Below are 144,179 nucleotides of genomic sequence, written 5' to 3'. Positions count from 1 at the left end.
TGCTTTAAGTAGTATGCTCTCTCTGTACTAAAATAGTCTATATGGAATTTAAGTAAAATGTGTGTTTACACAAGTATGCTTGATTTTTATAGGTCAAACATTTTTTTTAATCCTCACCTGACAATATGTTATTTTTCTTTATTTATGTATTTATTTTAAAATATATTTTTTGATTTCAGAAAGGAAGAGAGAGGGATAGAGAGATAGAATCATCAATGAGAGAAGCATTAGCAATCAGCTGCCTCCTGCACGCCCCCTACTAGGGATCAAGCCCACAAACCGGGCATGTGTCTAACCAGGAATCGAACCCTGACCTCCTGGTTCATATGTCCACGCTCAACCACTGAGTAACACCGGCTAGGCAACAATATGTTATTTTTAGAGAGAGAGGAAGGAAGAGAGACAGAGAGATCTGAGAGACATATTGATCCATTGCCTCTGATGTACGTGCCCTGACCAGGGATGGAACCTGAAACATGGAATGTGCCCTGACTGGAATAGAACCCACCATCTTTTGGTGTACTGGACGGTGTTCCAAACACTGAGCCACCCAGCCAGGGCTCATAGGCCAAACATTTTATAATAGAGACCTAGAATAAGAAAGTCAGTATTATGAAGGCACAAAGCTCTAATTAGGATGAAAACATAAGGGAACTATAGGACATGGTAGTCATTCTTTCCGTCTGTAGGCATTGGCCTTGCCTTGATTAGAACTATTTCATAAAACGTGCATGTATAGAATGCCAGCAGAGTAAAATGCCTATATTAGCAATTCGTGTCAGGAGAAGGGAATACGGAATCCTGTTCTGACAGGGGGATACTTGGGGACAGAGTCATCTTTGAGCATTTCATTCTGTATTCCTGTCTCCTCAGTGGTACAGGGTGTGGAGGCAAAGCAAAGTGCATAACAAAAGCTGCTTTTGCCACCAGGAAGATGTATTTATTTTCAACAATGTAAAGGGAAACACAATTGGGGTGGAAAGAAAGAGAGAGAGAGAGAGAGAGAGAGAGAGAGAGAGAGAGAGAGAGCTGTGGCAGACATCACCTGAGCAGGAAATGACACAGCCTGCACACACACACACACACACACACACACACACACACACACGCTCTGCACACACATGCACAGAATTCATCTCTGACAATTTAATTGTTTAATGGCAGGACTAACAAGGAATCCTTTCTAAAGTAATGGCATATAAAGGCTTCCTAGTGAAGTTAATATTCCTGCTGCATTTGATGGGTGTTTCCCATTTGTGCAGTTCAGCCCTAGCAGACTCCTGGCGCATGACGGGGGAGGCGGGAGGGGCGGCGGTGTCTGTCTGTGCTCAAGAGCAAGATCTGGAGAACGCCTTAGCCTGTGACCTTAGCCATTACAGCAGTAAATCTGAGGCCACGGTTGGCACCGGAGCAGCTGCTCCCATCGCTTGTCATGTCTTGGCTGGCAGTCCTAGGATCTGGGTTTCTGGACCAGAAGCTGGTGTCTGGAGCAGATTCCTTGCTGCAGAGTCGTCTGTTTTTTCTTAGTTCACTGGAACCCGGGTTTGGCAGCCCTTGGTGCTGAGGTTTCGGGACCGCAGTCTGACCAAGTCTCCTAGGAAATGCAATGCACAATGTTTCAGAGACCGGGGTCCGAATGCTCATGGAGCTGCAGGCTCTTCTCCTCCTTTATCCGTACGGTTTAGCCTTGCTCGTTTCTGTGCTTTAATTGGGTCCCTGGGTGGCGGGCCTGTCCCGGCCTCGGACGTGACAATGGATGATCCGCGGAGAAGATGTGTCTCAAGAAACCAAGTTCTCAAACCAGGCCCACATGTTCTCTCATTTGGAAGTTTCCATTCTTAAATCAAATAATTATTGATTTAAGACTAGAACATTTATCACTCTGGCTACTTGGCTTTGAGAAAAAAGTTTCATTGCTGCACCAGAGAAACCCAGAGGAGGCGCTGGAGATGGAATCTGACCACAACGGAGGCGTCCCTGGGCCCGGAGCGCGGTTTCCCAGCCGTGGACCGGCTCCCGGGCAGGGCAGTCGGCTCCTCTCGCTGGGGCTCTGTCTGCGCCTTTCAGTCTAGGAAAAGGCTTAGTAGGCAGAGTGGAAAATGACAGGCTATTTTTAACACGAGCATTGTATCCCACAGTTCTGGTTCTTACTTCTATTATCATGACTTATTCATAGACTTTTATCCCCAAATATCATTCCCCTTTACAGTAATAGGATCAGCAAAGCAACCACTTAAAACCAAACAAACAAATGCAGAACCATTTCCCCCTCCTCTTCAGCTCTCTGGCTGGGAGGGGAGAAGGGTGGAGGGGGGAGTAGGAATTCTTACCAATCACTGAGAAGTTCTGCGGCTTCAGAAATCCCCATGTAAAGGCAGCTTGGCCGTGGGGAATATGAAGGCACAGGCAGTCTAAGGGAAGAGGACAGAGGTAAAGAATTTAAAAAACACAAAAGAGGGAGCGGAGGAAGGTGGGAAGCTCCAAGTGTGCATTCCCTAAACTCGGTCTCAGCAGAGAAAAACCCGTCTAAAACAGACCCCATTACAGTGACTCTACAGTGGAATCACGCCATTCATTCTCCCCTGGATAGTAATAATACCTAGTATTCTGAGGGCCTACCCAAGCCAGGTGCTTTCTGTATGTTTCTATTTGTACAACTTTCAACAGTGGGTACGATTATCCCCCTTTTACAGTCAAGGAAACTGAGGTTTAGAAAGCCCAAGTGACTCATCTAAAGTCATATGCCTCAATTGGGTGGACCTGGCACATAAGATGGGATCGTATCAGTCCAAAAACTGTGTTTATAGCCACTACACCTTTTTCATATTGACACCCACCACGTTATATTGCCTTATATTCTATCCAGTCATTTGTCCTTCCACTCACATATTTATTTACCATACATCTTGTTCCAGAAATTATTTAGGATGGTGCAAATGCCTCGGAGCTATGCACATATCTAAGTAGTCAGGACATCCTCCTAATTTGTTGTTTTGAGCTGTAGAACATCAATGGTCAAGAGTCAGAACTAGTTCACTGTGGAGTCCTCCTTGTTTTTTTATATTTAAAAGTAAACCAGCCAGCCCGGCTGGTGTGGGTCAGTGATTGAGCATTGGCCCATGCACCAAGAGGTCACGGGTTCAATTTCCGGTCAGGCCACATGCCCAGGTTGTGTGCTGGATCCCCACTAGGGGGCGTGCAGGAGCCAGCCGATTGATGTTCCTCTCTCATGGATGCTTCTATCTCTCCCTCTCCCTTCCCCTCTTTCTCAAATCAATAATATATACATACACACACACATACATATATATATATATATATATATACACTAGGGGCCCAGTGCATGAATTCGTGCACCTTGAAAGGAACTGTGGGCCTTGAGGCTGCAGTAGGCACAGGGGTGGGTCTCGGCCCATCCTCTGCACCCCCACCCAGCCCCTCCCACTGTAGCCCCTGGTCCCCTGTCTGCTGGCAGTCCCATTCCCGCTGCCACCACTCACACCCACTGACAGCGTGGAGCAACTGGGGCTGGCACCAGCAGAGTGAGTATGGCCGGCACCTTCAGTGGGTGCGAGTGGCAGCTGCTGCCCTGATCACCCCTCAGGAGCAGGGGAAGGTGGAGAAGCCCTCAGGGGTGATCAGGGCTGGTGCCGAGCACAGGCAGCAGGTGCAAGTGCCAAGTGGGATCGCAACACGTGGGAGCAAAGAATGTTCAATAACCACTAGAGGCTCACCCTAATGACAATGACCAGTGCCCCACCTTGGTCTGGCATCCCTGCTCACTTGCTCCACTATCCCACCACAGCCAATGCCCGCCATGTTCCGCACACACCCCCTGGTGGTCAGCACACGTCATAGTGACCGGTTGTTCAGTTGTTTGGCTGTTACAGTTGTTCTGCTGTTTAGTCTATTTGCATATTAGCCTTTTATTATATAGGATTTATTTTAAAGTAAGCCAGCCAGAAAACCATCTGTGCAGGATGGCTTGGCCCAGAGACTGGAATAACTAATCTCCTCAAATCTCTTCTTTTTTTTTTAAATATATTTTTATTGATTAAGATATTACATATGTGTCCTTGTCCCCACGTTACCCTCTACCCCTCCCTCATGCCCCCGTTGTCCGTGTCCCCCCATTGTCCGTGTCCATTGGTTAGGCCTATATGCCTGCATGTAAGTCCTTTAGTTGATCTTTCCCCCTTACCCCCACCCTCCCCTACCCTCCCTCCAAAGCCCAACAGTCCAATCAATGCCACTCCGTCTCTGGATCAGTCCTTGTTCATCAGTTTATGTTGTTCATTATATTCCACAAATGAGTGAGATCATGTAGTATTTATCCGCTCTCCAGTTCCATCCATGCTGTGGCAAATGGTAAGAGTTCCTTTTTCTTCTTCCTCTTCTTAAAGAATACCTTTCAGCATTTCATATAATGCTGGTTTGGTGGTGATGAACTCCTTTAGCTTTTTCTTATCAGTGAAGCTCTTTATCTGACCTTCAATTCTGAATGATAGCTTTGCTGAATAAAGTAATCTTGGTTGTAGGTTCTTGTTATTCATCACTTTGAATATTTCTTGCCACTCCCTTCTGGCCTGCATAGTTTCTGTTGAGAAATCAGCTGACAATCATATGGGTACTCCCTTGTAGATAACTGACTTTTTTTCTCTTGCTGCTTTTAAGATTCTTACTTTGTCTTTTGCTCTTGGCATTTTAATTATGATGTGTCTTGGTGTGGTCCTCTTTGGATTCCTTTTGTTTGGGTTTCTCTGCGCTTCCTGGACCTGTAAGTCTATTTCTTTCACCAGGTGGGGGAAGTTTTCTGTCATTATTTCTTCAAATAGGTTTTCAATGTCTTGCTCTCTCTCATCTTCTGGCACCCCTATAATTCTGATGTTGGTACGCTTGAAGCTGTCCCAGAGGCTCCTTACACTATCTTGGTATTTTCGGATTCTTTTTTCATTTTGCTTTTCTGGTTGGGTGTTTTTTGCTTCTTCGCATTTCAAATCTTTGACTTGATTCTTGCGCTCCTCTGGTCTGCTGTTGGGAGTCTGTATAGTATTCGTTATTTCAGTCCGTGTATGCTTAATTTCTAGTTGGTTCTTTATCATAACATCGAGGGTCTCATTAGATTTCTTGAGGATCTCACTACATTTATCGGCGGCTTCTAGACAGTTCTTAAGAGACCTTAAAAGTGTGGTTCTGAACTCAATATCTTCCATTGACAGTTTTGTCCTGTTTCTTTGTCTCTGCATTTTTTATGCTTTCTTGGTGCACCCCCTAGTGGTCTTTGTGCGCAGTCTTGTTGTAGTTAAGCCTTGATTGTTGTCGGCAATACCGGGGTGATTTGACCTCCAGGCTAACTGGCTATGAGAGTCCGCTGTGTCTGCAGTGGGGGAGCTTCTGTGCTGGATCTCTAGGGCGGTGCTAATCTAGCATTTGCCTGAGGCTATCTGGCAAATGGCTCTGCGCAGGGCTTGGGCGGGGCGGGTCCCCGGGGATCTACAGGGCGTGCTGAGGGAGCAGTTATGGCTGCTCTCAGTTCCGTCCCTAGGGGCTCTGCCTCACAGAATCCCAGCAACCGCTGCAAACCTCGGAGAGAAAGCTGCCTTCGTGTTCCGACCGAAGCCAGACAGTCCCACTTCTCCCGTTTGAGTCTGGGTCGTAGAGACTCGCCCGGATCTGGAGCTCAGCGTCTGAAACTCCCTCTCGATTGAAAACAACAACCGCGCCCTCCGCCTCCAGCCCGCTCCGTGTGCACTCCGCACCTTAGTATTTTACTTCAGCACTGTGCCTCCTCTGAGTCTGGGTATGACATTCTCTTTCCTCCTAGTTGTAGAATTTCCACTCAGCCAGCCTTCCTGTGGTTCTGGATGATGTCCATTCCGTCTTTTAGTTGTTTTTTGAAGTGGTTGTTCGAGGCAGCAATCTCCGGCGTTAACCTATGCCGCCATCTTGGTTTCTCTCTTGACCTTTTATTTTATTTTTATTTATTTTTTTAAATACATTTTATTGATTTTTTACAGAGAGGAAGGGAGAGGGATAGAGAGTCAGAAACATCGATGAGAGAGAAGCATCGATCAGCTGCCTCCTGCACACCCCCCACTGGGGATGTGCCCGCAGCCAAGGTACATGCCCTTGACCGGAATCGAACCTGCGACCCTTGAGTCCACAGGCCGACGCTCCATGCACTGAGCCAAACCGGCCAGGGCGATAAAATATATTTTAAAAGTCTATAAAATATTTACACACACACACTCACTCACACACACACACTCACACAAACACAAATTGACCAAAATTACTGAGAGAACCAGTGGCATGACTAGAAGTAGAATATATGTCCCCGGCTTGAAGGCCTAAGCCAATGAGATGAATGGCTCTTCTTGAGTAATGCAATTTTGTGCCCTGTGGACCCCTGGATTTTTATGAGTGCCTTTGAATATCTGAAGATAGGGCCAAGCTGCTCAGGAGGGGTGCACTCAGTTCCTTGTTTTCAGCAGATGATTCTTATTGAATGAATAAATGCCATTTATTCAACATTCACTTAGGGAGCCTTCTGGCTCTAGGATGCATATCTCACCGTGGGTTCCAGACCTTTCGGTGAGGGCGCCCTGCACCCCAGACCATTATCAAGGTCAGTCTTGTTCTTCAGAACCCAGCAATCACTCCGGAAACCGATCAAACAATTATTTCAATTCAAAGCTCTAATGCCACCTTCTGTTTGGATTTCTATTTATTGGGAACTGCCAATATCTTCCATGTTGCAATATCAGTGACTTTGTCTCCAGCAGGAATCACAGATATTTGCATATCACTTTACAGTTATTGTAGATAATTCAAAAAAAATCACTTATACTCATCACTACTTTGGCACTGTGTCAGTTATTAAATGTGCTACTGTATCTTGATATTTAATGCATTAATAAAGAAGCATATGTAGACTGCGTCAAACATATTAAGTATTTTGATATTCATACTTTAATATAATTGGTTTCCTTTGTAACCCGATGGTGCTTTTAAAAATGCAATTATAAGCATTTTTCTGAGAAGAGGCCCAAAGCTTTCCGCAGATTCCCAAAGAGTGAGCTCATGGCACAGAAAGCTTAAGAACCCTTGATGCAGTGGAAAGAACACTGAAGCCAGGAGTCACGGGTCCTAAATTGTGTAATCTCCATCAAATTCCTTGATGTCTAGGTTCCTCCTTTTTCCCACCAGTGCCCATCTCAACAAAATAAAAATAAAAATCTGAGCAGATCAAATCAGATAGCACATAAGGAAATGCACGTAACTTCAAAGCCACATAAGTGAAAGGAATCGCTGTTATTATTTGTTATGTTTGGCCATTAGATAAAAATGACTTTTTTTTTTTTTTACCAAGCTTTTAAATGCAGTTCATTGCTAGGAATATTTCTCACCCAATGATTTAGGCCAGGCGTGCACGAGCAAAAAGAAATGGAAAATTGAGTCAATTCTCTGGGTAATAATTCATGCTAATAGGTTCTTACGTTTGCCTGCAACATCCAGACAATAAAGGAAAATGTGTTTTTAACTTGAGTTATCAGCATAGCTATATCACAATTCTCAACTCTCCTTTGAATGTATAGATTCAACGGCCAGGATTGAAGTTCTTAATAGTAAGAGGAATAGAATTATTTTCTGGCCCCTGTTTTAAAGATACTCCAGAGGTTCACACTGAGATAGCTCTTGTGTTCAGAGACATCCATGGTTGACTGCGCATCTAGTCACATACATAGCATTGATTAGAAATTTCATTAGAAATGAAATGTGTTAGCTAAACATTTTTTCAACTCTATTTGTATTCACAGATGCCTAAGCCACTTGAGCTTCTGTGTAATACATATGTCTTAAGATGGTGTTGCCTAGTTATACCCTCAGCAGTTTGCCAGTGGGGAACATTTTAAATGGACAGTGTATAGATCCTACACAATCTATACACAAATATGTGTATCCATTTTTTTAAAAAAATATTTTTATTTATTTCAGAGAGGAAGGGAGAGAGAGATAGAAACATCAATGATGAGAGAGAATCATTGATCAGCTGCCTCCTGCGTGCCCCTACTGGGGATCGAGCCTGCAACCTGGGCATGTGCCCTGACCAGGAATTGAACCGTGATCTCCTGGTTCATAGGTCGATGCTCAACCCCTGGGCCACACTGACTGGGCCACACAGCATTTTTAAAGAAAACGTACAAACCAAATGTAAACAGAAAGGACTTGAGTTAGAAAATAAATATCTCACAACTAGAAAGCCTTAGTGATTCTGAGCCCTTCGACTCTGATATAAAAGTAAATTTATTCATTCAGTCCAAAGAAATCGGTAATTACATTTTCTTTCTCTGCTATCTCCCCCCATTACTTTTATATACAACTATACAAATGTAACTCAAGAGGAATTTAATTCAATTGATGATGCAATTATGTTAGAAGATATACTATAACTAAATTGACGCCCTGGGAAAGATTTGCAACAAAAACAAAATCATCTGGGGAATAGCCCATCACTGAACAGAGAAAACACGTCACACACCGTATTCGTTTGCCAGGGCTGCCATAAGGGAGGACCACCAACTGGGTGGCTTAAGCAACAGAAAATTATTTTCTCACAGTTGTGGAGCCTAGAGGTGTGAGATGAAGATGTTGATAGGCTTTGTTCCTTCTGAGGGCCATGAAAGAGAATTTGTTCCATCCCACGCCCTAAGTTGCAGGTGGTTGCTGGCAATCTTTGGTGATTTTTGGCTTGTAGAAGCATCATCCCCATCTCTGCCTTCCTCTTCACAAGGCATTCTCCTGTGTGTGTCACCATGTCCAAATTTCCCTTTTGTATGAGGACACCTACCATATTGGATTAGGGTCTAGCTAGCCTAATGATGTCATCTTATCTAATTATAACTTAAATGATGCTATTTCCAAGTGAAGTCACATTCTGAGATACTGGGGATTAAGACTCCACATGAATTTTTTGGGTACACAAGTCAACCCCTAACACACATATGAAATGTTCAGTATAGAGTATCTTTGACACACTGTATTGAAAGGAAATAGACTTGCAAAGAGCTATAGGGGCAAGCACTTCTTGAGAGGAGGCAGGCCAGACACGCTCTGATGACATTGGAACCATGCATGTAATTCAGCAGCTAAATTAACCCAAATCTCTACCCATCCTTAAAGTAACTTCTAGAAGTAGTTCTTAATTTTTATTCTGAAGTGTCTTCTAAGAGGGAAGGTTGACTACATCTCCTGGGGTTTTATCTAAAAATGTATTGGAATGTTCCACCATCATCCCTAACATAGCTATGTTTTCTAAGACAGCAAAGAAGCTTTACATGAATTACCCTTGGGTAAACTATTTCAAACAATAATAGGTAATTTAAAAAAATATTTTTGTTGATAAGGGAGAGGGAGAGAGAGATAGAAACATCAATGATGACAGAGAATCATTGATAGGTTACCTCCGGCACACCCCATACTGGGGTTCCAGCCCGCAACTTGGGCATGTGCCCTGACCAGGAATTGAACCGTGACCTCCTGGTTCATAGGTCAGTGCTCAACCACTAAGCCATGCAGGCTGGGCATGATAATAGGTAATTTTAAAAGCTCCTTTCATGGGCTGGGCACTATGCTAATTACTTCACATGGGTTTTCTCATTGTTTTTTCACAGTGTGCAGTCCTATAATGGACATTATTTCACAGAAGGGCGATAGACATTTAAAGAAGATAAATACCTAGCTGAAGGTTGATGAGTGTGGAGCCAGGGAGGAACCAAGACAGTGTTTTCAAGAAGTGGTGCTAGAAATTGGACACCCGTAGGCGAAACAAAACAAAACAGCCCACCAAGACGAAACTAAATACCTCTGTTCTACAAAAGCACCGAGAAGAAAATGAAAAGAAAGCCACAGACTGGGAGAAAAAAAATGCAAAACACAAAACTCCTAAAGGACTGGTAATCATATTATATATACAAAAAAGCGCTTAAAAAAAAAACACCACAACCTCAAAGATAGAGAAGCAACCCATTAAGAAAAGAGGCAAAAGATTGAACATACACACCAAAGGACAGACAAATGGCAAATAAGCCCTTTAAAGGACACTGAACATTATTCGTCCTTAGGGAAATGCAAATTATAATCATAATGTGTTACCACTACACACCTATTAGAATGGCTAACATTAAAAAACAAAAAACAACTTAACTTTTCATACATTCCTGGTGGGAATGCAAAATGTTATTGACCCTTTGGAAAGCAGTTTAGGTCTCTAGGAGTTTTTAATAAAGTTAACATGTACTTACCGTATGATCCTGAAATCACACACTGAGATATTTACCCAAGAGAAATAAAAACTTACCAGTATGTTCTTACACACACACACACACACACACACACACACACACACACACACACACACACATATTGCAGGTGAATGCTTATAGCTGTTTTATTTCTAATCGCCCCAAACTGGGAACACAACAAATGGCCATTAGGTGGTGCGTGGTACACCCACACGAGGGAACACTGCTCAGCAATAAAACCGGACAGGCTGCTGACAAACACACGTGGGTGCATGCATTCTGCTAAGTGAGAAAAACCAGCCTCACAAGGTTAAATATGTATGAGTCCACCTCTGTGACATTCTCAAAAGGCAAAAGCACAGGGAGACAGCTGGTGGCACTGAGGGCTGAAGTGAGGAAAGACATATTTACAGAAGTGTGAGGAAAGATCTAGGGAGAGGGAGATGCTATGTATCTTGAGTATAGTAGTGGTATGTGACTGTGAGGACTTGTTGGAACTCACAATAAATAGAGGACTGTGCTCTATTTACTAAAAGTGATGAATTCTATTGTATGTAAATGACTCCTTAATGCACCTGAAAGAATAGCCTATAGGATTAGCATTGTAAGACAGTAACCTAATGAGTCCAGGTAACCTTAAAATATGGAGAAGGTATCTCTTTGTTTAATTAGTAAGTCTTCCATATGAGGAAAGGAAGGTTACCAAACTTAGCTCATATAGAAGGTGCTCAGAATTGTAGAGTATCTCTTTAGCATAAATCTAAAAAAACCCCACAAAACTCCTCTGGTCATATTTATAGACATGCTCACATTTTTTTTTTTACCTCCCTAATAAAGCTGTTAAGAATGTGAAATCTTTCCAGTTTCCTCTTCAACGACAAGCACTTTTCATTTAGGTGTTCTGGTGTGCATGCAATATAAATTCTGTTGCATCACTTTATACCTTTGGTTGTTTCTGACGGCAGCATTTGCAAGTCATGTTTAATTTTGTTTGCCTGGAATGACAATGAAATGCTAAAATATATGTGTGTCTATATTCTATTCACGCTTCACTCTTACAGCAACAGAAGAGCCTTAATGCACCTCTGTCCTCTGAGGAAGCTTGTGGTAGAACAGGAGAAACATTATGAATAATTAAAAATACGCTATTTACTCCAGAAGAAAGAAAACTCTTTGAAAAATCTCTGCTGGCAGAAAGCTTCCCAATCAGGTACCGTATCCTTGTAAATAAATTGCTAGTCTTTCAGGTGTCAAGGGATTTCACAGTCAGATATTAATAAGATAAAAATGCTCAACTTGATCATTAAGGTGAAGAGGAATGAGGATGGATTACTGCTTGTTCATGCTTACCATTCTTCATTGTTAACTAGCACGTAGGTACAGGTGCTTAGTGTTGTGCCCGAACTGGAGCTATAGAAAGAGAAGGAGAATCTCAGGGTGAAGAGTTAATTCTGAGAGATTCCATTTCAAAATATTCAGACCTTAGGATGAAAGCTTAACTTGTTTTCATCATGAAGAGCTGATCTCTTTTATGTGATTGGCCTTTGGGCCTATTATTTTTTTTTTTTTTACATATTATTACAGAAAAAAAAAATATCTCTATCCTCTAGGTAAGAAAGAATGGTGGGTTAGTCAATCTGGCCAATCAATGGATATGGTGATCAGCTGGGGTTCGATAGATGGGATCCAGCTCTACTGTAACATTAACTAGCTGTGTGACTTTGGACAAGTGACTCAACCTATCTGTTTTTTGAAGAAAAATAAAATAAAATATATATTTAAATCCTCACCTGAGGATATGCTTATTATTTTTTAGAAAGAGAGAGAGAAACATCAATGTGCAAGAGAACATTGATTGGTTGCCTTCCATACATGCCCTGACTGGGGAATGAACATGAAGCCTAGGTATGTACCCTTGACTGGGAATCGAACCCTTTTAATATATGGGAGGATGCTCCAACCAGCTGAGTTACACCAGCCAGGGTGGGCCTTTCTTTATTTTTATTTCCTTATTTTAGAGAGAGAGAGAAAAGGAGGGAGGGACACACACACACACACACAGAGAGAGAGAGAGCGAGAGAGAGAGAGAGAGAGAGAGAGAGAGAGAGAGAGAGAGAGAGAGACATTGGTTTGTTGTTCCACTTATTTATGCATTCATTGGTTGCTGCTCATATGTGCCCTGACCTGAGATAGAACCCCAAATCTTGGGGTGTCAGGACATGCTCTAACGAACTGAACTGCTCAGCCAGGGCCTTGTTTGTGTTAGGCATTCTGTGTTGGCCTTGTTTTTCTTATGTGTACATGATGTGGTTGAATTTTATAATCTCTAAAATCAATTATAGTTCTAGAATAATTGCTGATTCTGCATGCAACATCAATTTTCAAATTATTTGAATATTATGTATAAACCTATATTAAGTATAATTAAATCCTCAATAACTCAGAATGCATTTCAAAACACTGCATGGTGTAGAGTCATCACTAAGAATGCCTAGCAAAGTGCTGGTTAAATAGAAGTTCAAGACAAATGGAATACTCATTAAATTAGCTTTTAAAGTGTTTTACACAAATATACAATTTTAATTGTAATAAAAAAGTTTTCCTCATTTTAATAAAACAAAACCTAATTCTGTAATTAACCAGGACCAAAGGCATGTGAACTCCTTATATACGGGTTGAGAAAGTTCACCGATGGCATTCTGACTCTTTCACTTCTGTGAAATGGAGATTATGAGCTATGGTTTATAAAAATACTTAGACAAGACAGAATTTTCCAATGGTTCTACATAGTTATCTGTGATGCAGTTTATGTGGATTTCACTCTAGTTAGAAGCCAACAGATTAATTTTTGAAAAAATATTTTTTATTGATTTCAGAGAGGGAGGGAGAGAGAGATGGAGACATCAATGATGACAGAGAGTCATGGATCGGCTGCCTCCTGCATGCTCCCTAATGGGGATTAAGCCAGCAACCTGAGCATGTGCCCTGGCCGGGAATTGAACCCTGACCTCCTGGTTCTTAGGTCAATGCTCAACTGAGCCATGCTTGCCACGCTTAAAACTATGTTCTTTAACTTACTGTTAAAAACAGTTGCTTGTATTCTGTTTGAGCCCGAGCAGGTACGTGTTAGTGATAGCATATATTAACATATATTTGTAGAAATAGCTTTTTATTATTAATAGTCTGAGATTCATGGCTTCTAATTAGGCAGAAAATAAACAACAGTAAGCTTTACACATTATTCAAGATCATATTATGGGTTTACTGCCATAAAAATTGTTTCTGTAAAATCTATATGACTTATGCAATCCCACTGGATGAATTTTATTGCTTTCCTATGGCTTTGTGCTTTGTCTTAATATTATTTTTGAGCACCCCTTTGAGTTTATATGATAGCATTTAAAAATCATTAGTACAACCCTAGTCGGTTTGGCTCAGTGGATAGAGCATCGACCTGCAGACTGAAGGGTTCTGGGTTCCATTCTGGTCAGGGGCACATGCCTGGGTTGCAGGCTCGATTCCCAGTAGAGGGCATGCAGGAGATAGCTGATCAATGATCCTCTCTCATCATTGATGTTTCTATCTCTCCCTCTCCCTTCTTCTCTGAAATGAATAAAAATATATTTAAAAAAATAAAAATCATAAGTACTAAATAACTAAACAGAATGCCTAACACAAAATAGAAAAACCAAGCTACATGGCATCTTTACACCAAATCTTCCTTATCCAATTATCTGGATATTTTGATGAGAATTAATTGAGGTCAAGGTTGCGCTGACATCTTTTGTCTAAATATATTTGAGAAAAGTTTTGCAATGCTTACGGAATCCAAATATGAAACCTAATGTGTGCCGATAGTTTCACCATTCCAAAGATTTAAATGTTTTCTTGATTATATTCAATCACCCATTTACTTTCCATTTGCTCCCAAACTCTGTGCTATTATTTGGTGTTGCAATATAGAAAATTGTTCATCCTCCAAGTAATGAAATCATATTATAAAAGTCTATCTCTTTAATGGCTACACATTCTCTGTTACTCCTTCTATTAAGAGAAGGTGTCTAATTTCACTCCCCTTGAACTTGAGCTGGCTATAGTGACTTGCTTGACAAATGGAATGTGGCAGAAGTAACATTCTAGGACTCCCGAGGCTACATCATAAGAAGCCTTGCAGCTTCTGTCTGGGCCCTGGTATACTCATCTGGAGCTCTGCTTATCTTTTTTTAAATATTTTTTTATTGATTTCAGAGAGGAAGGGAGAGGGAGAGAGCAATAGAAACATCAATGATGAGAGAGAATCATTGATTGGCTGCCTCCTGCATGGCCCCTACGGAGTTTCAGGCCCGAAACTGGGCATGTGCCCTTGACCAGAATCTAACCCGGGTCCCTTCAGTCCTCAGGCCAATGCTCTATCCACAGAGCCAAACCGGCTAGAGCAAGTCTGCTTACCTTGAAGCCACCATGCTGTGAGGATACCCAAGCTAGTTCCTACCCTGTTCTAGCCTCCAGCCACTCAACTCCTACCAGCTGAGGCCCCAGACATCATGAAGTAGAGAAGAGCCATTCCCACTGTGCAATGTCTGAATTCCAGACCCATAGATTTATAAGCAAAACAAATGATTGCTGTTTGGAGTCGTTACACAGCATAGGTAACTGGAGCATGTTTCGATGCCTTACAAAAAAAGGGTGCTGCCTTAACAAAACCTGTAACATACGACACTGGGCTGGGACTGGGTGGTAGGGGGGACCTGGAAGGGCCCTGATGAGACTGTGAAAGCTGGAAGAGCCTCCTGAGACGCTTAGTCAGGCCTTGAGGGATGGCGAGGAGAATGGTACCAGAGGTGGAAGGAAGGTGCATGCAAGGTGTGTCCTGGCAGAACTGCTAGACAACCTGTTGACTGTGGTAATGTGGGGAAGATCTTGAGGATCTGGCTAAGTGGGTTTCCAGGCAGCACGCTGAAAGTGCTACTTGGCTTTTTCTAGTTGCTTATTACAAAACACAAGTAAGGAAAAAGTTAAAAGTGGAACTGTTCAAGTTTTGAGGATCTCTAGAGGACATCTTAAGGAGTCAGGACTTTTTGGAGTTTGAAAATAAAACTGTCTTATCTCCAGTCTCTTTCAGCAAAAGATTCTCAATGTAAGAAATAGCTTCAAAGCAAAGGAACTCTTGATATGGGTCTAGATCAGCGATTCTCAACCTGTGGGTCGCGACCCCTTTGGGGGTCGAACGACCCTTTCACAGGGGTCACCTAAGACCATCGGAAAACACATCTATAATTACATATTGTTTTTGTGATTAATCACTATGCTTTAATTATGTTCAATTTGTAACAATGAAATTGGGGCTCACCACAACATGAGGAACTGTATTAAAGGGTCGCGGCATTAGGAAGGTTGAGAACCACTGGTCTAGATGGATATCATGAATGTTGTGGACCAGTGGCTACTATGAACCTTTTGTTCCATCCTCCCTCCACTTTTTTTTTTTTTTCTTTTTTTGCTGCAAAAAGCTTGTTTCCAACTCTAATGCATGGGAGAGGGCTTCAGGGTAGTTACAAGAATGGCCAGTAGTTTCGGGGAGAGGCTCAGGCAAAAGGCAGACACCAGGGGAGGCAGAGGGGCCCCTCACAGGCCTCTGGGCTCCACAGGATCCTAGTTGTGCTTGACAGTGAGACTTTCCAAGAGACACTCGCCCAGCCCAGCCAGGGGGCCAGCAGCCTGCAGAGGTGAGCCAGGTGTGGCCCATCTTCTTGATGAGCTTCACCTCCTCACCCGGAAGTGGCTCTGCAGGAAGTCAAAAGCTGAGGATCTGCGCGGGCAGAAGCCAGGGCACGCAGGTGCACAGAGGTCTGGTTCAGGTTCCTCCACAAGGCCAGGCGGCTTCCCTGGTTCCCTGAGTTCTGCCCACTCACCTTGGGGAGGCCTCAGCATGTCCTGGGGAGAGACTGTGGCCACCGTGCTGGGTTTGCAACTTTAAGAGACATTCGGAGCCCTGGTGCTTCTTCTCCGCCATCTCGCCCAGAGAGAGGTAGGTGTGGGCGGCCCGCAGAGCCAGGGGGACAGGGGGGCAGGGCAGTTGACCACAGCCTCCACCTCGGTGGGATAATTCTGACAAATTTGGGAGCTCATGGTTGTTCAGCAATAAAGACTTAAGGTAGAAAAAAACCGGTGTGTTGGCTGATCTCGGAGGTGGTTCTGAAGGTGGTGACTGGATAAGACGCTGGGGAGTGGTCAGAGGCTGGGAGAAGGGGCGTCCCTAGGTCTGTTCTGTCCAAACACTGTTGAAGCAAGAGACAGATCTTAGACTGCTGAGGGCACTCCATCTCCCCCCACTCCCTTTTTTAATGGCAGTGTTTACAGCAGTTACCTACTCTTGTGCCACCATTGGCTACTGGGTGTGTGGAGGAGGCAGAGAACTTGTATCTTTGTGTGAGTGTTGGGGGAGGGGGGCCTTCAGATCCAGAGGAACTGTATTTAAGGAGCTGCATCCTGATTTTTACATGGTGAGATGCTGGACTTTGGGTCAGTGCTGGAATAGGTGGAGACTTTTGGGAGCCTTCAGAGGAGATAAGTGTATTTTGCATGTGGAATAAACGTAAGAGTTGTGGCCAGAGGACACACTACAGAGATGGTTGTAAATTCCTTGCTACTCTTTCCCACTGGTAGGCAGAGTCTGTTTCCTTCTCCTTGAATCTCGGTTGGTCTTAGTGATTACTTAATAGCATGTGGCAGACGTGACATTCTGTGACTTCTGAGGCTGGGTCAGAAGAAACCGTGCAGCTTGCAGCCAGGCCTCTCAGAACCCTGACTGCCATGTAAGAAGTCTGACATCACCGAGGCTGCCATGCTTTGAGGATGCTCAGGCTCGCCATTTGGAAAGGCTGTGCTCATAGAGAGAAACAAGGGGGGAGGGGGAACGTGGGGAACCAGGTGTTCCAGCTCCAAAACATCAGCATGATCCCAGCTGAGACCTCAGACATCCTGGAGCATAGTTAACCCACTCTCGGTGTGGCTTGTCCCAATTCCTGACTCATAGATTTGTGAGCAAAAGAAATGATTTGTTTGTTTGTTTGTTATCAGGCATTAAGTTTTGAGATTGTTTATTATTTAGCAATAGATCATTAAAAGATCACCCTTCATTCTTAGGGGTCCCATTTCCAGTCCTGTGATACAGACTTGATTTGGGTCTACCCCAGTTCATTGAAAATGTTATTTTATTCTGAAACTTCAGTGGGTGACAATTATATTCTTGCTCCTCAGTGTTTATGTAAATCAGTTTATGCATCACCAATCAATGCAATTTAAGCTGATTGAATCCACACTTTAGTACCTATGAACTAGGCTCGACCCCAAAAAAGATTCTAGCAGTGAGGGGTAAAGAGAAGTTCCTGCCCAAATAAAATTACTGAGGCAATTTTAAAACAATATTCAATCTACAATAAATATATTTCAGGTGTATATTAAACATTAAAGCCAGGTAATATTTTTTAAACTTCTAGAGATCACACATTCATTTAAAGCCTGGTGATACTGGAGAGTAGATTCTGCACCTGAAGTTTCTACATTACATCAGGATTCAGCCGCAGGTTCAGGCAATTTCAGAAGAGACATTTAAATAGTTTGCAGAGGAAGGAGCTAGACAGAGTAATTCCGCGAAGTTGAGAAGAGCTGATGCCTAGATCCAGTCGAGAGGAATTCATCCCTAGCTGGTTTGGCTCAGTGGCTACAGCGTCGGTCCCCAGACTGATGGGTCCCGGGTTTGATTCTGATCAAGGACATGTACCAGTAGGCGGCATGCAGGAGGCAGCTGATCGATGTTTCTAACTCTAGCTCTCCCTTCCTCTCTATAAAAACAATAACAAAATATATAAAAGAGTAGTTCAGTTGGCTCAAGAGGAAATCTAATTGATTTTTGGGGTATCTCGAGGTGCCTCTGTGAGGATGGGGCCTGAAAATCTGTGTTTTAAACATGCATCCATCCTCAGGTGAATCTTAAGTGCATGAAAGCTTGAGTAAAATTGAAAAACCTGAGATTTTTAACTAGGCCTCCCTCCACTGCCTAACCTTCCAAATACCCTTCAAGATAGTTCACTGTTGCTGCCAAAGAGAAACCCATTTAGAACAAAATCAAAATGAGAAGAAAATCAGAAATAACTCAATTGGGAGCAAAGTGATTATGTTTGCAGTGTTAATGAGTACGTAATGACGACCAGCCACTGAGGGCTGTTAAGCAATGAATACTAAAAAGCCTTGAGTAGCCCTAGCTGGTTTGGCTCAGTGGATAGAGCATCGGCCTGTGGACCAAAGGTTTCTATTCCAGTCAAGGGTACCTTGGTTGTAGGCTCCTCCCCAGCCTGGGTCCTGGTTGGAGCACCTGCAGGAGGCAACCAATTGACGTGTTTCTGTCTTTCCCTCTCTCTTTCACTCTCTCTCTCTAAAAAAAAAAATGCATTGAGTAACCCAAATGATATTTCTTTCTCTTCTATGCTGCAAACCCTAGGCACATTTCTATAGTTTCTAGTGCATTTGGCATTACTTTAGTCTTTCATTTTCAAACCATGAACCCCATTAGACTCCTTGAAATATAGCCCTGTGACTCATATATTTTGTTTCACCCAGAGATTTTCATGGAAAATATCTTCTTCACTTGCTATTAATACTGCTACATTCAGAGCCCCTATCTTCTAATTATTTTATAATAAGACCTTTTTAATGAGTGGTAGGAATGTTGGATATTGACTACACAACTTTCCCATTGGGTTTCATTTGCCTAAATGAGGGTTCACCTATATAACGAAGGTTATACTATATACTATGGGTATATAACAAACCCCATTTATCCAGACTCCAAATTATTTGAAATTTGATGAACCACGAATCCATGTCTTTAGCTCAGAGTTTTCTTCTGAGCGTCAGACCTTCATATGCAACACCTGTTGGAAATCCCTGGGCCATGCCCACAGGCACTGGAAATAGACTTGCTCCGCATCTCCTCCTTCAGAGGCTCACCCTGTTCTCTGTTCCTCAGCAGACAGCAGCATCCTCTGTCCAACTGCCCAAACCCGAAACTGAGTATCTTCCCATCGTTCTCTCTCTCAAATCCTGCACATCCACTTAGTCCCCAAGGCCTGTCTTCTTGAGCACTTCACATTCTCTTTTTCTGTATTCCCTCTGCTATCACCTTAGTTCAAGCCCCCAAGGTTTCTCCCCCAGACTTCTGGAATGGCCTGTGTATAGGAGGTTCTGCTTCCAGTTTTTCCCTTTGCTCAAACCATCCTCCAACTTGTTGCAAGAATGGTCTTAATAAAATGAAAATCTCATCATGTTACTCTCTGGTTTGAAACTCCCCAGGGATTCTTCACTGCCAACTGTTACAAGTGAAACGCTTAGCCAGGCTAACAAAGCTCTCCACCAGCCGTTCCTTGCCTATCTCTCCAGCATTCTCTTTCATCCTGTGGTTCTCACAGGTCACACTCCAGCTATGATAGATGACTTATGGTACTGATAAAGAAGCATGCTCCCTATGTCTTCATCCCTGTGTTCAATCTGCCACCTCTCTTCCCAACTCCCTAGAAAATGTATAGACTGCACTCATGTATCAGATCCTTGTGAAGTTCTTTCTGATGTGCCCCCATCCCAAAGAAGAACGAACCACTATGGCATGTGTGAGCCCTTGGTACCATTGACAGGTTTCCCTTATTGCACTTTTAACAATTTTTTGTCTTGTTTTATGTTCAGGTCTCCCTCCACCAGGCCACATGCTTCATTTGGGAAAGAACCATATCTTGTTTGGATATAAGCCCTTGGATAAATAAAGTCCCTAACACATAGTAGGTGTTTAATAATTACTGGGCAGATAAAGCCCAAGTAGAAAAGTTTTCTTTGATATTCTACTTTTATAACAGGGGCAAATGAGAAAAACTGATATCACAAAATCTATAGTATAGATCCAGATTATAACATGCTCTAAAAAGTATAAAGATTGCCCTAACCAGTTTGGCTCAATGGATAGACAGTTGGCCTGCGGACTGAGGGGTCCTGGGTTCGATTCCAGTCCAGGGCATGTACCTTGGTTGCAGGCACATCCCCGGTGGGGAGTGTGCAGGAGGCGGCTGATTGATGTTTCTCTCTCATCAATGTTTCTAGCTCTCTATTCCTCTCCCTTCCTCTCTGTAAAAGATCAATAATATATATTTTTTATTTTATTTATTTATTTTTTTAAAAATATATTTCTTTATTGATTTCAGAGAGGAAGGGAGAAGGAGAGAGAGATAGAAATATCAATGATGAGAGAGAATCATTGATTGGCTGCCTCCTGCACACCCCCTACTGGGGAACGAGCCCGCAACCCAGGCATGTGACCTTGGCCGGAATCGAACCTGGGACCCTTCAGTCTGCAGACTGACGCTCTATCCACTGAGCCAAGCCGGCTAGGGCAAAATATATTTTTTAAAAAAGTATAAAGATTTTACACACACACACACACACACACACTTTCATACTCACATCTAGTCTGGAATCCTTTCACTTGTAAATCTGGTATTCATACTAAGTATTCCAGAGTACTGTTTCTGATTCATTTAAAAATATCTCCACTGAAGTTTAACATTTTTTGTCGCTTTGAAATTCTCTGGGTAGCTAAATGCATGTATGGTATGCAATATATGGCAACTTCTAGTTAACAAAATGTGAAACTAATTTGGGTGAACAGCTGTATTATATAGGTTAAGTAGCAAAATACTAGCTAGTGGTAAAAAATAATTCTCAAATTTTTTGTTTTGTTTAAATAAACGTTTTGTGTAAAAGCCTGTAAGTAATTAATATTGAATCCTTACAGTCATTTTGTGCTTCAAAAATAAAGAAAAAGTAAGATAAGTGGTATAAAATGTTGAGACATAAAGTAAACCCTTATGTTCAGCCCCTCAACAGATAATTGGGTACTTAGTATGAATAGGCTCAGATTCATACTTAGTATGAATACTTACTCATAGGTAAGATTTTACAGATGAAGGGATGTTAAGATAGTTCAAAAGGATCTGGCTGGAAAGGCTGGAAAATAGGGTTTATTAAAGTTATTAGTATTATTCAGAATAAATATGGATGATTTAATAATAGTCCCTCAAGCATATGAAGTTACTAATGAGTTTCCTTTCATTAAGGAGAAGATGAAAATAAAGAAATAAAATTACATGAACACTTACTAAGTACTAGATAAGTAAACCCCAGTAAGTCACTTCAAACTCAACTCTGTGCTGAGTAAGTCATATCTCCAGATGAAATAAGCTCAAGTGATTAAAAAACTTTCAGCTTCTGATCGGTGTGGCTCAGTGGTTGACCTATGAACCTGGAGGTCACGGTTTGATTCCCAGTTAGGGCACATGCTGGGTTGCAGGCTCGATCCCCAGTGTGGGGTGCGCAGGAGGCAGCCGATCAATGATTCTTTCATTATTGATGTTTCTCTCTCTCGCTCCCTCTCCCTTCCTCTCTGAAATCAATAAAAACATTAAAAAAAAACTTTTGAAGAACTTCTGGTTTCAGTTCCAACATGCTGGAAAGAGCTTGGAAATAGTCTCTGATATCCTTAAAACAGGGTCAAGTGAAACAAACTGAAAATCAACTACTTTTCTGATTTGGAAATTAAATGCATGCTTCTAAATAACAACAGGCCAAAGAAAACGTCTCCAGAGAAATTTCAAAATATTTGAACTAAATGAAAATGAAAAATATAACTTATCAAATCTGCGGGATACAGAGAAAGCAGTGCTTGGAGGGAAATTTACAGCTTTAAAGGCATATATTAAAAAAAAAAAGATCTAGCCCTAGTCTGTTTGGCTCACTAGATAGAGCAGGGGTCCTCAAACTACGGCCCAGGGCCACATGCGGCCCGCCAAAAACATTTATCCGGCCCCCCAGGTGTTTTTGCCGCCGCTGTGTGCATAGGAATTTGTTCATAGTTTTTTTTAAACTATAGTCCGGCCCTCCAACGGTCTGAGGGACAGTGAACTGGCCCCCTGTTTAAAAAGTTTGAGGACCCCTGAGATAGAGCATCAGTTTGCAGACCAAAGGGTCCTGGGTTCGATTCTGGCCCGGGCCCTTGTCAGGGCTCGTGCAGGAGGCAACCAATCAATGTGTTTCTCTCACATTGATGTTTCTCTCTGTCTTCCCCTCTCTCTTCCACTCTCCCTAAAAATCAATGGAAAATATCCTCCGGTGAGGATTAACAACAAAAAAAAAATTAAAAAGAAAAAAAAAGATCCAAAATCAGTCATCTAGGTTTCCACTTTTGGAAACTAGAGAAAGAAGACCAATTTAAGCCTAAGCAATCAGAATAAAAGAAATAATAGAAATTAAACTGAAATCAATAAATTAAAAATAGGAAATCAATAAAGAAAATCAACAAAATCAAAAGATGGTCTCAGAAATAACATACATCCCTTCCACTCACATTCCAGTTGGCTAGAACTTGGTCCTATTGCCACAGAGTTTTGCAAGAGAGGCTGGGAAATGTAGTCTAGCATGTGTCCAGGAAGAGAACAAGGTTTTTGTTAAATAACTTACATCCTCCCTAAGAGAGACAACCTCAAGTCCCACCCAATTACTGTAGTCTTTTCAAAGTCCCACATCTCTGGTGATGCACTCTCCATGAAGTCCAGTGACCTGGGAATTTAGAGACAACTCACCACCCCCACCCCCAACTTCCACCAAATATACAATGTAGAGCAGGAAGAAGAGCATTCATGTGAAAAGGGAAAGAAGGAGAAACATACAGCAGTCATTGCTTTGTAGCAGTGAGAACCCCAGCTTCTCTCTTGGAAGAGGAGTTTTTCATTTATTCTGGATCTTCTCTGAGAAGAGCTCCCTTTCCCATTCTCAGTTGTGCCCCACTCTAACTCTGGGCAGGTTGTCCTTTTCCACTAAATGCCGCATTTTCATTTGAACTCCGTGCGGAGAATCCTTTCCTTCTTGGCGGCTAGACATCATTCAGAGCTCGCTTCATCGGAATCGCGTTTCCCTTGAGTTCCGCTGAAATAAGAGGCAGCATTAAAAGTTCTGATCTTCGGCACATGGCTGTGTCCCTTTGTGTCCTTGGGCAGTCAACAGGCCTTTCGTTTTAGTCTTAAATATACTATTTGTGGTTCAGACGCAGTAAACTTTTCCTTTTTTTTTCTTAATTTTTAAAAACTTTTTTTAATTGAAAGTATTGGGGTGACATTAGTTAATAAAATTATATAGGTTTCAGGTGTACAATTTCAGAAGCAGTCAACTTTTCAAAGCCCTAAGGCACTTAATCTCTGGGCTCTCTCCATTCCCTTCAATATCTGCTTGAAAACCACTTACTTCTTGAATGACTTTACTGCTTTTTTGTAATATCTTTTAGCAAATTATATATATATATATATATATATATATATATGTATGTATATATACGTGTGTGTGTGTGTATATATATATATACACACACACACATGTATATATATGATCAAATATAAATATACTGTTGCCTGGCTCCTTCCATCCGTTTTCCCTAAACTACAGGTTCAGTAGTTACAACGGCTGCCTTTCAAGCGTAACAGGCAATCATTTTATCAAATGTTTGGCATCACATGGGTTAGTTTTCCAGCCTGCTGTATCTACTTCCTCACCGCAGCTTCTACACCAGTGAACATACTGCAGGTTTTCATTCTCACAGCACCCCGGTGGAAGGTCCCAATATTGGTCTTAGTTTTAATTGCTTGCAGGAACAAATGGAGTCTAAAATGTGTAATGGCTCACATATAAGGTTTTTGCCCGGCTGGCGTGGCTCAGTGGGTGAATGTTGACCCATGAACTACAAGGTCACCGTTAGATTCCTGGTCAGGGCACATGCCTGGGTTGTGGGCTCCATCGCCAGTAGGAAATGTTTCTCTCTCTCCTTTCCTCTCTTACATCAATAAAAATATATTTAAAAATTTTTAATTAAAAAAATATAAAGTTTCCTTCTCGTTTATGTTAACTTTCTAAGGTAGATGATACCTGGTTGTCTCTTTCCTGTGAGGTGACTCAGTGACACAGGATCTTTCCAACCTGTGGCTCTGCCTCTGTTTTTCTCCATATCCTCCCGGTGGAAAGTGAAAGAAGGCATGAAGGCATATTTGTTTCTTAAAAGGCCTCCTTGAAATTGGTATATGTCACATCTGCTCATATTCCATTGGCTAGAACTTGGTCACATGGCCATACCTAATTTCAAGGGAGAGGCTAAGGAATATAAGCTAGGAGGAATAAGGAATATGACTGGGAAAAAGAGGAAAGCATAGATTTGGTAAAGAGTGGGAAGTTTCTACCACCTATTGAAAGTACTGTTTGGAAGGTTTCCCTTTGGATATATTTTCCTTATGCCAACTGAAAATAAGCTTTCATTTTTCTTCTTCTTACTAATTAATGTAAGTTTATGAGATCCTTAATATAATTTGTCTCTATTTATTTGGCATTTAATTGTGTAGAGGTATTTACTGTATTATTATAATATTATAATTCATTATAAAGTACTAAACAAACAAAATATTTTGGTATTTTACTCAGACTTTTTATTTTAAAATTGGGAATGGCTTTATTTTCAAATGGGAAACATCATGGAATAGTTTGATAACCTACAGAAAGAAAAAGTTGACTTAAATATATTTGTTTAAATACTACTGGAGATCAAAGGATTTACAATCAATTTATAATTAAAAGATAATTTTATGTGTTTTATATCTCTTATAAGTATATAAGATGAATATGATGAATAACTAGGTAAGTCCCTCTGTAAACAATAAAAATGATTTAATGATATACTAGTCAGAATGCAGATGTGCCTGCTTTCTGCTGAAATTTCACTTTATTTTTGGGGGGTTTTATTTATTTTTAAATTTTTATTAAATTGATTTGGGTGATATTGGTCTACATGAACATATAAGTTTCATGTGTAGATTTCTATGTTACCAGATCTGTATATTGCACTGTGTGCCCACCACCTAAAGTCAAATCTCCTGTCACCTCATATTAGGACCCCCTTCTCTTCCCACCCCCTTCCCTCTGGCAACCATCACACAGCTGTTTGCATTCATAAGTCTCAGTTTTCTATCCCACAGATGAGTGAAATCATATGGTTCTTAGCTTTTGCTGACTGACTTATTTCACTTAATGTTCTCAAGGTCCATCCATGTTGTTGCAAATGGCGCTATTTCGTCCTTTCTTATGGCTGAGTAGTCCATTGCGTAGAATTCAGGGGTCCTCAGACTTTTTAAACAGGGGGCCAGTTCACTGTCCCTCAGACCGTTGGAGGGCCGGACTATAGTTTAAAAAAAAACTATGAACAAATTCCTATGCACACTGCACATATCTTATTTTGAAGTAAAAAAACAAAACGGGAACAAATACAATATTTGTATTTGCATGTGGCCCGCGGGCCGTAGTTTGAGGACCCCTGGCGTAGATGTACCACATCTTCTTTATCCAGTCCTCTATCACAGGACACTTTAGTTTCCATATCTTGGTCACTGTGAATCATTCTGCAGTGAACATAGGGGTGCATATGTCTTTGAGAATATATGGTTTTGAGTTTTTGGTATATACTCAGGAGTGGGGTTGCTGGGTCATATGGTAGCTCTATTCTTTTATTATTATTATTATTGTATTACATGTGTCTCCTTTTACCCCATTGCCAGCCCCCAGCACATGCCCTCACCCCCCTAGTGTCTGTGTCATTGGTTATGCTTATATGCATGCGTACAAGCCCTTTGGTTGATCTCTCCCCCTTACCCCCCACCCCTCCCCCCACCTTCCCTCTGAGTTTTGGCAGTCTGTTCGATGCTTCTATCTCTGAATCTATTTTTGTTCATCAGTTTATGTTGTTCATTATAGTCCACAAATGAGTGAGATCATGTGATATTTATCTTTCTCTGACTGGCTTATTTCACTTAGCATAATGCTCTCCAGGTCCATCCCTTGCTGTTGCAAATGGTAGGAGTTCCTTCTTTTTTTGCAGCAGTGTAGTATTCCATAGTGTAGATGTACCACAGTTTTCTAATCCACTCATCTGCTGATGAGCACTTAGGCTGTTTCCAAATTTTGGCTATTGTAAATTGTGCTGTTATGAACATAGGGGTGCCTATATCCTTACTGATTGGTGTTTCTGGTTTCTTGGGATATATTCCTAGAAGTGGGATTACTGGGTCAAATGGGAGTTTCAGTTTTAATTTTTTAAGGAAACTCCATACTGTTCTCCACAGTGTCTGCACCAGTCCGCATTCCACCAGCAGTGCACAAGGGTAGCTCTATTCTTAATTTTTTAAGGAATTGCGACTGCTTTCCACAGTGGTTGTATTTAGTCTACAGTCCCACCAGCAGTGAGGACCTCTCCAACACTTGTTATTGCTTGCGTTGTTGATAATGGCCACTCTAACAGGTGTGAGGTGGTATCTCATGTAGTTTTGATTTGCATTTCCCTAATTGCCAGTAGTTTTGAACATCTTTTCATTTCTCTATTGGTTGTTCGTTATGTCTTCTTGGGAGAGGTGTATTTTCAAGTTCTCTGCCCACTTTTTGATTGGATTGTTTGTTTGGTGTTGAGTTTTACGAGTTCTTTATATATTTTAGAAATTAAACCTTTGTCAGAGCTACTGTTTGCAGATATCTCCCATCTGGTTGGCTGCCTGTTTGTTTTGTTGCCCGTTTTTTTGTTTGTTTTTTGCTGTGCAGAAGCTCTTCAGTTTGACATAGTCCCATTCATTTATTTTTGCCTTTACCTCCCTTGCCTTTGGGGTCAAGTCCATAAAATGTTCTCAACGACCCAGGTCCATTAAGTTTGGTACCTTGAAATTTCACTTTTTATCTATTTAATTTTGTGAAAGACAATAAGCCATGATCCAGATAAATGTGACTCTTTTTTGGAGTAAACTCATAAGCAAGTCTATTATTTTTGCTGCTTCTTAAACACCTTACTAATGGAAACCCAAAAATGTTTGAGAGAAAGGGAGAATTCAGCAGCAAGTATTGGGAAGGAATACGAATTCCTTAAACTTAGTTGATTAAATGGTGAACACATTTATTTTAATAAGTGTTCCATGTCTTCATTGTGTTCAGTTCAGACAATTCTTATAAAAAGAAAGAAGATTAAACCAGACCCATTGGGCACTGGTGTTCTACGCTAAACAAAGTTGAATAAAATTAGCTTCTGGTTAATTTATCAGTTGCCTCTTATATGCACCCAGACTAGGGATCGAACCCACAACCTTTTGGTGTATGGGCAGACACTCCAACCAACTGAGCCACCTGAGGGCAACACTTATTTATCAATGATAAAAATTCGGGCTGATTTTTATGTATCATTATCAGAAGTCAGATGCTTACCCATTCCTAGTGAGTACTAACATGTGAAGAGATTTCTCACAGAAAGGTGAAGAAAAGTAACCTTTCACCCACGCAAAAATTTATTTTCTGGAAAATTAAACTGCCATTAAAATCTCTTTCGATTAATAATTTTAACAGTTTGTACATTGTTTACACAGAGGTCAGTAATTTCATTTTGTAATACAATTATACAAAAGGAAAAGGGCACCGAGACAATCGGTGTATAGAGATAGTAGAAAAGTAGGTATGAGAATAAAATGCAACATGTAGCACATTTTCAATTACATGAAAATGATGAGATACATGATCATTCTATAAAATGAGTTATTTCACACACGCATCTGTTTATATTTTGACAAAAAAATGCCTATTAATGTGACAATAATACAACACTATTGATAACCATACAGATACTTGTATATATTCATAAGATCCATTAATGCTGTAGAGTTGCTAGAAACTATGCTGGAGACAGTTTAAGACCAAGGGGGATGGTGAACAATAATGCATTTCTTCAGGTTAATAGTTTTGCTCACGGAGCATTTAAACTTCATCACACTATTATAACCATTATTAGAAAAATAAGTAAGAAAGCTCTGTAGAAACTCTATTAAAGAAGTTTCTTGCCTCAAAAAAATGAAACAGGAAGGAAGGAAGTAGAAGGAAGGGGTGGAATGGAGGGAGGAAGAGAGAGGAGGGAGGAAAGTAGGGATAATGACTAAAAGATTCCACTAACTGAGTTTTCCATGTTACATTATTTTGAGAAATAAAACACAATGCACTGAACAATCATGGACCTCATGAGTTTTAGAAAAAGAACAGAACTCAACATTTATCAAGACCCTTAAAACTCATAATAGCTGTTCTTCAGCAAAGACTAATTGAACTGAGAATATGGATATACTTTCTCATTTCAAAATTTTAGTAAAAATCCAAAGGTTGTTTGCCACTCTATGACAGCTTTAAAGATTCCTCAAAATTTTCGTCACTCTATTATTTTCACTATAAAAGCAAAAGTCATCTCAATAAAGTTATGCAGAAAAATCATAAATTTTGTAATGCAAGCTATAAGTTTTCTTAAAGTAATATTTATAATTTCAAAATACTGTTTGAAGCATCACCTTTATTTTCTAGCTGTACTTCAAATAATTGTTCAAACATACTTAAATACTAATAGAGCCAATTTATATGCAAAAGCTACCCTGGTCTCTCCTCACAGAACAAATGGGACTTGATTATAGAATGTTGTAAATATTCCTAATATTTATCCAAAAGACTGCCCCAAACGAAAACCACCACCATCCCCCTGCCCTCTCCCCCTCCCCCCAAAAGGCTTCCTATGATTGACTTTGGTTTCCTTTTGATGAAATTGCCTGGTTAAGAACATTTGAAAAATTTAAAACCGATTTTTAAGGCTTTCTCATAAAATTTTTTGAAATGTGCAAGGCGAGAAGACAAAAAGGAGAAAATTTCGGGCATAAGGACTTAAACTCTCATTTCCAGGGGCTTGCTTCTACTGCACTAGGCCTGAAGCCCCGTTCAGGTGCTATAGCTGCCAACCTATATCAGGGCTCTAAGGTCCTGGCTCTTTACACTTGAGGGATCTTTCCTCCTGCTGGTGCTCATGTATGTCATCAGCATTAATGGGGGTTTTGAACAGGAATCACTGGTGAGAATCTCCCCTGTGGGTATAAAAAGTTTGGTCATTGCTGAAAATCCCACATGGAGATGAGCACACTCAGAAACTGACAAAGGAAGGGCTGGAAAGCGGTTCACAGCCAGATGTGAGAGCCAAGAGAAACAAACCTCAGGGATAAGGGAAAATCCCCATTTTCTCCTTACACAGAATAGTCATATTTAATATTAACTGCTTAGGTTTATGGAAATAGGCATTCTGGCAATATCTGCATATATAAACAAATTTCCGAAAGTTATTTCTTTCAGTGTATAATGGAGTATTATATTTCATCCACTGAGTATTCATTTTAAACAGTGTCAGGTGAGCGATCACATGTGAAAGGAATAAACAGAAGGGTATTTTTTCCCTTGTTAGAGTAGTCCTGAATATTCAAAGGACAAACTCAAATATCAAACAGTAATCAGAATTTTAAAAAAAAGAGTGAGCCCTTTTTTCCCCTTTGCGCTGGGTGGCCATAGCCTGATTTCTTCTAGAACAGTGGTTCTCAACCTTGGCTGCACATTAGAATCACCTGGGAACTTTTTAAAAATCCTGATTCCTGGGCCCATCCTCCGGAAATTCTGTCTCTTTGCTATGAGGTGGGGCCACCACATTAGTAACAAAGAAACAGAATTTCTGGAGGATGGGGCTCAGAAATCAGGATTTTAAAAAGATTCCCAGGTGATTCTAATGTGCAGCCAAGGTTGAGAACCACTGTTCTATAGGGAATTTAGTTCAACTCAATATTTACCATGTGCCTATCTGAGTAAGGGCCACATAAAGATAACAAGGCACTAACTACTATCAAGGGGAAAAGAGAAACGTGTGCAATAAAGTTAGTTGTGATCCGGTTAAACCATAATGAAGGGTAGAGGAGAACGCAAGTACTGTAAGTTGCAATGAGAGCACAAGGGTCTCTCCTCTCACCATTGACACGGACCGATGAATACAGGCTATCCCTGTCCACTTCATAGGGCAGAAAGGTGCTCAGACATAATTCAACTGTCTTGGATTTCCAAAAGAATGCAATGAGTAGAATACATTGACTAATACAGTTTCAGAATATAAACATAGGCTAAACTGGCAACGTAAATTAAATCCCCAAGTCTTTGAAAATCAACTACAAATATGACACACATTTGTGTCCTGAGAAGAGAAACAATCTAATTTTCTTTTCTTTGTTTTGCATTTCTCTTTCCCAAGCTCTGTTGTTGTTCCTCCTCCTCCTCCTCTCTTTAGTTCTGCCATTCAACCGAGGTGGGTAGGGTTATTGATGAACATAATGTTGTCCTGTTTTTCTTGTAGCCAGTAAAGGGGGATGCAGCTGTGAGATGCATAGTATAGGTTTAGCGCAATTTATACCGGGGTTCTAACTCCAGTTCTGCTTATTGGGTGACTTTGGGAAAGTCTGTTTAACCTCTAGGCTGCAGTTTCTTCATCTATAAAATGTTAATAATATTATTTACCTCATGCTGTTGTGAGAATCAAACAAAATAATAACTTATTGTGCTAGATCTCAGTAAATTATAACTGTTACCATTATGATTATTATGCATTTTGGTGAACATAGATGATGTTTTAAAGATAATTTTTTAAAAATGCTTCATAGCATGTTCAACTTTGTGCTCAATATTGATTTTGGTCGGTGATGGGTGATACTGATGCTCCCTCCAGTGTTGGCTATGGATGAACTGGGGACAGTGAGTGGGGGAAAAAAATAAAAAGTCTGAAGAGTAACTATTAATGTGAAATAATATAACTACGTATCAAAGAGAAAAATCTCTACACATTGACTATCTAGTCTATGTAGGAAAGTGGCAATTTTATGCGCGTGGATTTGTGTCATTTCTCCCCATCTGGATAAAGATCTTCAACAAAATTAGTTGGTGACTAGTATTCTTAATTCACCTAAAATTTATACCTCCAAATAGCCTCTCAGTTCACTTGAAAAACTATGATATCATTTGGTCTCCAACTTCATCTTGAAGAACACCCACAATCCCATGACCTCTGCCCCTACTGGTGCTATCTTACTTTGCAATCACTGATTATGCTTTTTATTAGATTGGAAAGCGAAATGAAAATGATGATGGTAGCAAGAAAATAATTTAGCATAATAGCCGTGGGCTGGATGACACTGCCTTACCAGGCCCTACACTTTGACATACGTACATTAATCAGGGCAGTTTAGATATTTTCTCATTGGGTTTTCTTTTTCAAAACTGTGGTCCAAATTATTATTTTTGTCACTAAAATATCATATTATTGAGAATTCACTGGATGCAGAGTAAGAAAACATACAAATGGATTTCACACAAAATGTGGATAGTACAGAAGACACAAGACTCCAGAAGGAAGTTTCTGAAAGGTCCAGGGATAAAATACTAACATTCTTTACTGTTTTGAAATACACTTTGTTTCCCGGGCAGTAATAAATAACTGTTTTGCAGCTCATTTGGGAGACAAAAAGTCTATAATTCCAGGCTCAGGAAATTATATGAGTGTCAGTCAATTGCCATATTTGGACTATCTCATGTTATTATAAAACTTGGGGGATTTTAAGAGAACAATAAGAAAGTGCGTTGCCTTTCTCGCGTTTCTGAGACAACACCTGCTGCCCACCAGTGGGTCCCTATTTGCTATAATTGCTGAGATATAAGATTTTTGCCTTTAAGCCTTCATGCAAATTCAAGCACACAAAAGAGCAGTCGGACTGCCTGGTACAGCAGATTCAGTAGAGGGAGGGGGTCTCTTGAGCCGTATGTAATCCTTTTTTAAAAGAATAGACAAACTTTTGTAAGTAATTAACTTGTGTCAGTCCTCAGGAAGAAAAATACATATTTTGCTGTGTGTGGAGGAGAATGGCAGCTAATAGCACCCAGAACCAAATATAATTTCTCCTAAATAGAGGAGAAAAAGAATCCATCAACTTGATAAATGTTTTTTCTAGTTCCTTTTCTGAAGAAGCCAGGGCACCTTCACCTTTACATACGTGTGTGTGTGTGTGTGTGTGTGTGTGTGCATACACACACATACATAGTGTGTATGTGTGCAGGTGTGTATACAGATACACATACACATAATCCATAATCTTTGAGGACTTGGTAGCTGGGATGGAGACAGGGTCCTTGTTGAAAGTTTTTAGGATTGTTCATTACTTTTTAGGCCACATTGGATGTGATACTTATACCAGGCAAATCCCTAAGGACACATCAGAGCACACACACAATTCCGGGCACAGGCTGAAGGACAGACTGAACAAGTAACAGCCAGTGAGGTCTTTCCTCACTGAAGGAAAAAGCACCGAGCTGGTTTTATAACGTGTGTGATTAGGCTCTGTTACAGCTACACATAAGACTGAATCTCTTTTTATTAGGAAGATCCCAGGTGTTAGCAATGCAGGCAGTTGTCTCAGAGCCGGGGCGGATACCTCTGGCATCAAATGCCTAAATCTAATTTCTCAGTAAAACCTACATCCCCTCCCTGCTTAAAACCCTTTCCATTACTGCTACATGAGATATCACGCCATTTGATTCATGTTCTAACTTTATAACCTAACTCAATTACACACACACACAAAAAACCCCAAAACACCTGGGAAAAGCTGAATGGTGTAATAATAAAAGAACGAATTTTTCCCTTTAATGCAACTCTCTAATAGACAGTCTTAAAACTCATGTCATATAGCATTTGTATTTTATAATTCATGTGCATAAATGCATAGAGCTGCCATTTTTAAAAATATATCAGGTGTTTATTGTTTTTTTTTTTAATTTTTATTTAAGGCCTTTCAGTTTAGCCACGTTGAAACAATATGTACGCATGGTTTTGTTACTGTGATGAAAACAAGCCCTCGCTTAAAATAATACATATAGTACTTATTTGGGACTAGGAGCAATGATATACTTGCTTTTTAGTAATTGGCAAATAGTTTGCTTTCGTCTAGTTTAACTAAAAATTAGAAAGAGAAAAATATTGTTCATATATACAAAACAACCTATTTAATAAAGTGTATGCTCAAAATTATATATTGGTTAAGAAGCAAAATTAAAAAGAAAACAGCTTATAGTATTCCTGATTAATCAGTGTTCCTAAATATAAAAACAAACGAAAAGGCCTTGCGAGTTAAGAAAAACAGCACATTGTACAGCTTTCACACACTTCAGAGGAAACAGAGCTTGTGACACTGTTCTGAGGAATCTTTCGTTTATAAAAATCGAAGGCCTAACTTTGCAAACACAACTTTCGAGCTGTCTGAGCAAAGTTAACTTACACAAAAGGCACAGGATGACATCACGTTGAAGAACGTATCTGTAAGTTTCATAAAATCTAGTCACAAGTCACTAGAAACTTCATAAGGAATCCCAGAACCTTTTTGAACACGATGTTCTGGTTCAAACCGAGAAGTGGAGAGTCTTTATGTCAGAAATACAGATTGAAGTGAGAGAGCAGAAGATTTAGAGAGAGAACAGTTTCTTATGCGAATGCTCCCTGCTTTATGCAGTGCTTGCGACTACACACTCAGAGCGGATCATTAAAATGTTCTTTAACTTAAGTTGTTTTTCATTTTCAGCAGCTCATACTGTGTTTTTTTAGTTTGTAAAAAAATGTATATGCACATTACTACAATTTTAAAGAGTCAGTCGTTGAAAGGAATTTTAAAGTAAGGTCCTGTTCTATTATTAGCTTCCTACACTGGAATACGAGAATACAGGAAGTGCTTTCAACAGAAAGTTACAGAGTTCTACAGTACAACCTGTCTAAGGACTTGCAAGGGACCGGTACAGTGACTGGGTCTCTTTGGATGGGGCAAAAAGCAGAGGTAAATGAAGAAATGAGTTTTTAAAATAACATTACAAATGCCTTTATGACAATGAAATCTTGCTTGCACTCAGATTTAGTGCTACCGAGAACCGAGGTACAATGAAGCTAAGTGCATAAAGGGAAAATATCTGAAAGAAAACAATTTCCAATGTGACTGAAACCCTTCAACACCAGATATGACTTACAATAGAGTTGGAGAACTACTTTCTTTTATCAAAGTACATTTCAAACACCAGGGACAAGCCAGTCAAAATATGCTTTACGGATAATATGTAGGGTGATACTAAAATCGTGTTGCAACTAAAAATTCTAAAAAATCATCGACGATTTTGATTTTTCAGGAAATGACTGGCTCTTTTGCTAAAGTAAAATGAACTTCAACCCAAAAGCATGTTCTTAAAGCTCTGAAGGATCGATAGCTTAACAATGATGATAGGGTTTTTCATCGTCCCAAACTCTACCAGAGATACAACCTGCCTTCATTCATGTCAGTATTAGATGGTCTTTCCACAGAATTTAAAACATTTTGGTAGAATGTTGAAGGTGATTCTTCAAAGAATAAGTCTTCTAACGATGACCAGGTCAAAACAGCGGCGTTGTCACTGACAGCAATGGTGCCTGCAGCTGCAAATGCTTGTTCTCCTCATCATGACTCTAGTAACGCGTGCCATCTGCACACTTGCTGTCCTTTCGACTCTTTCATTTCGGTCCAGTGATTGAGTTCCTCCTCTCCAGAGCTGTTCAGACCTAGAGAAATCCAGCCTATCATCTCTTTTCTTTTCATGCTGCGCTTGTTATACACAGACAGGATAAGGGTCACGTCAGAGAGCTGAAACAGGGCCACTTGAAAAACAAAAGTTTCCTTGTACACTGGATTTGGCTGCCCTCTGCGGATGGATGTCTTGCATTTAGACATTTCTTGACCCATGGAATTCAGTAGAGTTAATTTAACATACGTATCTATAGGGGAAAAAAAACACAGAACAACATACCACAAATATCATTTGAAACAAACGCAAAAACAACTTTCTTGTAACATTTGCTGAGAAAATTCTTTGTGCTTTGTAAGGATATGGTGTATACCATGTTTAATGGAAATTCAACTAATTCCATTTTGATGTAGATGCTTATACTATGTGACAGGTACAGAGAATGCTAAGGAGGCAGAAAATCTTTGGGGGATACTAATATCTTAACCTCACTATTTCTACATTATAGTTAGAATTTAAAGGTATACCTCATAATCCTTCCTCCACCCTCCCAGCCATTCCTTGACCTCCCACGACCTCCCACGACCGCCCCCTCCCCATCCCATCCCCATTTAGCTTCACTAAGCAGGACATCATAGCATTAATAAACACTTAGCAAGCTCAATTAGCCACAACACTGTAAAGCATTCCACTGTGTTTTCAGAGAATAAGAATAAACAAACAAATAGAAATGAAGGCAAATGATAAAGAGGAAAAGAGGAAGACAAGAATGCAAAGATGACATCAAAACAGCTTAGGATGAAATGTGAAAAAAATCTCTGCATGGATGTGGTTTTTAGTTATATTTTAAAACTATTTAAGAGCCAAAATGAAGCTAAATGCATTAAGGGCTCAAAGTTCAGCAAGTCAAGGAAAACTTTCTCCTGGTTTCATGCAAGAGTACATTTAATGTGCTTTCTGGACAGTCAAAATAGATACTACAGGGTTCCTTTTTTGACACAATTCAATGTCCAATTGTAAGTATGGCGTCCGAACTATGTTCATGAATTAGAAAAAAAACAACTGATGTGATGTTTCGTGTACAAAGTGAAACGTAACAGTCCATTGCCTGATTATTTGGGAGATAAACCAAACCCTCTCTTCAAACAACTGTGTTTTCAAGGTCGTTTGATTCATGCAGATGACCTTCAGCATGTTGATCCATCATGTGTACTTCTTGTCAAAATTTCAATTAATTTTAATGAAAATTGCAGTATTTCTGATGAAGTAACTATTTCTGTTGTATGAGTCAAAATACAATGAATGAAAAAAAGCCTTTAATTTAAAAAGTTTTGCTTACTTTATACTCCGAATACCATCATCCATAATCAGAGATAAATTCTAAGTTAGTTTTACTTAAAGTACCACAGATAATAAATGTGCATTTTTTGAAACCAACATGGTGGACAGCTTCACTGCTGGCAAGTTTTAGGGTATTTTTTTGTTTGTTTTGCATGAAAAGACAACATCCAATTAGCCTCTACAGGAACTCACCTCGGATTATATAAACCTGTCCACCTATCAAGTGTTTTAGACAACAGAACAGTCCATCTGACAACAGGGGGTGGAAAGCAGTAAAAGAAATAATGACCAGATGTCAATTGTTGGGTGAAAGAGGGTCAAAGGTTAGAATTAAAGAGGAAACACTGTTCACTGGAGTGGAAGAACACAAAAATTTAGCATTTTAATTCAGGTAGAGGGTTGAACAAAAGGGTCCTTGGGCAAAACTCATGAAATGAGCATTTTTAAGGTCATTTTGTAATCTGAAACAAAAATTACACTGTTTTAAAGGGGGACATCTTTATAATGATATCCTCTTGGTCTAAAGCACATTGAACATAGAAGCATGCAAATCATCAGACTATAAAAGACTGAATAAAAGTCATTATAGGATCACTGTTATTATTATCCAAAATTTTTAAGTTTATCCATGCAATATTTAATATTCCAAATTCTTTTATTACTACTCTCAATGTAACATAAAATTAAGTAATGAAAAATAAAATAGAATTACCAAAAATTTTTCCCTTGAATACTACTATTGTTTTCTTTGGTTACAAATTAGATTATTCAGTTTATAACACAGTTCAAAGCTTAGTACTAGGTATATGTGAAGGGTCACAATCTTATATAGTATATACAGAATAAGATGAACTGACATAACTGTCTTATATTTTACTTTATTATCTTATATTTTACCCTGTGTAACTAATTTTAATGTTGACTTGTATTTAATTCAGCTAAACATCCTGATACTGAAGATCTAACTCTAACATAATGAAAATTGCTTTAACTTACTCTTTAGAACCGGAAAGATCTACCTTATTTTGTGGATGATAATCTCTTAACCTCTTCTACTCTGCTCCTTTCATTCTGAGTCTGATTAGTGATTTTCTGTTTCTATCAAAGTGGGTAGAACAAGGACAGAGAGGCAAACATCACTTCATTCTGCTACTTTTTAGTATCTCAAGTTAAAAATTTGTCAAAAAATTAAACTATTAGCTAAAGCAAAAAATGAAGGGCAAACTGGTAACTTGTGGCTAAAGGGAACCCCAAAAGTATCTTATCTGCTGCCGTGCTGACAACAATTTCCAATTGAATGTCTAAATGCAGGGTGTACGCTCTCCCATTGGTCACAGGCCTCACCATGCTCCTTATCTTTCATCCACAACTTTTGCTCATTTAAGTTGCTTTCCAGGCCATTAGAGTTTGCATTCTAAGTGTGTATTAATGAAGATAACCGAGTAGCTGTTTATTCTAATAGCTGTCTCTTTACACCCTCTGAAATTTTCGTTCTGAAAAGAGGAAGAGGACAATAATAAATCCATCCTTCTTTTATGCACCTTTGTCTGTTTGAGTCTCACATTTACCCTGTGAGAGACACAACTTTAATTTTATGTATAAGGAAACAGACTTAAGGGGAGTTAGGGCGCTTGTCCAAGGGTAGAAATATGAACATAACTTTGGACTTCTGATTTTTAATTCAGGGATAGATACATTTCATGATGTATGTAAGAAGCAAGGTTTCCAAGACTACTTAGAGCAAACCAGATATGTCTTTATGACTTTTCAGCTTGACTGAAAAAAAATGTTAATTCAAGGGTGGAAAAAGTTTCTTCTCCTTCAAGAATTATTTGATAATTGGAGTAAAAGATTGTTTTAAGCAAGTTTGAAAGAAATCTTTAAACAAACTTAAAGTGACCATTATTCAAAATTTCCAAATTTTTAGTTTGGGGCATTAACAGCTTTAATTTAGAGAAGTATAAAAAAGCTGCTATTTCCCAGTTTGCGTCCATAGATTTCAACAAATAGTTTTGGGCATACACTGAGTGACAATTTCTCTGTTCTCCCATAACTTACCTGGAGCTGGGAGAGAGATTAGGACAGGGGTGGGCAAACTTTTTGACTCAAGGGCCAGAATGGGTTCTTAAACTGGACCGGAGGGCCGGAACAAAAGCATGGATGGAGTGTTTGTGTGAACTAATATAAATTCAAAGTAAACATCATTACATAAAAGGGTACGGTCTTTTTTTTCAATAGTTTTATTCATTTCAAATGGCCGGATCCGGCCCGCAGGCCGTAGTTTGCCCACGGCTGGATTAGGATTTGGAAGACTGAGAGGCATAGACACAGGGCGGAGGTATACTATCTAGTTTCCCATCCTAGCATTTGGGGTAAATACAAAAATATTCCTTATACTGTTGGTCCTGGTAAAGCCAAAGCACATTCCATTTAAGAAAAGACTCTGGTGACAGTACTGACTTATAATTTTAAAGAAGAAATATGTGAAAAAAAACACAGTTTCTTCTTAAATTGTTAAGGGAGGAAAGTGTATAGTTCTGCATGCAGACAGATAACACAGCATCAATCTTCAGGTAACAGCAATAACTGCCCATATTCCTGATTATCTTGGTGGAATATTAGTAACTTAAAAAGATCCTGTAACTTGTTCTGGCATTAGAAGATAATGGCTATAATGGGGAGAATTTATTCCACTGACATTGGAAAAATTAAGTCTCGACACCGTCCAATTCATATTTTGAATTTCAAATTTTTCTACTTCCCAAATGACTGGAAATAGAAATCATGAAACAGATTAGCTGATGATTATTACACCATTTCATTTTGATCAGTTAAAACTAAATGGTAGGACGAAAGCTCCTAACACTGAGATTCCCATAAGTGCAGAAAACATTAGAATTTAAAAAAACAAACATTTTCCACTCACTGGGTGGTCTGTTTGCTGCCAAGTTTTTGAAGTGGCTGCCTTTGATGACTTCTGCTGATAGTCTGCCAGTGGTGGCGTTATAAAGCAGGCCAATGAGAATTTCTGGAACTGAGCCATGCTCCAGAGACTGACAGGAGGATGTACTTCTACTACAGGACACTTCTGACATGCTCATTTGGGAGTCACAGCCCTGGAACCAAAAGTGAAATCTTTATAGTACTTTGTAAAAAAAAAAAAAAGATATATTGTTAATGCCATGTTTAGTGGAATTAGGCAAGTAAATCACAATAAAGATGAAATGCAAGCAAAATTCCCAAACACTAGATTAGAAATGTTGTTCTGAGCATATTTTAGTCTCTGCATCTCTTTTCATTATATAGCAAAGAAATGATAGATGAGGTTTTATAAGTCCATGCATATTTATATACAAATCAGAAGCTAAATTTCTTACTCATAGATGTTAATAAACTGTCTATTTTCTGAATGTAAAAAATTGTGTTTTTAAAGACTTATTGACCTTAAAAGACTGACACAGATTTAGACTCAATTACATTAGATGTAAATGTTTTAACAATGCCTTTAAAGACAAAGATTGGCACACTTTCATTAAATAAATAAGTTAAAACAATCTATTTATAAATCATCATGTAAAACACAGAAATACAGAACGTTGAAAAAAAAGGATGGAAAAATTAACTGTGCAAATAATAACCAAAGGAAAATTGACATAGCTACATTAGTCAAGGTTAGCTTTAAGGCAATAACCATTACTTAGAGATGAAGAGATACACTCAATAATGATATAGCTTTCAATTTACAAGGAAGATAAAATAATTCCAAATTTACATGCATTAACAGCATAGGCTCAAAACATATAAAGCAAAAACTGCCAGAACTAGAGAAACAAATTCACAACCAGTAGAGACTTCAGTATGTACACTTGTTTCAGTAACTGACAGCACGCAGAGAAATAAACATAGTAAAAGAAGGTAGAAGATTTGAATATCACAATAAGAAAATTGACCTAATGGTAATACATAGAACACCTCACCTTACAGAATATACATTTTCTCAAGCTCACAGTGAAATTTTTATAAATATTTACAAAAATAAAAGCAAATTAACAATGAATTTCAAATAATGGAAATCTTCAGAATGTTTTTTAATCTAGAAATCTAAGCTATCTTCTTGTAAAGAAAAAATTCCTGTATCACTGGAAATTAAGGAAACACTTTTAAATAACCCATAGGTAACAAAATGATAATGAAAATAAGTTACTTGAAAACATTAATAAAAATAGATAAACGTTGGAGAGTTTAAGAAAAAAAGAAGGTACATATGCCAAATATCAGTAATAAGAAAGGAGACATCACTACATAGCCTATAGACCATAAAAAGGCAAAAGGATAGTATGAAGAGCTCTCTTCCAATAAATAGGAAATTTTGATGACATAGACATATCCATAGAAAACTATAACCAAAATGGACACAAGAAGAAACAGTATCAAAACAGTGTTATTGAAGAAGTTGAATTTGCAATTAAAAACTTTTCAAAAAAAACCACAAAAAAACCCCAAAACTAAAAACTAGCTAGATGGCTTCACCAGTGAATTCTAATTAATAATGGTAGTCTTACCCACAATCTTCCAGACAGAAGTAGGAAAGAAGAAACACTCCCTAGCTTCCTTTAAAAATCTAGCAAAACCATCAAAAATCAGACAAGGACATTATAAAAAAGTTACAGGATTTTCTTATTCATGAACGTAGATTCAAAACCCTAACTAAACAGTTAGCAAACCAAATCTAACAACCTATAACATCATAGTTAATAGAAAAAAAAATTTTAACGTTTCCCCTTTGAAATTGGGGATGTTGACAATGATGTCAACTCTTACCACTTCTAGTAACACTGTATGGAGATCCCAGCCAATGGAGGCCTAGCCTCACTAGAAACAATAAAATGAAAGGTATAAAGATTTGGAAGAGGAGTTTAGACAGTCCTATGGGAAGATTATGTAATTATGCATACACGAAATCTAAAGTCCACACATGAGTTAGAGCTGCACACGAAGGTAAAAATTTAAACCTATACATTGCTGAATGCCAGCAACACTCCATGAGTTAAATAAAAAGACTATAAGATGTTTTTTTAAATAAGATTTTTAGATTTAACAAACTTTAGATTAAAAAAATCTGAAAATGCCTTCAATGAATCTTCAAGTTTGAATCTACTGCTGGCTATGTAAGTGAAGAAGAATTAATACATACTGGGACTGAATGAACTCATTAGACGAATATTCAAAGGGATAAAAATCTCGTATTTTCAAATGTAACTCTAAACCAGCGGAGAAAGCCAAAAGGAATATACAGCTTATACTTGTAAATCATGGGTATACAAAGCACATAATTTGGTATGTTTTCATGACAGTTGGAGGAGAAAACAATTTTAGTAAGTTTCAATTAGGCGACATCATCACTTATGAAAACAGTGTCAAAAACAACACGCGTGCACATTTGGCGCACTTGCTACATTGGGCTATTATACGAGCAGCATCTGTTAGATGCTGTGAAATACATTCTTCATAATATAGTATTTTTCACATTAACCTACTGTCAGATCATAAGATGTGAATCTAATATCTTCTTATCAACACAGACATCCCGGTGCCAATTTTGAGCAACAAAGTGAGGTCTCAGGAAATCCTGGGAACGGCCTTTCTGGTCTTCAAGCCCAAGAAAAGAGCAAGAGTGATACGATCCTTGGTGATGGCATTCTATTTTAGTGAGTCCTGCTGAAGTATAACAGTGTTTAACAGAAGAAACTGGTCTGGATTCACACCTTAGGAAGAGCGCTAATTGCGTGGCCTTCCCGAGGAGACCAGCGAGCACCACCAAGCAGTGCAGAGTAGCTACATAAATAGAGTAGCTGCAGTGAAGACAAATTAAATGCAGACACGATATACTCCAGGGGCACCTCTCCAATGACTGTTCCTCAGGGCGGGCTGCTCCACTCAGTGTGCGCGCGGGAGTCTCCGTCTAGTCTCTCTGCAGACCCCAGTACTAATTTACCACTAACCATAACCACAGGTGATTAACCCAAAGTCACACAAATCCCAGCCATAATTAGGTCTATTTCAAGGAACAGTCCCTCCGGCTCCCCAAAGTCAAACTTCCTCCCATCTCACACAGTATTTTTTTTTTAATACTTCCTCTCCTTCCCCCTGAGTCCTCTGCCCTAGGGTGAAGGAGCATTGTGTGAAAGTAGAAAAAAAACTAGTTTTTCAGAGAAGGAATAAGCTCTATGGAATGTTTACCATAAGGAGAATTATTATGGTGCTAATAGGTTAAAATTAGGTGGGAACGTATAACCATAGAGAGAAAAACAGAAGATTAAAAAGACAGCAGCACTTTTATTAAGTAAATGCCTGGACTTTTATTAATACTAAACTGATTCCATCTTTAGACTCGATATTTTTAAGGGAAAACTGAACTGTACAATGATAATTACCATACATGTGAATAGCTTCTGTTGACTTTATTTTCACTGTGGCTGGAAGATGTTTTTATTGTTTAATTTATTCATGAGATGCTTCCATTAGACCAGTGATGGCGAACCTTTTGAGCTCGGCGTGTCAGCTTTTTGAAAAACCCTAACTTAACTCTGGTGCCGTGTCACATAGAGAAATTTTTTGATATTTTCAACCATAGTAAAACAAAGACTTATATTTTTGATATTTATTTTATATATTTAAATGCCATTTAACAAAGAAAAATCAACCAAAAAAATGAGTTCGCGTGTCACCTCTGGCAAGCGTGTCATAGGTTCGCCCTCACTGCATTAGACTTTTCTGAAAATGGGGTGATGAGGACACAGAGGGTGCTGAAGAGTCGCAAGAGGGAGGTCACCCGCTGCCTCACCTGCTGGGGCGGCCCTCACGGGAGTTGCGTCTCCATCAGCAGAGCCCCTCCCTCAGGGCCTTTCCCAGCCCCGAGGCACTGAACCCTCAGCAGCCCAGGTAAGGAGGAGGTAACCCCAGGCAATTTCAGGACAGAGAAAGCAAAAACAGCCTAACTGCTCCAACTCTTGTCCCTCTCCAGCCCACTCCCTCCCAATCTAGTGTAATCTGTAAGATAAAAACACCAATAGACTCTACAGGATAACTTAACAGGGTGAGCAGGGGATGGCTGAATCATTTACATTTCAGAATGCTGCTGGATTCAGGATTCATGTGGCTGCAAACGATAGAATATCCAACTTTGCCTGGCTTAAGCAACACAGGGGAACTCAATGGCTTATGGAACATGACAGTTGGTACCCAGGCCTCACCCTGTGTCCCTAGGAACCAGTTCCCCTTCTCCACTTTCTGACTTTGTTTCCCAAACTTGGCTTTATTCTCAGGTAGACTTTTCCTTCCTAATTGCCACACTGTTTTCAGCAGCTCTGAGTGTTGTGGGAAAGAGGAAGGCAGACAGCATCCTGATCGCTCTCACCAAAACCCCAGCACTGGCTAGTTAGGGCTTAAGAGATCGCATTCCAGGGCTTTGGAACGAAGTCACTTCATCAGAGGCACACAGGCAGACTGGCTCTCAAGCGTAATCTGGGTACTGTTGCCGCAAGAATATACGGATGCTACACAGAAAAAAACAGATGTTCATTACAAAAACTGAGTTGTTTGTTGCTGCATCCCCCCCCACCCCCCCGTGGCCTTCAGGAGGACCGTTACCCATGTTACTAAGGAGCCCACAATGTCACTGCCATTGCTCCCATTGTCACTGCTTCCCTCCTGCTCTTTGCGGGTTTGATCTACAGTCATCAGCCTGGCAAGAGCCCAGGAGGAGGAAAAGGTGGTTCAGGGAACAGAGCTCTGACGTTCAGGTCAGGAAAGAGAGTGAAAAAAAAAGTAGAAAATTCTCACTTTCTCTTTCATAAGAAAAGCTTTTTCATATTAACCCCGAGAACTTAACATATTAATAAGATATAAAAAATTACAAAACAAATGAAAACAAAATGTTTTATATTACCCATGTTTGACTACAGCATCATGTAGAAATGGTCATGAGAAAGTCCTGCTCTGGTCAAAATTTGCATATATATCCATAGGTCTATACGCTTATGTATATACGCGCACAGATGATTTTTTTCACTGCATTCAATCTGAACATATTTAATTTGGTGTTTCTGCACATAGCTTGTGACATGGGTCTATAAAGTTTATGATTTCCCCACGCTCTCAGCTCCAATGCTATATAAACTAGTTCAGAGGATGAAAAGCCAAAGTACGTAACTTTTCTTTGGAATTGTGTAATTTTGATACCAATTAGACAAGAACATAAAAAATTATAAACCAATCCTACTTATAAGTACGTAATGCAGAAATTCCAAATTAAGCGGTTAAACTGAATTCAGCAAAAATACATACATATACACATGCTAATACATATATATAAACACATTTTTTTCATCAAATATGCATCACTCTAGGAGAGTTATATGTTCACTGAAGTTGGGTACAACTTTCCCTTGAAACTCAACCATCTTCCTTTTATGAAAATCGTTTGGACTACTGATTGACCTTTTTTAATGGTAATAAGTCTTTTTAAGTTTTCATTATTGCTAAATCACTTTTCAGACATTTACATTTTAAAAAATGTTCTTCTGTTTTCCTAGAGTTATTGTCTTTCTGATTTTGAAATTTCCTCTGAATTGGTGGTAACATGTTGTTTCTTTTCCTTCCTTGGTCAATATTTCCAGGGGTTTACCTATTGTATTAGTAATTTAAAAAACAGCAACCAGCTCTTGTTTTTGTTAAACCTTTTTACTAGTTTTTTCTTTCATTAACTTCTCTTTATTTTCCTTTTCTAACATCTTGAGTTGAAGAATGTTTAGCTCACCAATTTGCACTCTCTTACCTCCTTACAAATATATTTAAGGCTACACATTTCACTATAATACTGTGATACCTGCACCCCACAAATTTAATAGTGTTTTCATTTTGTTTGGTTCTAAGTATTTTCAATTTCCATTATGTTTTCTTTTCAAACTGTGAGTTAATTGAGAATGTTTTTTGTTTGTTTGAGTAGCCAAATATATAGATTCAGGTGATGGGAGTGGTAGGTGTACTGTCTCTTTTACCTCACCTCCTACTATTCTACTCCCCAGTCATGGAGTTCTAGCTAAAAGGGCCTCCTGGGTATTCCTTGAAGACAACAGGTACACACTCTGGGCTCTCAGGCTTGTCTGTTCCATCTGCTTACAATGTTCTTTCTCCAGATATGCACATGGCTAACTCCTTGTCTCTTCCAAGTCTTTGCTCGCAGGCTACATTCCCAATGAGCTCTGACCTCTTATTTAAAATTACATCTCCTTTCCCCCTAGCATTCTTGATCCTGTTCACCCTGTCTCTCCTCTCACCCATAATACTCATAACCTTCTCATATACCATTTACTTATATTTACTATGTGTAAGGTATCTCTCTCCCTCCCCTCTAATGAATTACATTTTATGCAGGTCCAAGTTTATTTGTTTTCTATTAATGTACACAAAATAACTAGAACAATGTCTGGTATGCAGTATGTGTGCAACAGGTATTTGTTAAATGAATTTCTAATTTCATTGCAATGTGGTCAAAGAATGAAATTTACATGATATTGATTCTTTGATATTTGTGGAGGCTTCCTTTATGGCCTGGCATATGGTTGACATTTGTGACAGATTAAATAGAGGTCCCATATATATCCATGAAATAAAACTTAAGTGTTATTTAAATCTTCCATATCCTTACTAGCATTTTTTTTTTTGCTTGACCTATGTCTGCTTATTTAGATTTTCTGTATGTTTAACAACTCTTGGTTCATCATCATGTCTTCTATTTCTTCTTTTGAATGCAATGTTCTTCTTATAAAAGTATACGCTTTAGTAATTATTCCAGCAATGAACTATGCATGGTAAACTCTCTTGGTTTTGGCCTGAAAATATCTGGAGTTTGCTTTTTCCCTTAAAAAATATTCTAAGTTGGTAGTTCATCTGCCTTGACACCTCAAAGATATTATACCACTGCCTTCTGTTCTCTGAGGCTAAGAAGCCTTCTGCTAGACAAATTGTTGTTCCCTTATATTTTATGGTTATGTCTATCATTTTCCTTTGGTGCTTCAACCTTATGCTGTAATTTTTATAGGTGTGGATTCATTTTCTATAATCCTGCTTAGGGCTTGTGCTTTCTCAATCTGATGACTTACTATGGATTTCAAATACTGCCCCTATTTTCTCTAGTCTCTCATTCTGGAGTTCTTATAAGAAAATAAACTTAACATTCTCATTCCACCCTCTATTCTCCTTACCCTCTTATTCATATTTTTCATTGATTCTATTTTTAAGAACTCCATTTTTCATTCTTGAAGTTCCATATGGTCATTATTTAAATCTGCCTCTTCCTCCATATTGTCATGTGTTTTTCCTTGTGGCTTCTATTACTTCTTTTAGCTCTTTATTCATTTAAAGCATACTTATTTTATAACCTCTTTCACAGTGTGCTATTAATTCATGTCCCAGAGATGCCAATAGACTTATCTTTTGGGTCTGCTGATTGTCATTCACAGTGGATCACTTCTTTCTGCTTATACTTTATTTAATGTGAATTCAGCTTCCAGGGGGAGTATTTTTTTCCTGTGGGAATTCCTTATACTCTAAGCTTGGCTACCTGAACAAAGCAGGCTGTCCTTTAAGGTAGAAAGCAATGGGGTTGGTGTCCTGGTAGAAAAACAACAGTGTCCATTACACCGTTGGAGCTAATATTTATATTCTCGAGTTTAATGATTTTTAGAAACACTCCTATTCACCTCACAATAGGGTTTTAATTTCATTTCCGGCCAGAGTTCAGGCTAGTTGCAAGAAGTAATTACTAGACGGTACACTGCTTATCACACTGAAAGACACAGGACAGAAGAGAAACGAACAGCCAGTGGGATGCTCAGCAGGATAAGCGTTTACGGAAGGTCTGCTCTGCACAAGGCCCTGCCCCAGGGAAGAGGCGCACTGATCTCCGGGCAGACAGCCACACGTGCCTGGAGACGCTTCATGGGAGAATAAACGTGGGCGCGGTTACCAGCAACTACATTCCTGAGAAGAGAGACATCTGAAATTGCCCTGAAAGGATTTCAACAGGCACAGGGATGGCCGTCTCAGGCAGAGAGTATGAGCCAAGGCCCAAAGGTGGGAGGCACATTTTAAATGTACACTGATGCGATGTGGCTGGTGCATGTGGGGAGAAGGGTGGAGGATGCAGCTACCAAGGAAAGTTAAGCCCAGCTTCACCCACCTGGCACCTGGGGACATTTCTATCAGAGACTTGCCATACTGCACTGTAACCTTGACTTGGTCTGTGTTTACTCAACTGCAAGTCCCTTGAGGGCAGAACCTTTGGTGCATAGATCTTTGTATGTCCCAAAATTAGTACAGGGCCTATCAGTTAGCAGGTACTTAGTATTATTGAATGAAAATCGTAAATTGTAGAAGACGTGAAATGTGGTGGTAAGAAAAACTGGACCTACTCTCTAAGCCAGGCGTGGGGAACATCCGGCCCACAGGCCGTATAAGGTCCATGAAATCATTTGGTCTGGCCCTGCGAAGGCATTAGGGGTGAGTTAATGAAGTGTTTGAACAAATACAGCAGGCTAATTTTTAAGTTGATAATTTTGTATGGCCCATGAATGATGCTATAAATATACCCAATGGCCCTTGGCAGAACAAAGGTTCCCCATCCCTGCTAAGCAGTGGAAAGCAATGGTGGCGCTTTGAACTGGGGGATCCCATGCTTAGATCTACGCCTGAGAAAAATAACGTGAGGCCAAACCTGTGACATGACCGAGCTTGGGCACAGGCCACAACTGCTGTGCTGTGTTCGCGATAGATGTCTTTCTGAGACAGTACTTGTAGTCTGTCTTGGTGCCTATTTTACATCTTACTCAAAAAGTTGTAAGTTTTTACCCTGTAGCAAAACACAGACTTTAAAAAATATCTGATTTATTACAATCCATCTTGGAGATCTGGAAACATGTTATAGTAGAAGTAATTGTGTACGGTTTCTGTACCCTAACTGCTTTAGCACATATTAAGAACCATGACTTTTACTTCAAAACTAGAGGCCCGATGCACGAAATTCATGCAAGGGGCTGGGCCCTCACAGCCCTGGCTTCGTCCAGAAGGTCGTCTGGCCATCTGGTCTAATTAGCATGTTATGCTTTTATTATTATAGATTAATATAGCTGACTTCCCTGTCTTCTCATTGATCTATCACAGTTCTGAAAATTGCAAAAACTTTCCTTCTCTGAAATATCTGAGTCACTGGCAACATATACTGGGTTGCTAAGGCAGTAAAGTCTCTGAACCCCAGAAATGCTCTGGGGGAGGTGAGAGCTTTTAAAAATTGGTCACTACGCTTGTAGAGTACTAGAATCAGTTATTCCTAAGCTTAAAGTATCTTAGTAAGTTAGTGTAGTATTCCAAATGTCTTAAAGGTTCCCTTGAACTTGTTTTAAATGAGATGATTGGATTCTGTCTTTTAAAATATATCTATATATATTTTACTATTGGAAAACTGAATAGAGTGGCAATTAGAAAATCATTGCCCAAATTTATTTTCAAGTGCCTTCTGAGTTTTGGGTTATATTTCAGTATCCACAGGATACTGGTTTTCCACCTGCAGTTAGTGGAATCCATTACATTTCAGTTTTAAAATACACTTTTAACTATTTAACAGCTAAAATAACAAATGCAGACAGATGAGTATTAAGACAGAGGCAGTACAATATGCTGGGAAGGAAAGCAGACTGGAGCCAGGCGACCGGGGTCCGTCAGTCATGGGGATGTGACTTTGGGCAAGGTCGCCAGCACCTCTATGCTTTATCTTAAATGTGGAATAACTGTGTACTGCCTTGGTACTCATACTGCTTGCTAACATATGAGAGAACGCTAGCGAGTTTTCTATTTGTGTTGTAGGTTTCATCCATTACTGTTTACATTTTTTGACCAAAGATTCACCTGCCATTTCTATCTAATTGAGAACGATTTGGAGATTGCAGGACACGCTGTTTAAAAAAAAGAGTTGCCATTTGTTAACTCCTTACTGTGTGAACCAGCCTTTTCTGTATATTGTATAATTAAAGACATATATTGAATTGCATTTCGAAGGTGAAGACTAACACCTATGATCAGCAATTGCATAATTGTAGGTACCTGTGCTGTGGAGTAAGACAGTTGGGTTTATATGTAAGCTCTGACAGTTTGCCATCTGTATAACCTTGGACATATTTCAAAATTCCCTTGAGACTCAATCTCCTTATCTGTGAAAGGAAGATAGGAATAGTACTATCTCAAAAATTTTATTCTAAATTTTTTGTTTGTCAAAACAGCTCCATAATTTTCAGTGTTTGACATGGTAAGTAGATATTATAAAATTAGATTTCTTAGTAAAATATCACTTTTATCTACTTTATATATTTGGGTTACAAATAATATTTCATTTGAAATAAAGGGTGTGAATGCTGAAAAACTTGAAAAACCATGTACCATATTCTTTATGTGCATAGTTTCTGAATGGTCCCTTCAAATGACCAAAATTTAAACATTGTAAGACTGTGCTGCCCCCTGCTGACCTAGTTCCTCCAACATATTTTGAGTCTTCTAAGAAGTCAAAACGTATACACTTCAGTATTACAATTAAGAAACCCTACAGTAGGCTAGAAGACAGTAATAATGTAGATGGCAAATACTGCATATACCTCTAAATAATATATGAAATTTGTCAAAACACTGAAGTACAAAAAAAATGCTGGTGGAACAAATAAACATAATACACTCCAACTGTGTAATACTTAACAAATTTAGATATCCCATTCCAAACAACTACTGCAATTGCTATTATTTAAAGTGCTACTGACACCTTGTGGAAAATTAGCAAAATATATACTTTTTTTGCTTAAATTAAATCTTTGGTAATTATTTCCCTGATTTTTAAATTTAATTAACAGCAGCTTGATCTTTATTTTCCCACATTAGACTGGCATTTGTATTTTGGCTGGTGACAATGTACTAAAATTATACTTTTAATGCTAGAAATTTGGGCATCTTCCTTCTCTTAATCTCACATATACATCTGGTGATTTTCCTCCAGAAATCATCTTAAAATTGCCTCATCCTTACTACAAAAACTCCTCAAAAGCATCTCCTCAGCTAGTAGTGCAAGGTGTGCTTAATAAGAAATAGAAGAGCTGAGAGAAACAGTACCTATTTCTAGCCTTAAGTCTTTGGGTAACTTAATATTGAGAGGCTCATTTTTCATGTCATGTCCAGTTATAAGATTACATGAACTAACATATAAGTGCTTTGAAAATAGATTATAAGACAACTTTACTTCTATAATGCATTAGCATGTTAATTTGCTTTTCTCCATTCTGATGCTTCCTATATACCACTATCGATGCACTCTGCCGCAGATGTATGGTGTGGGAATGAGGGATGGGACAGGTGGGGAGAGAGCTGCACAGAAGTCTTCTGTGTTCAATTAGGGCAATGGTTCTCAACCTTGGCTGCACATTAAAATCATCTGGGAACCTTTTTAAAATCCTGATTTCTGGGCCTCATCCTCCGGAAATTATGGTTGTTACTAATGTTGTGGCCCCACCCCTTAACAAAGAAACAGAATTTCCGGAGGATGAGGCCTGGAAATCAGGATTTTAAAAGGATTCCCAGGTGATTCTAATGTGCAGCCAAGGTTGAGAACCACTGAATTAGGGCATCCTCCTCATTGTTCACTTAATTTGTTACTTAGCAAAATATATACTTTTTTTTGAACCTTTTGCCTTGTAGCTTTCTTCTGATAATATTCTTAGGTCTTACTTCATTGGATGACCACTTGAATCAGCTTACCACACCTTGTGTGGCCAATCTTTATGCTAAAAAGAAAGACATGAAGCACTGGTAAACTAGACTTCTATAAAATTGGCTTTGATGGTGACATGCCTCTACTAAAAAAATATTTAAGAACAGAATGGTGAAAGAATAGAACAAAACTCCAAAAAAAAAAAAATAACTAAATAATATGGAGACAGAATCTAATCTACCAGATGCAGAGTTCAAAAAACTGGTTATAAAGATGCTCAATGAACTTAGGGAACAGGTAGACGAACTTAGAAAATCAATGAAGATATAGGAAACATAAAATCAGAATTAGGAAACATAAAAAAGAACCAGTCAGAAATGAAGAATACATTATAAGGAATCAACAGTGGAGTAGAGGAAGCAGAGGATCAAATCAAAGATTTGAAAGATATGGAAGCAGAAACACCCAATCAGAATAGCAAAAAGAAAAAAGAACCCTAGTGAATTATGATAGTATAAGGAGTCTCTGGGACAACTTTAAGTGTGCCACATTTTATGTCATGGGGGTGCCAGAAGGAGGAGAGAGAGAAAGGAATTGAAAACCTATATGAAAAAATGACAGAAAATTCCCTAACCTGGTGAAGGAAATAGACATATAAGTCCCAGAAGCACAGAGAGTCCCAAACAAGATGAACCCCAAGAGGCCCATACCAAGGCACATGATAAAAATGCCAAAGGTTAAAGACAACGAGGAAATCCTAAGCAAGAGAAAAGCAGTTACTTACTTACAAGGGAGCTCCCATAAGACTATCAGCTGATTTCTCAACAAAAACTTTGTGGAGCAGAAGGGATTGACAAGAAATTTTCAAAGTGATAAAAAGCAAGGACCTACAACCAAAATTACTCTACCCAGCAAACAGTCACGGTTTTTGAAATATTTAGAATTCAAGGACATGTAAATAGCTTTCCAGGAAAGAAAAAGCTAAAGAAATTCATCACCACCAAACCAGAATAACAATAAATGTATAATGGTCTTCTTTAACATGGGAGGGGGTCTAGAGGATGGGTGAAAAGGTGAAGGAATTGAGAAGTACAAATTGGTAGTTACATAATAGTCACAGCGATGTGAAGTGCAGCATAGGGAATATAGTCAATAATATTGTAATAACTATGTATGGCACTGATGGGTACTAGATTTATTGGGTGCTAACTTAGTAAGTTATATAAAGTCTAACCACTGGGTTGTATACCTGAAACTAGTATGCCAACTGTAATAAAAAAAAAATAAAGTAAAAAAGAGAGCGAGAGAGAGAGAAAGCCTCAAAGACCCATGAGATACAATCAAACACCATCATGCACATAAAATGATGCCCAACATCATCAGTCATCAGAGAGATGCAAGTCAAAACCACCTTACACTCACTAGGATAGCTAAAAACAAAACAAAGCCGAAACCGGTTTGGCTCAGTGGATAGAGCGTCGGCCTGCGGACTGAAAGGTCCCAGGTTCGATTCCGGTCAAGGGCATGTACCTGGGTTGCGGGCACATCCCCAGTAGGAGATGTGCAGGAGGCAGCTGATCGATGTTTCTCTCTCATCGATGTTTCTAACTCTCTATCTCTCTCCCTTCCTCTCTGTAAAAAATCAATAAAAAAAATATAAAAAAAAAAACACAAAAAAAACACAAAACAAAAACACCAGACATTAGCAAGCATTGAACAGGATGTGGAGAAACTGGAACTCTCATGCATTGCTACTCGTGGGGTAGTAAAATAGTGCAGCCACTTTAAAACACTGGCAGTTTCTAAAATGGTAAGCATAGAGTTACCATCAATTCTAGAACTAGGTGTACACTCAGGAGAAAAGAAAGCATTTGTCCACACAACTGTACACAAATATTCATAGCACCATTATTCATAATAGTCAAGAATGTAAACAACCCAAATGTCTATCAACAGATGAATGGATAAACAAAATGATGGATATCCATACAAGGGAATATTATTAACCCTCAAAAAGCAATGAAGTGTGGATACATGCCAAAACATGGATGGACCTTGAAAACATTACTTTAAGTAAAAGAAGCCAGATTCCAAAAAAACCACAAATTAAATGATTCCATTCATATAAAATGTCCAGATGAACCAAAGCCAAAGAGACAGAAAGCAGATTAGTGGTTGCCGGGGGCTGTGATTACCAATGGGTGTAGGATTTTCTTTTTGGGTGATAAAAATGTTCTGGAATTAGCAGAGGTGATGGTTGCACAACTCTGTGAATATTTCAAAAACCATGACTGTACACTTTAAAAGGGTAAAATATTTCATGGTATGGGATAAAATTATATTTCATTATATTTCAGTAAGTTACAAAAAATTATTTAAGGGCTCCCTATTTCAGAATAATATGATTTCAGAAAGTACCTCAAAGAAAATTCAACTAGTGGTTTTCACAAAGTACCCTTTGAAAAAAATTAAATCTTATTCCAGCCCTGCCAGTGTGGCTCAGTGGTTGACTGTTGACCTATGAACCAGGAGGTCACAGTTTGATTCCCAGTCAGGGCACAGGCCCAGCTTGCAGGCTCTGTCCCCAGTGGGCGATGTGCAGGAGGCAACTGATCAATAATTCTCTCTCATCATTGATGTTTCTATCTCCCTCTCCCTTTCTCTTTGAAATCAATAAAATGTTTTTTTAAAAAACCCACTAATTAGTATTAAATGTGATGCATCAACTTAGTAAAATGTTATGGGCAGACATAGATAAGACCTAATTAAGCAATGAATCAACACCAAGTTATACTATTCCTAAGCAAGGACATAATATAAGAATTTCAAGTATATAGAGAGAGATGACAGAAGCAGCCTTGTTAGTAACTCTACAGGGAAAAAAATTATGTGATGTGTGATGTGAATTAGCATATAGTTTCCAATGAATTAAAATGTTGTACCTAGTATGTGTTTATGCTGATATTTACAATCCTGAATTACACTCTAATTTTAAAAAGAAATTTGAGGCAAACATTTGCAGAATCCCTGAAGCATTTCTGTAGAACATGGTTCAAACCCACCTATTTGACCTAAAGTGCTTAGAGATGAGAGAAGTCAGGCCTGGAGAGGCTATTTTTCTCAAAGTTCACAGGAAACAGGCTGGGACTCGGACTCTGCGCAGGACTCTCAGTCCCATAGTCGTTTCTTACTGACAAGTCTAAACCCCTTCTGGTTTCCAAGGATCTCTATTACTGGCTTTATCCAAATATCCAATCTCATACTTTTTTCCTCCAGAAGTTGGAAGAGCAGTGAGATCCCAAAATTTCTACTGAGGGAGAATGGGGGAAGCAATCGTTGGGAGAGCGCTGGTGGGATGATGAGGGGGACGCTGGTGGGGCATTTCAGCAGCTCATGGAGAAATGAACACAGGAGCTGGAGGCTGTGCCGTGGGCATTTCCCTCCCAAATGAGAGTTCCCACTCTCGCTCGAGAGGGCTTTCAGAGGGCGCTGACAAAAATTCTGGGTAGGATCAAGTGCCCTCATACCTGCCTATAATACTGACACAAATCTTTTTTTATAAAAGTTTGAAGCATATGCTTCCATAACCCCTGAAACATTTCTGCCATCTGACTGTACCATCCTCGTTCCCCCAGCAAGGTTTCAACTGCTAGTCACTTATAAAGTCCACTCATTTGCTGAAGGTTTCCAGTGGCTCACTGCCTTCCTCTTTACCCCACCTGTTTGGCCGGTACGAAAACATGGTGTAAGCCATAAAGGATATGTAGTATGGTCTCTATTCATGTAAAATTAAGACTTCAAAAATTTACATTTTGTTTTATATTTTATTTTTGTAATATATTTTTTATTGATTTCAGAGAGGGAGAGAGAGAGACAGACAGACAGAAATATCAATGATGAGAATCATTGATTGGCTGCCTCCTATACGCCCCACCCCGGGAATCGAGCCCGTAACCCAGGTATGTGCCCTGACTGGGAATCACACCATCACCTTCAGGTTCATAGGTCGACACAACCATTGAGCCACACTGGCTGGGCTTGTTTTATATTTTAGAGTAAGTTCTATCTCTATATTAATTAGGCTATCATATCAAAAGTGAGAACTATTTTTTTGAAAAAATTATGTTAACAAGGACAAACGGATTGTGAAGATAATGAATTGTCGATTCCCACCAAAACAAAACCAAATTAGACTATTCTTTTGGAAGAAGTAGGTAAAAGGTAAAAGTAATAGTGGTGATGGTAGTAGGAATGTAGTGATGATGATATTAGTAAAACTGATATTTACTGAATGCTTACTAAGTCCCAGGCGCTGTAACCACTTTACACTATTGGTAATCTTAAAACGCTCTCACTAAGGCATTAGGACAATGATGGTTTTAGCTTAAATTTATGAACACCTTGAGTTTCAAATTTCATTTCTTAAACTTCAAAATGGCAATGGCAATTCTCTTATGCCACAAAACACATATTAGAAGATTAGTTCTGAGTCAAATTTTTGATGTTATGAATAATTTAATGACAAATGAAACAGCAAAATATGATTTATATGTTCATTAAAGTATGAATATAGAAGGATAATTCTGAGAATCTCAATGCAACTTGTTGTGAATTCCCTAGCTCCCTGAGTTATTCCACACGATGGTATCACTCTTGTTTTGTATATATCCTCACAGAGCACTCAAAGCATTCCCAGGAAATGAAATGTTAACAGCTAGAGAAACAGCAATGCTTTTTATTTTACTTTATCACGACGTGTACTATTTTGGAACAAATTTTTAGATGCTATTTTCATTCCCTACCTGTCATTTTACAGGTAAGTCCAGGTGGGCCCATATTCTAAAGACGGCCTTGAGGATTGTTAATGGGCCACTTGGCATATTTCCCCAAATTTGTGTTCCTGATGAGGCCCAGGAAACGCTGAATTTGTCAGTTTATGAAAATTTAGTTCTAATGTCTTGGTGCTATAATAAACTTTGTTTAAATAAACTGAATCCAAAGAAAAATCTAACCTATAATATTCTAGGTTACATGTAATGAATATTTTTTGGTAGAACATTTTTTGAATATTTTTTGGTAAAACATTTTTCTTTTAGCCCTAAGTGCTAAAACTCCTTTAAACTGGTTTTTTTTTCTGTTGTCAGAATATTTCAAGTTTCTCATGAATCAAGGAGATAAATAATTTTAATATTTTATTATATGAAATATAAAGTTTTGAAAGAAGCCAGACAATGAAATGTTAACACTTACTAGTGCCCATAACCATTTCTGCCTATTTTAAAATAGTTTATAAAAATTCAATTCTCATTACAATCTACACTAATAAAAGAGAAAAATGGTAATTGGCGTACGGCGATACCGTTTTCATTGGCTAATCAGGGCTTTATGCAAATTAACTGCCAACTAAGATTGACAGTTAACTGCCAACAAGATGGCGGCTAATTTGCATATGTAGGCACAATGCAGGGAGGCGAAAGGGAAAGCAGGAAGAAGCCCCCTGCCACTGACAGTGATCGGAAACCCAGGGGGGAGCTAAGAGCTGGGGGGCAGGGCAAAGGCGGCCCTGGGGCTACCTTTGCCCTGCCCCCCAGCCATGATCGGAGAATCAGGCGCCTTTTCCGCCCTGGCCAGTGATAGCAGGAAGTAGGGGTGGAGCCAGTGATGGGAGCTGGGCACGGTCGAAGCTGGCAGTCCCGGGAGCTAGGGGTCCCTTGCCTGGGCCTAAAGCGGAGCCCACGATTGCGGGGCCGCTGCAACTGCGGGTCCCCGCTGCCCCGGCCGGACACCTCAGCCAGAGGCGTTAGGCCTGGGCAGGGGCGGAGCCTGTAACTGCGGGGAGCTGGGGGTCCCCTGCCCAGGCCTAACACCTCTGCCAGAGGCCTCAGGCCTGGTCAAGGGGCCGATCTGGGGATTGGTGATCGGAGGGTGATGAGGGTCAACTCCTCTGGCTGAGGCATCAGGCCTGGGCGGGGGGCGGAGCCGGGGATTGGGGGGATATGATGGTCCCCTTGCCCAGGCCTGAAGCCTGGGTCAGAGGCGTCAGGCTTGGGCGGGGGGTGGAGCAAGCAATCAGAGGGAGATGGGAGTCCCCTGCCCAGGCATGATTCCTGGGCCAGAGGCCTCAGGCCTGGGCGGGGGCCAGAGCCAGTGATCGGGGGGGAGATGGGGGGGTCCCCTGTCCAAGCCTGACACCTCTGGCGGAGGCGTCAGGCCTGGGCAAGGGGCCGATCAGGCGATCGGAGGGTGATGGGGGTCAACGCCTGAGGGCTCCCAGTATGTGAGAGGGGGCAGGCTGGGCTGAGGGACACTCTCCCCCCCCACCCCCACCCAGTGCACGAGTTTCGTGCAACGGGCCCCTAGTATTTTAAATAAAACAATTTGTATTAGAGGTGATTTTTACAGTTTAGGTGGTTGTAATTTGAGCAGATGATTTTGGGGAAAGATTTTATTCTATTAAGTCTGATAGTCGAGTTTTCTGAATGTTATAGTTAGTTTCATGTTGAATATTGTGGTCAGCTGCAACAGATGTTTAACGTGGCAATTACTCATATTAGTCCTCTGACTTTCCAGGAAATAGTGGAGATAAGACAGATTCCATAGAGCAATCAATCAAGGATGTCCAGGCTTTAGTGGCTCCTGTAAGAGCTTTTTAAAGTTACAGATACTCTGGTCCAATTCCTTCAAGTTTTTGACTCAACAGGTCTAACTGGGGGCCTATTCATCTTTATTTTAAAAACTCCCCGTCATACAAGTGTGATCAGCACTGAGAATCACAATTGTCAGGATTTAGCTCTTAGCCAATTAAGACACTAATTGCATTGCAACACAGAATTTAAGATTCCTAAAGTGATGTGCAAAAAAGTATGTTGGATTCTGAGCTATTTTCAAGTTGATTAAAATAGAATTTCACCCATGGTATGTCCAATCACTAACATTTTAATGGTTTTTCTTTTTAAGAAATTTAAACAAACACCATATTAATCTTAGTTGGTTATCTCCTTAGCATCCAGTCATCACTTCCTCCCAGTAGTGAAGCTACTTCTGTCTCTTATCTAATGTCCTTTAGGGGAGGGGGGTGACCGTGTTCTAGGGCTGAAGCTCATCAGTGCAGCCCATCCATGCAGCCAGGGATTGGTTCTGGGATGGGCAGATAATCTAGTGCGAAACAAAGCGTTTCAAGAGGGCCACTATGTGAAACCTGAGTATGAAGTTGATACACAAAAGTTAGGGTGAGGGAGCGGAGAAGAGAGAGAAACCAGGACCTTAGAGATATGACGAGTCAGTGGATCAAGCCACGCCTGAAGACAGGCCTCCTCTCTGAACCTTCTCTATTGCTCAAGCCTTTTAGGGTTGGTTTGCATTCACTTGAAACTAACAGAATCTTAACTGATGCAAATATTTACTCAGTGTGATCCCTGGCTCTTCATGGATGTGTAATTTTCTTAAAGGAAACTTATCTTCATATTTTTGCTATCATTTCACTGACACTTCTTTATAATTCTACTCCCCTTTTAACTACGTTATGAATGCCCAAAGAACATACAATGATAAACATCTGAAAAGGAAGCCAAGACAATAAAGGATGGAAAGATCGATGACACACAGAAAGCAGACAAAGTTATATTCTCTGAACTTACCCCAAGGTATATCATCCCGCAGCTCACTCAGACCTGCAGTGTTTTTTTTTGTGTGTGTTTTTTTTGGAAACAATTTTTATACCAATGGTCTTATAAGTTTAGTGTATTTAATGATCACCTGGGAAATTTACTTAAAAGAAAGTTTTCTAGGCTGCTTCCTAGTGATTCTGATTCCCTAAATCTGGTTAAAAAAGTATTCCAGAAGGTTCTGATGCAATTGGTGGGAAAGGTCACTGGGAAATTCTGCTTTTAAGTATCACCTCTTTTTTGTTTTCTTTATTGATTAAGGTATTACATATGTGTCCTTATCCTGCCATTGCCCCCCCCTCCCCCCGCCCCTCCGCTCATGCCCTCACGCCCCTGTTGTCTGTGTCCATCGGTTAGGCTTATAGGCATGCATACAAGTCCTTTGGTTGATCTCTCCCCCTTACCCCCACCCTCCCCTACCTTCCCTCTGAGAAACTCTGCTTTTAAACTGCAGGAGAGAAGAGGGTTAGGTAGGGTCTGTTTAGCTTTTAACTTTACATTTTAAACATTCACTTTTCTGAGTGGTATTTCTAATATGTATGTAGAAGTAGAATACAAATAAGCTCATAGGTAACAAAGAGTTATTAACTAGTTCGTATAAATGTAGATAAAGTCCAAAATCGCTAACAGCACAGGCTGCGGAGGCAGATGGACTGATATCCCTATTCTGCAACTGTGTGTGGCCCTGGGCAATTCAGTTAGCCTTTCTATGCCTGCTTTCTCAGCTATAACTTAAGGCTAAAAGTAACTATGATTAGAGGTAACTGCGAGGATTAAATGAGTTTATACAAAAAAATGCTAAAAATTGCACCCAGCACAAGGAAGCACCATCACAATTGAAGAAAGTAACTTTTTTCTTTTTCCTTTTACTAATGAAATTATTTTCAGGAATTATGTTAAAAATTATTTTAGTTAGAAGCAAACCCTAGTTATAATCAACAGTGTCCATGTATAGCATGAACTGCCTTGATATAAATTAAAAAATCTTTTTGAAAAATATATTTTATTGATTTTTTACAGAGAGGAAGGGAGAAGGATAGAGAGTTAGAAACATCAATGAGAGATTAACATCAATCAGCTGCCTCCTGCACACCCCCTACTGGGGATGTGCCCGCAACCAAGGTACATGCCCTTGACTGGAATCGAACAAGGGACCCTTCAGTCCGCAGGCTGACGCTCTATCCACTGAGCCAAACCGGTTAGGGCTAAATTAAAAAATCTTATTGTAGGGTTAACACTAAGCCTTTACTGTGAACTTTGTCAGTCAGGGTTCAGGGACAGAACCAGAAATCACTTTAGGTAGAACAAAGAGATCTGATTCACAAATTAGGTGCTTGCAAAAGTGTTTGGGAGAGCTGGAGGAAGAGGGTCTGGCTGGGCCTGCAGGAATGACTCCAGAACATTGAAAAATTGACCCACAAAAGGAGCTACTACATTCACCAAGAAGGTGGGGAGAGATGAGTGAAAAACCTAATTGTTTTAGTTTGACCAAGGGATCAGGAAGTCATCACTGCCACTGCAATCACCTCTTCGCATCCATGAGGCTGCAAACTAGCTATCAGAACATTGCTGGAGGGAGAAAAACATCTTTCCTTCAACTTGCCTGCGCTGAAGCAGAAGGGAGGCGGCTTCTGCTTCCCTTTCACTTTGCAAATCACGCAGGAACGAATTTAATAGGTGAAACCTAATTAGCATTCGGAACTCTAGGGAGTCTGGGAAATGCACTCCTCAGAGGTAGAGGAAAGAAACTGGAATGGTTTGGGAATACTGATAGATTGCCAAGCCATCGAATATTACATAGTGACTTTGAGATAGGCCAGTGATGGCGAACATATGACACGCAAACTCATTTTTTTGGTTGATTTTTCTTTGTTAAATGGCATTTAAATATATAAAATAAATATCAAAAATATAAGTCTTTGTTTTACTGTGGTTGCAAATGTCAAAAAAATCTCTATATGTGACATGGTACCAGAGTTAAGTTAGGGTTTTTCAAAATGCTGACACGCCGAGCTCAAAAGGTTCGCCATCACTGAGATAGGCACTAAAAGGTATTTTTCTCATCTGTAAAATGGGGGGGAACCAATTATACCCATAATAGTGTTGTGATGAGGATTTCAGGAGGTAATAAATATAAAACACTTACTATAGTGGAAATAACTTTACCCTTGCAATGTTGAGGCCTTTTGCTTCATGGTCTTCCGGCATCGAGCTTTGTGGTGGGGAATTCTGATGCCATTCTAACCTTCATTCGTTTTTATGTTACTTGGGACCTTTTAGGACTTTTCTCTTTACCATGGGATTCTGAAACTTCGCAATGATGTGTGTAAGCCTGGATTTTTTGTTCAGGTCCTTTATTTGGAGACTCAAACCCTTAGCTTGGGCAAATTTTCTTTCTTTTTTCAATTACAGTTTATATTCAATATTATTCTCTGTTAGTTTCAGATGTACAGCAGAGTGGTTAGAAAATCATGTGCTTTACAGACTGGTCATCCTGCTGCTGCAAGTACCCACTTGGCCCCATCTATATTTACGATGATATTGACTACAGTCCCTATGCTGTAATCTGCATCTCTCTCTGTTCTCTAACTACCAACGTGTACTGCTTACTCCCTTCAATTTTTTCACTCAGCCCCACTTGTCCCTATTCCCTCTGACAACTGTCTGTCTGTTCTCTGTATCCATGAGTCTGTTTCTATTTTATTTAGTTCATCAGCTTGTTGCATTTTAAAAAAATATATTTTTATTGATTTCAGAGAGGAAGGAAGAGGGAGAGATAGAAACATCAATGATGAGAGAGAATCATTGATCGGCTGCCTCCTGCAAGCCCCCTACTGGGGATCGAGCCCGCAATCCGGGCATGTGCCCTTGACCGGAATCGAACCCAGGACCCTTCAGTCCACAGGCTGACACTCTATCCACTGAGCCAAACCAGCTAGGGCCAGATTGTTACATTTTAATACAACTTCCTTCCCTCTGTTTTCTTTATGAATTACCTCTGAGGCATGTTCTAAATCCTCCTAGATTGTCTAAGTCTCTAACCTTTATTTATTTATTGCATTTTCATCTATTTTTTCCTACTCTTTTTATTTTCTATTTCTGGAGATTTTTTTCATTTCTATCTTGTAACTAAAGGGTCAGCAAACTTTTTCTGTAAATATTTTTGGATTCATGAGCCATATGATCTCATCATACCCACTCGTCTTTGTAGTACAAAAGACAATATGTCAACAAAAGGACATGTCTGTGTTGCAATAAAACTTTATTTAGAAAAACAGGTGGTGAGCTGGATTTGGACATGGCCATAGTTTACCAATCCTTACACTGATCCTTCTACTACATTCTTTATTTTGGTAACTGTATTTATAATTGCCTTTTCTTCTACGAGTGTTCCTTTTGCAGAATATTTTCTTTTTAAAAACTATGTGATTTTATATACAGTAAAACTTTGACATAACTGACTAATTCGGTCAAGGGGGTGTCCGTTAAAGCTGAGAGTCCATTATATAATAGGTTTTCTGAATGCATATGTTAAAAAACTGACAAATCAGTTAGTATACCTGCTTTTACTTATGTAGATCTTTTTGTGTAATTAAAATTAAGTATGTCTGAGGTTAATTTCACAGAAAAGTTTTCTATATGTATTACTGAATTTTAAATTTACACTGACTAGGTCTAGTAAATGGATGCATTCACCAGTCACCACGAGTAAACATCCTTAGAGGGCTGGGGCCTGGCTTAGCTCATGGTGGAACATCAGCCACCAGCCACCACGCACAAGTTAAAACTGCTGAACGTCCTCCCATGTGAGAACAGAACCAATTACCAGCACAATGTGATGTGATCACGTGCTAATCATTCCCCAAACATTGTTTACAAGTGGTGACTCTTGGGACTTAAATCTGTAGACTCAGATGTAGATTTGTAGTATTTATTTATGCCAGAGAAATTATAGTGTTTTTTCCAACAAATGGCCTAAAGTTTGTTAAAAACAACTGATTTAATTATAAGCAAATCTTGGTTAAAAGCATTTTAAAATTAACAGGGTGTAAATTTTCACATATCAATACTGACTGGAAATTTTGCCAGTTAAATCTGAAGTCCATTAAATTGAGGGTTCACTGTACTAATATCAAACTAAATTACTTTGATCCATTAACATAAAGATAGGCTATTTTTAAGATACAGGTATTTTAGAAATTAAAGATTGAGATTACAAGTAATTAAAAGATCAACATTGCAGTAAATCTTGAAGTGTGGTCACTCTTAGTAGACTGTGGCATTCTACTCTTGAAGGAGAAATTATAAAGCATACATGTCCCTAATCAATCAATTATTATTTAAAAAATAAAATTATTCTTGAGATGCACACTTATTTGATTTCAGGCCCTTAATAGGGCTGTTTTAAAGATACTGGTACCCATCAGGGAATAATAATATATGGAACTTAGAATTTAAAAATGATCAAGTTTATCTGCACATGTTGATGAATCAATTTAACAAGTGTTCACTGAATACCAATTCCTAGGTACTATGAAAAATACCATATATGTAAAACACACATTCTCATCTCAGAGTTTAAAACAAAAACATAATTAGCTACAAAAAACCCGCCATCAGAAACTTAGAAATAATACGTACCACATGCACTCATTTACCCATCCTTCCAACATTTATAAAGCAATAATCAGTACTAATATTTGGTATAAAAAGATTAAGGTCAACTAATTAAATTACATTAGAAATAATTGAACAAATTTCTATAAAGGTGGGCTATTTAAATAAAAGCTAAGATTTTTTAAAATTTAAATTATTGTTTAAAACATTACATGTCTCCTTTCCCCCCGCCCAACCTCTCCCCAGCTGCTCCCGCCCTCCCCCCACTATTGCCTGTGACCATTGGTTATGCTCATATGCATGCATACAAGTCCTTTGGTTGATCTTAGTCCCCCTCCCCCCGCCTTCTCTCTTAGGTTGGACAGTCTGTTCTATGTCTCTAGATATATTTTTGTTCATCAGTTTATGATGTTCATTATATTCCACAAATGAGTGCGATCATGTGATATTTATATTTTTCTGGTTATTTCGCTTAGCATAATGCTCTCCAGTTCCATCCATGCTGTTGCAAATGGTAAGAGTCCCTTCTTTTTTACAGCAGCATAGTATTCCATTGTGTAGATGTACCACAGTTTTCTAGTCCACTCATCTGCTGATGGGCAATTAGGCTGTTTATAAATTTTGGCTATTGTAAATTGTGCTATGAACATAGGGGTGCATATGTCCTTTCTGATTGGTGTTTCTGATTTCTTGGGATATATTCCTAGAAGTGGGATTACTGAGTGAAATGGGAGCTCCATTTTTAATTTTCTGAGGAAACTTCATACTGTTCTCAACAGTGGCTGCGCCAGTCTGCATTCCCACCAGCAGTGCACAAGGGTTCTTTTTTCTCCACAGCCTCGCCAGCACTTGTCATTTGTTGATTATAGCCATTCTGACAGGTATGAGATGGTACCTCATTGTCATTTTGATTTGCATCTCTTGGATTAGTGACTTTGAGCATGTTTTCATATGTCTCTTTGGCCTTCTGTATGTCCTCTTTCGAAAAGTGTCTTAGGTCCTTTGCCCATTTTTTGATTGGATTGTTTATCTTTAAGATGTATGAGTTCCCTGTAAATTTTGGAGATTAAACCCTTATGGGAGATAACATTGGCAAACATGTTCTCCCCTGCAGTGGGCCTTCTTGTTTTGTTGTTGATGTTTTCTTTTGCTGTGCAGAAGCTTTTTATTTTGATGTCGTCCCATTTGTTTATTTTCTCTTTAGTTTCCATTGCCCTAGGAACTGTATCAGTAAAGATATTGCTACGACATATGTCTGATACTTTGCTGCCTATGGATTCTTCTAAGATTTTTATGGTTTCCCCCTTATGTTTAAGTCCTTTATCCATTTTGAGTTTATTTTTGTGTATGGTGTAAGTTGGTGTTCTAGTTTCTTTTTTTTTTGTATGTATCTGTCCAATTTTCCCAATACCATTTGTTGAAGAGACTGTCTTGGTTCCACTGAATGTTTTGCCTCCTTTGTCAAATATTAATTGAACAAATGGCTTGGGTCTATTTCTGGGTTCTCTGTTCTGTTGAATTGGTCTATATGGCAGTTTTGAGAAGAGTGGCTTTGTAATATAGCTTGGTATCTGGTATTGTGATCCCTCCAATTTTGTTCTTTCTCAGGATTGCTGTGGCTATTCAGGATCTTTTTTACTCCATATGAATTTTTGGAGAGTTTGTTCTGGGTCTGTGAAATATGCCCTTAGTATTTTAATGGGGATTGCATTGAATCTATAGATTGCTTTGGGTAGTATGGACATTTTAATGATGTTGAGTCTACCAATCCACGAACAGGGTATATATTCTTCCATTCGTTTATGTCTCCCTTGATCTCTTTTTTCTATGTCCTGTAGTTTTCCGACTACAGGTCTTTTACTTCCTTAGTTAAGTTTGTTCCTAGGTATCAATTTTTTTGGTGCAATGGTAAATAGGATTGGTTTTTTCATTTCTCCTTTTGTGAATTCATTATTGGTGTATAAAAAAGCCATAGATTTCTGGGTGTTAATTTTGTATCCTACTACATTTATTAAAATCTAGTAGTTTTCTTTAAACTGACAAATGATTATCAAATAATACAGAAATAACAAAGATAGAAGTAAAAAAAATCACCTTAAACTTTACTATTCATAAATGGTTATTAGGTAAACATTTTGCAGACATCATTCTATGAGTATGTCCAAAACAGAAATAGGAATAGAAATATTTTCATTAAAAGAAATATTTTCATTAAAATATGGGATAAAACTATACCTTTATTTTAAAAATCTATTCTACTTTCTATAAATTTAATAGAAGAAAATGAAATAAAACTGAAAATATTTTGCTCACGGAAATTATTTTCTAAATAAATAATGTTTCTCTAAGTGACTGCATCTATGTTGAGGGAGCAACCATGAAGAAAAAGAATACCTGCAGATTTTATTTAGATATGTTTATAGTTATATAAAGGTATTTGCTGGAGACTTCATGAATTGGTAAAGAACATCCCACCAAAATGAAAGACTTACAGAATGTTATCTGAGTATTCACCTCACCCAAAGAAGTGATTTGCACATCTAATACTTATTTCAATTCCTAGTTGTCGAGAGCAGAGGTCAGCAAAAGTTTTCTGTAAAGAGCAAAACCCTGTGGGCTGTGTTAATTTTCTACTGATGTCTGATAAGTTACTTCAAACTGTAGGTTTAAAAATATCCACTTATTATCTCACTGTTTCTGCAGGTCGGAGTCTGGGTGGGTTCAACTGGGTTCTCTGTAAAGGGTCTCACAAGGCTTTGATCGAGGTGTTGGCTCAGCTGGGGTGTTATCTGGAGGCTCCAGGGGGAAGAATATTCTTCCAAGTTCATTCAGTTCCTTGCAGCTGTAGAACTGAGGTCCCTACATTTTTGCTGGTGGTTGGCTAGAGGCTGCTCCATGGTCCTTCTACCATAACCCACTTGTCTCAGCAACGGAGAACTTCGTGTTGAATCTCACTAATGCTTTAAATCTATTTTATCTGCTACCAATCATAGAAAACTCTTTGCTTTTCAAGGGTTCAAGTAATTGAGTTAGGCACACCCAGATAATACATTATCTTAATGTCAACTAATTAGTAACTTTAATTACATTTTCAAAATCCCTTTGCCATGTTACATAACATAATCATAGGAGTAATAGCAGGGAATGAAGGTCATGAGGACCATCTTAGAATTATGCCTACCACAGTCTGCCTTCTGGCCTCCACGATTCAAATACATCCCACTTGTAAAATGTATTCCCCCAGTACAAGGTTCCCAAAAGTCTCATCCTATTACATTATCAGTTCAAAGTAATAAGTCCCTATTCTTGAATCTAAATCTCATCATCTCAAAGTCCAAACTCTTATCCAAATTGCAGCTCCTGATGTAATCCATTAGCACAACTTCTTCCGATTTATGAACCTATGTAACTAAAGAAGTTAGTTATTTGCCACAAACACTTCCAACATTTAAAAACCAAAAGGTGACAACATGGTATATCCCTGTGGGTTTGTAGGATAACACTTAAGTCTTTAGTAGGGAAATTGATCATTTGTTATAATTTTAAATTTCGGAATTTATTAGAAGAGAGAAAAAAGTGAAGGCCAATGAAATGTTCTGCCACTCTTAATGACAAACTTTAAAAACCCACATTGTTTGGTCCGAGTGGCCAGCAGGTAAAACGGTGGGGCTCTACTGTGAACGGTGTTCCAGTATGATCAAGGCTGCGCGGCACAGACCCAGTGAGGCCCTAATCTTGGACTCATGCTTACACTTCTCAAAGCTTAACAACAAGCCTAAAATGTTGCATTTTAAAATAATGTACCAATCCCTTCCGAAATCTGTGTATTTATATTGTGAAAAGTTCAGCGTAACAGGTGAGCAAATGCCCTAATTTATAGCACATCACAGATTTCTCATAATCTAAGTGACAGTGCGGCATAGTGCGTGTCCCCGGTTTAAATAAACAGTGCAGCCCTCTGGTGACCTGCAGTGGCTTGTAGGGATTTAGTTTAAAAACACGGAGAGAGAGAGAGAGAGAGAGAGGCCTGTATGTGATCAGAACCTGAGGAAAACAGAGAAAAGGGAGAACAGATGATGGCACTAGATTTAAGTATTCTTCCAGAAACACTACAAGAATCTTTGTATAAAAAGGTGGAAAATATAACGAGGTCATGCTTTTGAAGTTTTAAAAATTATTTCATAGCAGTTCTGGAATTACAATCAGCCCTGACCTACACAGCAGTACATATTCTATACGAGCAAATAATATCAAACATATGGGGCTAGATCGTTCTTAATGCACCACATAGTTTTAACCTGGAAAGAAAACCATGTATTCTATAAGGAGTTCAGATGATGTCATAATCAACCATCTAATAAATGTTTAACAAAGGAGCAAATGTTTAAGACACTGGGCTAGACCCTGAGAAGGATAAAATACATAAGATAAATCATATATAATCTTCAAGGGCAACTTATAGATGAGAAAAAAATTATACCTACCTATTCAGGGCTTAGAAATTTTGTAAAGGTATGGTTATTGGGCTTATTGGATTAAAATTGTGCATATCATAGACCTTGAACTTAAACTATATTTGGGCTATTTGATCAGATACTCACAGAATGATTGTAAGAAGGTTCCAATATCACAGGTAATGACATTTTCCCTTGAAGATTCAATTTTGTTAAATAAAAAATCTTTTCCCCCACCATCTTTTCTTTTTTCATGCGATGTACACCATACAGTCTAAATCGAACTGCATAATTTCCAATCATCTCAGATTCAACATGGTTAAATTTGAATGTTTCTGTGAAGACAGGGCATGGTCCTCTCTGGATGCTGGTTTTTGCTCTCTGTTTCTTTATAGGTAGAAGAACAAGGTGTACTTGCCATGAGTTGCCACCTGTCCTGTTATATGTTGGGATATCTGTGACAGCTGTCACGGTTACCAGGAGCTTCTGTTCTTGTGAGTCATAGTCAAAAGTCACATCCAGTGTGCCATACTTAGCTTCTGGCTCAGGATCAAAGGGTTTGGGAAGCTGTGAAGATGATCCTTGAGCTGACATGTCCTAAGAAAAGCAAATTTAAATGTTTTCAGTTTTAACTGTTATTTAATCTGGCATGTAATTAAACACCTGGTCTGTCTTAGGAAGAGGGTGTGAGAACTGTTTGGTTGGCTGCCACAAAGAATGTGCCAACAATCAACAGTTTAGTATAATCAGAAGCTACTCGACAGGGCCACGATATACGTGGTAAGCTAACCTCAAAAACTTAGCACAAAAGAATTTTGTTTTCACCATTACAATTTGGAGAAAGTTGAGATATGTTTTTACAATGAGAACTGAAAATATATACTTCAGTGTGTATCTCTGATCCTGTTGTAGGTACCTATTCAATTTTACTTCCAATATCATAAACAATGCAACTGACAGGTCAGCATTAGGCTGGAGAGAAAGCGAACATAAAGTATAATGCTACTGAAGAAAACTGGTCCCATTTTCGGAGTTTGTTCTAAAATGCTCCCATCTATGATAGAACGTAAACACATTTAGGCTTGAAAATCACTGGAAATGTGAAATTATAAACACAAAGAGGCCTCCAAATATTTGCAACCAAATACTTATTTTCTGTAACACACTAATTTTAATAAGAAACTTATTTCTAATACTAATTACTGTTGAAAATGGCAGAATAATACGTATTTCAAAAGTTCAAGAAAGACCAAATTTTAATTATGCGATTAAAAGAAATTGTGCCCATTTTACCTGGAATGTGAACAGAGTTTCAGCTAGTTATTGACAGTGTCAAACCCAGGTCTCTGACCTTTCAACTCTACCACCTGCTCCTTCAAGCATTTTAATAAATATTAAATGTTTTCATTTTTAAATGTGGACCAATTTTCTAAATTTTTCTGAACTTTCACTTAGTAGCCCCTACTATTGACTCCCAGTCTTCTCTTATTTTTGCACTTCTCAAAGGAACTACGTGAGTTTTAGCCAGTGACACACTGTCTCGCAAGAGACTGTAATTCTAAATTTCCCTCGTGGCTGATAAGTCCATGAGGCTCAGTTTTGGCCAATGGGCGGCAAACAGAAGAAATGCTTTGCCCTTCACTTCCTTTCTCTCCCACTCTTCTCACAGAAGAGCAGACACTGAGACAGGATGTGTGAGTCAGTATGGACCCCGGGGACTAGGACAGCACCCTACAGATGACAGTGACAACGCAGAAGGAACCTACTCACCCTGGACGTTCGTAAATGAAAGACAATCTTCTGTGAGTTTTATTCTTTGACTCTTTGTTCTAACTGCTTAACACAGATCCTAACTATTCACCTACTATGTGCCAAGCCCTAGTTTAGGTGGGAGGGATGTAGTAGAGAACTAAAAACATACAAGTTTTTGACCTTATAAATGATAAATATTACACATCTACCTACTCTGACCCCCTTGGTAACATGTATGGAAAAGATGACAAATTAAGAACAATACTTGGGGGAGGGGACAAAGTCTTCTAGAAGAATTGTTTTTTATACAATATAATTCAATCAGAATAAACATATTCTTGCTCTGTAAAAAAATATTTACAGTTTAGAGCAAAATGTTTTAATGCATGCCATTTCATAATGGTAAATATACATGATTAATTGCAAGGCTTTGAAATTTCAATTAATTGTTTTTTAAAATAGTGTCATGACAGCTATTTCCAGGGCAGTAAAATTTTTTTATAAGGTTCCAGATAGCTATTTCTGAATTTTGTTTCTCTTGGTGCATTCTAACAATTCTCATGACCTTCACAGATTAAGCTCTTATGTGTATTCTGCAAATAGGCAATTAGAAAATAACCTCCCTCTCATGGTATCTTAAAGTTCTGAATAGTGTCCACCAGCGTCTGAGCTCCTTGCCAGGGCCTCGGAACCCTCGCTCCTTTCCCGGCTCAGCAGTGTGAGAGGAGAGGCTCTTAGGTAGCCACAGCCTGAATTAAACCAAGAGGAGAGTCAAGATTTTGTATTTCTTACTAAATGTAAGAAATGGGAAGTAAAATAAACTTGAGAGTGGACTTTATATTACCAGAGACTACTGGCATCTCAATATTTATGTAAAGTGCATTTGCTCTATTTGAATATAGTCAATTCTACTAGAGGAGACTGGTTAGTAACTTCTGAAATATGGGCAAAACTCACCAGCTGTACTAACTATAGATAATCAACAATGAAACACCTTTGGAGACACAGGCAGAATTCTGAAGATGTAGTAAATATAGTCGCTAAGTAACTTGTAAGATAGAAAGAAAAAGAGAAAATATGATAGAACAAGTGAATATTACTTATTAAAAGGGAAGCCAAAGGGATGGGAAGCCTAAGCCATGGCCATGTCACTTCTGGGCTGACAGCTGTCACCCATGTGTTCTAGTAAAGAAATCAGGTAAAACCTATGCCTATTTGGTAGGCTAACTGGCAAGTTTCACTGGTGACCAGGAGTACTTGTCCCTGCACTGCGCCCATAAAATAAGTTATGTGTTTCTGGCCCTTGGCACCCCTGCTCCTAGTTCAACTCTTGTCCTTGCTACCACACCGTAACTGGGGGAAACTGACGGAGCAGAAAGAGTGAGACGGGACAAATGGGCATTACATGCGCCAGGATTCACATAGCGTGGCCCTGCCACTGCGCCTGCGGGCATCCTGTCCTAAGTGTGGAACCCACCTCATCTGGATCCTCTCGCTTCTTGTTTTCTATCTGAACATTTGGCAGCAGAGGCAAATTCAGCTAGTAAGAACAATGACACACTACAGTTCTACAGAATGTTGTCTAGGACAGAAGTTGTAAAAACTTGCAAATCTAAAAGAAAAATTTAAAAGTAAATACTACCTTATGAAACCCTCTAGATGACCTTTATAATTTTTACCTTTACAGAAATATTTTTAAAAATTCTTTTTAGAATATGGAAAGATATCAAATGTGTAACACCCTATTTTTGGTGTAATTTTCACATATTTTGCTCTAAAAAAGGAAATAACTCAAAACACAACCAATTGACGCCAAGAATTCACATTTCATTAGTGAGGCTGAGCATGACTTCTCTTCCATATTCTGATATGAAAATGCAAAACCGTTATTTTGTGAAATATTAATGGGCAGCCTCCCAATATAGAAATATCCCAAATAAAATAAATTTTTAAAAGAGACAAACATAAATAGAAACCTCACTCATTATGAAACAAATACTTCCAGAATGTTTTTTTAAAAAATCTATCTTGAGGTTGAAACTTGGGGGAAGCTAATTTTTCAATATTTTGTGTATTGCTCTCATTTTCAGCTCTCCATCTTCCTTTGGGGGGCGGGGGCGGCTGCAGAATGGTTGAGACACCCCTGGTAAGTCTGCTGGTTAAGGATTAGATGGAGGATAGAAACTGGTACAGTAAGCCACAAAGTGCTAAAACTTTCTTCTTACCAAGAGGAGAAGCGCAGGATTACCAGTCTTCCAAGTAACATTCACTTAGAAAATTCTGTGTGCTTTTACTTACTTCAGGGCTCAGGACTGCAGTGCTGTCACTTGGAACGTCTTCTTCATATCCTTTATTGTGAAAGCTTTCTATTTCGTGACCGGTGCTTCCTTCACTTGGGCACTTGTTATAGGAGCGTCTTGGGCTGTTGCTGCAGTGGGAAAATTCACATTTACTGTCCCCGATTTCTGAGGGTGTACATGAGAGGTGGGGAGACCCGCTGTCATCCTGATATGGCGGGGGCTGCAGTTCATCCAGTGGGGGTGTTCTTCTCATTCTCTGAATGCAGTTTCCTGAGAAGGAGTAAGAATCTGATCACTGTTTCCAAGTAGCCTCAACATGCAGCACAGTCCACAATCATTGCAAATAATTTACAAAATAAAACTGGATTGAAACACGTATGCTTCACTACAGTTCAGATGCAGACATAAGCTCATCGGATTTCCTACTCTCTCCTCCCGCACAGTGATATCAGGGAAAAATAAAATATACTCTCAAATACTAGAGAGAGCCAGTTATATAGCATAAGAGTGGGAGTGATAAATATTCGTGAAATAGCTTACCTAGTTCTTTCTTTCAGAACAAACCTGAAGCATCAGACTTCCTTATGATCGGTGTTCTCTCTAGTCACCGTAGGTAAAAATATTGTAGGTAAAACACACATAAAAAAACTTCATTTGTTTTCTTCAATGACTGAGATGAACTTATTAAACTAGCATTCAGTTCAACAGCATCAGAAACTATTCTTCCACGTCTACTCTAGATCCGAATCCTGACACACGAAGTACCCTGGGAGTCAAGGCCCCATCAATCAGCAAAGGCGGAATGAAGGCTGCATTCCCTCCCATTCCACCCACATCGTCATCATCGGAGGCCACCCCCTGCCCCACGCAGCCTGGGCTCCATCTAATGCGGCTCCACCTCGTCCTCAGCAGGTATCTCTGCCTCCAGCAGTTAATGTGCAACACTTTTCCTTCCCTCTAAATGGTCCTTTGAGTTTTTACCTCCACGGTGTATCTCAATGGCTGAGGACATGTCTGTGAACAAGGATAGACGAGGGAGCAGGAGGGGGCGGGGCGTAAGGAAATGGTTCAGTTTACAATTGCAGAACAGCTAAGTCTGTGTAGGTAAACCCTGAATGCAACATCAGATATTACATTTAAATACTGCTCACAGTTTTTCTTCTAATGGACTATGGATCTCCTTCTCGAAAGGGACTCTGAAGAAAGGTAGTTTGTACTAGTCTTTTTTCCTCACTAGCTGTTGCACCGTAATAATCCTCTGAACTTGCTTTTGTTGTGAGCAGCACGTCATAACTTCTGTCTGGTAATATAATGTTACACATTATTCCTTTGGTTTATTTATGTTTATAGCGGGTAGCTCTCTAGCTGCCTGCCAACCAGGGTATGTATACAGCTGAGCTCCGTCACCTGCTCTTGTTCAGATGGAGTGTGCCTGCGCTCCAGGCAAGTTACCCAAAAGAGGTCAGTGGTATTTAAGGATGCTAAGTAGGCTCCATGGGCAGACCTTACCACTGTTTCTGGATTTGAGAGAGACGATTTTAAAGCTGTGAATTGGAATATGCAAATTGTTTTAGAATATACAAATGACATACTACATATATTGGAATGTATAAATATATATAATTATAAATTATTATTAAAATCCTCAACGTTTTGAAAATAATACCTCCCTTTACTCTTCACTTTTCAAGTAAAAAAAATGCCCAAATGTATGTGGAATAGGAATTTCATTAAAAAAAGTTATGAGGATTTCTCCTTTTTAAAAACTTTTTCAGTAATGCCTTTTTCCTCAAATAGACAACCACATCATTGTGCACACAGGATCTATAATAATAAAAGGGTAAATGCTAATTAGACCAGGCGTCCTTCCAGACAAAGCCGCAGTGGGCAGAGGCCGAGGAGGCCGGGGCCAAGGCCCTTGCACGAATTTTGTGCACCAGGCCTCTAATAATATAATAACTAAGAGTTGGCTTAAACTTAATTGATATTGGAAAACTTTAAAACAACTGTTTGACAAAATAACAATGTACGTTATAGTTGTTGTATCACACTGTAAACATCCAAACTTAAGAAGAAACTCCTGGTCGGACGATGAAACGCCAAAATGATGCTGCCCTATATTACTTTATCCCTTTTTCATACCTGATTTCATGCACTGTTTTGTGGAAACAACATATCCATACAGGGGTTCATGCATGGGTACATGTTAAGCATTTTAATTTGCTACCTACGGATGGTACAGCACCTACGAAACAAGACAAGGTATCCTCCAGCCCCTGAGAACAACACTGCATGCATGTCCAAGTGACCCAGCTCTAAAAGACAGTGGCCACCCAACACCTGGAGAATTCACTGTGCAAGTGTCTCTGGAAACCTGCCCAAGCTGATTAGAGACAGCGGGCAATAAATTAAGGCTCAACACATTTCACAGGATGTTTCTGACCACAGTAGAATTAAACTAAAATCAGAAACAGAAATAGAACTTTATAAATCGATAGGAATGTAGACAAAATAACTAAAACATACTGGTAAATAACCCATGGATCACAGAGGTCACAAAAGAAAGTAGAAAAAATGAAGTACTATCCATCAGAAGTCAAATAGAAAACGTGCTGTTGATAGAAAGCATCAGCAAACCACAAAAGAATTCTTTGAGAACACTGATAAACTACTGGAAGAGACTAATCAAGAAGGGAAAGAGATGGCATAAATTACTAATATTAATATCTAGAGTAAAACAGGACATCATTTCAAATGCCGTGTCAAAGCTCAAATAGGATGCGGAGGGGGTGCACACATAGGTAGCCCTGCACGGCACGTGGAGCCCAGGCTGGGTGAGGCAGCCCAGAAGCAGAGCTCAGCAGGGGAAGAAGGTTCCCCACGGAGGGGGGGCAACAAGCTCCACCAGGGGGAGGAGTGTGCCTACACTGAGCGAAGGGAGCAACCCTGTGAGTGGAGTCACTGCCCAATAGGACTAGAATCCTGGAGAAGAGACTGGGTGGTTGTCAACACCCGGGAAGAGGCATCTACACAGGCGCACGTACCTGGTGAAGGAGGCAGGCATCCACGCAGACAGGTGGCCTGACGAGGGAAAACCACAGCTAAGTGGGGGTCGGGTGTGTCCTTGTGTGGTGGTGGCCTGGACTGTGGTGTGAGGACCCAGGTGGGGTGAGGAGGCAGCTGTGCGAGGAGAAGGGGGAAGCCTGGAGCCTGGTGTCAGACCCCAAACAGGAAGTTAGAGCTTAGGTGGAGTGATGAGAACATCCCGTGGGGCAAACCGGCCTGCGTGTCATGACACCCCCAGGGTCCCGAGGACATGCCCCCAAGGACACGCACAAGTGGGAAAGCCTGCATGGGATATCAGAACCCAAATGAGGTGAGGGGACATGCATACAGAGAGAGGGGCATTAACCAAAAATATGTATAGAAAGGTTAATGAAAGCCAGGTCTCTGGCTTCCATTATTAGAGAAAGGAGTTACAAATGTGGAAAGGGAGAAAAACTAGGACAAACTCCATCGTGTTGAATTAGAATTGAAGGTATCAGTGTGAACTCAGTTTTTTAATAATAGAAGCAAATATAGTGTAAATATTCATATAATTTGTATGTTTACACACACACACACACACACACACACACACTCACACACTTCAGAGTACCCTGGGAGGATTTTAAGAACAAGGCTGCCCCCCTCCGTGGCGAACCTTCTTCCCCTGTCCACTGGGGGAATTTCAGAACAATATTTCAACCAGTGAGCATACCTAGAGCCCAGATCTTGGCTTCTAAATCTATTCTTCACTAAAAGGAACCAGAACTCCATGAAGAAATGGCTAATTCCAGGGCTGGGAAAGGGAAAGCATGAGACAAACTTAGAAAAGCTTATTGTCTAAGAGTAGGGGCATACTCAAAGAATGATGGGGACACGTTCACAGGACACAGAAGCCAGCTGGAAGGGGTTAGCACTGACCAAATCCCACTAACAATCTGAGCTTCAAAATAAATAATTTTAGTAACTATTTACAACACATTGAGGGAAGGAGGAATGCCATGAGTCCATCTAGATATAAATATTTGAAAGAACTTTAAGGAACAGGTTGTGGACAGAGTTACAAAGCACCTTCTGACAAAGTACTTATTAACAAGAGCAACTTTACATGAGAACCTCGTAGATATGCCTCCCTAACGGAGAGATCAAAGTGGGCATTATGAGTAATGGGACAAATCAAAATTGTGCATCACCTCATAAGAAGCAGTGAGAGGAATACAGCACCACTCTGTGGCGTTCCAGCTCGGGATGCACAACCCGAATCTCACCGTGAAAAACGTCAGACAAACTCAGACATTCTAAAAAGGAAATGCCTGCATCTTCAGGAACCAATGACGGAGGAACTGTTCTAGATGAAGGAGACTAAGGAGGCGTGACAACTAGATGCGGAGCATGATTTTGAACAAGACCCTTTTGCTATAGTGGACATTATTTGGAGCGCTGCTGACCATGAATGGGTTCTGAGGATTAGATATAATAATATATCAATGTCAGTAACTTAATTTTGAGGGTTGTATAGTGGGTATTTAGGAGAATACCCTTGTTTGTAGAAAACATACACTAAAGTACTTGGGGGTGATAAAGCAGGCGGGCAGTGGGCCACTTATTGTCAAATAGTTCAAAGGGGTAAAAGGGACTCTAATATTTTTACAACTTCTGTTAATTTTGTGAATTTTTTTTAAAAATCTGCATTAAAAAGACACCTTCATACTTTCTGAAAATAAATTTGAAAATCAGATGATATAGACAAATTCCTAGGGAAACAAAACCTATCAAAACAAACTCATGAAGCAGCAGGAAAATTATATATTATTATATCCCTTACAGAAATTGAATGCATATTTTAAAACCTTCCTAACAAAGACAATTCCAGACCCAGATGGCTTCACTGGTGAATTTACCATTTAAGGAAGTAAAAAACACAAATCTTATACAAAACATTTCAGATAATATGAAAAAGAGAAAATATTTCTGAAATTTTTTAACCTTAACACCAGCATAACCTTGATACCAGGGCCTGATAAAATATCTTATAAAAAATAAGCCAACCTATCTTGTAAACATAGATATAAAAATTCTATACAAAATATTAACAACCTAAACCCAGAGTCATATAAACAGGGCCCCACATCCCAACCAACTTGGTTTATCCTAAGAATATAGAATTATTCTATAACTGTAAGGAGGATTTAACATTAGAAAATTAATTTAATTAATTGCATTGAAAGAATAAAGGTAAAAATTATCAAGTGCTCTTTTAGTTGTAATGAATTACAAGAGCTCTTGATAAAAGTTATCCATTCATGACAAAAATCTCTGCACAAACTGGGAATAGAAGCCAATTTCCTTTATCTCAGAAAGGGTATCTTTGAAAGTCCTACAGCAAACATCGCTTTTAGTGCTGAAATAAATGCTGAGAGCTTTACTTCTGAGGTAGGGAACAAGACAACAATGCCTGTTATCAACACTTCAACTTAACAATGGACTGGAGGTGCTAGCCAGTGCAATAAGGTGAGAAAAAGATGATGCAGAAGAATCAAAGAAATAAAACCCATTACTTTCAGATGACAACTGTGATATAGAAATACCAAAATAATTTTAGAGATAAATTAGAGTTAGAAGCAAATTGAGCAAGGTCACTAGATATGAGCGCAATATTAAAACACACACACACACACACACACAATTTCTATACACATGCAATGAGCAATTAGAAAGTGAAATTTAAAAACAATCCCACATATCACTGCATCAGGTAACATCAAATACCTAAGAAGGGATCTAAAGTATCACCTTGCGTTATTTTTCCAGTTCTTGGGTTTACAGTTAGAACGTACACTCTTAGCATCTGGTAGAAGCCACACGTTGGCTTTCTAAGCAGCAGCCATTTGGTAGAGGAATGGACAGCTGGAGACCACTGGACCTTCCTTTCTCTAGCAACAAGACACCCCCAGGGAAGAGCAGAGACTAGTCTACCATCATAGCCTTGAGAACTGATCTCATAAATGTCTTCACTAGCTTGGCCACTGCAAAAATTAACAGGCTTGACAGAGGATCATAAACTTAATTAGAAGATGGCTGCAACTGGAGATGTCACTCCAGATGGAGCCTCCTTGTTGAGCGAATTGAGGTGCCTTGGTATTTGACAGCTTTAGTTTAGCAAACGATTTTTCCTTCAGAACAATCCGGAGAGAACAAAGCTAACAGGTTGTTTTCATGGGGCAAGGAGAGCAATACTCCTACTGTCCTGCGATGGGGATTCTTGGGATATAAATTGCCAGAAGTGGGATTGCTGGGTCAAAAAGCAATTCCACTTTTAATTTTTTTGAGAAAGTCATGAAGACAGTTGTTTCTTATCATTTTTCCCAGTGTTCTAATGATCAGAAAAGCAAGTCCTACAGCAGTTACTTCTTCATGGGTTGAAATGGAAATTCCAAGTCTTCTAATTTTAAACACAATTGGAATAAGCTAGATCACATATTCTTAATGAGGGTAATGTTATACCCAAGGGGGTTAAAATAAGCTCTGAAGTGGAGGACAAAAATTGTAGGTATTTCAAATTTGTGACCAATCAAAGCTTAACCCTACCAGATAAAATCTTACTTAGTAATTTTCTTTTATGTAGAAGTTAAATTCAAATTAAATTAACTGATTTATATAAATTAAATTAAAATTGTCTCTGTAGGGAACCAACAATGGGAAAAGGTTTAGAAACACTGATCTACTTAGTTTGTCAAGTCATTCTACTGAGCTTTAAAAAAAATCAGTGACTAAACAATCTATAATAATAAAAGTGTAATATGCTAATCAGACTGGACAGCCAGACAACCTTCTGGACAAAGCCGGGGCTGCGAGGGCCCTTGCACGAATTTCATGCATTGGGCCTCTAGTATTGTTATAATCCTAGAGCTTTAGCATTCATACCTGTGTCACATACTACACAGAGAGAGTCAATGAAAAGTTTCCTGACGTTCTATTCAACTACTTGATAATTCTAGTGTACACACTATAAAGAAACATTTTCACATCTTTTTGTTTTAAATCATAGGAACTAAGTAATGTTTATCCTTACTACGTGCAAAAATTATATTTTATGGTCAATATTTTATTTTTTAAAATGTTTTTCAAGATCCATAGAATTGATTTCATGATCTATCTGCAATTTGAAAATCACTGTCCCAGCTTTGCCAGACTACTCACGTTTTCCTGAAATTGATGGGTATTATCATGCCTCACCAATATTGGACACGGCTCAATACATTGTTCTTTGTTTCCAATGTCAACCTAGAAATATCCTTTGTTTCCAAGATCCGAGACCCCATCTTTCTAGCATAAAACCTTGCATGTTCTGTTTTAACAATTCCATCCTTTGTGCCAACATTCTGTACCTAGTTCCCATAGTACTTTGCACTATATGTAATTCTTTAAAAATATTTCCCCAAATCACAGAAAAATACATCTAATGAAGTGTTTACAACAGGTGAAGTAACTGGAAACTTCATACACTGCTGATGGGCATGTACAATGGTCCAATCACTTTAAAAAGTAATTTGGCAGTTTCTCAAAATGTTATACATAGAGTTATGGTATGACCCAGCATATTCCACTCCTACATTGTATGTACCTAAAAAAAAATGAAAACATACATTTCACAATGATTTGTACATGAATGCTAATGGCATTATTACTCATAATAGTCCAAAAGTAGAAAGAACCCAAATATTCATCAAGTGATGAATGAGTAAAATGCGTTTATCTATACAATGAGATACCAAAATAATATAGTTCTGATATGTTACAATATGGAAAACCCGTGCAATCAAAGTGACAGAAATTAGTCACAAATAGCCACATATTACATTACTCCATTTATATGAAAAGTGTGGAACAGGCAAAAACACTATATATAGACAGAAAATAGATTAGTAGTTGCCTAGGCTGGGGAGTCGTATTGAACAATGACTGCTAATGGGTACAAGATTTATTTTTAAAGTGATGAGAATGTTCTAAAATTAGATTATGGTGATGGCTGCACAGCTCTGTAAATACACTAAAAACCACTGAATTGTACACAAGAGATTTTTATGGTATGTGATTTACATCTCAATAAAGCTCTTAAAAACATGTATTTCCCCTATTTGTTCTGAGATTCTAAGTAGAGAAACTGACTCTTAATATTCCCAAGGTCTACAATGTAAGGTCTCAATAGATAAATGAATATTTATGATTACCAAAGATATGCTAGTTGTAGGCAACATAAAAGAAAAAAGACGAAGGCCTACTATCAAAATGCTTAATGTTGTTTGCTGAAGGAATGAACCTATGGGAAAGAAAATTACATAAAAATATAACATTTTACAATATTTAAAAATAAATATGTCATGTCGGTACTGCTATCCACAAATTAAGTCCCAGGTTAACATCAAAGACACACTGTTGGTGTCATAAAATCTATGCAACAGAAACATTATGGAGAATTAGAAAAGATGTATTGCTTTCTGGAGGGCATTTTCTTTTGATAGAAAAGAATTTATAAAATCTGGACCCAAGTCATCTGTAAACAGCCTAACAGAAATTTTTGAAAGAGTGTAGCATTAATCAACAATGTGAATGACAGGACAGGGGTTGCAGGCTGACAAACAGATGCCTATGTTTGTGTCAATGCCTTTTGCTCACACACTAATTTATGGTCTACATGGTACTTAACAATACTTCACTGTGTAAGAGTGTAGTGTTGGGCCTGGCCAGTGTTGCTCAGTGGTTGAGCACTGACCTATGAACCAGGAGGTCACAATTCAATTCCCAGTCAGGGCACATGCAGGCTTGATCCCCAGTAGGGGACATGCAGGAGGCAGCCCATGGATGTTTCTCTCCCCCTCTGTCTTCTCAAAAATCAATTTTAAAAAAACATATTTAGAAGAAAAAAAAAAGAATGTTGGGTTTGGTATTGGACAGCCTGGGGTGTTAGCCTGGTTCTAACTCCACTTCTGCCATTTGCTAGATGTGTGACCCCCTGGTTCATAGGTCCATGCTCAACCACTGAGCCACACCAGCCAGGCCAAAACAAATCCTACACTCTTATACAGTGTAACTTAGAAAGAATATGTGGATTAGAGCCAGATATTTTTCATTATTAATGTTCCTGAGAAAAAGCAACATAATTTCCAAGTTCGTTTGTAGGTTAATTTTGCAAGAATTCTGCCCTGTTAAAACTGTACAGATATATTATGTCACCTTGCTAAAACTGTACAAGAGGCCACAACAAAAAGTAATCAAACAAGGATTTTTCAAAAAGCAAAATACAGGATTACTTCCCATATACCAGTCATTTAGCAACATAATCCATGCCATCTACATTAGCATGAGCATCTTAATTTACAACGTTTACTTTGGTTCTCTCTAGTAGTCAGTATTAATCATGACCTTAAATTGTTATTAAAGATTCAATTAAGCTAAGTATAAGAAACAAATCAGAAAGATTTCCATTAAAATATTAAAGAATTCTCATGCATAAGGAATAAATTCCTAGTTATCTTTGAGGGATAAAGAATTCTCATGCCTAAGGAATAAATCCCTAGTTATCTTTAAGGGCTATAGATAACCACAGGTTTACAACGCTCAAATTCCATCAGAGATGCAAAGAATCTAATAAAATAGAGCTGATTTATTTCCGAGTACAAATTCTAAATATATGGTACCTTCTCAAGTCCGCAAGATTTTATACCCTCCTAGATTTTCATGCTCCTGTCAATCAGCATATACTCATCAGTAAATGAAGGTAAAAAATTAAACACAGAAATTAAATCATATCTGCTACCTTTCCCATTGTGTTTCATTTCCTCTTTATGACAGACAACAAAGAGCCTTTTTTACAAGTCTGAGTTATAACTTAAATCAATCAATAATATGAAATTATAAATGTCAGCTTTTATTTGCCTTGTTTGATGGACCAAATCAGAAAAAAAAATCTGGTAAGTGCTATATATGCAATAATATGATACTATAACATACCAAAGATTTCATTTTAGAATTAGTTTAGGCCTTCTTGAGTACATATATTACATTTTTTGCTATTAATAATTTGGTGAGAAGTTTTTATATTTGTTTTATGAAATGGGAAAGAACCCATGCTCTTAGAAAGACAAAATATATAATTCAGTTCGGGCCTGTAATATAAACACAGATTTACATGAGATGATGTTAATAGTATAGATTGGTAAGGTGGTGGTTATATACTAATAAAGACAAGAATGAGAACAACTAATTAGCTTTTTCTTATGACATAATCTGGAAATGTGATCTCTATTCCTGGAGGATAAAAGAGAAAGGCTGTTCTCATCCCATTTTGTTTTAAAAGACTTCAGGCATTCTGAGGACTTTTTATTTTTTCATTTTTATAATACCAGCAACCAGACACTTCAAAAATAGATGGTTGAAATTGTAGCAATTTAGAATTATGAAGCAGTTAAGTGCTTCATAATGTTGATGTAATACAGCAATTATAGACCTTTGTAATTCAGTAAAAAGGCTTTGTTTTGTTGTTCATATTGAAACTATACAATATGAGCGCCCCTCTATTTTCACTGGAAAGGACTCAAATTTTTAAAAATCTTTGCATTAATGTTTGACCACTGTTATCGGCTCACCATTGAAATTTATTATTTTGTAACTAAAAATAAAATGAAGCACTAAGGAGGAAAAGGTTGTATAATGTTAGAATTTTGATTAGCAATCACAGCTGCACCAGAATTAGTTTCTATAGCAACAGGAAGAAATAATGTGTTGAATTGCAATGCAATACAAGATTATTCTTTACAGATTGCAATTCAAAAGGAAATCTTTAAAGAATTTTGTCTCAAAAGAGTTATTAATCTTTTATCCATAATAATTCTCTCACAGAAAATACTTAATTATTATGGTCTACTTTCCCTGAATCCTGTTTTAACCCATTCAAAGTTAATACGCTCCCAAAAGGTGGAACATTTAATATTAATGAACAATAAGAATTTCGGCTACTGTCTTACTTGCCTTTTAAAATAAAAACCCATGGACTCATTCTTGCACATTGTGTAGACAGAGTACGTTTCCTAATGAGTACATTAGACGCTACAAGGAAGAGCCTAAAAGGTGCTGTTACGAATAAACCATGTAGAGAGGTAAGAATGAAAAAGGATAAGCAAATTCTACATTTCCATCATATGAGAGTCGGTGTCCCTTTTATTCTGTGTGCACTCCCTTCTCTAAATTATGATTGAGAAGCTACACCACTATGAGTATTCAAAGTGTACATCTCCTGTTCCTTTAGAAAACGATAATCATTAAATTTCAAATGCTGCCATACCATTTCTAATGGTGAAAAATATTATTTCATGGCACCCTCTCCAGTTCTGGCTATTTTTGGAAACTAATTAAAAACATATGCCTGAACCTTTTATGTATTTTGCCCTTATAATGAGACCTATTACTGCGGCTTACTCTCTACCCATTGGAGTTCCATATCTTTGGAGTCACCATGGATACCAGTGACAAGCATTCTCCCACAACTGCTTTATGTGTTTCATCAAACACGAGGAAACTGACATGGCAGGAATCAAGCCATCTAGGCACCACGAATTCCTAATTGTTTGTACTACTATTCATGCTTTTTACAAAAAGGGGTGTGTGTGTGTGTGTGTGTGTGTGTGTGTGTGTGTGTGTGTAGGAATTTTTAAATTAAACAAGCCAGGTGACTGGAGTGTTATTTTAAAAAATCTGAGTAGACATCAAATCACGAGGTAAGAAATGAAGAGGGATTAAAAAAGAAAAGGTATAAGCATTAAAATAAACTAATTTATAACAGCCCATCAGTAAGTCACAGGGTCCAAAGTGAAACCTGAAGCTCAAAATAAACAGGTTTTCAGATCTTCAATAATGAAAAATAATTATATTAAAGACAGTATCTCATAGCAACATTCATATCTATGTAGTCCATAATAAAAATTTTCAGAAAAACTCATTTATGAGAACATATAGAATGTCCAAGGTTAACTGCTGTCTTGTAACAAAAACATTGCAAAATGGAACAGCATGTTTAAAAATTATCAGGCAAAATTACCAATAAAAATTATTTGGACTATGTCAGAAATTCTCTCATTCTATCTCTACATTTTTTCCCTCCGTACTGTAGCAATTGTTCTTAATAAACTAAAACCTTCTACTAAAACATTTTAAATATCAGAAATTGAGTATCAAATGTGACTTGTAACAAGAAATATTTTCAGCATCTCCTTTTGTGACTCACAGTTTTAAAAACAGTATAAATATGTAAATGGTGCTGAGGTGACTTCCTATCAGAAATATAGTTTTACTTTTTAAGACAAATATGCATATAAATCTTAAGTTTCAGTCTCTTCACATGACATAACAATTCACAAGAATTATATTAAATGTGGTATGTCCCTCTAATGAATGTTTAATTATTCTAAGTTTTCTAATGAAGAAACATCAACCTAGTAATATTATTACTCCTACAAGGACTTGTGACCTAAAGATCATATTGGCTGGGTAAACACAAATATTTTTATTACCTAAAATGCAAAAGCTGATTTACTAAGAGAAAGCTCTTGAATTTATAGGCAGCACACACAATGTACAAAAATTCAGTTTGATAAAGTAGGTCCCACGAAGAGGTTCCAGGTTAAACCTCATAATGCCTCAATTTCTTCATTTGTAGAGAAGGAAAGCATCTTTGGTAGCTACTAAAACACTATAAAAAATTTCTAAATAGAAAACATAAAAACTGTTCAAGAAAATGGGAATACTGTTTAAATGAGAATTAGCTGAGAGAAAAATAATACACCTCTACACCTCTGAAATTCTAATCAGGACTCACAGAACATGTTCAATATCTGTTTTCCTTATCACTAAGGACTATAGCAGAAATCTGTAGAAATTATATTCAAAACTTGAATTTTTTAATATAATTTCTATGGACTTTCACTATAGTCCTTAGTGTTGTGGGAGGGGGCGGGGGGGGGGGGTGAGGGCATGTGCTGGGGGATAGGGGAGGCCGGGGGAAGGTCAATGGGGGAAAAAAGGGAGACATATGTACTACTATTTGTAATACTTTAAACAATAAAATAAAAATAAATTTTTAAAAATTATATTCAAAACTATCCTTGCTGAAAGGAGTTGAACAGCAGAGAAATTTATCCACCTAAACCAGCTTCTCTCATGAGTGCCACCAGAGACCCAATGCCATGTTCTGTTAAGAGTGGTTTGGGAAAATAACGAGTGGACGGACCTATACTAAAAGCACCCATGTGACTTCAACGTGCCTCTTCTGTGCCCACCTACTAGCATAACAAAGTGCAAACCACTTGACATAGAGCGATTCCAAGTTTAACTGTCTTTTTCTCCCAGGAATTGTTAAACAAGATGCATTTGCTTTAGTACCTATTTTGCTAGGCACAGAATTTGTGAAGCTTTCATGTCAGGAATAAGGAGACTAAGAAATATCAAATAGGGAGGGAGGAAACTTGGGTTTGAATCCATGGTCTGCTACAAAGAAACTAAATTAGCCTGTCAACTGGTTCTGTGCACATAAAGTGAAGAAAATGAGCTAGATCACTAAGATCCTTCCAATTAAAAAAACATCTTTGCAATTCTAACTACTATAAATCCATAACATTTAACAGTTCCATTTTGGGCTGGTTTAAAATAAGAGATTAATTTTCTTAAAGTGGAAATTGCTAATGATGCATTGGTTTATAAAAGGAAACTAGAGAATCTCTTTTCTTGAACAAAAAAAACTCAATTTTTTTTGCTCAAGCCAAGTTTTATGTTTGGTATGTGAGATGTAGGCTTCCCTGCATAATGACATATAACTTTCAAGAGCCCATCTAGCTTTGTAATTCTACAACTAAATGATTGAACAATGCAAAAGGAGATGGAAAGTAGGCCAAAAAGACTGCATGTAAGGGTTAAAGGAGGAAAAGCAAAAACACATACTTCCCTCCTGAGAACAAGAGGTTTATATCATATAATGGAAGTACCGCTCCATTATGCAGACATTTTATAAATAGTTATCATTAATAATTAGAGTAGCCCTATCTGGTTTGGCTCAATGGAGAGAGCATCAGCCTGCGGACTGAAGGGTCCCAGGTTCGATTCCAGTCAAAGGAACATGCCCAGGAAGCGGGCTGGAGCCCTAGTAAGGGACCTGCAGGAAGCAGCCAATCAATGATTCTCTCTCATCACTGATGTTTCAATCTCTTTCCCTCTCCCTTCCTTTCTCTGAAATCAATAAAACTATTTTAAAAAATAATAATAGAGTAAATAGTAATATGTAATTAATATTATGCTAAATCTTAAGTTAAATGTAATTTCAACTTGAATGCGAACATTGTTTTCTCTCAATGTTTCTAAATTTCTAAAGCTGTTTAGGATGTTTAAAAACATCCCCTTTTCAATGGCTATTTCTAGAGATACAAATACCATCAAATTTGGAGACCATCAAAAATTTTTGCACACTACATTATGGCCCTAAGTACTACATCAGGCCAATATGGAATTTAAAAAGACCCCGAATAGCCGCAGCAATCCTGAGAAAAAAGAACAAAGTTGGAGGTATTACAATACCAGATACCAAGCTGTCTTACAAAGCCACTGTTCTTAAAACTGCCTGGTACTGGCACAAGAACAGACATATAGACCAATGCAACAGAACAGAGAACCCAGAAATAGACCCAAGCCATTATGCTCAATTAATATTTTAAAGAGGAGGCAAGACCATACAATGGAACCAAGACACTCTCTTCAATAAATGGTATTGGGAAAATCGTACAGAAACATGCAAAAAACAAAACAAAACAAAACAAACAAAAAAAACACTAGAACACCAACTTACACCATACACAAAAATAAACTCAAAATGGCTAAAGGACTTAAAGATAAGATGGGTAACCATAAAAATCATACAAGACTCCATAGGCAGCAAAATATCAGACATATGTCATGTAATATCTTTACCGATACAGCTCCTAGGGCAACAGAAACTAAGGAGAAAATAAACAAATGGGACTACATCAAAATAAAAAGCTTCTGCACAGCAAAAGAAACCATCAGCAAAACAACAAGAGAGCCCATTGCATCGGAGAACATATTTGCCAATGTTATCTCCAATAGGGACCTATTCTCCAAAACTTACAGGGAACTCATATATCTTAACAAAAGGAAAATAATCCAATAAAAAAAATGGGCAAAGGACTTAAATAGACACTTTTCGAAAGTGGATATACAGAAGGCCAAGAGACGTATGAAAACATGCTCAAAGTCACTAATCATCCGAGAGATGTAAATCAAAATGACAATGAGATACCATCTTACACCTGTCAGAATGGCTATCATCAACAAATTGACAAATGGCAAGTGCTGGCAAGGATGTGGAGAAAAAGGAACCCTCGTGCACTGCTGGTGGGAACGCAGACTGGTGTAGCCACTGTGGAGAATAGTATGGAGTTTCCTCAAAAAATTAAAAATGGAACTCCCATTTGACCCAGTGATCCCACTTCTAGGACTATATCCCAAGAAACCAGAAACACCAATCAGAAAGGGTATATGCACCACTATGCTCATAGCAGCACAATTCACCATAGCCAAGATTTGGAAACAACCTAAGTGCCCATCAGCAGATGAGTGGATTAAAAACCTGTGGTATATCTACACAATGGAATACTACACTGCTATAAAAAGAAAGAAATCCTACCATTTGCAACAGCATGGATGGACCTGGAAAGCATTATGCTAAGTGAAATAAGCCAGTCAGAGAAAGAAAAATATCACATGATCTCACTCATTTGTGGAATATAATGAACAACATAAACTGATGAACAAAAATAGATCCAGAGACATAGAAGCATCAAAGAGTCCGTCAAACCTCAGAGGAAAGGCAAGGGGAGGGTGAGGGCAGGGGTAAGAGATCAACCAAAGGATTTGTACGCATGCATATAAGCATAACCAATGGACACAGACACTAGTGGGGTAGGGGCATGTGCTGGGGAGTGGGGGTGGCCAATGGGGAAAAAAGAAGACATATGTAATACTACATGTAATACTTCAAACAATAAAAAATTTAAAAATTTTTTTACTCAGGCCAAAGGCAAAAAAGGGAATAAAGCAGCATGGAAAAAGTGGAGTGAATAAAATAATATGGCAGAAATAAATTCGAACACATAATTATAATATGTTGCAATAAACATACAGGAACTAAAAAGAGCTATACTTAGAATTAAGAATATAGAAAGGTTTAATGTTACAGCATTAAAAAATATATGTATACTTGATAAATATCAATAGAAAAAAGCTGTATTGGTATAATATATCTAATGAAATAGTTTTTGAGTCCCTCCTACAAAAGGCATAAAAGTAAAAGAATAAAGAGGGTTATTACCATGTAATGATAAATGGGATTTAACAGAAATATATAAGCCTTAAACATGTTAAGTTCCTTAAAACATAACTTTAAAATACTTAAAGAAAAGTCAATGAAATTCCAAAAGTCTTACAAATCCACAACCATACTGAAAGACTTAACAAATCTTGCCTAATAATTAAAAGGTAAAGCAGAAAAATATTTAGGAAGGATACAGCAGATTTGAACACAGTAAGTTTGACTAAAGGACATTCACAGAACATTGCAACCAAAAATGTAAGAATACATATTCTTCTGATGGACACACTAAGTATTGACAACCTGCCCCTCCCCCCAACAAATACATTAGCTATAAAATGCAGGGTTGTTGTTTTTTTAACAAATGGGAAGAGCTAGTATCACATATATTATGGTATCTGATCACAACATAATTACTTAGAACTCAGAAACCAGAAGAGATTTTTAAAAAAACTCAATACATTTAAAATTTTTCTATAGATTTGGATATTTTTTAAACTTCAAATTAACTTATCTAGAAAAAAAAATGATAGGAATCAGGGAAGTCATAAAAGCAGATGTAAGTGAAAGTATTATAAACTAAAATGTGTGACAGTTAAAAAAATAGAAAAATGCATATCCTTAAGTGTATATGTCAAAAAACAGTAAAACCCTGAAAAATAATAAAGTCTTCAGCTCAAGAAATTAAAGAAAGGTTAACTCCAAAGAAAATAGAAATAAAGAACACAAAATTAATAATATTTAAAAAATATATTTAATAGAGAGGATTGATATAAACCCAAACCATGTTCCTTGAAAAAAGAGACGTGTCCCCCACCCCCCCCCCCAAAAATACACACCATAACAAGGTTAAACAAAGAGTAATACCTTCTAACCATAATTCTAAAACTTATAGAAAATTCCTGGGAAAATAAAATTTACCAGAAACCAATTATACATACAACATTTAGGTACTGAATAAATAAAAATCTACCCACAAAAAAGAAAAATAGGTAATGTAAGGTGATTTTACAGATTGACTCTACCGAACATTTAGAGAACAAATACACTTGATTTTATATAATGTCCTAGAAAATTTAGAAAAAGGAAATAATCCAAAATTTATTTATCTCACTTTTAGGATTTTGTGAAACTCGACCTGATTCTAAAACTCCAACAAGGAATGTATGAGAAGGGAAAAGTTTATAGTCAGCTCCTATAGAGCTTAAACCTACAGAAACAAGAGTAAACAAATTTGATTCAGGAAAATCTCAGGAATGTAAAGTTGGTTGAACACGGAAATATCTTTTAATATAATTTAAAACAGATGAAAGTTTAAAAATGTGTGATTTCATACAAAACAGTAATTGATAGCATTAAACATTAATTAATAAACCAAAACAAAATCATCTTAGAAAGTGAGGAACAGAAGGGAATTTCATGACCTCCATAAATATCTTCCAAATACCTAGAGCAAACTTCACAAACAAAAAGCATGAGAAGCATTCCCTGTAAAACAGGGACACGAAGCATCCACTAGTATTCCACACTGTGCAGGAGTTCCCAGCCAGCGCTGGAGGCAAGTACTAGGCATATTAGAAATAATGAGCAAAGCTGCTGGATAAAATCTGTCCTAATAATTTGCCTATACAGTCTGCTTCCCCTTCTAGGCAGACAATCATAACATTTCCATATAATGCCTCATTTAGTTCTTCTTTTCAAATCTTCACAAATTTTCTTTTTGTCTTATCTGTTGTATCTAGAAACTCCATCACAATGTTTAATACCATTTAGTAGATTGCCAAAAATGTATAAGTCTGGCAACTATGAGTGGTGATGAATATATAAAAGATTAGTAAAAATTGCTTGCACACTGTTAAAGCAGCTTTAAAAAATTTGTTGTTTTTTTATTGATTTCAGAGAGGAAGGGAGAGGGAGACAGAAACATCAATGATGAAAGAGAATCATTGACTGACTGCCTCCTGCCCGCCCCCTACTGTTGATCAAGCCTGCAACCCAGGCATGTGTCCTTGACTGTAATCGAATCCAGGACCCTTCAACCCGCAGGCCGATGTTCTATCCACTGAGACAAACTGGCTAGGGCAAAAAATTTTAACATAAAAAATGCATAGGAATGATATACACCATATGAGAGATCTTCAACTGTTTCATTTATTTATTAAAATTCTTGGAATACAGTAAAAGTTACAATCTTAAAAAGCTAGAGAATACATCTGTCATTATGAAATTATCCTGTACCCATCTGTATGCTGAAAGCATATAATTTAAAAAACAAATTAATAGAAGACCAACTTCCAGTATGACAGCATGAAGAGCTTTACTGATCCACTCACCCTCCAGGGAAATGGATGGAAACTATTTTTTAAAAGGCCACTTAAAGTGTCTAGAAATGAACAACAAATGAAGATCGATCTATTCAATTATCATCTATGAAAATTCACTAAGATGAGAGTCTATGGTATTTGACCCAAGTCCATTCTCTCCCTCACTCCTCCCAGCTTAGCAATGTGGAGACCACTCCATTCTGCTGCAACCCCAAACGTGGGTCTCCATATCTCATCACCCACACAGAGAACTTTTCCCTGGGAGAAGTAAATGTCACCATTTTTCATCCTGTCCTCAGCTACCTGTTGCTGAGGCTAAGTCCCAGGCCAGTGTAATTAAGAGACGGGGCTCCCTTCTCCTGCCCAGCCCCCAGTTAGGAACAGAGAACTCTAACTTTGGGCTGAGAATAACGTAGCTTTGATTTCCTTTACCCAGGCCAATGTGATTCCAATCAAAACAGCACAAGAATTACTCTAAAGTTCACCTGGAAGAATTAATGTACAAGAATAATCAGAAAAACATGAACAAAAATAATATAATGTTACAAAATATCATTAGACACTGTAAATGAGGAAGTAATTGGAACAGAATAAAGTTCAGAAATAGACAAAAGTCCAAAAAGAAATTTGGTATGTGAGAAAAGTAGTACTTCATATCAGTGATTAAAATACAGTAAATAAAATAGTGATGAATGGTTAATAATTTGGGGGAAAAAAAGAAAGCTAGAGATCTACTTCATCCTTGCATCAAAATAAATCCCTGCTGGATCAAAGATTTACATGTATAATTTGAAACCATAAAAATACTAGAAGAAAACCTCAAAATATGAAAGGTCTTTCTAAATGTAACATAAAATCCAGAAGCCATTAATCGAAAAGGCTGAAAAATCTTAACATTAAATTTCTGAGTTGGAAAATCACTATCAATAATATTAAAATATCAACTACAAAAATACTTTTAAGATACAATAACAAACTCCATGAGCCCTTATGAATCAATAAGAAAAATAACATAAATGCAAAAGAAAAAATGGGTCAAATTTACCAACAGTCACAAATATACATATAGGCATCAAATAAAATACAAGCACATAAACTTTAGCAACCAAAACACTTCATATCAAATTCTACAACTAGTGATTATTTTCACAATGAAATAACAATCATGGATTTAGAGGAAATTTACATTTAGAAATGTAAAGTAAAATAGAAGTGTCAAAGATATGGACTGTGCTTCAAATTGACTTATTTCCCAATTTCTGTGGGAGTGAAAGGTACAGATTTTTATGAGACTAGAATGTCCAATTTCATTTGTGAACTACAATGTTTAGTTGTAGCCATTCACAATTCTAGAATTCAAAATGGACATGCTGAGGGTAGGGTGCTATAACCAGCAACAAAAAGCTTCCTGCCTATTTATTTTTTAAAAAAGTATTAGAAATGGCAGGCCTGAACAATTACCTCATAATCTGTGACAGGTGATTCTTACCAGTATTCGCTTGCCCATTACTGTGGTTTTGTTTCCTACTGTCAAAAATTTAACAAATTAGAAAAAAATCACTGACCTAGTACACTTATTAAACAGCATCTTTTATATCTGTAAAATACAAAAGAAGTTATTATATTGGCAGCCAACCATTTGCACAGATCATCCCTGTATAGTTTTACACTGTAAAAATCAAATTTCCAACTATGCACTTAGTTATTAGTTCTATTTTTAACCTGCCACTCATATGCTGTCGTGTACTTAAAATTCAGAACATGTTTACATTATCCATCCAGCAAGCTAATGCAACTGCACACCAGACAGTCATGCATAATTCAAATCAATATCCTCAGGCTTGCAACTCTAAGTCAAAGCTGCCTTTAAAAAGGCTAGGGTGTGACTTTAACATGAATAAAGTATATCTAATTTTTCTTTTTATGTGACAAATTGCTACTTTCTGCAATGAAATGCCAAAAATGCAAAGCCACCATATAACAGATCTTTACACTATTGAAAAAAAAAAAAGAGATAATTGAAAAAATAAATAAGGCAACTACCTTGGTCTAAGAAAATTAATTGTAGTGAAACAGATACAGCTGAACAAGACTCAAAGAGCAAAACTCACAACAACAGATTATATGAAGTTTTCCAATAACCAGAAATGTACAATAATTATAAAATCAAGGATCCCACTATGAACTGGGAGCTGTTTTTACAATTAAATTCAAATTATGGTTTTAATATCAGTAAAGTTAGTTTCATTTAAATTCCTTAAATAAAAACTCCTTTACTGGCCCCAGCTCGTTGGGCTCAGTGGATAGCGTGCCGGCCTGTGGACTGAAGGGTCCGGGGTTTGATTCCGGTCAAGGGCACATACCCGGGTTGTGGACTCGATCCCCAGTGGGGGGCGTGCAGGAAGCAGCTGATCGAAGATTCTCTCTCAACACTGATGTTTCTATCTCTCCCCCCCTCTCCCTTCCTCTCTGAAATCAATGAAAACATTTTTTTTTTTTTAAAAAACCCTCCTTTACTGAATTTCTTTAACTAGTAATATTCTAGAAATGGCCCAGGTCTAGAAAAGCCTGAATCTATCACACTTAAATTGAGGTCACCAGCTACGTATGTCAAGATAGTCCCGAGTAATTACCACACCACATTCTAGCCTGCCACCTTCCCAGTGGTATTTGCTTTTAAAAAGATTAAGATGACGGAGTGCTACTTTACAAAGGTCTATTTTTGAGGCTACTAAACACATAAACATTTATCAAAAACATGAAATGTGACACGTAATTGATTAGCCTATGGATTAAAATTCTCACAAGCGAGAATAAATGTATGTATTTTGATAATTTTTCATCCCAGAAGCTTCAAATTTGGCTCGTCATTTAAAGAAACCCTCCAGATATGGGCGACATCATTGCTCGGGCAACTCAATTATGAAAATTTCATGTTAGTCCTATTCAATATTACAGACATACCAAACATAATATCCTCTACAATGACAGCCCATTAATGTCAAGGTGCAGTGATATGAAGGATAAAATTAATGGGATGGCGGGAAAGGATTCAGTGGTATCTGAGATAATGAAAGAAGATTAAATGGCAGGCCTTTGGGAAATACAGTCAAGGCATGGAAGTCCTTTCAAAGAGGAGAGAATTTAGTTCAGGTGAATAAAATATTTCCTTTCCGTTTTCTTGTAGAGATGGAAAATTTAAACAAAAGTGCAAATGACAGAGTGGATAAATCAAAGATGTCTTCATTGATTAAGACCTGAATTTAATTAGGAGCTTATAGATAACAGTTAGCCACATTTGTCCATTAACTATTCTGTAAGTGGCATAAAAAAAGTTTTATAGCAATTCAACTACTGATTGTTTTGATGCACGAAAATTCAAAATTATAATAGCAACAGCAAATTTAAAAAATACCCTAAAAAAAAAAAGAAGCTCAATCTCACCTAGCAGTAATAGTAGCATGGACCATAGATAATTTTTTTTCCTTTTCTTTAGAGAATATTTCCCTTTACATTTCCATATTTCTTGCCCACAATTACAACCAAGTAATATTTTTAATAATCTCCAAAGATAAATAAACTCTTAGCCCATAGTATTACCTTCATATATAAACCCACTTTGGAGAATATTTGTAGTATAGCCTCAAAGTTCAAAGAGCAGAGTATATCATATTAATTTTAACAGAGACTAATAAGAAGTTTTAGAGAAATAGCCAACACAAAAGAAGAGAATCATTACAGACTATAAACTGCATACATACATGATTTATTTTTCATAACTAATTTAAATATGACACTGAAAATTATAAAGGCAATAAAATGAAATTTTAATAGTTGTAGTTTGGAACACAGGAGTTCCGAGAGAACTGGAATGAACTTTATTAGATCACTAGAGGCCTGGTGCACAGGATTCATGCACTGGGGGGGGGAGGGGGGGCCCTCAGCCCAGCCTGCACCCTCTCACAGTCCAGGACCCCTCGGGGGATGTCCCCCTGGGGATCGGGCCTAAGCCAGCAGTCAGACATCCCTCTCACAGTCGGGGCTCTCGCAGTCCGTGACCTCTTGCTCTTTACTGCCCACCTGCAGCGGAGGTGGGAGAGGCTCCACTGCCGGGAGCCGGTCCATGCTTACTGTTTCAAGGGACCTGGCATATATGGCATATTGTTCTTAATATGTTTGCTCACCTTCTTGGCACTATGTGTTTTAACCAAGGTCTCCTCTCTGAGAAAGGTTGTTTCCCCAGGTAGGGATTTTCCCCTGAAGTTAGGGAGGGAATAAAACCTCTTAACTAAGTGCCAGGCGGGTAATTAATCACTTTAACTACGAACAATCATGCTTAAGCTACATAATCTTTACTCCCTGGAATGAAGATAAGAAACGCCCTAACCTTTGTAATAGAGATTGATAGGATTGAATCAACTGGTATAAATACAGATGCAACAAGACAGCAAGATCCAGAACTTAGAACACAGAACTTAGAAGACAGAACCTACACAGAACCTACAGACAGAAGAACTTCGCTGGAGAGAACATGGCAAAAGATCCTGGACTGAACCTGACTACAGAAATTGGCAAGAGAACCTGACTAGAACCTGGTGACTGAACCTGGCTGGAGAACCTGGACAGAACCTGGCTACAGAACCTAGCGAGGGAACATGGCTACAGAACCTAGCTGGAGAACCTGGAGAACCTAGCAAGAGAACATGGACACAGACCCTGGCAGGAGATCCTAGGCAGAACCTCTCTGGAGATCCAGACCAGAACTTGGCTGGAGATCCTGGCTGGAGATCCTGGCTAGGCTGCTGATCAACTGAACACTGTCTCCGTGTCCTTCCTTCTTCGCCGACTCCGTCCACACCTTTGGGGACCCCTGGACCTGCTGGGGCAGGACCCCGGCACTCCACCACCACCAGCTATGAGCCCGGCTTCTGGCTGAGCAGCGCTCCCCCTGTGGGAGCGCACTGACCACCAGGGGGCAGCTCCTGCATTGAGCGTCTTCCCCCTGGTGGCCAGTGCACGTCACAGCGACCGGTTGTTCCACCGTTCAGTTGATTTGCATATTAGGCTTTTATTATATTATATAGGATATTGCTCAACCCCATCATTTCTGCAAAAGGAAGCAGAGAGCCTGTGACATGCCCAAAGTAACAGATTATAGGAAGGGAAGCTTAGAAGTCAGGTGTGTCACTTATGGGACTGCTGAGCACCAACCTGTCCAACCACATGATGGCTCAAACCTTTTTTTTTTTTCTTTTTTTTTTTAATATATTTTTTTATTGATTAAGATATTACATATGTGTCCTTGTCCCCACGTTACCCTCTACCCCCCACCCCCCCCCACCCCCGCTCATGCCCTCACCCCCCCGTTGTCCATGTCCATTGATTAGGCCTATATGCTTGCATATAAGTCCTTTGGTTGATCTTTCCCCCTTACCCCCACCCTCCCCTACCTTCCCTCCAAGTCCCGACAGTCCAATCAATGCCTCTCCGTCTCTGGATCAGTCCTTGTTCATCAGCTTATGTTGTTCATTATATTCCACAAATGAGTGAGATCCTGTGGTATTTATCCGCTCTCAAGTTCCATCCCTGCTGTGGCAAATGGTAAGAGTTCCTTTTTCTTCTTCCTCTTCTTAAAGAATACCTTTCAGCATTTCATATAATGCTGGTTTGGTGGTGATGAACTCCTTTAGCTTTTTCTTATCCGTGAAGCTCTTTATCTGACCTTCTATTCTGAATGATAGCTTTGCTGGATAAAGTAATCTTGGTTGCAGGTTCTTGCTATTCATCACTTTGAATATTTCTTGCCAGTCTCTTCTGGCCTGCATGGTTTCTGTTGAGAAATCAGCTGACAGTCGTATGGGTACTCCCTTGTAGGTAACTGACTGTCTTTCTCTTGCTGCTTTTAAGATTCTCTCTTTATCTTTTGCTCTTGGCATTTTAATTATGATGTGTCTTGGTGTGGTCCTCCTTGGATTCCTTTTGTTTGGGGTTCTCTGCGCTTCCTGGACTTGTAAGTCCATTTCTTTCACCAGGTAGGGGAAGTTTTCTGTCATTATTTCTTCAAAAAGGTTTTCAATATCTTGCCCTCTCTCTCCTTCTGGTACCCCTATAATTCTGATGTTGGTACGCTTGAAGTTGTCCCAGAGGTTCCTTACACTATCTTCATATTTTTGGAATCTCTTTTCTTTTTTCTTTTTAGGTTGGGTATTTTTTGTTTCTTTGTATTTCAAATCTTTGACTTGATTCTTGGGATCCTCTTTTCTGCTGCTGGATCTCTGTAAATTATTCTTTATTTCAGTCAGTGTATGCTTAATTTCTAGTTGGTCCTTTTTCATGTCCTCCATGGTCTCCCTATACTTATTGAGGGATTCATTAAATTTATCGGCGGTTTCCATAAAATTCTTGAAAAACCTTATAACCGTGGCCTTAAACTCTATATCCAATCGTTTGCTTTCCTCCATTTCTGCCATTTGTGACCTGTTTCTTTGTCTCCGCATTTTGGCAGCTTCCCTGTGTTGATAGAGTGGCCCTGTGCGCCAGGTGTCCTGTAGGGCCCAGTAGCTCAGCCTCCCCAGTTACCTGGGGTGGACACTCTTGGTGCACTCTTGGTGCCTTGGTTGTTGTAGAATCACTGGGAGGAATTGACCTCCAGGCCAATTGGCTGTGAGAATCAGCTGTGTCTAAAGTGGGAGAACTTCTGTGCTGAAGACACCCTTCTGGGGCAAGACTTGCTTCAGTGGGGCTTTGGTGCTCACTGAGTCTGCTCCCTGAGTGCGTCCCTTATGGATCTGAGGAGTTGCAGTCTGGATGGACCCCCTCTGACCACTGGGTACAGTGGCTCCTGGTTCTAAGGAGGTGCTAATTCAGCCTCTGCCTGAGGCCACACAGCAGGAGCCACGAAGAGGCTCAGCTGTGAAGCAATGCAAGCCGCTGCGGGGCCTTGGGCCTTCTCCTGGAAGCTCCAGGTCTGCCTGGTTCGGCTGCAGTTAGGTACATTCACATGCAAAAGCCTCTGCCGCAGCCTGGGTGGGGCGGGGTCTCAGGGAGTCAGAGGACGGAGAAAGCAGCCATGGCCGATTCTCCGCCCGGAGTCGCGCGTCTCAGTGTTCCGGTAACGGCTGCAAGCACCTCTGAGGGAAAACCGCCCTCAAGTTCGCTCGCTGCCGGATAGACCAGCCTCTCCCCGTATGAGTCCTGGGTCCCCAGAGACTTCCCGGAACCGGAGTTCAGAGCCGTCGGGAGTTTGTGATTCAAAAAGACAGTCGCGTCCTCAGGCGCCACCCCCTTTACTCACGCACGTGTGCGCGCGCCGCCGTACCTCTGCACTTCACCTCCGCAGCGCCTCTGGCTCTCAGCGTGCTTTTCTTTCCTTCTAGTTGTGGAATTTACACTCAGCCAGCCTTCCTGTTGTTCTGGATGATGTTTGCTCAGTCCTTTGCGGTAATTTTCAATTGTTGTGTGAGGCGATAATTTCCCGGTGTTTACCTATGCCGCCATCTTAGTTGCTCTCATGGCTCAAACCTTTTATCTTAAGTAGGTTTAATCAAAAGAAATAATGAGGTTCCATATAATGTTGTTGTTTTTTAAATATGATTTTACTGATTTTAGAGACAGAGGAAGGGAGAGGGAGACAGAAACATCTATGAAAGAGAATCACTAATCAGCTCCCTCCTGCCCACAATCCCAGCATGTGCCCTGACCGGGAATCGAACCAGTGACCTCTTGGTGCATGGGTCGATGCTCAACCACGAGCCACACCAGCTGGGCTCCATATAAAGACTGAATGGTAATACAGATATAGCAGGGGCCAAAGCTAGACTAGAGCTGAGATTCAGGTACAGCTCATAGGTAGCTTAGATGAACCCTTATCCCCGCAACTTCCAACCTCTCAATCTCTGCCCCTTGTGGATATTTACCTGCACCTACTGGTTTTACAGGGAGAGAAGCCTCCCAGGAAAAGATCTTAACTGAGACTGTATGTAAACCTGTCTGGCATATTGGAGGGTGGAGTGAAGGAGACCGTCCAAATTTCAGAAAGGAGCACTGACACTCAACAGTCATAACAAGGAAGGCGGTATCTGTCATAGAAAAAAGCCATTCTAAGCAACAGTGTCTGGAGCCAGAGTAGAGACCCTCGTACACGATGGTGCCTAGTAAATGAACCCACGTTTGTCAAACCACTGTGGCTATGGACTCACACTCCGTGCAGAAAACATGCTGTGCACGAACTAGAAGAATGGCCTCTTTAAACTGTTAGTACTTTGGAGCCCTCAACTGTGACAGAGGACCAAGCCTCGCACAGGAGAAGTCTGTCTCTCACTTGCAAAAGAAAGCTCAATTGTCATGCCCCTGGGACAACCGAGAGCCGTGCTGGTAGAGGCCAACTGCTACAGCTACGAGCAGTGCTGACAATGTCGGGTGCAGACCTGGCTAGAGAAGAACGGTTTAGAGCAACAGGCCACAACGGAAGCAGCAGTCTGGGCTAATCTGCGAGCTACCGAATGGCACCCCTTAGGAGCTCCCTAAAACAGCTGAAGGAATGGGAAAGGCGAGAGATTGAAATCTCCATGTGAATGAGTACGTGAAGCTGGCACTAATAAGATTTGAGCATTAATGTTAATGTGATCCTATTCATGTCCATTTAATAGAGAAACTTGGCAATATTTGGGTTTCATCTATGTGTGTGTGTGTGTGTGTGTGTGTGTGTGTGTGCGCACGCGCACGCGCGCCCTCATTCAGATTAGCAGGGAATTTATCAAATCTTAACCGCCAAATTCATTCCCAAATTAATAAATATTACAAGCTGTATATAACTCTGATGTTGGCCCTAGCCAGTTTGGCTCAGCGTATAACTCTAATGCTGTATTTCATTAAATACAGATTAATATAACTGGTTTCTGTGATATACTATATACATTTATATTTATTACATGTATTTTAAATAGACTAAAGCTGAGCCCAACTGATTTTAGATAAGCAGCTTATTAAACAGTCTCAAGTGGAATATAACATGAAACAGCTTAATTTTCACTCTAATTTCTATGTTTTAATTGTATGATATGAAATTTCCCCATGCTGCCCTTAATTTGATCTTAGGGCAGAGTTCAGACATTCCCAGTCACTTTTTGTTAGTAAAGAATCTCAAGCTAGTAGAATTTAAAGACTCCATTCCCAAGTCTAACTCAAATCTCATTTCCACACCTCAATTTCTAATGTAAAACAGAGTTAACAACAGTCCACAGCACACACAACTGTTAGAAGATTAAATGAAGTAATATACAAGCTTCCAACAGTGCTGGTTACATAGTAAGCACTTGAAGTATTAGCTTTCATTACTCCCTCCCACGGACAGCAACTAACCTTTTGCTCATGGAACTCTGAGTGGGAGACAAAGTGAGGTCAGCACTTTTAATCCTCCTACTCCAGGACCTTGGCAATGTAGGTTGGAGTACTTTTTCCCCTTCTCTCTTCCAACTCTAATTACTATGACGTGTAGGGAAAAGAAATGGCAGGAAAAGCTAGGATGGCCTTACTGGCTGCCCGCAGGCAGCAGGAAGGCACCCTAATCTCATTCTAGTTTTAGTCCCCTGGGGTAGCTTTTGCTGATGTGATGGTTACTTCACAGGTGATGCAGGGACTTCATTTGTTCGGCTTCATTTCAGCCTCCCCAGGAGAGGGCAGCCAAGTCTTCCTTCCCCAGCCTTCGGCAGTCCCCACTCCCATCCCCTGAAAAGGTAGGGTGTCCCCTGGCTGGCTGGCCGCCCGCTATGCCTGTCCCCCACAGCTCCCATTTCCTCCCCTGCTTCCCATGCTCCTTCTCAGGAAGCCTCAAAACATCCCCATGCCCTCCCAGAATTCCGAGTGCCCACTGCCAAGTGAGATGGGGGAAAAGAGCTGTTAATTCCCCAACTTTCAAAGCCAACTCTCTTTTACTCCTCAGTGTGTTTGTTTGATAAGGGTTAGGATAGGAGATATGGGGGATGGAATGACATTGGGGACTAACAGAACCACTTGGGGCTACCTCGTAGTAAATACTTAGGGAAGTGTTTGACTCAGACTGTCAGTGGGTGCTAGATAGCTACAGATTTAGGATGGGGTGTGGGGAATTCAGTAGTACCACCTCCTTATTCCATCTTTGGGCCCCTCGTCACCAATAACAAATGTCCCAAGAAAAGTCCCACTAAATCATCCTGAAATAGGGATAAACTACCCTCTCCAAACATCACTGTAACCTATTGTAGTTATACCAGTAGGTCCTGATGCACAAACTGAAACAATCAAATGCTGAGGTGAGGGCAGACAGGGACCGAAAGTGGGTGCATTCTATATATTTGAAGGATGATCCTCTTTGCCCCTAAATACTCATAAGAAATGTATATAGTAAAAGAGGATGCTGTTGTAGCAGGAATATAGCTGTCAAACCTGAACGACTTATTTCTCCCATTCTGTGGGCAAATCAAGAAGAATGTAAAAGCAGAAAGAGCAAAAAGCATGTTAAAGAATCAGACTCAAGAAGTCCAAAATATAAATCATTAACAACATTAATGCTTCAGGATAATGAGGGAAACAGCTTGTAACTAAGAAAATCAGATTCATGACTTCATTTCAATTGAATATAAAAACTGAGTTACTACGTTTGTAAGGGAACACTCTGTGAGAAAGTGAAAATTCACACAGAAGTGAAGTGCAATAAATCATTGCATGCAACAAAAGAACAACCCAAAGCAATTTCATCGAGAGCTACAGAAATTCGGAAAACAGAAAAACCAATGTGCGCGCGTGTAAATGAGAACTTTCATGGCAGAAGCTGGCCCGAACTTTGGCCTTGAAATACGGAGCTAAATAGGCAGAGACTCTGATGTGCCACATTACGGTACAATATCAAGGAAGGTACAAAGTCAGGAGTAACCATGATGACCACAGGGAACAATGAAGAGACTGGCTAACTGGAGAAGGTGTTAAACAATAGGAGAACAAGGAAAGCTTACCTTAGATATTTACATACTTTATGCTCAAGCTTGTTTTCAATATCTGGATTTCAACCCTCAATACTATTAATAGCTTTCAATAAAAAACTTCCTAGTGACGGGACCTTTTGTTCAAATAAAATCTAAATTTTTTAAGCCAATAAAAGAATAGATAAGGAGCTACATCTGTATTCTCCTTGTTTGTTTTATTTATTTAAATTCTTTACTGTTGACAGTATTACATATGTCTCTTCTTCCCCACTGACCTCTCCCTGCCTGCGCCTGACCCCCAGCACATGCCCTCATCCCCCTACTGTCTGTGTCCATTGGTTATGCTTATGTGCATGCATGTAAGTCCTTTGGTTGATCTCTTACCCCCTGCTTCTCCCCTGTATTCTCATTTTTATTCCCCACCCCTCATTTTATCTTATTCCCAGAGCAAACTGATACCCACAATCTATAGGACTCATTCCTGGAGCACAGGTTGAAAAATATTGTGGGATATTTTTGGGGTCTGAACTAGCTTTTAGTTGGTCCCATCCTCATCTAATTTCATAGCCTATTTCCTTTACTCATGGTTTCACTGCAAGCTCTTGGGAGACATACACTCCATGAGGCTTAATGTTGGAAATATTTCAGTACAACTTTTGTAATATAATGCCGTCCAGTGTACTTTAAAGAACATAAGCTTATGAAAATATGGCTTCGGTTTAATTTATGTCAATATTTTAAGTGATTTTAAAATAAGCAAATGTTGTCTAATTACAGAACCTGTATAATTATAGAACTTTTATCAAAATCCAGCTTAGTCTTAGGCAAAAGGGCAAAATACTTGGTTAGAAGAGCATTAAAAAAAAGCTTATTTATATGGTGTTCCTACATGTCCTATAAGAAGAGAGACGACCTGTTTAGGACGGTTTCTAAAAGGTTTGTCAGAGGTGAAGTGACGAGGGTAGCTGGGGACTCAATTTAAAATTTTAAGAGTAACATTCTGATAGGGGGAGGAAAGAGCTGCTTTGCCTTCTTGACTAATAAAATGTCAATAAAAACACAGTTGTTTCCACTTTTTTAAAAAAGATCATTCCAAGTTTATAAACTCCGTTTTTCAACAAAGTAGACTCAGAAAAGTTAATTATGTCACAGATAATAGCAATCGAGGATGAATTTGAAATAAGTGCATCCACAGTGTGTCCATCTCCTGACTAAGTCAGACTATGATGAGAAACAAACCCACGCACGCCACGGAGCTCACCTGGGCGAGGTCTGTGCCTGAACAATAAGCCACTGACAGCACCCTGCCCCAACTGTGTCCTCCATGCTAAGCTCCCAGCGGCCCACTGAGGGACGGCAGGCGGGGGGGGGGGGGGGGGGGGCATACTGAGAACAGACCATCAGGTGCAAACCAGTGCGATGAGCGGCGTGGTGCTCAGCCACCTTTCAGGACCAGTTCCCAGGGTGCTCGCAGTCAAGCATACACCACACGCCAAAAAGAGGACGGGTAATGGAGGGTTCTTCTGAAACCCAGTAGGGCCTCACAGGCTATACTTGTATCATCACAACATTTTATAACATACGGGAGGAAAATATTCTACAATTTCCAGGGAAAATAAAACATCTAAAAATGCCCAGCTAAAATGAAATAGGCTTCTTCCAGCAACACTCCAGGGAGAGGACAATGGCCAAACCATTAATCAGCTAGGAAGTTAGAATAAAGGGACTTTCGTAAGCACGGCACTTCACGGGGCTCCCCTCCATAACAATACTTCTCTGGAAACTTCTGGAAGATATATTCCACACCAAAGTGAGGAAGCAAGCCTTAAGGCTGTTGATGTCTTCTGTACTTTTATTTACACGAATTACTTTCATAAGAACTAAAAGGTGTTCGTAAGACTGGGGTTAGAAAGATGGTGAAGGGCTTTAGGTTTTAATGAGATTGGTAGAAGCTGAACATCTAGGCACTCACTCTACAGACACAATCCACAGAACTGCCTAATGGGTGCTAGGAACTGTTCCATTTAGCTACTTGAGTGAGACTCCTATTATTGCTAAACTAAACTATAACAATTTCTTGCCTAAACAGTTAACTTATCTCCTAATTTCTCACCTCTCCAATCCATTATAGACGGATAGTGTTACCTTCCTCCAACAAATGTCAGGTCATGTAATGCTCCCATTTAAAAACCTTCTAATGCAGCAGTTCTCAACCTGTGGGTCGCGACCCCTTTAGCGGTCGAACAACCCTTTCACAGGGGTCGCCTAAGACCATCCTGCATATCAGATATTTACATTACGATTCATAACAGTAGCAACATTACAGTTATGAAGTAGCAACGAAAATAATTTTATGGTTGGGTCACAACATGAGGAACTGTATTTAAAGGGCCAGAAGGTTGAGAACCACTGTATCTAATGGCTCTTCATTGCCAAAGATGCAAATTGCTTAGCCCAGCAGCTTAGACCTAAATGATCTCCACCAAGTTAACTTTTCAGTCTCCTGTTTTACTCTTCCAGCCACACACGACCACCTGCTGCTTCTGGGACTCAGCAGAAAGAAGTTAATTTTCTCCAAAAAGCTAGTTTTCTGTCTCTGTCTCAGACATTTCAGAATATACTAGGGCATGAGTTAGTGATTCACTGTAAAGCGTTCCTTACAATATGCTCATATCTTGTATATACAGCCAATTAAAGTTCAGTAAAAATGTTTTTGTCTATAAGTATAGATATCAAATTTCCACATGTTGGTGTAATTTGGCCTTCTTTAATCAGGGCTATGTATTTACATGTAAATAAATGAAAGTAGAAAACTTGTAGACATGTAGCAGATATCATATAAAACTAAAATACTGGAAATCATAAGAAAATGTAGAGAATACAGCAGAATGACCTTGTCATTTAATAACACGCCTAAAACTTCAAGATAACACATGATAAATTAAATTTTATAAAAGGGGAAAAACAAACTTTTGAAAGACAAGTAGAATTATTTAACATACCTTGTTAAGTTCCTATTAATCTGTTGAATGGATCCCTAACCATTTACAATGCTTCCTGCCAGCTCTTTATTATTTATCAAATCCCTAAGAATGCCATTGTTTCTGTGCAGAGAGAGCTTTTAATACTTAAAATTGGCCTCAAACAGTTTACCATGGTGGGGGCCTGAATATACTGAAAATTTTGTAATTAAGAGTTTTAAAAAATTGCTCTTTAAGAGTAATTTAATAGACAAGAGCTTGAAAGAAATTCAGTAAGTCATCGTTAGTAATTTGTTTGAAAGCAAGATGCTCCAGATGGATTTCGCTTCAGAACACCAATCCAAGAAATTTGACTATATAAACGCAAGAGTCCAAAAGTTAACATACAGAGCAGACAACAAGAAAGTTCAATAACCTGCTGAAAACAGTGAAGATATAGTTAACAGGCTCAATTCTATCTTCTATAATAATAAAAGCATAATATGCTAATTAGAGTGGACGTCCCCTTCGGGACATCCTTCCAGATGACCTTCCGGACGAAGCCATGGTGGGCGGGCACTGAGGCAGAGGCCCACAGTGGTGGGGGGGGGGGGGGCGGGAGGGAACGGGGGGAGGCCTTGCACGATTTTGCGCATCGGGCTCAAGTATAAAGAAAACAAAGTAACAGATATAAGGCTAGTCTTTCAAAGAAATTTGACATTAATATTCTACAGAAAGTAGTCTGAGAAGTATTTCCTCTATATGTAGGAGATTGGTTGAATAAGCTTCATACTTATTCAAGAGTGTAAACTGTAGATGAAAAAAAGGAAGATCGCTATGACCTCATATGGAGTGATTGCCAAGATATCTAAGTTCAAAAGAAAGATGAAAAAGAAAAAAAAAAATATATATATATATATATATACACACACACATTTATACATAAACACATACTTATACATAGTATACTACCTTTTTATATAACAACAAAGGGGAAATAAAAGAGTGCATTCTTATTTTTGCAAAACAAAACACAGGAAGGATAAACCAGAAATGAATGAAAGTGGTTACCTACACAGATAAGTGGGAATGAAGTGGAGGAAATAAAGAAAATGGGATTTACCTGACGATACCTTTTATTTTTAAACTATGTTAATGCTTTATAAATTGAAAAGATGGAAAACAAACCCAGCACTGGATGAAACAAAAATATGAACTGAACTATATTTATACCAAATAAGTACATAACTACAATGAAGAAAATAAAAAGAACTAATCAGGTAACTTTTGGACACATTACTTATACACCCTTACTGGGATGTAGTCTAAGGATAATAGAATGCAAACAATTCTTGAAATTTATTTAAGAAGTTTAGTGTTCAAAGTAGTATTTGTGTGGCAACTCCCAAACTGTTTTGTGTGTAATGTGGACGGGGCAAATAAATAAATACGGGGATGTTGTTGGGAACCACAGCTCTTACTGCATTGAGAGGAGGTATAAACTCAGAACAGGGAAAGGAGGGGAAGAGCCCGGGGATGCTGGATTCGAATCAGTGATATCAGAATGGACTGTGTCCACTGAGAGAGCCTGGCAGCAATGACAGCCAGTGGTAACAAGCACTTCTAGAGCTTGGTTTCTAAATACCATTCCTCACCAAAAGAAAGCTGACTACTTTAAAAATGATCGATTCTGGAATAAGCCAGTCACAGAAAGACAAATACCACAGGATTTCACTTATATGTGGAATTGAATGAATAAAATAGACGGACAAAATAGAAACAGACTCATGGATACAGAGGCGCTGTCAGAGGGGTGAGAGTTAGGAGCTGGGGAAAAAGGTGGAGAGTTAAGCAAACACACACACACACCACCACCAACACCAACACATAGACACAGACAACAGTACATTGATTATCAGAGGGAACTGGGGTTGGGAGAGGCAGGAGAGGATAAAGGGGGCTTAAATGGTGATGGAAGGAAACTTGACTTTGTGTGGTGAACACACAATACAATATACAGATGATGTATTATAGAATTGTACACCTGAAACCTATATAATTTTATTAACCAAGGAAGGCCATCCCAACAAATTCAATAAAAAATCCAAGTAGGATAACTAGTTAAATTTTAAGACAATTACCAATGTCAATTTATTCAACTGAATATGCACAAATTTTAAATTAGGGTGGATTTTTTTTTTTTTAAGGAACACAATAATCTATTCACTCAGGTATTCGACATTTACTCCCACAGAAAAGCAGATTTCTTATTCAAAATGCTATTTCTCACTATTAGTAGTTTTGCATGTGTAAATTATGTTTGACATTTGATACTGAAGTTAGCAGAAAACAAAATATAATAGCAGTTAATGAGTTTGTAAGGAGGGAAATGTATTAAAGTTACTTAGATGGGCACCATCTACACATTTTAAAATACCAAGGAACTCCTTTTCATGTTAGTACAAAGCTTTAGTATTGATCAACCACTTCAATCATGTCAAAAGGAACAAAATGTACCAAAAAGAGCAAAATTTTGATGTAGAGAATAACTACAAACTGTACGTTTTTGATAAAGTATAAAATGCAGCCATTGTAATTTTACTGAACATTTTTTGTTTGCCTTTGTTTACTGTAAGCACATAGTAATTACATTGTAAGGTCAAAAACATTACTAATGTCAACCATCTGTATGTTCCAGCAGTTTCCAAAGCATTATCAGCAGCACAACTGAATGATGTGCTGACTCACACTCTCTTTCTACATCTCAACAATCATCACAGCAAACTGCCAAAGAAATGATTTGTGAAATAATCAACACTTTACTTACTCAAATACCTAATTGTTACTTTAATCTCTTTAGAGAAGTCGGTTAGTTACTAGTCAGATGAAATGATCATGTTAGTGATTAAGATTCTTTCTAAGCAATATCTCCAGTGTATTCCTATTCTCAAAATGTGAATTTGTAATGTTTCATACTGCCAATTGTTATTCATTGTGCTCATTTGTAAACATAACGCAAAAAAAAAAAAAGAGGCACCTATCTCTCTTGTTATCTTATCCCTGGAGCTTAGAGATGTACAGAATTTTCCTAAACAATAATTTCTAATCTCCCAGAACCCGTCACATTAAGGGGAAAATGCTACTTAACATACATGGTGCATGCTGGTATTTTTTCCTAATTTTTAAATTTCATCATACATCACATACAAACGTAATTTATATGAAACACAAACATAATAAGATTATGTAGAGATTTTATTTCTTTCGTTTAGCTTGTCTGCACTCTTTGGTGTTCATTCCCTTTTTTATTTAAGTCTCCCCTCTCTTCCTCATTACTCCCCACATCCACCTCTGCAAGTGTATTCCATAACAACCCAGTATATTTCTGTCTTCTGCCAAGCTCACAGAATCACACACAGACACGAGCAAGAATGCATACACCAGTGTGGGATTTGGGGCACACTGCCAGTGTCCCCAGGTATCTACTTCCCTCTTCTTTCTTTGGGGCCCAAGAGCCACCACCAAATACGGGCAGGGCACGTGGCTGTAGCATAAGGACAAAATAAACTGATCAACAAAATAGATCCAGAGACGCAGAACACTGTCCAGCTTAAAAACCTCCTCTGTATTTCCCATGAGACAATGCCCAGTCCCCTGAGCATTCAATCCTATCACCTGCCCATCTAAGCCCAGACCCTGAATTAGACCCTGCAGGACACTCTCTACTGCTTTCACTCAATCACTATTCCATGGTGTTGAGACAGTTTCCTCTCAAGTCCAGCTCACCTCTTCCGTGAAGACTGCATTAGACATCCCCATGTGCCCACCTCCCAAACAAAGTCTGAGTCACCTCCTGCTCTGTGTTCCCACGGGACTTTGTTCATGAAAGCAACAGACCTCTCATCACACTGCAGTACACATGTACTCATGGTGTTCCCCCTCCAGTCCATGGCTCTTTGAAAGAAGCTCGTTTTATTCCTATTTCATCCACAGTCCTTAGGATGGCACATAAAAAGACTTCAACAAATGTTTATGAAATAGATACATCTCATTTCAGAGTGCCTAAAATCCATCGACCCTGGATGTTTTATCAAATAATTGAGGGCAGTCGTGGTAGGAAAGTAAAGATGGGTCCTACATGTTTAGATAGAATATTTGCCAGCTCCAGTGGTTTCGGCAAGAACAGAAGAGCCACTGAGGTTATGGCCCTCTCCTCACTGCTCTGCCACAGACGCAGAGCCACGCTAAGATAACAGGACCACACGGAAGAAGCAACCAAGACGTGTAGGGGATGCGAAGAAGGAGAAATAAATAGGGAAAAAGACAAATCCCAAACTGAAGCTACAAAAAGGGACGTGTTGAGGGTCACGGATTACAAACTCGGACTTGCTCATGACTACTATCATCTCCGCTTTCACCACTCTCACTGGTAGCAACCATTTACTGATCGCTTACCTGTTGGCAGCTGGACGCTGTGCTGAAAACGACCACACATGTCCTTCAGCGTTCATGACAACCCGATCACAGAGGTATTATCCATACTTCAGAGACAATAAAACAAACCTATAAACAATTAACTGCAGTGCCCATGGTTTCATAGTGAATATGTTAAGTCATAGAGCCGGGATGTGAAAGAGGGTCAGGATTCAAACTTCTCTTTCTGCTCTGCTATCCACGTGCCAGGGGTGTAAACAAGCTGGGGGCTGGCTTTACTGCTTTGCATTACTTCGTTACCTTTGTGAACACACGTCTTATTTTCGTCATCACTAGAATGATATCTATGAGGGCACAGTCCATGTCTAATATGCTCTGTTTCTTCCCTAGCATCTCAAAATGATTTTTCTATATAGTAATCACTCAGTATTCGATTGGGTTCTTACTATACCTGGTTACTAGCAGAAGTAAAAAGGTTTATCAATCTTTAGTTAGCATTAAGCCAAATACAAAAAAAAAAAAAAGATGATGCAGCTCTTCTGACTATAGTATGTGCTGGGGTAAGACTTTAAGTCATCAATTGGAATAGGCCCTAAAACACCAACCACAACTACAAAATTGAGGATGGTTTGGTCATAATAATAAAAACGCTAAGATATACTGCTCTTTTCTTTAGATCTGGGTATAAAGATAATAATTATATACGAATAGTCATATAACAAGCACATGAACTTACTTAGATGTGGAAATCAATATGCTTTAATTGTTAAAACCTCTTATTTCTCTTGTAGAAAAATGTAAAAACATGTGACAGTGGGCTTATGTCTTCTACATAGTTCTAAAGTCTATGTCAGTACATGAGGCAAAAATCAATTAGAGACAAAATAATCTGTGAAAAGTCCTTAAATCACCCTGCAAGCACAGTATAATACAGTACCGGCTCTCAATAAACCCATCTCGACAGTTTTTCCTCCCGCGCGGAGCAAACATCACCATTTCCTCTGCTGGTGCCACATGGAGTATTTGGCTCACGCCTGGAGGCCACATTGAAGGAAAGCGCACATTTACACACGGGCATCACAGTCAACACTCTGAGAAACTTAGACTGTGTCAGTCCTGGAGCAGGTACTCGGGAAGCATTCCGCCTGAGAGAACAGCGTATCCCCGTCTTTCGCGTCATGCTTGCTAGCCATATGCTCATTGTGGAAAAAGAGCTAGAGTTACTACTGTATTTAAATTATTTAGTGTTTTGTTTTGGGTGTTCTGGTTTTCAGCTTGAGCCCAAAGATATACATTTGAATAAGTTATATTCCCAGACATGTGACTCTACTGTACCTGCGATCTCTTGTTGATTGTGCAGCCACCAATGCCGAGAGTTTTAGGCACAAATTATCTAACACTATAGTGTGTCATCTAAAAAAAAAACTGATCTTACCTTCATCTATTGATGCTTCGCTGCTGTATCCATCATACTCTGCAGATAGAGGGCTGTATTTTTGTCTTGTTTCCCAAGTATAGTTCTTCTGTCTAGAATCAGCCAATGGGAGCCTGGAATTGTGTGTTCGGGATAAGGCCTCGTGGTATTTACCGAGTGCTTCATCTTCACTTTCAGAGGATGAACCGTGCTCATCTCTGTCCATGTAGGAATTATCTATTTGCAACAAGGAGAGCAAATCAAAATTTTAATGCAATAAAGGATGATGAATTTGTTATAGTTTTATATATATATACACACACACGTATATGTATACATATACAATATACACATGTATATGTGTCATATATATCCATATACACACAAATATATAAACACATATAAACAAATACACAATCTAAATTTTCAGCTTTAGAGAAGTATAAACTTTTCACTTAAAAAGCCCAAGACTTTTTTTTTAAAGCCTAAGATTTAGATTTTATGGAGTTTTTAAAATGTATTTTTATTGATTTCAGAGAGGAAGGGAGAGAGAGAGATAGAAACATCAATAATGGAGAGATTCATTGATGGGTTGCCTCCTGCACGCCTCCCACTGGGAATCGAGCCCGCAACCCAGGCATGTGTTCTTGACTGGAATCAAACCCAGGACCTTTCAGTCTGCAGGCTGACACTCTATCCAATGAGCCAAACTGGCTAGGGCTAGATTTAATGCTTCAATAGAATAAGATTCATTTGTATACTCCAATTACATAAATAATGTTAATCACGGGGATTTCCCTACAATGTTACACATAAAGAAAATAATAGGGCCCATCATTTTACACAATTTTTCTAAAGAATCAATAGTATACAAAGGATGTTATAGGTATTGCCTAAACATATAGACATGATTCAGAATTCATGTTACAAAAGATATTATCATCTTAGCTGAAATTTTCAAAATTGGTAATTCTTATACTAGGAATGAAACAAACGGGCAGACATATACAGGAGTGGGCAAAGGTAGGTTTATAGTTGTGTATATGTGAAACAGACATCTAAAGAACAGAGTTTATTTATTTTTAATTCTCACCCGAAAATATGTTTTTTTATTGATTTTAGAGAGTGGGAGAGAGAGAGAGAGAGAGAGAGAGAGAGAGAGAGAGAGAGAGAGAGAGAGAGAGAGAGAGAGAAGCATCGATCAGTTGCCTCCTGTACACTCCCTGATGGGGTTCAAACTCGCAACCTTTTGGTGTATGGGCCAACTGAGCCACACGGGCAGAGTGTTACTTATTACTATTTTATTATTTGTATTACAACTGTAAGCCTACTTTTGCCCACCCTGTATTATTAGTAAAATTATAGTTGGTAGAACTTTTCTAGAGAACAATTTGGTAATACATATTAAACTTTTAAATCTGTATAGTATTTGATCCATTTCTAAGAATTTATCAATTCCATTTCTAAGAATTCAGCCTAGGAAAATAATAGGTGACAACTCAGTGCATTGTGTTTAATAGTGAAAAAAAAAAACACAACAAAAAATAAAATAAAACCTAAGCATCCATCACTGGGCCTTGGTTAAGTAAATTATGATCTATCGATGCAATGATATACTTTGCAGTGAATGAAAATGAAGTCAACTTACAAGAACTCACAGGGAAAAAATAACTAAGGTTATAAAATAGAAGGTATATTCATAGTTTCATTTTAAATATATATATTTAAACATATATATATGTATACACATACACTCTCTTACATGCAGTAAATACACACATACATGCAGTATATATTTATATACACATACAAAAATGTGCGGAAAAATATACAAAAACTTAACACTTATTATCTGCAAATGGTGAAATTACTAGGAAAAGTTTTTCTTACATATACCTATATTTAATATAAAAATTTTAGGTGGTATAAATTCTTTATTATTTTTAAAAGCACTAGGTAAAACTTTTAAAACTGCAGCATGCTAAGATGCATTTAAACTAAGATGCAACCTTCCTAGAATTATAAATCAACTCTAGGAAGATGAAGAGACCACAGAAGGTAGAATTTGTGAGGTCAGTCTAGATATTTTTCTCTATATACTCAGTTGAGATGATCTGTACTAAAGAAATCAAGGTCTGAAATCCAAGTGGGGAGGCGCAGAATAAGTAATTTTACAATGTGGGATAGGAACGGAATGTTTAGAGTCAGAGGTAAGGAAGCTTAGGTGTCACCTGGTTTAAGTCCCGCTTTTTAATCCAACAAAATAAAATCACAAAAGGGTAAAACTATGGCCAACGTTTTTGCATTGCCCAACTTGTAGTCACTAGCCACATGCAGCTATTTAAACAATTAAAAATAAAATTTAAAATCCAGTTCAACAGTGCTACTAACCACATTTTAATTGTTCAGTAGCCATGGGAGACAGTGGTTCTTATATGGATAAGCAAAACTTTTCCATCCTTGCAGGCAGTTCTATTGGGCGGTGACAGGATGATGGCAGATCTGGTCTAGAACCTAGGCATTGTGACTTCCGTTTCAGAGCTTTCAGACTTTTGGGGATATCATGGTGGTGAAGTTAAGGTACTGAGGACAACAACTAGAAATTCCACAGTCACACTTCACATGTTATAAAATATTGCCTAAAGTAGCCCTGCATTCAGAAAGAGAGAAGGAAACTCTCCCTCCTCTTTTTGTACCTGATAAGCTCTACGTCAGAACCAAGTACATAGGAACTAGTAATATCACAATTTGGCTACATGAAGAGATAAACTATGGGATTAAGTTTTAAAAGGATTTTTAGAATATAACCTGTTTAAGTTTAGTGCTGATTGTAATCTAGAATATTTGAAAGGTATTTGGTTTCTTTAGGTACCAGAATGCTTCTTAATGAAAACAAATCAAGACAAAACTTAAAACGCTGTACTGCTACTTGTCAAGTATTTATTACTAGAGAGCACCCTAGTGTTATTTTATGAACAAAATAACATGTAAACTATTCTACTTAATATGTATGTCTTTCTTTATTTCTGCCACTTCATGTAATAATAGCAAGGCTACCACAAACCTCCGAGTCTAACATTCAAAAGGCTACTAGAAGAGTAGATTCCAAAATGGACATAGAGTTGACCTTTGGTATCCACAGGGGATTGGTTCTAGAACTTTCTGCAGATACCAAAATCCAAGGATGGTCAAGTCCCTTATGTACATCCTGCTATATACTTTAAATCATACCTTAATCGATAAAGAAAAAAGGAAAAATTAAAAAATAAAGGGATAATATGCTGCAAAATAAATAATCTCTAGATTACTTATCATACCCAATACAATGTAAATGCTATGTAAATACTTGATATATTGTGTTGTTTAGGGATTAATAAGAAGAAAAAAGTGTCTGTATAGGTTCACTACAGATGCAACCATCACAGGCCTAACTACATAGCACACATCAGCGACAAAGTAACATCATTCATATATATATATATATATATATATATATATATATATATATATATATATATATATATGGGGTTTTTTCAATCTGTGGTGGGCTGAATCCACAATTATGAAATCCATAGATGTGAAAGGCTAACAGTATTTCCAAAAACTGGTGGTTCTTTTCAGTTAGCTCATTCATCCTGGATCAGCCTCTATTATATCATTTAAAAAAACATTCATATAATTGATAAATAGCAGATCCTTATTCCATATAAAGTCATGCAGAACTGAAAAAGTCTTCCTCATTTCTACTCTTACTCATATTTTGTTATTTTATGAGAATCTAAATTTATTGAAAAGTTCTAGGTACATATTTTATAAATGAGAACCAGTGTACTTTTGGCCTTGTGATCAGACCAGCAATAAGTGGAAATGATTATGGTATTAACAGAAAGAATTACAGGATTCTGAAGCAATTCTGCAACCAAAACCACATAACTATTGGATAATGGTTTTGAAAATTGTTATACATATTGTGGTGGAAAATTATAAATGTTTAATTGGAATCTTAATTCTATAGAGAACTCATAAGTAATACTAGTTTATGTATACTCACTGTATGGACATGTATGGCTAACCGAACAGACACATATCCTGAAGCATGTGACTCAAAAAAATAAAATCTATTGTTCCCAAAGGAAAATATAAAACACTTGATATAGGTACCTACTAGGGTGGACTTGAAGAGCAACACTGTACAAAGAACTTTGGCGTTAGTTACAAAAATTTTTTAAAAAATGTAAATGCAACTAAAAATAAACTCCAACTAAAGCTTTCATACTTAAGAAAGCCATGGAGTTTCTGGTTGTAAGAAAACAACAGACATTTTAAAAACTTAAGGTTGTTGAAAACTGGCCAAATAATGCAGGGACCAGAGGCAACACTTAGTGTATTGTTCTTTGAAATGATTGTGAGAGGAAAAAAATGAATGACTTTAAAAATGTCTCCCAGTAAGAAGAATAAAGAAAGTCTCAAAACAGATATAGAGGCATGTGTAGGAAAGTTCAGAAATTTGGATGATATTTTCCTAATTTCAAAACTCAAGAGAAATTTTATCACTCAAACCCACAGTAGGAGACCTCACCTTTTCCTGGTATTATCTTAGAATATTTTTCATCTTTACTCTTTGCTTTTCCTTTCTTGGCAGAAACGGCTTCACTTTTCTTTGCTTTTACGTCTCCTTTCCCTTTGTAGCATTTTGTTGCTTGTATATGTTCTTTGATTTTTCCATGTAATTTACCTTTAGAGCTAGTTGATGGTGCTAGATGTCTGTCTTCTTTCATAATGGATTTCCGTATCGCATGTCTATCGCTCGCCAAAATATCTTTTGGAGAGTTCTCATTTCCTGAACACTCATTTCCTTTCGACCCTTTACTTTTAATATGGTTTTCAGCTTTCTCTAAATGTTTTTCTCTCTTTTCTTCATACCTTACCTCCTTTAAATCATTCTTACCATTACTAGAAATTCCTAACCCAATGTTTCTATACCTGTCTGTAGGTCTAAGCTCTTGGCAAAGAGATCCAGTCCTTGCATTCTGCTCGACAACTGATATCCCACCATCACTCACATGGCCTTCCACAGAATTCCCAGCATTCTTGGTTTCTTGACATTTTGATAGCATCTGCTGCCTATCATTAATATGTGTAAACGGTCTTTCTTCATTTGTTCCTTGATCTTGCCTTTGTGAAACTGAAGTCGTGTAACAATTCCTTGGATTTGCTGTGGGCTCTACCCTGGATGGCATTTCCTGACAATCGGTGTTTCTGGAGACTTCTGGTGACATGGCGTCTTCTTGTTCAGAAGTATCCACCGCTTCTGCTGCTGAAGCGCTTTCCTCCTCTGGGTGAAAGCCATTCATCATGCTTGTCACCTGTTCAGTCACTGCGTCGCTCAAAGCATAGCTGACCTCCCCGACAGCTGTGGTCAGGTCGTCCACAGCGTTACTGATTGTGTCCACCAGGGAGGACACGGAGGGCAGGCTCCGCTGCAGTTTTCTGAAAAATGCCATTTTCTATCTCCTTGTCCCTACACGGTGCAATAATGAAATCTTCTCTTCTCAAAATATCAACCACTTGGAATGTGAATTTAACATTTGCCTAAATGTTGCTATTTCTGAGCTCGATATTAGTATTTCGCATGGTGGTTTTTTAAATCGTTCTGTAAATGCATTATGCATTGGAAGAAGCATGCCGAAGCAAAGACTCTTCCAGAAAAAAAGAAAAATCAAACCACTTGCTTTAAATATAATGATATTTTTTCCCACTCCAAAGCTATAACAGCAGCAAGATAATTAGTTTCCCTTCAAATACTACTGGTTTTTAATTCTATACCTGTAAGAAGAAGTATAAAAAGGATTTTTACTATATTACTTTTCGTTAATTAATTAATAGTCTATGCAAGGGAACTACCCTATCTTATTAACAAACTACCAATATCAAATTAAGAAAAATACTAAGGGGAAAATATGTAAGCAATTGTGCACAGAGGTTAGAACAGGGGAGGGCAGAGGGTGAACATTTTCTCAGTAGCTATGACAGGCAAAGCATTGTAATTTACAAATTTTACCTTATTTAATCTTATAATAACTCTAGGAGGTAAACACTATTATTCCTATTTAATAAGTGAAAGAGCCGAAACCGGTTTGGCTCAGTGGATAGAGTGTCGGCCTGCGGACTGAAGGGTCCCAGGTTTGATTCCGGTCAAGGGCATGTACCTGGGTTGCGGGCACATCCCCAGTGGGAGATGTGCAGGAGGCAGCTGATCGATGTTTCTCTCTCATCGATGTTTCTAACTCTCTATCTCTCTCCCTTCCTCTCTGTAAAAAATCAATAAAATATATTAAAAAAAAAAATATTTGAAAGAAAAACAAGGCTCAGAAAAATTAAGATCCCTGAGAACTTTCCAATGGATTCTCAAGGTCAAAACTATTTTTATAACAAGAGTAAGTAGATATTTAACCTCTCACTTTTAAAAAGAATATTTTTTTTATTGATTTCAGAGAGGAAGGGAGAGGGAGAGAGAGATAGAAACATCAATGATGAGAGAGAATCATCGATTGGCTGCCTCCTGCATGCCCCCCACTGGGGATTGAGCCTGCAATGCAGGCACGTGCCCTTGACCGGTATCGAACCCGGAACAGGCCGCTGCTCTATCCACAGAGCCAAACCGGCTAGGGCTAACCTCTCACTTTTATTTGCTCACAAAAGAACACTGGAGTCTTCAGCGACTACATGACAGACTGAATGCAGAAGCAGATGTGAGAACCCAGCTGTCCCTTTCTTCTATGCCAGTCATTAGTGATGTTCCAAAACTGTAAAACAATGTCACTCTTCTCACTAAATTTTTTGTTTTAATAAGTATAATTTTTAATTAAAATGTTATTTGTATTAACATGTCATAGGCTTGTTGTTTTAATAAGTAAATTGATAAAAATAATTAAAACTCTCCTCAGCTTTAACTTCTAATATGATGCATATCAATAGATACAACTCATAAAAACAAAAGCTCTTTGGGGTCCTCAATAATTTTTAAGAATATAAAGGGGTCATTGGCCCAAGAAACATCACAAATGCTGATCCAGAGAATGACTGGAGGCCGCCCAGCGATCGCTTTCGCCAGTTCATTCTATACAAATGATCAAAATGCAGGGCTGAATTATGAGAAACAAATCAAAACCACAGAAAGTACTGTGGCTTCCTAATGCAAGTGACAGACGTAATTCAATAGCAAATAGATTTTTACAAACAATGAGGCTATCACTTTTAAGTCACCAGAAGAGAAAAACCTCTCTCCAATACACACACACAGACAAGGAAAGCAAATTTTATCTGCGGTAGTGCCTCAAAATTCTTCCACACTAACATCCTGCCTTGATAATGGTTCACTTGCTCCTGCTGTCATTTACACAACCCAGTCTTCGGAAATAGCAAATAAGGAGCTCAATAACTTTAAAAAATAACTCCAAGGAAAATGTTTCCATAAGAGAAAGAACAATATTACAGCCCTCCCTCGTCTTTCCTAGTACTGAGTAACAGGACGTGATACAATGCCTGTGTTGCCACGGAAGGGAAAGGAACACTAATTTTTATACACCAAGTTCCTAAAGAAAACCTTCTCCAAACTATCCAATTATCTATCAGCTGAGAATCCAACAGCAGGTAAAGAAAAGAGTGAAAACTTCCTAAAGCTTTCTAGGGACACGGGGAAAAAAGCTAATTCAAGAGTTATTTGGGTAAGAGATTTAAGCCAGACAAAGCAACAAAATTCTCCTTCCTTCTTAAAGCATATCTATTAATTTTATAGTCTAAAAAGTACATCTTTTATCTTAAAAATAAGTTACTTTATAGTCACAGCAATTCATCTTTCTGCAATATATTAGCAATTTGTGGACAACATTAAGATTACTGAGCCTAATTTACTTAATAGATCTTTTATTCTCACAGAACAGTGGTTCAAATGTTAATTGATAGTATGCCAAAACCAACCTCTCGATTATGTATTTTAAAAAATAATAGGATAGTACAGATAGAAAGAACAAACAAGAGAAGCAGTGACAATACTTACAAATTTTATCTTGTGAATTCTTCCTTGTGCTGTATCCTGAACCAAGATCTGGAAACCCGCCAACATTTTCAAAACAGAACTTCTTATTAATATAGAGAAAAAGGAGCAGCATCAAGATAATAAACACCCCAACCGCTGACAAAAATCCAACGGCCTCTGGAGATACTAGAGAGAGAAAAGTCACAGCTGTCAGCATTCACTCCTCTTTTAACCACAAATAAGGAACCCCCCATAGAAATGTCAGATTACTGTCTTTTTAAAGTTACATTTTAAACTGTCATAGTTCACCATCGTTTATAAGAAAGACAAACCACACAGTTTAACAAGTTATTCGATTCACTCAAGAAAATGTATTCAACTCTTCTAAAAGTCTCCCTATAAATCGTGTTAGGACAATCTTAAAAGACAAGTCTTCAAACCTGGCAGTTTTACATTTAGCTCACTGAAGAGTATTACAAAAATTTTAACACAAGAATTACAAAAACTATTTCCCATGCACGAGTATATTACTTAATCAAATTTGTGAGAATGTATATCATTACTCCTATCTCTAAAAGCTTCAATGGCCCTTTTTTATTAAATAAACTCTTCAGTTAACCTGGCATTCAAAGCCCCAGCCTCTCTTTTCAATATTTTACTCAATCAAATGGTCCCACTCATTGTCTCAGAATCAGGTGCATGCATTACTATACACCTTGTTGTTGCTCTATCTCTTCCGGTTGCTGTAATGAGCAAGTCTCCTCTCTACCATCTCCCCCTCTACCATCTCCCACTCATCCATTCAACCAACCAATATTTTTGGAGCAGCAGCCATACACTAAGCATTATCATTACACAGTTTGTCTCCCATGAACAGTCTGATGAAAGCAGTTACAACATGGCACAATAAAGGCTATGACTTGGGGGAGGGAGGATTGGTAGGGACTATGAGACCCATAGAAACACTTGATCCAGACCTGAAAAATCAAGTAAGCTTTTCTGAACGTTACGACTTCTATGATTATATTTTAAGAATTGGTAAGAAGTAGCTGAGTTAACACTATTCCAAGCAAAAGAAACAGCATGTGCAAAGGTGCAGAGACGGGAGATCATCGTATATTCTAGAAACTCAGTAAAACTTTGTTATGATGAACCCCCAGATTCTCAAGAAGATCTGATCTCAAAAGAACGCATGAAATCATCCATGGAGAATTTGTAGCATGAAAACAGACAAAATCTTCCCCAACTTCTCCAATCCTCAGCAACCCCTCTTTCCTTTCAACATCTGCCTTATTTGTCACTTCACCAATCATTTGGAGTTAACAGGAACTAAATTTTTGTATCCCCAGTGCCTTAAATATAACACTCAAGTATCAACTGAGAATCAATCCTAAGCCTCAAATACCCTCTCCAACCTACAACCTGCTTTCTTCCTCCACTGCTCAAGTAGCAGCTAAAATGTCATCTCCTCCAAGATTCTTAATCGGAAGAGCCTTGACCATTAGCATCCAACTCACTTGTTTAAAGTGAAGTCACCAACCAGCCAGTGATGAGTGCTCTCATCTCCTAGATTTTCATTCCTTGTGAAAGCCAGACATCCAGGTGTAGAACCGGTATGACACTGCACCTGTTCACAGCGGGGTCAACAGTGTTGTGACAGAGGGTGGAGCAGAGAGTGGTGCTGTCAGGGAGGCGCTGACAGTGAGTGGAGGAGGGGACAGGAACGGGGGGAAGTGCTCTATGAATATCAGGCTGATGCCGAGGAACAGCTCTTGCTACCAGAACCAAGAAGACAGCTCTGCCCTGCCCCTCTCGCTCTCAGGCTGAAGAATAGACAGGAAAGAAAATAATAATCTAACAGAAAGATCTAAGCTAGATGACAAAAGCAGTGGTATGCACCACGCCGAAAGGTTGAGGTAACAATGAAAACAGAAGAATCATCAGCAGCATTTCTAAAAGCTAGGAAGGTCAGAAGCAAGACAGAGTCTGGTATGAAAGGGCAAAATGCTTACTATAGTTTATGAAGAAGCAAAACGCGCACTATCCTTATATTCACTATTACACCGTAAACAGCAAATAGGTATAGGAGCTCGCCTCTCCCCCAGGCCCAAAACTCACTCAGAAATTTGATGCCTTAAGTGAACACACAGGGTTAGATAATATGTAGTCTGAAAACCTCCCATTTCTTAGAAAACGAAATGAGAGGAAACATAGCTGATTTCACTTAAGAAAGCTATTGCTAACAAAAATAGCAATAAACACATACAGCATGCACTGTTGTCAACACGTTACTAGGACATATATTAACTCTTTTCATCTTCACAATTATGCTATTATTATTCCCACTATAAATATGTGACACAAAGATATAAACAATGTGTCCAGCCAGTAAGTAGAGGAGTCAGAGTCTGGCCTCAGAGTCTGTTTTCAACTATTTCTCATCATTTTCCTTCTCTCCTTCCCTTCCTGCCTCAATCCTTCTTTCTGTGTTCCTCTTTCATCTCCCTCCTTCCCATATTTACATTTAACCTAGGGGGAAAGATCAACTATAAACAAGTATGACAGGGGAAGTACTAGAGGAATGAATATAAAGTATTACTGGAACACAAAGAAGAACTACTACTTGGGGAAGTAACGAACACTTCAGAAAGGAAATGACACTCAAGCAGGGCATGAAAAATTAACGAATGCTATTAAACAGTAAAAGGACAGATGAAAGAGCGTGGTCAGAGCCACGGAGACGATGTGCGCGCATTCTCCAAGCACTAATGGGGTGCTGACACAGCTCTCTGGGCTACCTCTGTATTCTCAAAGCACCTAGCACACTGCCATGTCGCTGACATTAAATAAACAACTACAAGTGAATGAATGTTTGTTCAGAAGAGAGAAAAATATACCGGCAGAGCTGTGACTGCAGATGAAAGCAAGGTCTGAAACGTCCAAGAACCTTCAATATCATCCTAAATCTTTTATACTTGTTGAACTGTCTTCCTTGAAACAATTAGAAAACTAAAATGCAGTAGAAAGTGAATATGAGTAGCAAAATATGAGGTTTGGGGGTTTTTTGATTTTTTTTTGTTTTGCTTCCCCTCCAAAAAAAATTGGGAGAGAGAGAGATAAAATAGAAGCCCTTACATCAAGTGGTAGCAGTGACACAGAGAAGTGAATCCCAGTCTTTGTTCCAGGAAACGGGTAATAACTCAACGCAGAGTGTGGGTGAAGGGAAGGTTAGGATAATTCTAACGTTTCCAGCTCAAGTGAATAGTAATACTATTAACCAAATGAAAAAGTATAAGGAAGGCATGTGGGTTAGGGAATGAGGCTAAAGAAGGACGTAGGAGAGACGAGGACAATGAATTTAGTGCTTGACACGTTACATGGGAAAGGTCAGCAGGATGTTTCCGTGTGGATGCCTGGGAAAGAGGGAGACAGCCTGGTGCTCTGGGAGGCTCAGGTCACGTAGAAACCACGTGGGAGTGTTCCCTTTGCCCATCCTAGTCCATGTGAAGGGCTCCACTGACTCAATACAGCCCAAGTGGCACACGACAGGTAACAGGCTTTATTAATGGTCAAATCTCTTACGTTACACATTTTTAGATAAATATATACGGTGACACTGGACAAATTAACCAAAAATCTTTTCCCACTAGGAAAAGGAGAAAGATGTCTAATGTAAATATACTACTCACACAACTCCCATTTTATCCATTGTCTGACCAAAATGTCCATTTTCTACATTCACTGAAAAATTTTATACACTTAAAATTTTAAAATGATATGATTGTAGATAAGAAATAAATAACATATTTTCTAACAAAAAGTATTAAAAAGCTTCAGACTTCTGTTTTCATCCTTATCTCAGGATTAGAATAATATTTATTTCGAATGACATGATGCCAGAAGTTGGCCAGTCACAGTTCTAAGTGTGAAAACATTGGATAAATGCCACTTGTACATCAAACTACAATACACTAAAGTTAAACTGAAGACATGAATGCTATTACCCCATCAAAAAATTGAAATTTACTAACTCAGATCTCAATAATATAAAATATATTTTCACCCAGAATAAGAGGGAAATTTGCTGCCACAATTTTATTTCTATTATGAATCTGCTTATGCAGCATAAACATTTCTAAGATTCTGGTTAATCTACCTACACATAAACCTACATTTTTCAAACATTCTAGATCATCCACTGCAAACAAGTACATTATATTTTAAGATGCACACATAATACCTCCGAAGGAGGATCTTCAAAAATCTCTACCGGCACACAGCCACAACCAAGTGTATAGTTATGGGCATTGAAGCTCAGAAAAAAATATGATTTTTGAGTTCTTAAAATTATTATTTAGTGACGGAATCTTGATTTGAATGCAGGCACACTGACTTCTGAACCCTGAATGTTAGATATTAACCCCTATTGCTTCCTATTGCCAGGTACTGTTAAACTCTCTTCCAGTTTAAGCTTTAATGCTGAAAGCCATTTTATGGTAGTTAAGTACGATACATTATCTTAGGCTTTAGATCAGCAAACTGAGGCCCAGAGAGTAGTTAGCTTGTCTAAGGTCACAAATCTAGGAAATGGTAGAACCTGGATTTGAACCCAGACATTCTGCCTTCAGAGCCCATGGTCCCAAACACCAAGCAACACTGCTTCCTTATCTGCCAACCTGCAATGTAAAAAGGGAAAGCAGTGTGATCAAAGTGATGTGGCTTACTATGTATATTATGAAAACGTATTTTATGGTTTACCTTTTAAATATGTCAAAAGATAGCAAATGATTTCAACTTTCTCAAAATAGTGATATAAGTTATAAAACTGGAATCATAATTTTTATATTCAAGATACTTTTCAAGATATTCTAAAATTAATTTTAGCACTATGCTTAGGAACTCAATCAATGTCACGTTAGTAAGTAATATAGCCTGTTTGAAAAGTTTGTAAGTTTAAAAACTAAAAGTATTCTATAGAATAGTAAGCAGTTGTTCATTAGTAATGCTCAACAAAAATATAGAAAAGGTTTCTGTGAGCTATATGATCCTGAATATGAAGACAATACCGCAAAGTAAAAAAGTACCAGATATAGTAATGTCACCAGAAAATAACAAAAAGTTTAGCTTCTCAAAGGTTAATGATTATTTATGTTCTGTATACTTACTGGTTTAGTTGTTATCTTTACTATATATTTACAAATATATACACATATATAAGCAAAAGATAAATTTATAAAAATATCATTTTTGTCAAAAATTCAAGCTTCAATAAAGTTCATTTGGCCATGACAAAGAAAAAAAGAAAATGACAAAATAATAGTCTTACAAAATTAAAGCAAGAGCAAATCCACTCGACTTGAAAGTATTGCAGAATTCACCTAAATTCCAGTTGGCATTTTATCACACAAAAAACATTTTCTAGGAAAGTTTATTTTAAAAAAAAATACTAGGATATACATAAAAATAAGTATAAGGGAAATACTTATTAAGCCAACATATTTTCAATATTAATTTATTTGTATAATACTCTTCTCGCAATAAAACATTTTTATCCAAACAAATCATTCATTGTAAAACAAATTTTACAAAACTATTCTGCCCATTATATTTTAAATGCAAATTTAAATGAAAAGTACCTATGCCTCTTATAGTTCTTTAAAAAAGAAGGATAAAAAGAAACAACTTACAATTTGCATTATAAGGTCTGTATTGCTGATTTGTCCTGCTGGGCATGAAACACTAGTCCTCCAACTACATGTCACGGAGGCTTTAATAATTCATTTAATAGATGCAATTCTATCTCTTGAACAAAATGTGAACTATGTAAGAAGTCAGCTTTCATTTAAAAGAAAACAAAACACTTTCCATTTAATAAGCCCTAAATATTTTTTCTAATCAGGAAAATTCCACAATGTGTTTTGCTCAGGTCTGAACAGAAAATAGAGAATTTATCAGTATTTTCACGAAACAATGTAGAAAGATAAGATCAATTTAATATGTTTAAACTTCCTTTTGTAACATCTCAGCTACCTGCATAAATAAAATCTCTCTTGCAACCAAAGAACTTATATGCATGCATATTAGCATAACCAATGGACACTGAGACTGGGGCAGTAGGGGCTTGCCAGGGGTGGGAATGGGGGGGGGGGCAGAGGGAGGTGTCAATTGGGGAAAAAGGAGACATATGTAAAACTGTAGACAATAAACATTAAAAAAATAACTATAAAGAAAAACAATAAAATCTCTCTTGAAATTTTTATATTATGATACAAATAATGCAAAGCTGGAAGATGGCATATAATCAAAGAAAGGAATATAATAATATATAACTATTAACTTGGTTTTATGTTTAAAAAATCCGTAGGGGGAAAGGCAATTATTCAGAAGTGATATAATTCCTTGCTGAGTAACTTACAGAGACAACAGAGGGGTAGGCACAGATGGCAGTGAGGCCTAGGATCTTAGAAATAATACTGCCCTCTGGAAAAAGTGACCTGACAACGCTGATAAAACAAATTCTACCCAATTTGTTCGAAATGTCAAGCCACATAGAATATTTCTTTTAAGCACCATGTAATAAATTAAAACTTCATTCAATGTCATTACAGCAACAAAAAATCCTAAATCAATGTTAAAATTTTTGTTATTCAGTTGTAATATTTTAGATATTAGCCCCTTAGCAGATATATGGTCTGCAAATATTTTCTCCCCTTACATAGGTTGCCTTTGCACTCTGTTGATTGTTTCCTTTGCTGTGCAGAAGCTTTTTAGTTTAACGCAATCCCACTTGTTTATTTTTGCTTTCATTAGCTTGTTTTTTATGTCATATATATAAGAAAAAAATCCTCCCCCAGACCAATGTCAAGCTTCTTCCCTATGTTTTCTTCTAGTAGTTTTACATTTTCATTAAGTCTTTAATCCATTTTGAGTTGATTTGTTATATGGTTGTAAAATAAAGGCCCCAGTTCACTTTTCTGTCTGTAGATATCCAGTTTTCCCAACACCATTACTGAAAAGACTGTCCTTCTCTCCCTCGTGTGTTCTTGGCACCCTTGTTGAAGAACAGTTGACTGTAGATGCATGGACTTAGTTCTGGGCTCTCTATTTTTTACACTGGTATATATCTCGGAAAGAGGAAGATTCTAGAATGAGAAAGAGCAAGGGCAAAGCAAAAGGGTAGGAGAATACTTATAGCAAAAAGGCCCAGAGGCAAGAGATAATGGCACGGTAAGGGGACAGAATAAAAGATGTAAAGTGTTGAGAGAAAAAGCTGGACAGCAGGCAAGGACAAAACCATGAAAGTCCTTGGAAAAATGGACTTTGAATTTTATCCTGAAGGCAAAGAGGACTCAATAAAGTATTTTAAACATGGAAGTGCTAAGGTCACTCTGGTAGATATAAGTTTGGGAATGGAGAACTAGACCTCAGGCTGTCTCCTATAAACAAGCTAGTAAAGGTATAAACACATATCCTGGATTAATCTTAAAAATGCTTTCTCTGTACTTGCTTCATTGATGCTTCTATTTCCAACAATAGAAACCTTCCAATCCATGACATCCTATCACAATCACCTAACAACACATAAATGACTTAGTGATTTTGTGAACATATTTAAAAAGTTGTAGATGTTTTTTAAGAAAACGAGGAAGTTATATGAGAAAATATTAGTTCAAGTTATCAAAATACTGACGTTCAATTCTCTAGAAAAACACGTGAAACCACGGAGCACCCTTTATGTCTCAGAAAAATGTGTCAAGATAACTTATTAATTGCCTTCCATGAAAGAATGACTAATTATTTAGACAAGGAAAACATATGATGTCTAACTTTCCCAAACAAATCTCACCATTTTCTCTAAAATGAAACTTCAGTTTAGTCAACAAACTTACAGATAGGATCTAGATTCTAGATTAAGATTTGAAAGCCCAAGTAAGTCAGGAGGCTTTCTGGCAGCCCTACCACATAAGATCTCTCAGACACACACTGTCTGAGAGAAAAACAAAACAGAACCGGTTTTGGGTTTTTTTTGCCTGTACCAACCTCGCTGCCCAACCAGTATTTGCCTATTGGTGACTAGGTCTAATGCTATAGAGGCCATTCAAGTCACTCCCTCTCTCACTGAATATTCTCTTTTTCTGGCCCAGCAACTTGAGTCAGGAAACAGCAACTAGTTGTGTAGGTGACTAGGTGCTGAAATATATACAGATATGAGACAGCATTGGACCCTGGGCCTGGGATCCCCAGGACACTGGATAAAACCCCCACAGAGCTGGAGCCACCCAGCAGCCCTTATCCTGATCCCAAGGAAGCCAGGGGGCTAGAAGAAACACTGATAAGTCAGCCACAAGAATGTCATTGCTCCTCTACTTCCTGTTCAAAAAAAAAAAAAAAAAAAAGGCAAAATTTTATCTCCCTTCTAACTGCCTGCTTCTCCAGCCCCCATGGGGAAAATTCCACGCGTGAACCTGCTTGGTGCCCAGCTTTTAAGAACAGCCTGCAGAGCCAGCTCCCAAGTCAGTTCAGAGGACTTTCCTTTCCTCCGTGCTGCCTCCCTTGTACTCGAGCATAAGCTTAATAAAATCTGTCTGGAAATTTCTCTGGGAGTTCCTCTCAGTTTCTATCTTGGGGAACCCCAAATCCCCAAACGCCAGTAACAGGATAGATGATAGGTAGGTAGGTAGAATGAATATACACAAAAGAATGTACAATTATATCTAAAACGCAATGCCTCATAACCAGCTTAAAGAAAGTCACTCTATGCACTGCTACCTAATACCTTTACCAAAGACCTGGACGAAGGAATTGAGAATATGTTATTAATTTTGTAAAGGGTCCTAGGAACACTAGGTTGAACATGGTTGCTAATTCATTAAAAGAAAGACGTATACATAAGGGACCTCAATATATTAAAGGAATAATAACATCAAAATAAAACTAAGTTCAATATGGATAATTTCACGTTACTATCCCACCAGGGCCCCAATACTAATAAAGGTTAATGAAAATGTTGGCTTAATAGAATGTGTCAGGAAAAAATAAAAAATGGTATGACAAAAGTCAAGCAGAAATCAGCAGTATAAAGTTTCTGACAGGTGAAAACTAAGCCTTCTATTACGCTCTCAGATTCTTATTAAAGCAGTATGGTCTCCAATTTCAAAATAAAACTGAGAACATTAAGAGACTCAGAGAGAAACAGAAACAAATTCACTAAGCATATGTTAAAAGGCCTAATGCCGAGGGCGAAATTAATTTATACTATAGGAGAAATGACAAAAAGGTATGTATCTAAGGTTTAGTATACACAGACCACATAATATAGAACTCTCAGATTAGAAATATAGAAAATGACCTGTAATGATATCCAAAACATTAGATACAGAAATACTGTGGGGATTAAGAATGGAAACAGGCTATCAAGAAAGTCTGTAAGAGCATAAAATCTAGAGGACTTGCTTGAGAGAAAGACTAAGAGGTTCTATTTAAACAAGTCCCAAATGGCTAAAGTTACTGTCATAAAAATGTTTAGAAAGTTCATATTCATAAAGGAATTTTGAGAATTTTCAAATCAGCAAATAAATTAATGGTGATCATTACAATTGCATAAAAACACTAAAGTACATTCAGTAATTCAGAAGGGTTTTTTTTTTATTAATTAAACAATAGATTTGGAGATTTCACAGTAAGAAATCAAAAGAAACAAAAAGCAAATAGAAAAAACATGTCAATGAAACTGTCTATAAAGGAAAAAAGCATTAACAACATAAACTGATATTTGTCAGAATTTGGCAATCTCTCTATATAAACGGCTAAAGTGACCAACTGTCATCCGTCTGACTGGCCGGTACATATGACACACAACACTGACTCGTGCGTGCTCTCGCTGGCGCCAATCGCACGTGACTGATGGGCTGGTACATGTGACGGGCACTGGCAATTTAAAAACAAACGTTTACTGCACGAATCTTTCTTGTAATTAATTTCCTTTCAGTGTGCACAAGTCCATGCACCGGGCCACTAGTATTTAATAACTTGTAGAGGGGAAGTGGTTTGGATGCCACGGTAAAACAGAAATGGGGCAGAGATACAGTATCATCCCCTTTATAGAAACTTCTCGAATACTATTAAGCTTAATTTTTGTTTTGCAATTTGGAACAAGTGTTGCTGGGAGCTTGATCTTTTCTAAGTAAAGTCTGTCTTTGCTAGCACGAGCAAGACCTAAAGGCCAGGTCAGTCTATTACAACTCCGACCGCTAATTTGAAGAGAGGTATCAACTCCTCCTGTCTCATACTTCCTTCCTTTTTTAAGCCTCTCCTTCTCGGTTTCCTCTAAATTCAGGTGGGTGGCAGCCAAACCTCTCTAAATCTTTTGAAAATTATTTGCATGTTTTTTGCTCCCTCTGGACACCCAAAGACATATATATCCTTCCACTTAGCCTCAACTTCAAAGCACTGACACGTTCCTAAAGGAAGAAAATATTTCCGAGAACTAGAGTTCAATTAATTTTGAAGCTTATTAAAGCGACAAGTCGCTATCTTCTGGTTAAAATAGTGACTGAGGTGAAATATTAATGAAGTTTGGAACATTATCCTTCTAGGTCTCTTAGAGTGAAAAGACCAAAAGATGAAGGGATGGGAGTGTACCACTTAAAGGGTGTGTGTCACTTAGCAACAGGAATATGTGCTGAGAAATGTCCTAGGCGAGTTCGTTGTTGTACGAACATCATTGAGTGCACTTATTCAAGCCTAGGCTACGAGCCTGTACAGTGTGTTACACACAAAACAACAGACTAAATCAAGCACAAGAGGAAATGGTGCCATCAAGAGACCTAGTAAATGCAGGATGTGTAAGACTGCTACCAGGGCAACATGGCACACTGTGCCATAGCGAACTTTTTAAGTAAGAGCTACTCTTACAGAACAATAAAAAGTAGAGTATAGTAAATACACATGTTGCAGTGTAATGATGCAGCTAGGAAAATTCCAGGACCAGGGGAATAGGGAAAAGTTAAAACAAGGCCAAACAGTGCGGGCAATTTGCAGCAGGCTTGTAAATAACCAGCCATTATCTTCCCCAGCCAGGACACAGAGCAAATGGTTAAACGCCTCCCTCAGGAGAGAATGCAGGAAACTAGGGTGGGGATGGGAAAGGGGGAAAGGGCAGTTTTATTCCTTAAACAAAGAAGCCAGCAGCCTCAAGGCTTGGCAAGATAACACTGCCAGGTGCTCCTCGTGAATTCTGGGAAGGCCACAACAAAGCAAAAAGGGGCCTTGAGAATGAATCTGTACCAAAAACTTCAGCAGACGAATTCTGAAACCTACAGGCAGGAGGATATACATGTAATGCCTCACACCCCCACCCAACTTGCTCTTCAGATTAGCTGGCAGCCCGTCTGCCCTGCGTAAGCCAGATGTATAGATTTGCTTGTCTCACTTCTTTAATAAATTTGCTTGCTTTCATTGCTTTGATAAAATTGGCTTCATCACAATGCAATCCTCTGGAATTTTCTCTTTTAAATTCATTTATATGAAAGACAAGAATCGAGGTCGGGGACAGTGCTCTCCCTCCCACTCCAGGGGCTGTCTGAGAATGCCTCACTGGTGTCTGTGAGAGGTGCCTGGAACACATAATCCAGAACAGCCATTTATTATCATTATCGAGTATTATACACTGTACATAATTACCTGTGCTACCCTTTTCTGTGACTAACAGAGCAGATTTGTTTATACCAGCATCACCACAAGCACGTGAGTAACGTCTTGCACTATGGCATTAAGGCGGCTACATCACTAGGCAACAGTTATGGAACCACCTATATGTGGTCCCTTGTAGAGCAAAATGTCATTATGTAGTACATGAGCATATAGCACCATAATAATTCCTTTGAATGTTTCATATGCAAACAGTGTCTTACAGTTAAAAGAAGGGAATCAGAGCCCCTCAAAATCGTGTTAAAAAAATAGAAATAGCCCTGACAGGTGTGGCTCGGTTGGTTGGAGCGTCATCCCATACATCAGAAGGTGGTGGGTTCAATTCCTGGTCAGGGCACATAGCCAAGTTGCAGGTTCAGGCCCTGAACCTGCAAATAGGGGAGGCAAATAGGGGAGGGAGGCAAACAATCAATGTTTCTCTCCCTCTCTCTCAAATCAACAGAAGCATGACCTTGGGTGAGGATTTAAAAAAAAAAAAAAAAGCTTTTAGAACTGTCCATCATACATTGCTGAGTACGGGAATGAAAATTTCTAAGACAGAGTAGCCAATTTATAAAAAGTATTATGTTTCCAATATGTCCCCGGCTGTTTGCAAAGAAGAAACTCCAGGTCTCCCCACATACTAACTGAGCTGCCCTTCTCTGCCTCCTTTCTCTCTTCACTCGATCTTGCCAATTTCGAATATCTTACCTTCTGGGATCCTGATCAGGTATGATTCCTCCAGAAAGCTTTCTCGGACTTGATTGGATGAGTAAGAGACCTTAACTGTATGCCCTCATGGTGCCCTGAACATGCCTCTTTCACAGGACTTATCACAATGGATCAAAACTGCCAGTTTACTTATCTGTCTCCTTCATAAGACAGCTCCATGAGGGCAAGGCCTCCCCCTGCATCTCTGGTTCCCTTCCTAATACCTAGCACAGGGCCCAGAATATGCTGATACTTGGTATTGTTTTAGGGACGGGGAATCACTTGTTTCATAAAAACACCAAAATCTGTGCTCAAAAATTTCATATTCAGGCACTTGCAAATCTTAACTGCTGAGAAGGATTAGGTAACGGTCTAAAGCAGGGGTGGGCAAACTTTTTGACTCGAGGGCCACAATGGGTTCTTAAACTGGACCGGAGGGCCGGAACAAAAGCATGGATGGAGTGTTTGAGTGAACTAATATAAATTCAAAGTAAACATCATTACATAAAAGGGTACGGTCTTTTTTTTTTTTTAGTTTTATTCATTTCAAACGGGCCGGATACGGCCCGCGGGCCGTAGTTTGCCCACGGCTGGTCTAAAGCAATGGTTCTCAACCTTGGCTGCACATTAGAATCATCTGGGAATCTTTTTAAAATCCTGATTTCTGGGCCTCATCCTCTGGAAATTCTGTTTCTTTGTTACGGGGTGAGGCCACAACATGAGTAACAAAGAAACAGAATGTCCGGAGGATGAGGCCCAGAAATCAGGATTTTAAAAAGATTCCCAGGTGATCCTAATGTGCAGCCAAGGCTGAGAACCACTGGTCTAAAGGGAGCTAGTTGTTTAATTTTTATTGATCGATTGGTTTTAGAGAGGAAGGGAGGGAGAGAAGGAGGGTGGGAAGAGGGAGGGAGGGAGGGAGGGGGAGAGAGAGAGACATTGATTTGTTGCTCCACTCTTTTATGCATTCATTGGTTGATTCAAAAGTCAAAAACGTACCAAGGTCTAGAGGACCTACATGAGAAAATAAATGAATTTAGGCACAGAAGTAATAGTCAGACTCAAGAGGGGAGATATAGGAACAACTTTTTTAAAACTTACACTGGAGAAAATTCTTAAAATTGCAGAAATGTTAACAGCATGTGAAATTGGGACATTCATCTTCCTGGTATCAGGGCAGCTAAAAAGCTAAAACAGTAATTAAAACATTGCTTGGTGAGCACAAAAATAGTAACCTGTCTGGTGATGCTGTATGAGACGTCAAGAATTATTTTAAAACTGGAATTAAAAAGAGGGGGTGTGGGCACAGGATACACAATAGACCAATCGCACAGATTAGAGAGGCCAGAAATAGACACATGCACATGTGGATTCTGATATAAGACAACGAGGGCTGGAGAGAAATCATCTTTTCCATAGACTGTGCTGGGAAAATCAGGAAGATGAGGGGGAAAACGAATCTACAAACAAATCAACTCCAGGTGTTTAAAAAGTCGTAATGAGGTTTCACTAAACCACGTATTAAAGAATATATTAACAAATTGTAATTAAGTAGTACAATATTTAAAAGATAGAACAATGAAACCTTACAAAAATAATCCGCTATACATAGTAAATTGGTATAGGATAAATAAATTTCAAATCTATAGAAAATATAAAATTTGCTGGCTATTCAATAAATAGTGTTATCATCCTGGGTATAAGGATAACACATGCTATGTTTCTTTTCTTTTTTTTTAAATATATTTTTATGCCGAACCGGTTTGGCTCAGTGGATAGAGCGTCAGCCTGCGGACTGAAGGGTCCTGGGTTCAATTCCGGTCAGGGGCATGTGCCTTGGTTGCGGGCACGTCCCCACTGGAGGGTGTGCAGGAGGCAGCTGATCGATCTCTCTCATCGATGTTTCTAACTCTCTATCCCTCTCCCTTCTTCTCTGTAAAAAATCAATAAAAATATTGAAATATATATGTGTATATATATTTTTATTGATTTCAGAGAGGAAGGAAGAGGGAGAGAGATAGAAACATCAAAGATGAGAGAGGATCATTGATTGGCTGCCTCCTGCATGCCCCCCACTGGGGGTTGAGCCCACAACCCAGGCATGTGCCCTGACTGGAAATCGAACCATGACCTCCTGGTTCATAGGTTGATGCTCAACCACTGAGCCACGCTGGCTGGGTACACATGCTGTTTTTAATGTTTCCCAAATGTTTGCTAATAAATTTATAGTCCTTTAATATTCAGGAAAATACGTTTTAACTATTTGAAAAAATTAAGTCCAATAAATTTTGATTTTAGATAAAATTTATAAACATGAAATAAAATAAAGAATCCATAAGTAGCCCTGACCGGATTGGCTCAGTGGATGGAGCATCGGCCTGAGGACTGAAGGGTCCCGGGTTTGATTCCAGTCAAGGGCATGTTTCGGGCACATCCCCAGTGGGGGTGGTGCAGGAGGAGCGCACTGACCACCAGGGGACAGCTCCTGCGTTAAGCATCTGCCCCGTGGTGGTCAGTGTGCATCATAGCAACTGGTAGTTCTGGTTATTCTGCCATAATGGTGGCTTAGGCTTTTATTATATAAATATTGGAACCAAGAAGAGGAAACAAGAACTAAAAATGATAGCCGTTTGCAAGGTTTGTAAACTTGACGTGCTTCTTATACTGGTAACTGGTTTTCCATGCAAAATTTGTTGTGAATATAACCTAAAATATGTTAATTGCATATATATGCCTTTATCTGTGATGAAAATCAGACACTGATATAGCTGAATTTTAAAAATACTATAAATTGAAAGAAAATATATATATTTATATATACATATATACACATACATAATACATACATATACCTTAGTGTTGGAATAAAATTGTACCTTGGACATTTAAAGCAAGGATTTCAGCGTTAAATTTAATCAGCATATAAACAAACTGCTAAGCACTGTGGCACTTACTAAACAGATTTTCATATTAGCCATTAGATGGCACCATATACCTACTAGTTAAGATAACTATGCACTAATTTCCCCAATGTGCTTTAAAAGTATAACATTTAACTTTTAAGTAAATATGATATGCATTATCTGTTATCATATCTTAACTTTTAAAGTGAAGAAATAGATATAAGCAACTATATTTGTGTCACATTTCTGGAACATTACAATTTAAAATAAATAATCCCTTTCAGAAATCAAACTGGAATGGTCTAAGCCAACTACTCAAAAGTTGAATGTCAGCTGGCTAAAAAAAATGCCGTCCCTTAAGCTAACTCTGAGCCAAAAACGAATTGTCTACCTTCACAAATTTTTAAACTTCTTTTCATTCATAAACCTACACTGACCTATCACAATTCCTATCCATTTTAAGTGTAGTTTCCCCGTCTTAAAATCCTCTGCTCCAGATTTTTGTATGGTCTCTTTACATACCAAAAATGACCCTATTCTGATAATCACTTTATCCAGTTAAGATGGAGTAACAGGGATAAGATTTACCCTACCATCTGACAACACTAAGGAAATATAAAAAAACAATGGCACCAAAACACTAAGCATCAGCAAAGAAAAGGCCCTGAGCACTGAGAAAGAAAAAAATGAGATTATTCTTTTCCAGGCTTACTGCCTGGAGGAAGTTTCCAAGCAACAGCACAGAGAGAAGGACCCACACGGGGCCAGGGATCTAGCTCCCTGTGCTAAGGATATGCAGACCTGGAGCACAGCTAAGGTCACATGGCTGAGCACCGGAGGACAAGGAGCTGGACACCGTGAGGACTCTGGACATCGGCACTGAGTAGTCTAAGAGCTGGGGAGTGCTGGGGCCGTTTATGAAAGGGAACTCTCAGAGGCTGGGAAAAGAATCCCTCAAGAGAATTCGAGGGAAGAGTGATCTAAACTCACACGGGACAAGCAACAGGGCCTATTCTCAAGATCCAAAATGAAACACCTCAAACCTTATGGGGCACTGAGTACTAAGAAAGATCTCGTTCACAACAGAGAAAAAATTACTCCAGAGTAAACCTAGGAATGGTCCCACCTAACGTTTCAAAAGACCAAAAACAACAACAAAATCTGACCCTAAGTAACAAGCGATTACACAGGTCCCAGTGGGCAACTTTCCCAAGATTGTTGCGGCCTCCGACCTCAGGGGCCTTGCCAGTGCCGCACCTCTCCCATGTGTCCTGTTCTGAGACCTCAGTCCCAGAGTGGGACTTGGCAACCCTCCTGCGTGGCCCCTTCCCGCCTGAGCGCCCAGGACTGTTTCTGAGGACCTGGGCATTCGACAAGAGAGGCTCTGGACAGGCTTTGCGGCCCTGCTGGAGTTCTGGGCCTTTACTCAGGGCCCTGGAGATGACCGGTCATCCCAGATCTTTCCAGCCCTGCTGTGGAGCTGTCAGCCACCAGAGGGATGATGCTCGGGTTTCCTGGGAGTCCTGAGGGGAAGCCCATCACGCACAGAGGCCCCCCATCCTGGCCACAAGCTGCTGTGCCGTGATCAGATCCCCTGTGCTGTTCCTCCCCAGACTGCAGCCCACACCAGCTTTCTAAATGAGATTCCTGCTGGTTAAGACTTTGGGTTCCACTTGTTTCCTTGGAGATGTTTGTACATTAAAGAGAGTAATGTACATTAAAGTATTTGAGTTGGGACTAAAAATAAAATAAAAGTAATTATAACAGTAAATTTTACATTATGTATATTTTACCACAAAAATGGGAGGGGAGATAATCAATGCTTTAAACCCAAAATAATAATAATGTAATGAAAAATTCTATGTAGAAATAAAACATATGATAACAACAGCACAAAGGCTGGGATGGGAGGAATAGAAATATATAGAGTTAAGGTTTTTGTACTACATATGAGGTAGTAAAATTTCACATTAATCTTAAACTGATAAGAATATGTATACCATGAATCATAAAGTCACTAAAATAATACAAAAAATCATCACAAACTAAAAGTTAGATACAGTGGAAGAATAAAAAATACTTATTCCACGAGAAGGCAAATAAAAACAGAAGAGGGAAAAATGAGACAAACAGAAAACAAATAGCAAAATGCTAGATCTTTAAAGTCAACCATTAAAAAAAGCACATTAAGTATAAATGTCTCAACATTTCAATTAAAAAGGAGAAACTGTGAAGCAATAAAAATGCCAGATCTAGCCCTGGCCAGGCAAGTCAGTAGGTTAGAGCATAGTCTCAATACATCAAGGATGTAGGTTTGATTCCTGGTCAGGGCACATACAAGACTCAACCAATAAATGAATGCCTAAGTAAGTAGAACAACAAATCGATATTTCTCTCCCTCCCTCCTTCTAAAATCAATTTTTAAAAAATTTAAATGCCAGATCTAGCTACAAGAAATCTAATTTAAATATAAAGTTTATAACAAAGAGTTTAAAAAGTAAAATGACAGAAAAATATACCATCTACACTAATAAAAGAGAAACATGCAAATTGATCATCCCTCCGCTACGCCCACAAGCCAATCAGAGCGATATGCAAATTAACACAACAAAGATGGCGGAGAGCAAAGACTAAAGACAGTGTAGAAGGAAGCCAAGCGCTGCAGAAGGGAGCGAAGCAGTGGAGAAGGGAACGGAGCTGAGGCAGCGGACACTGGAGGGAGCCAGGCAGCAGAGACGGGAGGGAGCGAAGTGATGGAGATGGGAGGGAGCGAGGCAGCAGAGACAGGAGGGAGTGAAGTGGTGGAGAAGGGAGGGAGCGAGGCAGCAGAGACAGGAGGGAGTGAAGTGGTGGAGAAGGGAGGGAGCGAGGCAGCAGAGACAGGAGGGAGCGAAGCAGTGGAGATGGGAGGGAGCGAGGCAGCAGAGACAGGAGGGAGTGAAGTGGTGGAGAAGGGAGGGAGCGAGGCAGCAGAGACAGGAGGGAGTGAAGTGGTGAAGGGAGGGAGCGAGGCAGCAGAGACAGGAGGGAGCAAAGTGGTGGAGAAGGGAGGGAGCGAGGCAGCAGAGACAGGAGGGAGCGAAGCAGTGGAGATGGGAGGGAGCGAGGCAGCAGAGACGGGAGGGAGCGAAGCAGTGGAGATGGGAGGGAGCGAGGCAGCAGAGACAGGAGGAGCGAAGCAGTGGAGATGGGAGGGAGCGAGGCAGCAGAGACAGGAGGGAGCGAAGCAGTGGAGATGGGAGGGAGCGAGGCAGCAGAGACAGGAGGGAGCGAAGTGGTGGAGAAGGGAGGGAGCAAGGCAGCAGAGACAGGAGGGAGCGAAGCAGTGGAGATGGGAGGGAGCGAGGCAGCAGAGACAGGAGGGAGCGAAGTGGTGGAGAAGGGAGGGAGCGAGGCAGCAGAGACAGGAGGGAGCGAAGCAGTGGAGATGGGAGGGAGCGAGGCAGCAGAGACGGGAGGGAGCGAAGTGATGGAGAAGGGAGGGAGCGAGGCAGCAGAGACAGGAGGGAGCGAAGCAGTGGAGATGGGAGGGAGCGAGGCAGCTCCCTTCTCTGCTTCGCTCTGGCCTCAGGAAGCCCTATTCTTGCAGGAATCTTCCTTCAACGGGCCTCTAGTGATAATAATAAAAGAAAACTGAAACAGCTATACTTTATTGATATCAGATAAAGTACATTTCAAAGCAAAAACATCATCAGATAAAAAGGTCATTTCGTTATGATAAAGGGATAAATTCAACAGGATATACAATTCTAAATGTTTATAACACAGTTTCAATATACTAGTAGGTGAAACAACACAGTTTCAATATAGGTGAAATAATAAAACCGCTAAGGAACAGACAAATCCACAATTATCATTGGAACATTCAGCACCCCTCTCAATAATTGATAGAACAAACAGAAAATCATTAAGGACACAAAAGAATGGAACACTATTAATCAACTTGACATAATTGACATTTACAAAACACTCCACCCAACAGCAGAATGAACTTTCTATTCCAGTGCACACAAATATTTATCAAGATACACCAGATTCTGAGTCATAAAAAATTCTCAATAAATTTTAAAATATTCAGGTCATTTATGTATATTTTCTAACCATGATGAAATTTAATTAGACATCAAACTCACAAATATAACTGGAAAATAACCAAATATTTAGAAAGTAAAAATACATTTCTAAATAACCCACAAGTCAAAGAAGGAAGAAAATGATAACACAAGAGATTTTGTGTGATGCAGCCAAAACAGTGCTTCAAGGAAATTGATAGTACTGAATACTTATTTAAGAAAACAAGGTTTCAAACGATCCAACTTAAGAAAGCAAAAAAGCATGAGCAAACAAAACCCAAAGTAAATAGGAGAGGAAATAAAGATTACAGAAGAAATCAATAACTAACAAAACAGATACATATTAGAGAAATATCAATGAACGCTATCTAGCTCTTTGAGAACACCAAGAAAACGGATAAATCTGTAGCTGGAATCATCAGGGGGAAAAGAGACAAGACAGAAATTACCAATAACAGGAATGAGAAGATTACATTACTATCAATATTAGTAGGATAAGAGAAATATTGTGGACAACTTCATGTCAATAAATCCAGCAACTTAGATGAAATAAACAAATTCCTTTAAAGACAAACAATCAGAGCTCACTCAAGAAGAAATAGATAACCTGAATAGTCCTATTAAAAAACCAAATGTGTGCCCTGGCTGGTGTGGTTCAGTTGTTTGGATGTCATCCCATGCACTGAGAGATCACTGGTTCAATTTCCAGTCAGGGCACATGCCCAGGGTTGTGGGCTCGATTGCCAGTAGAGAACGTTCAGGAGGCAGCTGATCAATGATCTCTCCCTTGCCCTTCTTCTCTAAAATCAATAAAAACATTTTAAAAAAATAAATATGTAAATTTGAAGTTCAAAACCTTCCCACCACGAAAACTCCAGATTTCTGTAACCTGGTGCCGCATACTATGAAAAACAGTATGGAGGTCCCTCAAAAACTTAAAAATAGAACTACCATATGATCCAGCAATTTCACTTCTGGCTATTTATCTGAAGTAAACAAAAACACTAATTTGAAAAGATACATGCACCCCATATTCACTGCATCATTATTTACAATAGCCAAGACATGGAAACAACCTGTCAATCTTAGGATGAATGAATGGATAAAATGTGGTGTAAATACACATACACACACACACACATACACACACACACACACACACACACACACTGGAATATTACTCAGCCATAAAAAGAATGAACTCTTGCCATTTGCAACAACATGGATGAACCTTGAGGGCATTATGCTAACTGAAAATTCAAACAGAAAGACGAATATCATACGATGTCACTCATATACTCATATGTGGAATCTAAAAGAGCCGAACTCATAGAAACAGGAAACAGAATGGTGGTTGCCAGGGTATGAGGAGGGGTAAAATGGGAAAATGTTAAGTCAAAGGATACAAACTTCCAACTATAAGATGAGTAAGTTCTGGGGATCCAATAAACAACCTGATGACCATATAGCCATATTGTTTTTTGTAGAACTAAAAAACACAAAACCCATCTCATAGATAGAGAGAACATATTGGTGGTTTCCAGAGGCAGGAATAGGGGTGTACAAACTGGGTAAAGGTAGTCAAAAGATACAAACTTCCAGTGACGAAATAAGTACCTCCTGGGGATGTAAAACGCAGGATGGTGACTATACTTAATACTAAGAGAGTAAATCTTAAACGTTCTTATAAAAAAAATGTGTACTATGTGTGGTAATGGATGCTAACTATACATACACACATACACAGGAATATTGTTGTGATAACCACTTCACACATATTCACTATTCAATCATAAAGTTGTAACTAATATGATGTCATAATCTCTTATATCTCAATTTACAATGAGACTGCTGATAAAGCTACAATAATCTAAACAGTTTGGTACTGGCAACAAGGCGGGCAAACAGATCAATGGTGCAGGACGGGGTACAAAAACAGACCCATAAATATATGATCTACTGATTTCCTACAAAGGGACGAAGACATTCCAATGGAGAAGGAATAGCCTTTTCAATAAACAATGCTGAAAACTGGATATCCATATGCAAAAAAGGTGATTTTTGTTCCATATGTCACATCATATATAAAAATTAATTCAGCCCTAACCGGTTTGGCTCAGTGGATAGAGCATCGGCCTGTGGACTCAAGGGTCCCAGGTTAGATTCTGGTCAAGGGCATGTACCTTGGTTGCGGGCACATCCCCAATGGGGAGTGTGCAGGAGGCAGCTGATCGATGTTTCTCTCTCATCGATGTTTCTAGCTCTCTACCCCTCTCCCTTCCTCTCTGTAAAAAATCAATAAAATATATTTTTTAAAAAATTAATTCAAAAAGGCTGTCTTCAAAACATGGCCTTTGTCTTTAACCTTTGGTATAGAAAAGAGTTAGCATAACAGGCCTAAGATTTATCCTTAGAAAAGCCGGCTTACAAGGTTGGCCCTTGGCTGGCTGGCTGGTGTCTGGGAACATGGCTCCCAAAGTGTTCCCCAGTCAATAATCAACTAGTAAGAGTGGTTCCCAGTGCCAAGACCATTGGTGTAGACCTATGGTTTATGCAGAACCTCTGCTGCCCTTCGGGGAGTCTGGAATTTTCTACAAGCTAGATAGAAGGTGTCTATGTGATCAGTCCCATAAAATAACCTTAGGCTCCGAGTCTTTCATGGGGTTCCTAACAGACAAAGAAGAACCATCGCATATGTGTCGCTGCATTTTTTTTTCTTGTTGCTTTGGGAAGTATGTCCTCTGTGTGACCTCCTCATGTGAGGGAGAGAGCATAAGGAAGCCTGCAGGTGAAGTCCCTCAGATTCTACCCATGTCTTTTCCCCTTATGATCCAACTGTATATCTTTATTACATCACTGTAATAAATCTTGGCCATGAGTAAAACCATAGTTGAACAACGCGGGGGTAAGTGATGCCAACATTGACATACAGTCAAAAATCCACCTATGACTTTTGAATTGCCCAAAACTTTACTGTCATCTCTTAGTATTGGCAGAGGATTGGTTCCAAACCCTCCCAGATACCAAAATCCACAGATGCTCAGTCCCTTACATAAAACTAGAAGCCCAGTGCACGAATTCGTGCATTGGTGGGGTCCAACCGGCCTACCCGATTGGGGTGGAGGGAGCTGATTGGGCAAAGGGGCCTCAGGCAGTTGGCGGGCAGGCCCCACCCCCTGGTCAAACTCCCGGTTGAGGGGACAATTTGCATATTAGCCTTTTATTATATAGGATGGCATAGAGCAGTGCACACCTTCGGCCCTCCACATCAATGGGTTCTCAACCACAGACTGAAAACAGTGGTTTCGATCCTCGGTTGAATCTGTGAATGCAAAACCCAGGGGTAGAAGGGCCAACTATATATTTATTGAAAAAAAATTGCATGTAAGTGAACCCACACAGTTCAAACCCACAGTTGGTTCAAGAGTCAACTGTATATACAAAGTCCCATGAGTCCTTCTAGCAAATCACCAAACACAGGAGTTGCTCCTGGGGACCCTCAACACCTTTTAACCCAAAATACATTAAATCAATACTGTAGCATGCTGTATGATTTCCCTAACTAAACCATGCCTTCATTCATAGTCCTGGTTGGTTACGAAATAATATATATATATATATATATATATATGTATATGTATATGTATATGTATATATATATATACACACACACACACATATATATATATACACATACATATATCTATATATCAGTGACTTCTTAATGTGCAAAAAATAACTAGATATAAATAAAAAGTCCCACTCACAACAAAACAAATAAAATGCAATAAAAATAACAATAAGAAATATGCATGCCTATAAAATTCTACCAGGAGACATTAAGAGGAAATGGAGAAAGCTGCATGTTTCTGAATGGAAAAATAAATGTATTGAAGAATTTAAGTTCATCCCATTAGGATTACTTTAGGGCAGTGGTTCTCAACCTTCTGGCCCTTTAAATACAGTTCCTCATGTTGTGACCCCAACCATAAAATTATTTTCGTTGCTATTTCATAACTGTAATTTTGCTACTGTTATGAATCGTAATGTAAATATCTGATATGCAGGATGGTCTTAGGCGACACCTGTGAAAGGGTCGTTCGACCACCAAAGGGGTCACGATCCACAGGTTGAGAACCGCTGCCTTAGGGAAAGGAAGTGTAACATAAATTGTAGGAAGGGATACTTGACAAGGTGATTCCAAAGTCATCTGGAAAAATAAGCATAAGAGAATAACTAGGAAATTTTAAAAATAAACATTAATCAAGAAGCCCTTTTCTACCAGACAGTAAAAACCACAATAATAAAAGCAATGTGCGAGTGGTGCCAAAAGAGACGATCGGTAAAGAAAAAATACAGAAATTGACCCACATATGCATAATAATTCAGTACATGATACAGTGGCATTTTAAATTATCAAGGAAAGAATGAATTATTCAGTAGCTGGTATTTGTATAACTGTCTAATCAGTTCAGATAAACATGAGGCTGGATCCTTCCTTCACAAAGTAGACTGAAATACATTCCAAGTGAATTAAAGACTTAAATATTTAACGATGCCCACATTTTACAGTCATTAGAGATTCACTGAGCTGAACTACCAATTCTTTTGGGAAATCATCTGCAAACCGAAGCCACATCACCAGACACACCCCTTTAACTTTGTGGATATATTTCCCTTTTTTCTTTTCTTTTTGTGGATAAATTTCTTAAAGGTTTGTTTTGTTATCTAACTTTGGGGGTTGGAAGGTAGAAAAAATGAAGCATATTTCAGCTGATACACAGAAACTGTCCTCTGCAAATATTTTCCCTCCTCTTGAAAATGGTCATAGGCCAGCAGAAAGAGCCAGAAAATTAAATTTATTGATAAAAGAAAATCCTACCATATATTTTTAGATATGAAATTCATTTAAGTAAAGGGCAATATTAATCAGCATATATTTCACTCTTCTGTCTGGGTCTTAGGATGAAACAGGTCCATAAGAAAGAAATTCTCCCTTCTCCCCTACCCTGCTTCTAATGGAAAAAAAGGAGAGAAAAACCAACTAAATTGGTAATAGGAGTGAGTATTCTGTAAAATGCTTAGACTCTTATCATTGAAAGGGGCTGCAGGGATTGGTATATAAATCATCCATTCTCTCAGGATAGTAACCGGAATCCATCGCTAATACTCTTTTCTCAAGTATTAAAAAAGAAGAAGAAGAAAGGATGGATGGAAGGAAGGAAGGAAGGAAAGGAGGGAGGGAGGGAGGGAGGGAGGGAGGGAGGGAGGGAGGGAGGGAGGGAGGGAGGAAGGAAGGAAGGAAGGAAGGAAGGAAGGAAGGAAGGAAGGAAGGAAGGAAGGAAGGAAGGGGAAAAGAAAAGAATCGGTAGATACATCCTGGACATCTCAGCTTCAGATCTATCCTGAGCAAAGTATGCATGGACATTTCTCTTGGACCAAGGGCTGGGCGGTTAAGAACATTCTGGTCCTCTGTCCTGGGACCAATCAATGAACCTCCTTTTTCAGTGTCAGCTATCAGAGCAATGATACAGCTGAATAACGCACATGGGCTAGAAAATCCTGAAACAGGCTTTAGCTTTCTGAACTTGTTCCCCAGACATCCTTCTGCAAAACACCGTAGTTTTCTACTCACAAAATTCCAACTAATAACAGGATTTTAGAAAAAGAAATAAATGGAGACAAGAGAAAATGGTACTTTTAGACATAAGTATTTCAGAGGAAGGCAAAGTTGGTAAGGTCAGGACTGGCTCTCACAGTGTCTTCATCATGACTTTGCTCTCCATTTTTATGACTATTCCAGACGTACTCCTGTCACCTTCACAATACATTCTTTCCCCTTATCTCCTAAACTTCACCCACTCGCTCCCCTTCAGATGCTGAGGGTCTGCCTTTCTTAATGCTGATATATATAAATGTACAGCAGCCTCAGTTTGGACTATAAAACTAAAAATAGTGAGCATGAGTCAATGTGGTAGGCTCTTTTCCCTCTTAGCACACATCAACCTCTCATTAAGAAGTTCAAGGAACCTGAGAATGAATCAAAGAAAATAGAGCTCCAGGATATCCACCTTCTATTAAATTGTAAATGAAAGTGTCATTTTAATTATAGTAGTAAACGCTGTATTCTCTGTTACCATCAAGCAAGGCTCTATAAATTCACAATCAAAATGAAAATTCTTGGGCCAGAAAAAGAAGCTTAAAATGTACTCCCTCAGAGCAGCTGCAAAAATATACTGGTCCCCTCAATTCAAGGAAATCTCTTATTAGCACTGTCTAGAAGTCACTGAACTAGACCAAAGGGAAAGATATCTATCCTAAGAACTGGGAAAAGTGAATATAGTATAGATGGGGAGAACTATATTACCACTTTAGATATTTTTAA

General features: G+C 38.7%; 1 protein-coding gene across 1 annotated transcript; it reads right to left on the bottom strand.

Annotated features, from left to right (window-relative positions):
• Positions 1-30,038: 30,038 nt before the first annotated feature.
• On the bottom strand, positions 30,039-115,885 carry SYT14 (synaptotagmin 14). The gene is made up of 6 exons (XM_036344720.1): positions 114,961-115,885; positions 110,403-110,618; positions 71,816-72,087; positions 67,913-68,362; positions 39,154-39,343; positions 30,039-35,136 (listed from the first exon to the last, which is right to left on the bottom strand). The coding sequence occupies exons 1-6, from the start codon at positions 115,883-115,885 to the stop codon at positions 34,823-34,825; spliced, it is 2,367 nt and encodes a 788-aa protein (XP_036200613.1). The 3' UTR covers positions 30,039-34,822.
• Between the last annotated feature and the right edge of the window lie 28,294 nt (positions 115,886-144,179).

Source organism: Myotis myotis, unplaced genomic scaffold (genome assembly GCF_014108235.1).
Source record: "Myotis myotis isolate mMyoMyo1 unplaced genomic scaffold, mMyoMyo1.p scaffold_m19_p_18, whole genome shotgun sequence".
NCBI lineage: Eukaryota > Metazoa > Chordata > Mammalia > Chiroptera > Vespertilionidae > Myotis > Myotis myotis.
Note: the sequence above shows the minus strand (reverse complement) of the source record. Positions and strands in the feature narration are given on the sequence as shown.

Coding starts and splice junctions, on each gene's coding strand:
- SYT14 (XM_036344720.1), bottom strand. CDS start 115,885: ATGGCATTTTTCAGAAAACTGCAGCGGAGCCTGCCCTCCGTGTCCTCC. Junction 110,619..114,960: donor TAAGATAATACCAGGAAAAG/GTGAGGTCTCCT, acceptor TGTTGCAAATAG/ATAATTCCTACATGGACAGA. Junction 35,137..39,153: donor GGCAGCAAACAGACCACCCA/GTGAGTGGAAAA, acceptor TTTCCCCTATAG/ATACGTATGTTAAATTAACT.